The sequence below is a fragment of the Tetrao urogallus genome, assembly GCF_951394365.1.
Source record: "Tetrao urogallus genome assembly, chromosome: 4".
NCBI classification, from domain to species: domain Eukaryota; kingdom Metazoa; phylum Chordata; class Aves; order Galliformes; family Phasianidae; genus Tetrao; species Tetrao urogallus.
Genome location: NC_136817.1, coordinates 25881464 through 26023655, shown reverse-complemented (window position 1 = coordinate 26023655; position 142192 = coordinate 25881464). Strand labels below are relative to the sequence as shown.

The following is a 142192-nucleotide window of genomic DNA, read 5'->3' as shown; positions in this document are numbered from 1 at the left end:
TTTTTACACCTGCATGCTGCACCCACGCGGCCAATGTGTGATGCAGAGCCCAAGTGGAACACCTGCTTGCAAAACTAGTCTTTGCAAAAACAAGATAAACTACCAAGGTCAGCTCTCTCTATAAAACGTGATAGTTGGGGCTTACAGCCACAAACATCAGTTCCCTTAAAACTGTCAAAATGCTTTGTTCCATCCCAGGATCATTCTTCAGTCAGGGGATGTGCCTATGTTATTTTGGCCTGCAGGGTGCTGTGCAGTGAGAAGGGCTAAGAGCCATGCTCTGACTATGGAGATTAAAATGAAGGAACATGTGCTTCCTACACTGCATTACATGCCCTGAATGCATCTGAGTGAGCCAGGGTCTAAGATGATCTGTGAGGGGAGTGCAGATTAGCAAAAGAAAGGTGACTTGGAAGCATTACTTGGTCTGCTGAGATGATGCATTGCTTTCTTAACACTTGCACTGTGCCTGAAAACTGTAAATTGTTTAGAAGTATGTGTGTTGGCAAATATATGTAATGGCTTTTCTTGTAGTGGAAAAGTATTTAAGCATTGCTTAGTTGGGTGAATACTTCTTTGGTGGTTGGAATGCATGTAACACTGGCAAATCGTGGAATCATTTGAGTTGGAGAGGACCCTTAAAGATCATCTAGTCCAACTTCCCTGTGATGAACATTTGCAGTTAGGGACATTTGCAGTTAGATCAGAGCTCCATCCAGACTGACCTTGAATGTCTCCAAGGATGGAGCTTTTACTACGTCTATGGACAACTGTGTGAGTGCTTCAACATCACCCTTGTATAAAAAAATTCTTTCTTGTATCCAGTCTAAATCTACTCTTTTTTAGTTTGAAACCATTCCCCCTTGTCCTGTCACAACAGACCCTGCTGAAGAGTCGGTCCCCTTCTTTTTTTATAGCCCCCTTTTGCATATTGAAAGCCCATTATCAGGTCACAGAATCACAGAATCACTGAGCTTTCTCTTCTCCATGCTTGAACAGTCTCGGCTCTCTCAGCCTGTCCCTATAAAAGTGGTGTTCCCTTGGATCGTTTTTGTGGCCCTCCTCTGGATGCAATCTAACAGGTCCATGTCTCTCCCATACTGAGGACTCCAGATCCAGACGTACTCCAGGTGAGGCCTCATCAGTACAGAGTAGAGGGGCAGGATCACCTCCCTTTCTGCTGACCGCGCTTCTTTGGATGCAGCCCAGGATATGGTTGGCTTTCTGGGCTGTGAATGCACATTGCTGGCTCGTGTCCAGCTTGCCATCTACCAGTGTATCCAAGTCTTTTTGGTTGGACAGTCTCTGTCCTTATAACCCCCAGCTTGTACCAATAGTGAGAGTTGCCATGATGCAGGCACAAGAACAGGAGGTGATAAAGAGTAAAAGGCTCTACATTTCTGCTTCCAGTTGTATGCTGCCCCAGCACTGCACTAGAATGGCCAAACAGTTCACTTAGCACTACGTGCACAGAGTGAGCTCAGAGCTTTCTTTACTCCTTTGCCATTGTTTCTTTCTTTCTTGATGAGCACTCTGAAGTCAGCCCTGTGTTCACAGTGGGTTTGAATTCACAGAATCACTGAGGTTGGAAAAGACCTACAAGATCACCCAGTCCAACCATCACCAATAGTTCAACTCATGGAAGCTGCCAGTTCAACACTATGGCTGTGCTTAATGAAGAGCCAGCAGTAATTGGTGGATACTGATAGAGAAATTTTATTTCTGTTTGCAAAATATTTCAGAAACTGACTGTAGTGTGTGATATGGAAGCGACTCACACTGCTGTCAACAAATCAGGCCCTTATGGAAGTGGAAGTGCTACCATTAAAGATTGCAGACTTTTTCTCATGGTTCATTTTACAATGTATCATTTCACTTTAAGAAGTGCTTTTAATAGAGCTGGTTTGTGTACATGTGGAATTTTGAAGAAAACTACTACTCTGTACGCACAGCATGGAATCATCTGCTGCTTAGCAATGGTGTGAACTTTGCACTGATGAAATTCTCCAGTCTTTCTCCAAGGCCTGGTATTCATTTGAGTCTGCTAGTGTTGTTTGGCTTCATATCTGTGCCTGTGCTAAAAGATACTGTTCTACAACTGCATGAGAAATGGCATAGAAGGGTACCACAAGTTCCTTAGTGATTTCTATACTTGTCCCCCCATTTCCTTAGGCTAAAAAAAGCTTTTTCTGCTGAAGAACCAGAAGAATAATTATAGTCAAGGTTTTAAAAATGTCTCAACTCTTGAAAGCAAATTTTACATTTTTCTAGACCCACTGCAAAACAGCAAAGCAGCTAGGAGCAGAATTTGTTCCTACAATAATAGTTTGATAATATCTCTGTTAATTACATGAGCTGAATGGAAAGCAGAGCTGGCTAACTCCTTCTTTGTTGTTCTCCAACTGCTGCTAAAACTTTGCAGTTCTATGCAATGTAGAAAGGAATACCATCAAAGATGGCAACAGAATTCAGCAGGGGAATCTGGGGAAATAATGCACTGTTTGTATCCAGAATATTGCATGTTGCTTCTTCAGAATGTTCTGTGCTGATGAAGACGTGGCTTTTCTGACTTCAGAAACGCTCTCTCAAAGTAAAGTACTTGCTGACAAATAGTTTTAAGAAGCACATTCTCATAAGTTTGGGGGTTTTGGCTGATCATTTGATTTCAGGGTCTGGGGCATTATGTGACTGAATCCCCAGCTTGAATTCTTTCAGCAGCTGGGAGCAGTTTTAGTGCTCAGAGATACCATCTAACTTCAGTGCATTTTAAATGTACTGCTACTGTAGCATGTCATTAGAGACAGTCTGTTTAATTACCTGTGGAATGAACCTCGTACAATTGAGGTATAGCAAATGGGGGAATCTGGATTAAAGGGAACCTGCAGCCAATGCTAAGCAAGCAGTAAAGCTGCTCATTTGCCAGGCTGTGGGACTCATGCTGCAGCCTGCTCCAGAGCTAGCAGGAGCCATCAATTTTTTTTAGTAGTTTTAGAGTAAGGTGAAACCCTTCTTGTGTTCTGTCACCGCTGTTACCCTTTGAACTTCTCGGAATGCTTTCCTTGTGGCAATGGATTGTGCCTGTTTTTCCTCTTTGCTTCTTGTATTTCTGATTTTTGTCCTTTTTTCTCTTTTTCCTCCTTCACTATTTCTTCCTTTTTCTCTCCAGGAGCAGCTGCTGACACGGATCTTTTCCTTCTGTTCCCTTTCCTTCCATTCTCCACTACATTCCATGTGCATCTCCATCCTCTCCTACCCAAACGCATCACTCTTTTTCCGTCTCTTCCTGACCTTCCCATTGCATTATCACAGAATGTCCACCCGCTTCCCTTCTTCCAGCCTCCTCCTCTGACCCAATCTGTGCTAATTCTTGGTAAGTACACTGGCTGAGGTTCTATATACACTTGCTGCTTTTGGAGTTGGCCATCTGTGTGATGGCTTGCCTGCCATCTGTGGGTTAATGAGCAGCTGTAGGGCTGTGATTTGCACTCAAACATAGATGAAAATGCAGAGCAGAAACCAAGTGCTTGCCTCATGGGGAACCAGAGGAAAAACACTTTTATCTGCTATGCTATCTGTTAGGAATGGAATTTGGAGTTTTTGGTGGGAGTAATAATACCTGCATGTTCCACATTTCTCGGAAGTGCTCTGCCTCTATCTGTCAATGTTATGTTCTCTACTGACAAAAGAGAGGTGCAGTCCTGGTCTTGGAAACCTGAAGGTGGACTGTACTCCACCTTCCAGAGAAAGTTGTCTGCCTGAGCCTGGCATTGTTGCATTTAGGCAAGATGTTGATTTGCTTTCTCGAAGTGATGACAACGTTTGTATCCTGCACCAGGAAAATGCTTGAAGCACTACATTTTTTGAGCTTCCTCCCACTTGCCCCCATGCACTATTTCAGAAAAATGCATGCAAGTTAAAAAGACACAGCAGAGTAAGGATACTATTTTGTACAGTAACTTCTGCTTGCTATTGCATATGCCTGCATGCTATTGGAAAGGTACTTTTTTCAGCAGTTGGCATTTTCACTCATGTGAAAGTGCTTTCAGATAAAGCCAGTTGCAACATGTCTCACTTTTTCATATCATCTTTGATAATTCATAGATACTTGTGTTCAGAAGGTGGTTTGGTTTGGTTTTGTTTAGTGTTATGGGGTTTTTTTGTTCATTTCGGAGCCCATCCTTAAACCTTGATCTGGAGAACGCTCATGGGCATATTTAAGTAACTTCATTGTGAATATTCCCACGTACGTTGATCTTAATAAACCTCCTTTCTGCAAAAAGCTGAGATTGTGCACAAGTCCCTGCAGGTCTGGGGCCTTTCCACATTGCTGTGTCCTTTTGGGCACACATGATTAAGTCTGTTGCAGTGAGGAGCAGAGGAGGGAAAAGGGGAGCACTCTTTTGAAGGCCCAGAATAGTGGGGAGGATAATGGGTTAACATGAACACGATTCTTCATTATTCCTCAAGAACTTCCCCGAGATTCCATTTGAGGATTCGGTGTTATTTTGCTTTGTTCTTGACACATCATTGCCATTTCATTGTTCAGACTTTTCCGCTGTAACATAAATTGTATTTTAAGACTGCTTTTGTCTTGTGTGTTTATCAGCCAATGAAACTTCAATCTCAGGACATTTCAGAGGATGTTCTGTGTTGTTTTCACTTCTGGCATTCTTTAGAAACTGTGCTGTGTGATGATGGAAATAAATTTGATGTCACGCCCACAAATTATCACAGAGTGGTGCTGTCTGCAAAGAGACATTTTCTTTTACATTTTAATTGATTTGTTCATCAAACACATTTGGGTTCTGATAAGAAGCAGCTGTATAAATTGTTGTGTCCTAAAAAGTCTCTGTAACCTCTGTAAATGGCCTTCTTACTACCAAGAGCTCTACATTGGTGTCAGTGCAGGACTTGATTTTACATTTATCTGTATTCTTGAACTTCAGTGCAGAGATATAAAGGATTCAGAAGACTTTCCATGTTTTTCCTTTAGCGTGCCATCAAATCTGGCTTAGCTTAGAATTAGAATTATTAACACAGCTAATGATGGGTTGTTAGCAAAGTGAACTCAGCTTGCTGTTGTGCCAGGTGCCTTTGTTAAATGTGCTTTTTGGTGGATGAAAGTTCTGTTAGGGTCCCCTACCTACTTCTGTTTAAAAATTGTCTCTGTCTAATTCTCTATACAGGAGAACATTATTTTTTCTTGGGTTGGGATTTCTAAAGAAGCCTGGATATATTTGTGTTGAGTTTTGGGTTTAGAAATGTTTTTTCTTGTGTATGGGAGACAGGAAGAGGAGTGAATTTTTTTTTCTCCTTTTTTTTTTTTTTTTTTTTTTTTGCATTTCCAAACATCCTAATTTTCAAATAAAAAACGGCGTCCATCCACCCAAAATGGGATATGACTTTCTTTCCAAATGAAAATAGAGAAAGTTGTCAGGACATTTGCTGATACGAGAACTGAAAGCTAATTTTCTGTTTTCTCAGAAATAGTGGGATTTTTTATTTTCCTTGCTTGCTTTTTTTTTTTTTTTTCAGCTGCTTCATTTAGCCTCTTTTTTTATTACCATGTTTGTGTGTCAGTGAAGCCATTTCTAGCATTTTAAAAGAAACATTTTTTTCTGTTAGAAAAAGATGATGAAAACATTTAATTATTCTATTTAGAATAACTTAGAATGCTGATATGTATACAGTGTCACGTAGTTTTCAGACTGCATTTGAGCATTTATTTTTATACAAATAAATGACAGTTTGCAGGTGCAGAAACTCGGCATGTTCTACTCATTTTCCATACTGATTGTTTGCTGTTTCAGTCTGGATGTGCTATGTTTATCTCCTGGCTGCTGAATAAATGTTGAGTTTAATGCAGTATTTGTTAGCGGCCTGTTGATGTTTCTGGTTTTTCACTTTGGGAAGTGCTTAATGGAGAAGAATGTCTGATTCCTACTGGTAATGACTTTTATCCCCTCGGACTGTATAGCAGGCAGCATGAAGCACCATTTGAAGGCAATCTCATCAGTCAAGAAGCGATGCTAAAGCGCCAGGAAGAAGAAATGCTGCAGTTGCAGGCTCGTATGGCTCTCAGGCAGTCCCGGCCCAACCTCTACCCTGGAGATGCAATCAGGTCCTCCATGCTGGACATCACCAGAGATCCGCTTAGAGAAATAGCCCTGGAAACAGCCATGACTCAAAGGAAACTGAGGGTAATGCCTTGATCTCAGGTGGACTCCTGTATTCTTTGAAACAGAGCAGCGTCTCAGCTGAAACTGAAGTATGTGGGATTTATAAATCAGGTCCTGTAATAAGCAGTCATCGGTAGTTTGGTGCTGCTTTGTAGGAGAGACTTGGGAGATCTTGTAGTATTAGCAGGCTGGCAGGCAAACTCAGCATCAAAAGATAATGAAACAAACAGCAAGACACAATTGTTGAATACAACATAATATGTTGAATACTACAGTACCCCAACAAGAGCAAGGTGCATTTTTCTCCTGTATCCTGTGGTGCTTTTAACCAGTTCTGTTTGTATTGGTTTCCCTTAGCAGAACGTAGATGTGTCCCACCACCTTCAGAGATTGTGAAATTAACAAACTGGGAAGGTAAAGACACACCAAGAGGATATGTTTACTCTTAGGTTCACCTTGAAGCATCGTGCAAGCTCCCCTTTCCTTTTCCAGCTTTTTCTGGGAAAAGTGGATGAAGTATGAGATGAAAGAGGAAGAGGGAGACAGAGATATAGGCAGATGGAGCACTGATTGCTGGAATAGATGGCAATTTGATGCCCCCTGGTGCTGCTTTCAGTTCACTGAATTCTTCTGGTTTGGATGGGAAAATGTGACTCGGGACTTACACATGAATTTGCTGTCCCCTAATGCAGAGCTTGTCTCCAGATGCTCATTTGTCTCCAGTCCCAGCACTCTGGCTAGTTTGTTCACGTAGGCCCTTACCAACAATTATTTGGATGAAACTTGGCCTGTTCCTCAGGGTGCTATCAGTATTGAAATCAGATTTGTGCAGATGTTTTCTTTTAAGTGTGTGGACAGATTAATCTCTCTTGTAATTCCCAGGAATAACCAACAAAATACTTGTTTTCTTACAGGTAGGCAGATATTGGCCAGAATCTCTGCATGAACCTAGGCAGAATTAGACTGAACCATTTTAGCCTTTAGAAAAGGGGAGGTGGGTGTTGCAGGCAGAAGTTTGCTGAGGCAGAGTTGCCATCAGCACAGTAGACCTTCTCAAATGTCAAGCAACTGATGATTGAAAGAAGCCCAAATGATCCTGATATGCAACGTGCGCCTTGTGTTTTCAAGGAAGACAAAATAATATTGAAATCCTAGCTTTTTGCCCACAAAAGGAAGGAAAACATTTATAGTGGTAATGTTGTCAACAGCATGGCTTGCCAGTGTATCTGGCATGCATGTGGGCAAAATGAGATTGTTCAAACCAGCCAGCTATTGGCAGGAATTCCTTGCAATTTTCCCCTTTCAGCTGTCAGTTCCTATTTAGTGCGTAAGCAGAAGGGCAGGAGTTTACAGAATCACAGAATGGCCAGAGTTGGAAGGGACCTTAAGGATCCAAGAATCTCCAACCCCCCTGCCACATGCAGGGCCGCCAACCTCCCCATTTAATACTAGACCAAGCTGCCCAGTTTACTATGCCTCTGTCTCTTGCTCCAGTAATGCAGTATTCATTCATACTCTCGTGCTTTGCAGAATTTTTTTGGCCCTGAGTTTGTGAAAATGACGATTGAACCATTCATCTCCTTGGATCTGCCAAAGTCTATCTTGGTAAGAGAGGGGCTGCTGAGCAGGTGGTGACAGGGAAAATATATTTAACCAACAAATGCACCTTAACCATGAGCGTGAACATTGGGATATTTTGTTTCACCAAATGCAGACGAAGAAAGGGAAGAATGATGATACAAGGAGGAAAGTAAATGTGATGCTTTTAAGTGGACAGAAGCTGGAGCTGACCTGTGACACTAAAACAATATGTAAAGATGTCTTTGATATGGTTGTTGCCCATATTGGCTTAGTGGAGCATCACTTATTTGGACTGGCTACTTTAAAAGGTAAGAATAAAAATTTTCTGGAGCAGATAGGTACAGAACAATGAGAGCTAACTACAGGATGTTGGAAATAATTGGAGGCTGCCTGGCATGTACAGAAACGCCACTTTGAGTTACACACTCTTGTATGAGGCAAAATACATTCCTCAGGAAAGAAAATGTTTATTCAGTAAAAGCCTACATTTGTCTGAGTAACAGCATCTCAGCTAGTTCTTCTCGGTTGCTGAGTGTTCTTCGTTACTGTTTGTTGCCTTCATGTGTGTTGCTGTCTAGTGCCCCACTGAAGATGTGAGCTGGGTTTTCTTGGTATGTTCTCACAGCCTTTGGGAGGCAGTCCACAGGCATGCTGGGGCAAAGGGTAGGGCCTCTTGTACAGAGTAAGTTGCCTTCAGACTGAATGAATTTGTTTCTGAACTGTTCATTTTCTACTGTTAGAACAGACCAGATGTTGGACTTCACTTTCCCCAAAGGGGAGAAGATCACTTTGGCAGCACTAATGTATCGAGACCCATGTTTCCTGTTTTTGTGTCTAGCAGGATATCGCAGAACTGTAACACTCAGAGTTCTGGCATGAGTCAGAAAACCTGAGCAGCCTGAGAGCCTTCTTCATCTCTACTTGGCTCCCAGTGCCTTTGGCAATTCAGCCATGAAAACATTTTGCAGAAGTGTAAATTGGACATAAATAGTAAGGGAGGGAGGGAGTGACAGATTAGGAATTCCTTTGGGTTAAGAAATTTGAAGGACACCATGGTGCCTGATTCGTAGCTGTCATGAAAGATGTTTTTTTCTTTTTCTGCTCTCATATTCTTTTGTTAACTAAAAAATTATTTCTGCGGCTGTTACTCAGTGTTCCCTTCAATAGCCATTGTGCTTACAAGCCATTGTCAGGGCAGTAAGGTTTTCTGATGGCTGAACTGAATTCCAGAATTGGAAATCTAGTCCCGATCCTCCAACTGGAAAAATGTCTTTGTTCTGTTTTTATCCGTCTCCTTTTCTTTAATGTTCATGGCAGACAATGAGTTTTTCTTCGTTGATCCTGACATAAAGCTGAGTAAAGTAGCCCCAGAAGGATGGAAAGAAGAGTCGAAGAAAAAGAACAAGCCCCCTGTCAACTTCACTCTGTTTTTTCGCATCAAGTTTTTTGTGGATGATGTCAGTCTTATACAGTGAGTGTATGAACATCCTTTTAACCTCTTAAGCTCTAAGCTTATAGACATTGAATATTTATCAAGCACTCCAAATTCCCTAAAAATAAGAGTAGCAAAGATGGTGGTTTTTTGTGTGTTTTCTTCTTTTTTTTTTTTTTTTTTTTTCTAGGCATACTCTCACTTGTCACCAGTATTACCTGCAGCTGCGGAAGGACATCCTGGAAGACAGGATGCACTGCGATGATGAGACAGCCTTATTGTTGGCATCCCTAGCTCTTCAAGCTGAGTATGGAGATTACCAGGCAGAGGTACACCATCAGTTTCATCTCTGAGAAATGATGTTTTTGCTGCTTAATAAAAGAGTGAACTGTGAGCTACCGTACGTGCTTTGCAGTTCCACTCTGAACAGGAAAGTCAGCCAATGTGTTGTTGGCAGTTGTAGTTTTCATATAATGTAGCGGAGAATAGACGTGGGACTGTTGTGGAACCTAGTTCAAGATCCAAGTTTTGAACCCTCCCTGTTTGGTGGAGATGGATTCACGCTTGAATAGGCCTTCAAAGTGTAAGTGAAATTAAGCTCTTGGTCAGCACTGGGATGCGGAATCCCTCCTCTTACTCAGTCTAAGTTTACAGATCTGTAATTCTAAATGTTTAAAATCAGTCTTTATGTTTCAGTCACATCCATATAGTCCATAGCATATAGAGACACTGTCACAAAAATGTTTTGTGTTGTAGGTGCACGGCATGTCATATTTCAGACTAGAACACTATGTCCCAGCTAGAGTGATGGAGAAACTGGATACATCCTACATCAAGGAAGAGTTGCCAAAGTTGCATAGCACTTACGTGGGCGCTTCTGAGAAAGAGATAGAATTAGAATTCTTGAAGGTAAGCGATAGTGCTTTGTTTCCTTCATCAGACTTTAAAATTCCTTTTGAGAAGATGAGTGCGTGGACTTCAAGTGAAATAGAGGAAAACAGCTGGAAAGGAAGGAAGCTGAAAACATCTTCTCAAGAGATTGATTGTTACAAGTGAAAAGAAATCATGATTGATGGGAGAGAAATCCTTTCACTGTTTTTTTCCACTGTCAGTATTCTTGGTGCTTTAGCTTAAATGCAGTAGTTAAAAGCAACTACTGATCCTCATGTTTATTCCAAAGGAAGCTCTGATTACAGTGCAGCACATCCTGCATTTCTTTCATGTTTTGTTTTTTTTTTTCATCTTGTGTGGAGAATGGGGGGAACGAATTTAAATAAGGAAAAGTTTTGTTACAGCTCATATCTTTTGTGCTGCTTGAGATACTTGGTTTGAAGCAAGCCAGAAGCATTACTGAGCAGACTTCCTTGTGCAGATAGCCTGTAGAATGATAGGAAGACTGCATATAATCACAGAATACTTGGTTTATTCTAAAAGAGCCAATTGAGAAATGCAATTAAGGATTTTGCTGCTGTTGCTCATGAGATAGAGATCAGATGCTGCCTTGACTCAATGCCTGAAAATGAATTTAGCAGGTGAGAGTTTGCAATTAAGCCACTGGATAACAATGACATCTGCATTTTCACTGTCACTTTGAGACCACAGTGGCAGAGGTAATCTCAACTGTTGCTCATTTGGCAGAAATGTTCCTGTAATTACTAGAAATTATGCTGAGCAGGAGCTGGAAACTTGATCCTAGTTGAATCTAGTCTGACCAGTGTTGGGGTAGAGAGAGCAGTAGGATTTCCTTGGCTGATACATTACAACAGTCCCTTCAGCAATGACTGAAGAGACAGCTAGAATGAATGAGAGCAAAGTGAGCAGAATTATTTTTTCGGCAGTCTTTGCTAACATCACAAAATGAGATCTGATTCTGCTGAGATCTGATTCTGCATTTAAGAAATGTATTCACACACCAAATGCATCTGACTGGTTACAATTCACTTCTAGAAATTAGTTTGTGGAAAGTTCAATTTACCCAGAAATTTTTATTGTTCATACTTCAGTTGTGAGATTTTAGATGAATCCTTGATTCATGTGCTGTGGCATTGGGCACATAAAACCATCCAGAACAGTTTGTATTCTGTGTCTTTGCTTTTGTATCATCTGTGCACTGTGTACAGTCAATCTCAGAGGAAGCTTTTCTCCAAAATTCACCTATATAAATAATACTTGCAATATCCTTCACTTCAGACACTTAGAATTGTTATTGCATTGATCCATACAGCTGTGTCAGAGGCTCACAGAGTATGGCGTTCACCTTCATCACGTGTTACCTGAGAAGAGATCCCAGACAGGCATCCTGCTGGGAGTGTGCTCCAGAGGAGTCGTTATCTTTGAGGTTCATAATGGTGCCCGCGCTCCTGTGCTGCGCTTCCCATGGAGAGAGACAAAAAAAATTTCCTTCAGTGTAAGTCAATCTCTTACCCTGTACCTCTGTGTGTCCCACTGTTTGTATCTCCAGATCCTGTTTCTAAGTGTTCATTATTTCTGCAAATTACGCTGCACTTCTACAGCATAATCTGTGACTGTGTTGTGTGGCTGAGCCATGAAAACAGTACTTCTGGCTCCCATAACTTATTGGAAGCTATGCCCATTTCTTCTATATTAAGGTTTTCAGTAGCAGACTGATTAAATAATAATAAGGTGCCATCTCAGTAGCTTTAAAATGCTTCTCTGTAAAGCTCAAATTACTTTCACTCCCTATGCATTTCTCCAGTCAGTGCGTTTTCTTCAGAAAAATTTGAATGCAATTGTGCACTAGTAAATAAAAAATTATTCTTAGGGTAGAAGAAATCACCATCTTAAACTTTTTTTTTCCTGTCATGTAGAAGAAGAAAATAACATTGCAGAACACATCGGATGGTATCAAGCATTCCTTTCAGACTGACAACAGTAAAACCTGTCAGTACCTTTTGCATCTCTGCTCTTCCCAGCATAAGTTCCAGCTGCAGATGAGAACCAGGCAGAGCAACCAGGACACTCAGGACATTGGTAAGGATGCCACGTTGGTTTTTAATAACAATCTTCATGTGCTTTTATAAGAAGAAAAGCTGGACTTCAGCTTTGGTAATTCCACTGCATGCTACACAGGTAGCTCTGCGTTTGCAGAGGTTATACTCCCAAAGCTCTTATTTTGAGAGCAAGAGGAAGAGTTGGCAATTGCACAGCTAGCAGCCAGGAGCTCCTTTTAAGAAAAAGAAATCTAAAAATAGTTCATTAATATTCCCTTCTCATTTGATTAATGGCTTTTGGTATATTTAAGAAAAAATAATTGGAGGTAATTCCTTAATATAATCTTAAGAGTTTGCCCAGTGTGAAATGTGTTGATTTGATTACGTGAGATTACAGATGAAATAATGTAAACACAGTAGAGCAAATAAAACAGGAAGCAATGTAATGATACTGTGTCTGTAAGCAGTGAGTATGGCTGTCTTTATGCTACTTCCTTCTTGGTGGACCTATAAAGGAGCAACACTAATGATTTCTTTGCCCATTTTTTTCAGATAGGAATTGCCACCTGATTTGTGTATATGAAAATAAAGTGCTGTTCTTTTAGAAAAACAAAAACGTGCAGAATAGAATCATTTAAAAGCAAACAAAAGAATTAACAATTCAACAGACTCCATACTAATTAATTTCTGTCCTGCTTGGAGCAGAGTTCGCTTGGCTGGTGGCTGGCTGGCCTTCACTGTAGACCTGGAAGTGCTCTTCCGGTTAGTCTGCCTTCTCATGCTCTCTTTGTTCCGTGTTTGTATCTGTCTGCATTCCAGCTGCTGTTAATCCAGATTTCTGCTAGCATAGCTGGAATGGAGTCTGATCCCAAAGCAGTGGAGACTGTGATCTCTAATTAAAAAAAAAAATAAATAAATCACATTACAGCCATGCTGCTCTTTCTGTTCTGAGTAGCAGATTAAGTGCCAGTACTGCCTTCTTTCTGCTGGAGAAATGAATTTCAAGCAATATTTGGGAAGCTTCATTCTTGGCCTGCTGATGCATCAATTTTTGTGTATTTTTTGTTGGTTTTTTTTTCCCCAGAGCTGGTAAAAAGTTGTTTAAAAAAAAAAGAAAAAAAAATAGTGGTTGAAAGAACTCTGCAAAAATACAAAGAAAAGGACAGTTGACATTATTAATGATTGGCTGCTCACCATGAGAAGGGTGCTTCTCAGAGTTGGAGGCTTCTCAAGGACCAGCTTTGGATTAAGAGCTGTTAATGGCTGGATAACAGACCAAGGAAGATTCAAATGCTTCAGGAGAGTCTTTAGAAATATGGTGTTACATTGTGTAGCTGAATCACTGTGATTTCAGCTGATGACTAGAGAAATTATTCTGAGAAAAGGGAGAAGGCCCAGCATGCATCATGACAGGGAGTGACTTAGCATGGAACGTAACAACAGAGGATGGAGACGTGGGAAAGAGCACTTAATAGTCCCATTGCTGCACAGTGTTTTCAGTGATCTGGAAAAAAACCCAACATTTTAACACATGTAAATCTAATGAAAAGTGTTAGACTGGGAGAATAAAAGGAAAATGCCATTTGAATAACATTCCGTCTGCATAAATAAAAAGAGAAGAGGCACAGAGCTCAGGAAAAGTAGAAGTAATGATTTCGTGGTACACAAGAAAGGGCATTTGCTGTAACTTGAGGGATAGTAATTTCTTTTATTTACTTCTATGTCAACACAGTGACCAAAACCAGACGCTGAGTTTTGGGAATGAATTTTGGATACCTGAAAGGGCATTTAGAAAACCACAGAGCACTGAGACTTAAGTAGGTTTTATTAAGGAAGTCTTCTGAGCGCATGAGAATTCTCAGCTGGGGGTTGGCAGAAAGCATTCACCTGAAATCCATAGGAAAATTGTGGCTTTGTTGGCAGGGATTATGTGCAATGTCAAGAAAAGAGCCCTTAAAATATTTCATTAAAGTACTTTTCCACAGGATGTGAACACAGCCATAGGCAGAAAATTGAGATTTGTGATGTCTGCTCCAGCAAAACCATTCTTACATAGCTCACCAGGTCTGTCTATGGTCATGACTGGGGCAGCTCTTTGATGTGGATATGGAAGTGGCAGTTGTGCACTAATTCACTAATTTTAAGATGACAAAAAATGTCTTCCACCACTACATCTTCTCTATCTGTGTGCTTAGTATGGATCGAGTATGGATCAGTCTGGAGACAGGGAGTCAAAATTCTATCAAGCCCTGCTCAGCACTTTTGCTTTCTGTTCTTTGCAACAAAAGTGATACGCCTCTTCCTAAGGCCCTGCAGTTTAACAGATAGTGTGAATCTTCATACTGATAAAGGGATAAATATTTTCCTGTTTAGTGTTGTTGCACTTAAGCATAGCATATGAATAAGGCAGCATACCATCCAAATTTTGCGTCTTAGCAAACTAAATGGACCTGATGATGGTGTGTACTTCTGAGTATTATGGCTAAAGGGAAAAAAAAAAACCTTGTTGGTTTTTTAAACTGCGTGCCTTATACAAGGAGGTCACACTGGCTCTGCTGTATAACTTGAAATTGTTTCTTGTTTTAAAAATCTCACAGAGCGAGCTTCCTTTAGGAGCCTGAACATCCATGCGGAGTCAGTGAAAGGCTTTGGCATGGGGCGGGCCATCAGCACGGGCAGCCTGGCCAGCAGCACCTTGAACCGCCTTGCAGTGCGCCCTCTATCCGTGCAGGCAGAGATCCTGAAGCGGCTGTCCTGCTCCGAGCTCTCGCTCTTCCAGCCACCCCCAGGCTCTTCAAAGGACAAGAATGAGAAGACTTCGTGGGAGGAAAGACCCAGGGTTATGAGCAAATCGTTCCATGATCTGAGCCAGAGCCATATCTCGGTTTACCCTCCGAGGAAGAATATTATCACAGCTTTGGACTCTTCCTCCCAAAAAATAGAGGACTTAATGGGAAGAGTCTTTCAGCGAATGCCAAAATTTGATACTGGATCAGCAGCGGGAGCATTAAAACTGAACAAGTAAGACTCTGTATGAGCACCCTGAAATTCCTTTATGTACATTTGATGTACATTTTGCATCAGTTTTAATTTATTATTCATACTATTATTTTATTACATTGATCCTTCCCTTCCCTCTCCCAATTTCCTTTTCCCTCTGTCTGATTTCCCTTCTCTCCTTCTCCCCTTTAAGTTCAAAATCTCATGCAGGTTTAAGTAGAAGTCCTGAAAGAAAGAAAAATGAATCGGACTCATCATCCATGGAAGATACCGGGCAAGCCTATGTTGTAGGTCAGCACATAAAATACTGTTACTGTATTTACTAACAAACTCTACAGTTGCTTCAGATGTAGTGCTTTGATGTTCATATTAACTGATGGTAACTTTTTGACTTGAAGAAGGGATGAGGGCAGAGTTAATGCAGGCAAACTGCCCATGATTCCAGATCAGATGTAGCAAAGAAAAGAAAAATACTCCTTATGGACAAAGTAACCAACTGTTCTGATACCACAGGTGTCCGAAGTACTGCACACAAGTAAGTAAGTCCTGGTAGCAGTAAAAAAATGTGTTCACAAAAAAAAAAAATAATAATAATAATAAAAAAAAAAAAAAAAAAAAAAATCACCACTACATTAGAGCAGAAGACAACAGTGCTGCAGTGCAGCTGAATACACTTATTTCTCACTCTGAGTTATGGTATGTTAATTTTTAATATCTCTGTCATCAGTTTTTAGTTGCAGGAGGTTCTCTGTTAGAATAATAGAAAGTAGGATGACTGAAGTATTTGCAACATTAGCTCGCTTTTTGTGTTTAATATCATAACATTGATTATATATGTGGCTTTACAACAAGTGGGAGATGGGTAAGCACTCAGACTAACGTACAAACATTGCAACTTCCTATACTGCACTGAAATCAAGACTGAATGGGGAACTGTGGTTTTTCTGCATTATGAGCAGAGGCTACTGAAGAGAGACATAAGGCATGTAGTTTCTGTAGTGACTGAAGCCATTTGTCCCATGCGTTTAGCTTTACCTATGATCTCTGGAGCAGCAATTCTGATCTTAGGTATATAGTTGGTAGTCTTGCTGAATTCCATTGCTCATGGTGGAGAACATAGCTGAAACTTCAGGGTTCAGATGGTTGGGAAAGCCTGGACTTTGCTTAACTAAGAAGCTTAAATTATCTTTCCTCCTTTATTTCCATAACTTAGTATGTTTTTTATCCCCTTTAACATGTTTAAATGTAATGTTTACTTGGCATTTTCCAAAGAAAATATGACCCTGTGTGCAAAACAATTTAAATATAAATATGTAGAAATGCTTTTTACTGCCCCAAATTGCTTGTTATTGTATAAAAACTTGCAGGGCTGCTGTTCTGATGCTTTACAAAGTTAGGCATATCCATCAAACTGTACTATAAAATTTAGTCTTTGTCTTATAGGCTTTTTCTTAAAGCCTCACCGATTTCTTCTGAAGTTCAGAGAGGCTGAGAAGGCCATAGCACTGTCCTTTCTTTAATTCTTTGACTTTGTATGAGCTTCCACCTGTCTGAACTATGAATTGTGACCAAAGCACATTAATGGTTGGAATTTGCTCAACCGTAGCTGTGTTGGCGTTTGCTCATTTTAAAAATAAGTGCTTGCTGTTGTGATGGGCTCACACATGTTCTTTGTAAAGTCTAATGAGTCTTCATAGCTCTCTTGGGGGGAAAAAAAGCTATTAATGTCTAATACTTGCATTCATGTTGCAGGTGTTAGCATGAGTAGCTCTGGAAATCTTCCATCATCAACACCATTAAAAGAGAGCAGTAAGTTGATCAATAATAATACATCCATTCCACTGGTTAAGTCAGTATCTTTTAATTTGTACTTGTTGAGAGCTTCACTGGCTCTCAACAGAGCCAGATGTTGTTCTGTTCTTTGACTATGCTTACATCAGACACCTCTGCCAATCAGCTGAGTGGAACCTTTGTCTAAATCTATCTCAAATACTGGTTTGGGTTTTTTTTCCTGGAGAGAGATTTGTACATGTGTAATGCTTTTCAGCTGCAGAGAGTGTTTAGTTTGACTTCTTAAAGGTACTGTTAACTACAATAAACTCTGCTCTTCGAAGCTCCTTTCCCATGCTTGTGTGGCTGATGGTTCTGCAGTGCCCCAAATGACCATGTGCTGACTTTTGGAGTGGGTGGGGATAGAAACCTTTTTCTGGTTGGGGCTGTCTGCTGTGTTCTCTTGCACCAATCTTTTTTTTTTTTGCCTGGTGTGTAGAGTTCAGTATCTTCATGTTGTTGTGGAAGTGCCTGTACCGCTTACAGCAAAACTGGGCCAGGCACTCCAGTCCAAGCTATTCCAACTTCTCCAGGTAGTTAATTGATGAGTTCAGACTGACAGTATGCTGGCAATTTAAACAGGATAGGTTTAGTAGATATTTCTAATGTTGATTGTTTCAGTTAAAGATTGTTGTTAAGAGAATTCATTCAGTAATCTTTTAGTAACTTAGAACCGTAGAATGACTTAGGTTGGAAGGGATAATCACACTGCCAAGGTCCCCATGCAGTCTGGTCCTGAGTACCTCCAGGGAAGGGGCATCCACAGCTTCTGTGGGCAACCTTCTCTTCGCAGCTGGACCCACTATTTTAGAAAGGATCTCTTCTATGGAATAGAACATAAAGGCAAACTTGAAAGGATGTCAGCATGCATGTATTCTGGTGTCTGATTAAGAAATGTTGGCTTTTCAGGTGACTCTCTGCAAACAACAGAGAGCAGAGTTTCCTCACCAGAAAGAGAGATCACTTTGGTGAACCTGAAAAAGGATGAAAAAATGGGCTTGGGTATGTGGCTTTTACATGGTTGTATTGTTTTGGATGTTTATGGAAGCTGAAAATAATGTAAAGATTTTGTGTTCTGTATTTAAGTATTGTAGGACTGAGGAAGATAGTTATGAGCTGTATTTTAAAGACATTTAAGATGCAGAAGCCTAGACTTTCTTGCTAACGCTTGCCGCTACTTGATTGGTGTTGGCCAAATCTGTTTCTTGGTTTCTCTGTGTTACGTGTGGGCTCACTTTTCTGATTACTGTCATATAAATGTCATATAAACTGTCATATAAATAATCATACAAAAATGGCATTGAAGGTTTGTCTTTGTGCTCGAATAAAAGGATTGTGTCATGTGGACACCTCACAGTTGTGATGACTTAGAGGTTTTCAAGAAGCGAAGCTTATAAAGCTATTGTAAATTAATTGTGTACTTTTTAAATATTCTCATTATATAGTTGAATTGAACTTCAATTATGAGGTTTAGTGAGCCCAAAATCTGAGATATTTGGATTCCATTCCTTGTTTTTGTACTGATGTTTTTCATAAGCCCCCATCATTTTCCCCTGTAATTTGTATCAGATACAGTTTAGAGGAGTTCTTTGAAAGCATCTCTGTTCTGTAACAGAGTACTGTAATGTAAGTTTGAAGAAGGAAAAAGTCCTGAAGATCGTATTTAGTATTGACACTGCATGGTAACTTAGTACCATAGTAACGAGTTGACAAAGAACAAGAGCAATTCATAGGGACTGTCCCTTCTGCCTTTTCTGCTATTCTTTTTGCTCTTTTTGTTAGAGCAGACAAAGCCTGACATCTTGGATGTTCATATTTCTTGGTCATGGACATCTTTCCCAGGTTTACTGTGAAGAATTGGTAGAAACAGATTGGAAGCTTCAAAAGGAAAAAAAAACAAGTTTGGTGCACTTTTAATATAGAAAACTGTTTTTGAAGAACCTATCTCTTAACATCAGGGTCAGACGTTTAGACAAGGCATCTAAAATTCTGTGTAACAGGAAAAGCATGTCATCTGGCCAGCAGGAATGTATACAGTGTCATCAGAAAGTGCATGCATGTCTGTTGCCCTTGTTGGAGGTTTCTAGGAAGACAAGAAAATCCAATTCTGAACTGCTTTTTTAGAATTAAGAATGCAGTGAAGCTTTATCCAAAAGTTTTACTGTTTACTTTCATGTAGACTTCTTCGAGATGTATAGATATATTTTTTTAAATTTTACATTTAATAGAATGACAAAGTTTTTTATGTGCTTTGAAATATCAGCTTGTGCTGAGCTAAGTTAGACTCTGCTCACTGACATATATGCATGCGTTGGGCCTTTTTCAATAGGCTTTCAGATAGTTGGTGGAGAGAAGACGGGGAAACTTGATCTGGGAATTTTCATTCACTCAGTTACTCCTGGAGGGCCAGCCGATGTGGAAGGATCTCTGAAACCAGGTGAATGGTGTGAAAAAGGAAAGGTATACATGACAGGAAAGACCAAATGTCAGTGTTGGATTCTATCTAAACAAACACTTTTGTTCAGGACACCGACTGATATCTGTGAACAGCACGAGTTTGGAGGGTGTCAGCCACCACACAGCATTAGAAATTATAGAGAATGCTCCTGAGGATGTGACACTCGTTATCTCTCAGCCCAAAGAAAAGCCATCCAAAGGTATGGAGAAGTATTCCTTAGTATTAAACCACTGATTTGAGCAGCTGACTTGACCGTACATCACTTCTGTGCACCTCAGTTAATATGTGCTGACAGTTGTGTTAGAGATTGACAGTGGAAGTGCTAACCTTTGCAGTAGGATCATTTGGGGTAGTTTTCAGTGGGGGCACACTGGCTGCACCCTAAATAGAAAGCGTTCTGCATGGTATAGAATGGTAAAATCTCACATGGCCGTAAACTGACAAATATGTGTAATATTGAGGACAGGATGTGACCAGTCCCTGCTGACTGTCTTCTCTTCTGGCTTTCAGCATCGTGCAGCACCTCACACCTCACTAATGGAACCAGGACCTATGTAAGAAGGCCATCATCAGTGCAGGACAATGAGGCAGAGTCCTCTTCGGAGGAGCCTAGCAGGTCCCGTGCTCACCAGAGGGCCATTGCAGGCAGTGTGTCTGCCTTGTCAGGGGGCAGGCGGGATGGGAGTGTGAGCTCCCAGGACTCCAGGACTGAGAGTGCCAGCCTGTCCCAGAGCCAGACGGCCAGCTGCTTTGGCAGACGTGCCAGTGGCAGAGCCCAACAGGATCCACAGAAGTACAGTGACTCCCAGTCTGGGGTTTTGAAAACTAGTGAGAAGAGAAGGTCGTCGTCAGACAGTACTCGAGCCAAAATGAAAAGGTCGGGAGTTGTGGAGTCTGTGGAGTATTCTGACCGAGGAGATTCTGACATGGATGAAGCAACTTACTCCAGCAGTCAGGAGCAGCAGGTTGCTCAAAAGGCACAGTTTATTTCATGTGAAAATTTCCCATTGGTGTAATAGTGGCAGTGAAATATCTGTCGGTTGGTATGAATGAGGTGAAAGGGGTATGGGGGAAGGGCAGCCTAACCTACAGTTTGTCCTCCTAATGGCAAATGCTGATAGCTTATTTCTACCAGTTTGGTGATTTTGTTCAAAATGAGTGAAGAAACTCACTCCTGGAATTTCAAAGCATTTTCCAACGTCACTGTGTCATGTCATGGGCATGTCTTACTCAAAGCAGATTCTGCTTTGGAATGAACGTGTGATGCTCTTCTAGATTCTGTAAGAAACATCCATTCATTTAGTATTGTCTAATGTAATCATAGTGTGATGACAGTCCTAAAGAGATGAGAAAAGTAGTACTGATGTAACTGAAATGAGAGCCTAGAGTAGCAACTGAACCTGTATCTTTTGACATTGATCTAATCAATGGAAAAATGCTCTTATCTAATGAAACTTCATTCTTGTCTCATGAAGCTCTGAAGTGAGCCTTGCCCTGAGCAAAGACATTCTTCACTGTGCTGAAGGTACACAGTGGAAAGTACTACAGATTCATCCCTAACCTGTAATGATCTCTGATTCCCAGCTGAAGAAGAGTGTAGCATTAATTTCTGCAAATTAGTGCAACAGAACCTAAGCTGATGTAATGGTGAAATTCTAGTTATGTTTTCTGTGTTCCATGACATTAAAGACCCAAGTGCTGAAGGCCAAACGTGTTTCTGCACTAATGCTGTTTGATTGCAGCTGTGGAAGAGTTAAAGCACTGTGTCTCATGAGCCACACAGTCTGGTACTTTCCCATGTGGAAACCTTTTGGCTGCAGCTGACTCAGATACACATCCCTTAGGATCTTATCTGTACAATTCTGTTCTAACAAAAATCTCTTCTTTCTTCTTCTTCTTTTTTTTTTTTTTTGTTGTTGTTTTAAATAAAGGAATCTTCCTCAGCAAATGCAGCTGACAAAATGAATTCTAAAAAGGTTTCTGCAGAACTTCTTAAACCTGGAGATATCTTTGAGGTTGAACTAGCCAAAAAAGATAACGGCTTGGGAATAAGTGTCACGGTACTGTTTGACAAGGTTTTCAGATGTTTTCTCTTTTTCTCTACTCCCATAACCCGTTAAATTACTAAATTCCAAGGAAGCAAAATATTTTCTGGAGTCACTGCAGAGCGTGTAGTTTTACTGACTTACAATTAATCTTATCAAAGCTGAAAAATAGTGTTGTAAATCCTTCGCACCATCTCCCCTTCAGGTAACCTTCATTTGATATTTTACAGTGAAATCCCAAAGTCAATCTTATCACAGCAGCTGCTTTGCAAGTACAGACAGAAAGATGGGCTTTGTCCCTTGCTCCCCAGTAACGTGGCAAGTTTGCAAGGGGGAGAAATTAGAGATCTCCTGCTGGGCATCACATGAAGAAAAAGGGTTGTGTTACCTCAGAGTATTTGCACTCCACGCACAAGTACTGTGCTGTGTTCTCCCTCTGCTGGTTAAAAGGCAGAAAGCAAAAAACTACTGAGATGCAATTTAGACCTGTCTTGCCTCCAAGACTGCCCTTAAGAGACAAAAATGTACTTTTAATGGATGATTTCTCATCAGGTTATAAAACTTTGACGGTGATTCACACTTAGAGACTGCCATACCTCACGGTGGCACTTCAGAGATGAAGAGAATGAATCATAAGTGATATGTACACATCTTTCACTGCTCTGTTCTTGTTTTGTGTTGCAAAATGCATCTGAGGTTTTTAATATTCCAGAATTATCTCTGGTTAATGGATCAGTAGACTATGCAATAATTTGAGAATGGAAAAGCAGCATAAATTATAACAGTAGAGAGCAGCTATTAACTGTAGATCAAATCTATTGAGTTTTAGTGGCTGCTTATATCTAAACCAAATCACTCTTTTCCGAAGTGTGACAGTATGGATATGCATATGGGTGGAGTTGGAATTTGTAACCACTGAAGTCACATTGCCCTGTCAGGCTCTCAGAGTGACTGGAGTCACAAAGGGTGAGCAGGACATAGTTACTAAACAGCAGCAAGTCTGCAGAGCCTGGGGCTGTGCAGAAAACATCACAAAACGCCAGCAATGCAGTGATTGCCCTTGGAGGATTACCAAATAGTGCCTTCATTGTGCTTTCCTTTTTCAGTCTCCACGCTGAACCTAGCACAGCCATCCTGCATGTGGTGAAAAGAAGAGGGACACAACCAACTCTGTGCTTTAATCTTTCAGATGTAGCGTCACCCTCTTTCAGAGTGAATGTTAACATTTTGTTGATCTCCTTCCTCCCTCCAGTTTGTGGAGAAGTTGTGACAGTGTAGCGTTGGCTGTCTGAGAGCCTGGAATGCAAAGGCCCACAGAGAATAGTGCCATTTGAGTTTGCGCAGTTTTCTCAGTGTAGACCTTCAAATTTCTATGACCTGAGAGAAAAGAAGCACTCTTCAGTTTGTGTTACATCAGAGGGTGAATTGGCGTAGGACACTGCATGGGATACATTTCTTTGGCTGTTGTTGCTGGATGTGCTCACACAGTTCTTGGAGCTTTGTGTGCATGCAAGCATGTTAACTCCAGCACAGCAGACATGCTTTGCTGCAGGATGCCTCTTTGGTTGGAATGCATTTGCATTGTGATACATTGTGTTTGTACAGTCTTCAAATTGCATGACTGTGAACCATGCTTTGTAAAATGGTTTTGTTTGCAAATTTGGCCTTTCCTTTTATGTGCCAGTAGTCAAAGTGCTTCCTTGAGTGCAGCTATCCTTGTAGTGTGTTGCGTTGAATTACGAAGTGTTCTAGCTGTCAAAAGACTGACAAATCCCATTTTTACTCTCCTCTTAGGGTGGTGTAAACACAAGTATAAAGCACGGCGGTATTTATGTGAAAGCAGTTATTCCAAAAGGAGCAGCTGAAGAAGATGGCAAAATAGAAAAAGGTATTTTGTGTCATTCCATCAGGGGTTCTAAATGTGAGAAATGGTCAGAGAACTGTCCAGGATAGGCTTGAGGGTACACTGTGGCTTGGAAGCTGGGAAATCTGTTTGACAAAGAAGCAATTACAGAAGGCTTCAGGAGGAAGAAACCCTTTCCTGATGTCACGTGTTTATGGTTTTAATTCAAGATTTTGTCTTGAATGTTCTGGCAGGTAATTGTGCAGATGAAGTTAACATTAAGACAAAGTAGAGAGTAGCTGTAGAAACAAAAGAAAACTGCAGAGATTGTGGAGGGGAAAGTACGAAATCTGCTGCAGGATTATTATCCATAATGCAGCCTGTGGTGATAGAGAACGCTTCCCTGTATCAGCTCTGGGGAGGGAGAGCTTTTGTGTTATTTGTGGCTCTTTCACTTAGTGTACAGGGTAACTTCATACACTAAATCAATGTAATGGCTATGGCTTTTCTTGTTTTTGAGCCAGGCTTCAGTCCTTACTAGAGAGAGAACTGACCTCACAGATTGAGATTGGTTTTTAATATAGATATAAGAGCTTTGTGGCAGGTCATCATTCCAGTAGTTAATGCTGGCTTTGACATGGGATTATCCCAGGTTGGTTTAGTTGCAAAGTTCTCCTCTGTGCTCAGAAGAGGGAGAGGAGATGAGATATTAGGAAACATTTCTTCTCAGAAAGAGTGGTGAGGCATTGGACAAGGCTGTCCAGGGAGATGGTGGAGTCACCATCCTTGGAGCGCTGAAGAACCATGAAGATGTAATATAGGAGAGCTGTGGTCAGTGGGCATGGTGGGGATGGATTGAGATTGGACTAGATAATCTTAATGGTCTTTTCCAACCTCAGTGATTCTGTGATTTGATTCTTTACTGCCTTCTGATTAGTCACTGCCTTTGTTAGCTGAGAGTTTAAGATTTCTGTGTTTTATTTACATTGTACTTCATTTTTTCTTAAATGATGAATTACTTATTTCTAGGTGACCGCGTGCTTTCTGTCAATGGGGTGAGTTTGGAGGGTGCTACTCATAAACAAGCTGTGGAAATGCTGAGAAACACCGGACAGGTCAGTGGCTACAGATCCTGATAAACTAAACTATGCTATCTCCATGACCACTGCCAGTTAACCAGAGGATGTTTCATCTTTTCAGGTGGTGCATCTGCTGTTGGAAAAAGGACAGCTTTCTGTGGCAAAGGCTCATGCTCCAGTAACACCACAGTGCACACCTCCAAATCTGGTGGGGCCATGTGAGCCTCAGGAGAAACCAGCAACAAGAGCTACAAACACCAAAGACTACAGCTTTGTCACTGCAGGTCTGGGCTGGTCGTGTAGGAAAACACTGAAAGCATCCTTGAGTTTTATATCTCCTGTGAAATAGAAAGACAGGAGTCAGAGCTGATTAGGAATCCACACTGAGCCCCTGCACATCATGCAATTTTTGCGTTTCTGTACCATTGCAATTTGTTTTGAAGGTTTCCTTTCATATCTTGTTAACGCAGTTCAGTGACTGTGAACTGTTTGCTCTCTGTGTTCCTTTTTTGTTCCCAATTTTGCCAGCAGGCCAGGGCTGTAGGATTGTTGAGGTAGAAGGGCACTGTTAATTCTGGTGCTGCTAAGACAAATGTCGTGGGGGTTAAATCCTCATATAAAAGTGAGAGTTCCTGTTTCATATAACTGCTGCTCCTGTTTAGATGAGAGCAGACTTCCAGAGTTGGGATGGAGAAGGGCCAGTTGTCTGCCTGACCAGAGGCTGATGTCTCAGCTCCTCCTGCTACAGAGGTGTGCAGAGGGAGGGGAATCTGTGCATGTGAGGAAACTCCTGCTGGTGCCCTTTAGTCTTCTTGGGTAGGGTTTATCCTGCCTGCCAGGAGCTAGTTGCTTCTCTCACAGGTGTCTGTTCGGTGGCCAGAATAGGCACATCAATCAGCTATGACAGTCTTCTTAACGGGCTTCTGCAGAACTGAACTTTGAGGACACCTTCATGTGCTGTGTGGTGTGGTGTGGTGTTAGGAAGAGAAGCTATCAGCCAGAGAACATCATAGCTGAAGGCAGAGTGCACACCACTTGTTTTAATGGCCAGTGTGCTGTAAGAAATAATGTGCTACCGCTTCTCTTACAGAGAACACATTTGAGGTAAAGCTGCTGAAGAACAGCTCAGGTCTTGGGTTCAGCTTCTGCCGTGAGGATAATCCTACTCCAGAGCAGTTGGGCTCAACCATTGTGAGGGTGAAGAAGCTCTTCCCTGGGCAGCCTGCTGCAGAGAGTGGGCAGATAGACATTGGGGACGTCATCCTCAAAGTGAACGGGGCATCGCTCAAGGGTTTATCCCAGCAGGTTAGTGATCTTTATTGTCTGTCTTCGTGGCATAACTCATGCTGCGGTAGTCCTGCACGTCTTGGTGGCTCTGCCTAATACTGAACCAAATGTGGCCGTAGGAAGTCATCTCTGCTCTGAGGGGAACATCTCCAGAAGTCTCTCTTCTCCTTTGTCGGCCACCGCCTGGTATACTGCCAGACATCGATCCTGCTTTGTTGGTAAGGCCTGTGGCATAAGATTCTTCTTTTTTAATTACTATTTGAGGGTTCATTTACTTGGTCTGGTGGGTTAGTTAATTAAATGCAAGATAGAGAAGGAAAGATGGGGGAACTGTGCTCACAGAAGCTCCTGTGGTAAATTCCTCAGGAGTGTACTGAGAATTTCACAGACTTGAAAAGAACGAGTACCTTTTTTGTTCGTGTTTTGTTTAGGGATTTTGTCTTTGTTGTTTTTTTTAATTTTGTATTTCTACATTTTCAAATGGGTTTACTCTCTAAGGCAGATGTTGCTTTGTAGCATATAGATTTGAAGTTGATCTCGAATACAAACTGCAATGTGTGTGAAATATATTCTATGAAAGAGCAATTTGTCTGTTTCTGGTGTGTGTACAGCTAGGAAAGAAACTGTTATATTTACTTGCTGGAATTTAGAGATGCCCAAAAACAATTTTCAAAGCATTCTAGTAGTTAAATTGGGAGAACAGGAAGACATTGCAGGATGCTTGGAAAAGGTGGAAATTAAAATATTTTCTGCAAAAGAGACTGTAGGAAGGAGTTTGCCTGAAAAGCAGGCTTTCCATAATACAGGGAAGAAAGTGTAAAAGGAGCAGAAACAGATTTTCTATGCAAATAATTTTAATTCTGTGTTCAAATTAGCAAAGCTGTTCAAATCTGATGGCAGAAACTTAAAAGTACAATGTTAAGCTGAAATTAGAGTAAGAAGAGAAGATGGACAATTGAACAAAATACAAATAACTCATACTGTAATTCATTTCAAGTACAAAATGTCTTTGATAAGAGAGCATGTATATCAGAATAGGTGAGGGGGAAGCAATAAAGAAACAAGCAACCGTTTTTGTTCGTAACACTATTGCAGATTGGTACGTTCATGAATGCAAGAATTTGACCATAAAAGCATTATATGAAGCTTTTAAAATCTGTTTTCCTTAAATGATTTTGCAGGTCTTTAGCATAGTATATTTCAAAGTTCTGCATACTTTGTCTTGGCAAAGTTGCACTCATCTTGGCAGAAGAGGCCGCTCAGTCGCAGCCTTTGGTAGTATTATGTGGTCTTTGCAACTGCATAGCTGGAGTTTAATCCATTTAAATGTCCTTGCTTTCTGTAGACCCCCATCAGTTCACCCCTACAAGTATTTCCAGATGTCAGTAGAGAAGTTTCTGGTCCTTCAAATGAAGAACAGGGAGATAGCTCAGATGAAAATGAAACTACTGATCTGAGCAAGAGAAGACTGAAGTCTCCCTCTAGGAGAGACAGCTACAGTGACAGCAGCAGGAGTGGTGATGAGGAGACGATGGACTCACTGGCGCAGTCAGGCCACAGCTGGAGTTCTGCCCTCTGCCAGCCTCCAGATGAAGCTGTGACACAGGCACACAGCCAGCACGAGGCACGCAGTGCTCAGGGCAGTGCTCTTCGCACCATCTTGTATCCTGCACATGAGACTCCTAGCAGGTCAGAGCTTGAGGACAGGTGAGTAGCTCATAATGATTCCTGTAGTGCACTCATGGGAATGCTTCTTTTGTTTTGCTGGCTAGATCTGTATAAAATCAATACTGGTTCACGTATTAATTTACTGTTGACAGCCATGTTGTATAAGCTGATCTTTGATGCACTTGTTTGTCTCCAGCACTCTGCTATTGGATTTGACATCGATCCCACCCTGTAGAACCATTCCTGAAGTTACTACATCTGTTTTAATAAACAGCTGTTATGCTGCTCCTGCTTCTGAGCTACCTCCACGCCTGGAAGGAATGGCCTCACTACTCAGCCAGCTAGAAAAAAGTGCTGAAGAATATGAACCGGTAATTTCCTGTTTCTGTCTTTCAGTTGTTTAAGTGTAACCTCTGCTGTGTCAGCTGGAAGTTTTTGTAGCCATAGTTTGGAGAGTGACTGAATAGAGGATAGCCATATTAATTTACAAATGTGACGATTGTAGGTTATAGTTGCACTGACTGGGGGTGTCTTATAAATGGCACTTATGCTCTGAACCGTGCTCGTACTGATGTCTGCAGTTGTTTTCTCTCTGAGGTTTTCAGGGATTGATAACATTTCCTTCTGTGAGTATGAATGCATCCCTGTCTGCATAGGCAGATTTGCATACATATATTTTGTGTATCGTTTTAGCCTAGAAGCTTGGTGTTAAACATTTCCCTAGCTCTAGACAAGTTCTCAGGCTGGACTCATATACCAGTTACCTTGCTATGTGGTTGTTTAGAGATCGTCGGATGAATCAGGCCAGAGGGGGCCTCAGGAAACCCTGTTCTTTGCTGCTTTAATCAAATGGAAAATGTAGCATAGTTTTGAGACTCTTCTGAGATAGCTTCTTGCCACCCTGGAAACATTTGTGCAGAGTATCAGAAGGAGTTTGTGCTTCCATAGCCTCACATAATTGACTCACAAATAAAAAAGAAGTGTCAGTCGAGCCTTGATAGGTTTCAGTTGTGGAAGTCTCCCAGGTTACACAGCTGTTCATGCCCATACTCCCTTTTGAGAACTAACAAACTGTCTCCTTTTTAGTCTCTTCTTCAGAAGTTACTCACAAACCATCATGGTGTTGTGTGAGTGTCTGTGCAAATGAAACAGATATGCATCTTTCTATTGAGAGTTCATGCAAATAAAAATAGAGAAGGTATATGCATGTGTGCAGTTCCTAGGAAATACACAGTTTTATCTCATTGTAGGAAAACCTATTCACTTACTTCACTTCACTAGCTCCTGCTGTGCTGTCTTACTCAAAGAGCCTTTTTATTCGTGATAGCTGGTTCAGAGTAAAGCAACGTGCCACTTTGGATGTGAGCCTTCACAACTCTGTTTAGATCATTAGGCCTTTAGTCCAAGCTTCGTGCAAAAGTGTCCTGTCCAAATGAGAGAGAAGTGCTGGATACAGCTGAGCTGAGCCTGCTCTTGCAGGTGTCTCAGTGCTATCCATGCTTGTGTTCCAGTTACACCAATCGGTGCATTAGTTATCTATTTCTATTAGTATTAAATTCAAATTGCCCATGGTCTAAAGCTGCTTCTGTTCTTTTTTTGTGTTGTTAAGTGCTACTTTCTTCCCCTAGGAAGTAGAACTCCAGGTCACCATGACCAAGTCTGAAAAAGGCAGCCTGGGCTTTACAGTGACCAAAGGGAATGATAATGTGGGCTGCTACATTCATGACATTGTTCAGGATCCTGCCAAAAGTGATGGGAGACTGCGTCCTGGGGACCGACTCATAAAGGTAAGACAATTACCGTTTCTAGACGAAGGGACTGCATGAAAAGAACAACTTTGAGCCAAAACCAAAATAATTATGTGAGCTCTGTTGTGTGCTGAAATTACATAAAATCATGGAACGGCCTGGGCTGAAAAGGATCTCAAACATTATCTAGTTTCAACCCCCCTGCCACAGGCAGGGTTGCCAACCACTAGACCAGGCTGCCCAGAGCCACATCCAGCCTGGCCTCAAATGCCACCAGGGATGAGGCATCCGCAACCTCTCTGAGCAACCTGTTCCAGTGTGTCATCACCCTCTGGGGGAAAAAATTTCCTCCTAATATCTGACCTAAACCTCCCCTGTCTTAGTTTAAAACCATTCCCCTTTTCCTGTCACTGTCAACCCATGTAAACAGTTGTACTTCCTCCTGTTTATACGCTCCCTTCAAGTTCTGGAAGGCCACAGTGAGGTCTCCCCAGTGCCTTCTGTTCTCCAAGCTAAACAAGCCCAGTTCCCTCTGCCTTTCTTCATCAGAGAGGTGCTCCAGCCCTCTGACCATCTTAGTGGTCCTCCTATGGACCCATTGTAAGAGCTCTTTCTTGTACTCTAAGATCTTTCTTGTACTGGGGGCCCCAGTGTAAGTACTGGTGGCCTGGACACAGTACTCCAGATGGGGCCTCACAAGAGCTGAGTAGAGGGGGACAATCGCCTCCCTCTCTCTACTGGTCACCCCTTTTTTAATGCAACCCAGGATATAGTTGGCACACTGCTGGCACATGTCCAGCTTCTCATCCATCAGGATGAGAATAGCTTAAGGAACAAAAATGTGCGTGTTTTTGTGCAGTTAGACAAGGGGAATACAAGAAGGAGAACACTGGGAAGGTTGCTGAAAGGAGTTACAGTGCATCCTACTTAAAGAGAGAATATTGATTTAATAAGGTACTTACTCAAATACATGGAGAAGAGGTTGTTTAAATACATCGATGGCTCCTACCTCGTTAGGAAAGAAACATAGAGAGATTTGCTGTGAAAGAGGTTCATTTGGAACCTTACTAGGAAATACTGGTTGCTTTTGCCTTCACAGGTTAACGACATTGACGTTACCAACATGAGTCATACAGATGCAGTCAGCTTTCTCCGTGCTGCCCCAAAGACTGTCAGATTGGTTCTGGGACGTGTGTTGGAGTTACCCAAGATGCCAGTATTGCCTCACTTGCTGCCTGATATTACGCTAACATGCCATAAAGAGGAGCTAGGTAATAGAGAATTATAGTGCTCTTTCATGCTAATGTATTTTTCTTAAGTTCCAAAGAAAGTTGTTTTGTTTTGTTTTGCTTCTTCCTGCATAGGTCTGTTGTTAGCAGGAGGTCATGACAGCATTTACCAAGTTGTGTATATCAGTGACATTCTCCCCAGATCAGCTGCTGCCAGAGAGGAGAGTCTCCGTGCACTAGATATTATCCATTATATTAATGGGGTCAGCACACAAGGAATGACACTGAAAGAAGCCAAAAGAACATTGGAAACATCCCTTCCTTGGGTTGTGCTCAAAGTGACCAGGTCCGTTCTACAACTGCATGTTTCCCTGTACTTGCTGCTTTTCTCACTGGTTATATGTAGGTAAAACATGTTTCTGGTTTAACAGCTATTCACCAGAGCAGTATCAGCTGGCATATTATTGAGGACTGGTCCCAAAAAAAGGGAACATGTACTCTCAGATTTGCACTTCAGTGCAATAGAAGGGCATTTAGTACTTGCTGTGTTTTGTGTTTCTTGGGAAGACAAAGCTGTGTCAAGCTATCAAGTGTTCAAAACATTTGCAAAATATGGCACAGATTGTTTTAATGCATTCATTCCTTCTTTTTTTCTTTATTTCTCTTTTAATCAAAAGCATTACTGCACATTCTACAAATATATTAAAAAAAAAAAAAAAAGAGGGAGAGAAAGAGAAAATATTGTTCTGTGCTTAAATAGTTCCATCATGTGGATGTTCTGGCACAGCTCTGAATGTCAAAACCCTCTGGCACAGATCCTGGTACACCACCTTATTTTCACTAATCCTTGGTTCTATTTTTATGGAAATACTGCAGTGTGACAGACGTCAGACTACTCTTAAGTTTTAAGTTTTGCTTGGAATGGGAAGTCTGGCAACATTCCCCTCCATTTTGAAACCTCCTAGTCATGCTGATGTTCTTTGCTCCTTCCCCTCCTATCCTTTAATTTGAAGGCAAGCAAGGTCAAGTCTTTCTGTCAAAACCTGGAATGAAACTGTACAAAGTCCTCATTCATTCCTGAAGTAGGAACCAGCCTAACTACCAGTGCTTCGTCTCTGTCATTAAATGTTCTTAGTATTCCAAAACTGTTGAAATGGAAAGTGCAATAAGCAGTTTTGTTGATCGTTGGATATTAAGATATACATATGTACAATAACCATGGTTTTTTTGTTTGTTGGTTGTTTGGTTGATTTTTTATTTTTCTTTTAATATAAATTTCTGTACACATTTCTTTTCATAGAGATGGTCATCCAGTACTTCCAAAATCCAGGGGCTCAGATAGCTCGGATTCATGGTCAAAGAAAGCTAATGGTAAGATTTCCATGGTCACACTGCATGTGAAATGCACATCTGTAAAAATGAAGGAAGTTATGTGGGTCTTATATGCTCTCTAGCGTGCAGTTGCTGCACTACAACTCTGTGTGCTGAGGTAGCTCCAGCAGGCATTTATTCAGTTTCTCTTGCAGTTCAGAAATTTTCTCTTATAACAAGCCTGAGTCATTCAAGGAGTAAGTTTGTAAGTTTAACTGATCCATTATTATTATTACATATATTTATTTATTTATTTATTTTACTTGTGTCCTGTTTGTTCTGACAGCAAATAAAAACATCAGTCTGTTACATCTGCAGAGGCTTCAGGTCTGATTTCGTCTTCTCTTTTTCAAGAGCAAAACAGCCCAGACTGATTTTATTGCATCCCTGGTGTTTGTTTCCATCTGTCTGCTTTTCTCTTCACATGTGGTGTCTGCAGTCCAACACATGGCAAGGACTGAGCGTCATCAATGCCCAGCAGACAAGAGCAACGGCTTTGAGCATTTTGTAGACAGCACTGCTTTTAGTAGTGACCCAGTGAAAGCAACTCTCTTTTGCTAAGTACTACTCTCTTGGATTCAGTACATTTCACCAACTACATCTGCTTCTGTGCTGAATCACTGCGTATGCTACGACTTATATCTGAAACATTTGCTTTTTCCATTGACTTTTGTTGCTTTCATTTGTTTTGATTCATCACAGTCTTGTTTTCCACACTTCTCCATTAATGTATTGTTAGTTTTGAATATTGATCTTGCCTCGTGACATTATTTTAATTCTTCCGGTTCATTGTTGCTCACATACTTTTCAACTGTAGTAAATATTGTTTCCAAAAGCTTGGTCAAGATATTCTTTAGGAACCAGCCCTGTTGGAAGACACTGCCTTAAACACCTTTATCTTTCTGTGATTCCTTCTGAATGCTTTATTTCTTACACATGCTTTTACAAGCAAATTCAGAACTGGGCTAGAAGGCAGGTATATAGCAACTACTTATTCCACCCTGTCTCATGTATTATACCAATAATGTGATGTTTGGGTAGGCGAGGTCTTTTAAATCATGGTGTCGCTCTTTTTGTTACCAAGGAGCGGAAGGTGCCTTAGAGCAAGAACCCAGGCGGCAGATGATGTGTGTTGATTCGGTTTTGTTGTTGGTTGCTTTTTTTTTTTGAAGAAAAAAAAAATGATAGATAATTGCAAGGTTGTAATCTGTACAGTTGAAAGCAAGGGAAATTGCATCCTATTTCCCTGAGGTATAAGTGTTGCCTTCTCACTGCAGGTTGTGAGTCTGCTTATCAGCATTTATCTTTGCTTAGATTTGGTTATTTCTATGAGTGTTCCTGCTCTCTTATTCCATTGAACTTAAAGTTCAAATAACCATAATCAAGTATAGTTCATGAGTCATCATTTTGTCAATGGCCATTAATCAAACAGGCAAAAATGTTACTCATTTCACAACACATCTTGTTTCTTTTATAAAAAAGATAATTGATGGAAACTAATATAATTACAGTGAAAATGATGCTCTTAAGTTGTTTGGTTTTCCTCATTTTGTTTAGGCTGCTCACATGGTGATCCCTGTGATAAAACAGAAAAGACAACTGATGCCTATGGGCCCAAGGTAAATATCCCTCAATGGATTTTCATTAAGTAGAAAAAAGGATATAATTTACAGAAGTTGTTTTTTGGTTTGTTTTAATAAATAAATGGATTAAACAGTGCTTTACACCAAGCTGTGCAAATCCACTGTTGCCAGTGGATGTGAAAAAGCAATTTTAATAGTAAATGCATAAGTTTTTGGCATTAATCTTTTCTATCTTTGGGATTGCTCTATGTAAGGACAAATTATTTCATAAGGATGCAAGGCTGTGATCTGGTCTCTTTCCAGCTTCTGCAGATGCTTATACTTGTTTCTTTTTACCTCTCTGGTTTTTCTTGTTGGTTTGGGTTGTTGTTTTTGAGAAGCGGTGTGTTGTGGGATCCACGGAATTAAGCCTGCATATGTGTTATAGAGGATGTAATAATGTGAGATACTATTTTGTGTTTTCTTCTAATAGTTATCCATGTGTTTTATTTTTCTTAGTTGCTGTATTTTTTTTTCTTTGCTCATTTCATTTGAAAATTCTAACACAGTTAAAAGCTACCGAATGAACAGGTAGAGTTCTACTCACCCCATCACCCTGTTTGCTCAGATGAGATATGATATGCCTAGTTTCTTTCCATTTATTCCTAATGAAGCTATGTGCAAGGGTTGCTTGCTGCTTAAAAGGAAGTGCCAAACTTTAGGATTTAAGTTGTATTGTTCTTCGTTTGTCTTAGGTCAATGGCAACAGCATCATAGGACCTTCTCATGCAAACACAGAAAATAACATCCATCATACAAAGGGACAATTAAATCTCACAGGGTCTGGAGATGCTCCTTCACTTGGCTTTGCTGCTCAGATATCGGATGTTTCTAAACACAGTGACAAATCAGGTAAGAACAGATGAGATGAGGGACCGCATAATTCAGTACGTGGTTCATGGATGAAAAAGAGTCAAGGCAACAGCACAGTTTGAATAGACTGAAATAAGTCAAAGAAAGAGTGGCAGCCATGTTTAGAAGATCATCTTCAAGCCCTGTGGAGTGGAATTTGTTAATGTTGGAAGTAGATTTATGAAATCCGGATTTTGTGCCAGAGATGATGAGAGAAAGTCATGATAACAACTAGAAATAGCACTTCAGTGTCTGCTCCTCTCCCTCTCTGCCTGTCTCCTTCCCTGTTTAGGGAAAAAATATAATTTTATACTATTTCATTTTAGAAACGGAGATTCCAGATGATGAATATTATGATGAAGATGATCACAATGAAGTAGTCCAGTATCTGTTGGACGTTGTAGATGAGGAAGCCCAGAACCTATTAAATCGAAACAATGCAATATCAGAGGCCCAGAGCCTTCTGCACATCAAGAAGGCCACATCAGAAGATCATCTGACAGGTACTGAGTCACTGGAAAAACAGGTCACTGGAAACTAGGCCTCTTGCAAATATGGTGCCTAGTGAGCAGTGGCAAGCATGGAATTGTTTTGTACAGTATATGTAGAATTCAGACCTTCTAGAATTGTAATTATTTCAGCACTTTTGCTACTTTTGAAGTACATTTTGGTTATTATCATCTGTTGTTACATTAAAATCAGGGAGGAATGAGGACCTCAGGCAGTTGTATGAGCTCCACTACTTCAAATTTCTTTTAGATGGGATTTGGTCTTTGCAAATGAAGCCATATTGAACTTGTCAGATAGGGCAGCAGAGAACTGCTGTAGCAGCCAGATAGGTAAGACTTTTTCTGTAAGGTTTTTGTTAGACTTGCAAGGAACAGGAACCAGGTTTAGAACTTCTGTGGCTCTAAATATAATGGAGTTGCAAACGCACTGCTGACATGTCAGTCTGTTCACTTAACATTCCTGGCCTGTTCCTCTCTTACACTGTGGCACAGCAGTTCTGTTAGCTGCGCCAACAACCTCACTTTCAATTGCAGCTGTTACATTTAAAAAAAGAGGAAACCTCAGATCTGATTCTTCAACATACTGATAACAGAGGGACTTAGAAGTTGTTGCTTGCTTACGCTGATGCCTGTATTCTGGTATAATAAGATTCACATGTTTGAGACGGTGATTGCTGGGCATCTTTCAGTGTGTTTATGCTCTTTTTTTCTGCGTTCTGATTTTTCTGCTCCAGTGGAGATGAATGGGAAACTGGCAGAAGATAAGTCTGAAGACACAGACTGTGATGGTTCATCTTTACCTGAAGATTTTTCAGAGGTGAGATGGCATGAAGCTGGCAGATTTTTCTTTCTCAGATAGTCTCTTTCCATTTATTTTCTTCCATATTTGTATGGAGTTTGTAGAAATACCCTTATATGTATTTTAAATAATAATTATTTTTAAAATGTAATAATATAATAGCTTGTTAGTGTTATTTGAGGTATTTCATCTAAAATTTCCTTGATTGCTGCACGGAGAAAGGAAGAAGGGACGATGAATATTGTGTAGACTTTCCAAAATGTAAATGTGAGACTTCTTTCCCCTTATGCTTTACTAGAATACTCTCCTTAATTTGAATGACTTTTGTATATTGCATCCCCAGCATTATTACATGTTCTTTTTCACATCAATCATTAGCTTCTAAACTGTTGTTTCAAATTAGGAGAGCTCTGTCTATTCAGTATGTCCCTGCAGCTTTCTGTCCAGTGAGTGGAGTGAAGAGATAAGTCAGGCATTCAGCTCTATCAGTGTTCTCTAAGAGATCCAGAAGTAAAATTCTCTGAGTGTGACAGTAGAGACTTTTCAGGGGTCATAATAAGCCAAAAAGTCATCTTGGAGACTTGCTCTTTCTCTAAAGGAGAACTGAAATGTCCTCTTCTCTTCTGAGTCTTCATTGTCTTTTGAGGAAGAACTATGTCAGAGTACCTGTTATTTAGAGGTGAAGCCCTGTTCTGTGACAGTTGTGGCTCAGCAGAAAATAGAAGTGCTCACAATGAAACTTGCCTCATAAAAGGTTTTTAAGGATTACAAACAAAAAAGTTATCTGGAAAAAGTGTAGATGATTTTTCTGCTGCTGCAGGCAGGAAAATATTTTAAGATAGCTTTTGGCTTTATAATATTATGGCCCTTCCTAAGTGCTCAGTATTCTCCCTCTCTGTTGTTTTGGGTTGATGAGCTGTCCAAAAGAGTCAAGTCTTGCATTACTTGATGTTTTGAACTTACTCCCCTTCAAAAATACTATGTGTAGCCATTCACATCCTTTCAAATCTTCAGTGGGTGAACTTTATTACAGTGACCTTGACGTGTTTCATTATTTCTCTTCCAATAGCCCATGCACATAAATGGTTGTGAAGACCATGGTGAGGAAGGAGCTGTGCCAGAAAGGTAACATTGTTTTTCCAGTGTTTCTTGAAAGTAAACCTATGAGATTTGAAGTAATCAGTGGAGACTTGTTATAATGCCAATTGGGTGTGTGTATTGGTATAAATAGATGGATATATATATATATGTGTGAGTGGTGTCTTGCCAAATTGCTCTTTGTCCTTTTTATTTAAAAAGGTTATAACTCACCTGAATATTGTTCAGCTTTATGTGCTTTACCATGCCCTGGCTGCATTTTTATTCTTTTGATACGTGGTTATAACAAGTAACTAGGACATTTGTCAGATGGTTCCAAATAACTTCATTTGCACTGTACTGTTTGTTTCTTTCAAATGAAGAAGAAATTCAAACAATCTTGTCTTCAATTTGAATCTTTACAAGGTTCCTTAATGTGATTTCTTCAGATCTCAAAGTGCCTGTGTAGTTCCACTGATGAGTCTGTATCCACTTGGGTGCTTGACACCTACTGTTTGTATGTGGGAAACTAAGAGCATGCCTGACCACGTTATTAACTTTTGCTTTGACCTGCCTTGAGTCCTGGAAATTCCCATGTTATTATTTCTGTGTTAAATATTTTAAAAGGAAAAAAAAAACCGTGGGTTTTTGAGATCATTGCTATGGATTTGGTCCATGGGTACTTGTAGCTGTAAATGACTTTCTGGCGATGCTTCATGAAGTTGCAAATGCATTGGTTGTCTCTAGATGTCGCTTCTTACTTCTGTTCTTTGCTCGCTTCAGATCTCCTCCACAACCTCCCTTGAGTCAAGCAGATGAAGATGAAATCACGTGGGGAAGTGATGAATTGCCAATTGAATCAATCAGCCAGGAGCATGTAAATAAAGGCAAGAGCTTCAACAAGCGATTAATTGAAAACTGAGGATCACATTAAGCAGCCAATATGTTCAGATTTGAATTTTTAAGTCTTGGACGTGGCTTGAGAGTCTGATGACAGATATAGTGGGAAAATTCGGTGACTCGCCGAATTCAAGCTGTAAAGATTCAGGAAAGAGTCTTTACAGCTTGAAGTAACCTGTGTCTGAAAGTCCATTGGGGCACATGTTGGTGAGGTTGGACCTATGATGGGAGAGGAATTGAAAGCAGCTTTCCTCCACCTGTCTGACAAAATCTTTAGCATATGATGGTTTACAGGATTTAATTGTGATCAAATCAGTATCTCGTGTGCTTGAAATTTTACCTGCTCGATGCTCACATTGTTCACTATTTTCCCTGTATATATAGACTCTTATTTTTCCATTGTTGCTCAGTTTGGCAGGATGGAGTACTGCTAAGTTGGATGCATTTGACAGATACTTTTACTTTTTGAGAATTAGAAATGTCAAGTCCTGAAATCCTTATACAGAAGTCCTCTGTCTGTAGAGCGTGTATTCCTTAATAGAAGAAAATAAAGAGCGGTATAAGCCTTGTGAGTGAACAAGTAGATTTAGGACACTTAAATGCGTTAACAGAAAGCCCTCAAGTTGTTAATTTTGTCATGTTTCTGAGGAGTACCGAAGGCCTGATAGGGTAGCATGCTTTGACAAAAATGAAGATGTTTAACATGTCTTTCAAGTGGTAATTGTAAGATTTTTTATTATTATTATTATTATTTATTTTGTTATTTATAATTTTTTACTCTAAGTGCTACAAATGGGCACTCAGTTACATGTTGATTTAACTGAAAGTTCTGAACTCATCCCTGTGCACGTTCATGGATTTTGTGGTGATTTTGTTTTAAGAACTTCCATTTAAAGTGCATACAGGATTTGTTTCATTTGTTTGGAGTTCAGGAGAATCCTCTGTTCCCAGACCGATCAAAGTCAGTTTTGCTTTTTGCTGGTTATGTTGGTTAATTGGTTTTTGTCCCTCAAACTGAGAAGCTCTTTGTGCACTCTCTGGGTTGTGTGGAGGGATTCTGAAGATAACAGGAAGCAAAGAGTGTTGGAAGGACTGCTTCACTCAAGGATGCTCAATTTGTCATGGCTTTTTGTATAAGATAATACATATGAGGCAGCTTTTCATGGCAAGAGAACTATCTAGTGCAGTAACAAGGACATGCAGCATTGCACTGCATTTTATGTATTTCCTTCCTTTAGTTAATTTAGTTTAGTTTAGTTCGCTATTTACACAGCCGTGCAAATCAGCCTCACTTTTCTGCCAGATCTCCCTCTGGTGACAAACGAAGAGATCTCCGCGCTGCGTGCTGTGAGTGTGCTCCCTGGCGGCAAGTACTGCGGAGCCAAGCTGAAGGCGGCCATCAGGGTGCTGCGAGGGCTGCTGGAACAGGGGGTTCCTTCCAAGGAGATTGAAGTGAGTGACATCAGTTTTGTTTTTTCTAAAACTTGGCCTTTTAACAGGATGAAACAGAAATTGAATGGTTGATTCATCACCGCCTTAAATACCACAGTTCTTTAATTTGCAGCTCTTTAAAGGAATGGGAAGAATTCCTTCCCCCAGCAGCTGCTGAGAGTTGAGATTGGGTTGAGCTGGGAGTTCAGTTCAAAAATGTGTTTGTGTCTTTTTTATTCTGGGTGAATTACCAAGTGAATGTGATGCTAGCAGGCATAGACGAGGAAGAGAAATGCTGCAACGTTGAGCTGCAGGATGTGAAAATAGTCCTTTCCAGGTCTTACAGTCAGTCTTGTTCAGTGAACTCTCTCTTGAGAGAAGAAGCTGAGATACATACTGGATATTTAATGGGTTGTTTGTTCAACGTGGTGTATTTTGTTAGCTACATGAAATCAGATTCCTTTCTTTGGCTGAATGATTTTGCACATCCATTAGGGTTTCCTTCATTTTAGAGGCTGCTCTCAGCACTTGTATCGTTCAGAGCATTTTAATGCGTGGGTAATTCATAGAATCCTTAGAGTTGGAAAGGACCTTTAAAGGTCATCCAGTCCAACTCCCCTGCAAGGAACAGGGGACCACAGTTCGATCAGATTGCTCAGTGCCTAATCCAGCCTTTCCTTGAAAGTCTCCAGGGAAGGGGCATCTCTGGGCAACCTGTTCCAGCACCTCACCGCCTTCATTGTAAAGAACTTTCTCCTTATATCTAACCTAAATCTACCCTTTTTAAGCTTGAAGCCTTTTCCCCTTGTTCCATCACAACAGACCCTCCTGAAAAAGTCTGTCCCCTTCTTTCCTGTAGCTCTCCTTTAGATATTGAAAGGCCGCTATCTGGTGTCACCTCATAGCCTTCTCTTCTCCAGGCTGAACAGCCCAAGCTCTTTTCAGCCTGTCATAGTAGGAAAGGTGTTCCATCCCTTGTATCATTTTTGTGACCCTAGAAAAGATTCTTTCCCTACAGAATCTTCAAGAGTTAAAACCATTGGATCAGTGTTTGATTGGACAAGCAAAGGAGAACAGGAGGAAGAACAGATACAAAAACATCCTCCCTTGTGAGTATTAATCGGTCTGACATTTAGTGTAGATATTTTGTGTCAATTTGTATGGAGAATTAATTGGATCTGCTGCTGAGTAGGGAAAAAAATAAATACATCTGACGTTTTCTACATGTTTAAAGTCAATATTTATAAAGTAGTGTAAGGTTGGTGAATGACAAACTAGTGCAACAGCTAAGAATGAATGCCCACAGATTTTACAGGTGTTTCAATAGATCCCAGTTATTATTAAGTGAGATACATGGATGTAGATGGACTTTTTTTTTTTCAGTTTTACTTGTGTAAATTTGGAGTAACAAACAGATATCCTACTGTCAGCAAATTTCCTTCTGCAAAATGTTGTTTGTTAGCTGGGAGAAGCATTGAGGAGCAGAGACAAGTGACACAGGCTTAGCTCTGCATGAGAAGTATTGTGCCTCAGCATCAGGAGTGCTGCAGTTGAGGTCAGGCACCATGATATCTGTTGGTTAGATTTCTCCCTGGCCATCTTTTTCTTTATTCAAATAGAAGTACTGATTTGTATCTCAATGCAAGTATTGTATTGGTTTTTTGTTTTCTGTTTTTCAATAAAATGTTGAAGTACTTTGGAGATAAACACCATGCGGGTGTGTAAGGCTCAGCATCTCTGCTGTGTGAAGATTTAATTATATTCATGCCTAACATTAAAGTATTTCTGTTGTGTTGGAAATGCAGACGATACCACCAGAGTTCCTCTTGGCAGTGAAGGTGGATACATCAACGCCAGCTTCATTCGCATGCCGGTGGGGAATGAGGAGTTTGTCTACATCGCTTGTCAAGGACCTCTCCCCACTACTGTAGCAGACTTCTGGCAGATGGTTTGGGAGCAAAACTGTACTGTGATTGCCATGATGACTCAGGAAGTTGAGGGAGAGAAGATAAAATGCCAGCGCTACTGGCCAGATGTGCTCCATAAAACCACCATGATAACAGACAGGCTGCGGCTGGCTCTTGTAAGGTTTCAGCAGCTGAAGGGCTTCATCATCAGAGTGCTGGAGCTAGAAGAGATCCAGGTAAGTGAGTCTGATTTTTACATGCTTTTTGAGTGCTGGCATTTCTGTCCTCACACTAGTGTCTTTCCTGGTTTCAATTACAGTGTCTGTTGGTAAGAGGTAATGTAGAGCTTCTCTTTGCCCAGTGATAGTTACCGAGCAATTCTTCAGCCCTACAGTTTGTGCTGCTGTGGGACCTTTACAGGAGAAGGCAGTTAGGCCAGGAGGTGATTTTTTGATGCTAATTAGACTTCAGATGCAGCTCCCCAGGTGCCTTTGGCCACAGAAGCAGAAAGATATGTAGAGATACAGCATTCACTCCTCATTCAGTCTGGCTGGTTTATTCCTGTGCATGATTGGTCTGCACAGAAAACTCCATACTATTTAACCACCTACTGTTTATTTTCAGTTTAAGTCACCATTTCTTTGATTTTACTGAATTGCAGACCAATTTCATGGAGCAAATCTCTCTCTTCTAAGACTTAAAATTTGGGAACTTCTCCGTCTTCTTTTTTTTCTTCCTATGTGTAACATTTTGTTCCTGCTGTTGTCGTTAAACCTCAGACAGGTGAGGTACGGCACATTTCCCACCTGAACTTCACTGCCTGGCCTGACCATGACACCCCTTCTCAGCCGGACGACCTGCTGACGTTCATCTCCTACATGAGGCACGTGCACAGATCAGGACCCATCGTAACACACTGCAGTGCTGGCATTGGCCGCTCAGGGACCCTGATTTGTATCGATGTGATTCTGGGGCTCATCAGCAGAGACCTGGATGTGAGTACCTGAGAGAATGGGCTCAACCGTGCTTCTGTCTTGCAGCAGCTCTGCACAGTGGGAATATTACTTCCATATTTAAAATGAACGATGAAAGAAACCATCACAAACTCGCACTGTAGGAACACCTTAACCTGAGACAGCAGTATGTCAATTCATTTTTCCAGCACCACTGGGAATATACTTTCTAGGATGATAATGAGGAAGGTGCTGGCTAGCTTCTGTATGTTGGTGTCCACCGTTGGGCCAGTACAGCAAATCCTTTTGTGAATTTGTAGGGAAGCTGAGCTATGCTTAGCTCAGTAGGATTTTTAAGCACCCGTCAAATGCCCAGAAGTTTTATAGACAGGAGAAATGGAAAGCATTGTGTTAGACTGAGCCAAAGGACTCAATTTTCTGCATACCCACCTCTTGGTAATAGTAATCCAGAGAGCCAGTGGAGGTGCACAGAGAAAGGAAAAGGTGATGTAAGAGAGCCACATCCTTATTGCCCTGAGGCAGCTCGTGCTGGTAACTTACCAAGTTTGTGCTGGGTACACGGAATTATAAGTTGTTTCACTGCTACGTTTCGTGGGCCTGGTCAGATTCCTTGGTGTGGTGCTGAGGATATTTTGTATATGCACGTATGTCTTTTTTCAGCACTTAACTTGCTGCTGTTTATTTTGGTAGTTTGACATCTCGGACCTGGTGCGCACAATGCGTCTGCAGCGGCACGGGATGGTGCAGACAGAGGTGAGTCTCTACGTACAGCTTTCCAGACACTGGGATTTGAACTCTGATGTGCCGGGAAGCTTCCTGTAGTGATTGTCCTTGTCCCTTCTAATGCAAGCTCTGTGTTATGAGAATGAAATCGAATGCGTGCCGCTGAGTATTAGGATGCATTTTATAGTTCAAGAAATATATGCAGCTTGAAGCATGCTGCGCTCTTTCAATTTGTGACTAAAAAAAGGGGTTGGAATTGGAGTTTTCTTCTTCTAAAGCATATCTTAGAAGAGGAAATCAGTTGAGAATTTTTTTGCAAAAAATATATATAAATATATGTATTACATGCTAAAGAGAGAGCTTCATGTAGCTGCTGTGAATCCCTGAAACCACTGGAGATCATTCTGAAGCCTCCTTTTGGAGGGAGGTGTTTAGCCAGAAGTAAACCTAACCTCTGGGAATAACCTGGATCTGGAGAAATTGAACCTACCTTGGATCTGCAACCGCTTTTTGAACATGAGGGACTTCTGCCATCAGAGTTTACAAAAGCAAACAGAAAAGAACTCTCACCCCAAATCATGCACTAGCTCCCAAAGCTGCATTGCTAATGTAATATGCACTGTGATCTTCTTCCCCTTGCAGGATCAGTATATCTTCTGCTATCAAGTTGTCCTGTATGTCCTGAATCATCTCCAGCACGAAGAAGAGAGGCAAATGAAATCCTGAACTGGAAAGTGCTTTGAAAATACAGATGTGAGGAGCCTGAAGGGACCTGAAAGCTCTCACCTGTTCTTTGTTCTGCCAATGCTGTCAAAGTCCTTTTCTTCAGCTGCTGTCAAATGTTTTCTCTATCTGCCTCTGTGTGTCACTGCACATAAGGTACATAGTGTATGGACAAAGGAGAGCTCATACCATACCACTGCTGTCTTCAGCCCATGGACACAGCTGTGAGATATTTGTATAACAGTAAATAATATTTAATAAAGCTGCATTTTTTTGCAGCTTCCTTAATACATGATTAAGTACTCAAATAAAAATATTTTAATGAAAAAAAATGAAAAAAAGTAATGTTGAAATACTCCTGCAGCTCTGCAGCTGCTCTGGAGTATTTGTTTCTTAGGGGGTGGGATAAAGCAGTATTCTTGCCCTGGCAAACTTTACTACCATGCCATTTTAATGGTCTCTTTTAAAAGCTTGTGTATGGCAACAGACTGTTTTGGCCTTTTAGTAGAGTTGGAGCTATTTTATAGAGGGTATCTTAAATCAGTATTTAAGCTTTAAGAGCTGCCTGTTAGTGTAAGGATAGTGGTGACTGTTTACTGTAAGTATCACAGTTAACAATGTTTACTTGATAGAGTTCCATGTATATATTTATATACTTTTACAAAAAAAAAAAAAAAGAAGTTGAATTATCAGATGTCTAACTTTATAACTTATTAGGCATCTCTACTCTGTAAATAAAAATACACTTAAAATGCACTGGTGGGTGAATCTGGGTGTTTCTGTGTCCTACTGCATAGGTCTCCAACCTTTGGGCTTGCCTGGGCCACATGGACTGGAAAGGAATTGTACTGGGCTGTGTTCTTCTAGGTCACTGTAAAACTTGTGCCTTCTGTTTCTTTCTGATACAAAGAGCACAATAACACTTTGATAGAGCAAATTCTCAGCTACAAAACAGTTTTTCAACACAGTCACCACCATTAGCTATGCATTTACACCAGCAGTGATCAAGAGCCCACGTGCTGTGCTTGTAACAGTCTGCAGATTGGATCTGCCTGCTGTATGCCAATGTTTTAGCTTGGCAGGGGAACAGACAGAATAATACTTCCATTAATTATCTTTGATATGGCATCCACCCTCCATTATAGCAGAGTAAATTCTCAAATGGTACACTTATAGGAAGAAAAATATGTTTGTGAGGCCTGCCATCAGTATGGCTCCATGCTCACATTGAAAAACCAGGGATGGTAACAAGAGCTTTCCACACTCACACTTGCTGCAGCACTCAGGGAGAAAGGGAAGCCTATTTCTGCCTTCTTTAGCACTGAATTTGCAGTCTTTCATGCAGATACACCTGGCTTTTCCCAGCTGTCTCACACCTTCATTTGTGGTCAGCTGCATTCACATAGCAGCAACTGAAGGGTTTTGTCTGAAGCTTCTGAAGCTTCTCTGCTTGGGCCTCAGACCCTCCCCTCTGCCCCTTCTCTCAAAGGTTCTGCTGGGGGCTGCACCACCCACAGCACCTACCCCAGCACCAGCATCTGCACAGGAGGCTCATTCTCACAGATGTTACCTAATTAGATAATTTAAAAAATAATCTGGTGAAAGCTGGCAGTCCAAGCAGAGTGCCCTGTGCTGCAGTTATTTACAACAGAATTAACTCTCCTGCTCTGTGACGTGAAATCTGCCACTGAATCTGGAAAAGTATTCACTCTCCTTGCAACTTCAAAGCCTGTTGTAAGGTCGGAGACATATGGGGTACATGCTTTCCTTAGCCACATACTTCCAGAGTGCTTCATTTCTCTCTGCAGATCATCTGTCCTTGCTAGGTTGCCCGTCCGCATCATTATCGGGATGCAGGATGCTGTGCGTAGGGGCACACCAGGCCTAGGTGCATCTGGCTTGTCTGCAACCTGGAGCAGGTGATGCAGAACAGAGTGGAGCCAGCCAGACATCCAGCTCACGTCTGAAAAGCTCTTTGCTCATGGGTACCAGCTGGGGGGCTTTGCTCCCAGCCCAGGTCTACCTTTGTGCAGTTTCAGTTTCCTTCAGTGTTGAGGGTAAAAGAATGCACAGTGCCATCAAGATTCTTTTTGGCTGTCAGACTCCAGCTCCAGAAAGCTGTGCTGTGTTTTGTTACAGCTCTCCTTTCACAAATGATACATTTCCTTCTTTTTCCCCATCCCTGGAGGTGTTCAAGGCCAGGTTGTTTGGGGCCGTGGGCAAACTGGTCTGGTATTAATTGGGGAGGTTGGTGGCCCTGCCTGTGGCAGGGGGGGTTGGAGATTATTGATCCTTGAGGTCCCTTCCAACCATGGCCATTCTGTGATTTTTGTACCTGACATCAAGCAGACACTACTATCTTAAGATGAATGGAACAGAATGTCAATTTCTGTTCTTGAGGAATATCAAAAAACTCTTTCTTTCATATCGTGGTTAGACTTAGAAATGAATTTTCAACCGATTTCAATGGATTCTGCATTAAAACCAGGGCACTGGAAAAGCATTTTTTTCCAAAGTGTTTGAACAGCCAGTTTTGATTCAGATAAGGAAGTGGAACACAGTAGTGCGTTGTTGACATTTACATCTGAGCATCCTTAGTAAGAAACAAGGCTAGCTGTATTTGCTGAAAAGATAGATACGCATGGGGAAAAATATAGCTTTATGAGGCCAGAGATGGATTTACTTTGTTTTGTGACATTGAGGTCCCAATGTATTGTAAAGCAAGTATCCTCTTCCTGAGCTCCTTCCTTGAAAACACCCAAATGTATGCACTGCATGCGTAAGGCATGACTGGAGCGAGGGGTACGTCTCTCTGGTAGGAGAGGGCTTATGCAAGTCTGGTAAAGAGACACGATCACATTTTTGAGTTGAATGTCTGATTGCAACTCTGTACATCTGAAAATTCACAGGTAATGTATTGATGCTGACTGAAAATGGAGTCACAAGAATAACAAAATACGGATTATTTTGCAATCTTGAAACTCATTCCCCAATTCCTGTATCAAAACGCAAGGCAAGGTGCATATTTTTCGCTGTTCACAGGTTGTATTCAGCCAGTGTATCAAAGAGCATCCAATTATCTCCTGTTACTGGAGGCACTGCGCTGTGCCTTTCGGCTAACATTTATTTGGGGCTAAAACCTTCCTCCTCAAGCCATTGTGTCACCTTCTCGAGCAGTATCAGTGACAAGTGTGCTGGGAGACAAGGCTGCGGGCAGCCAGGGCCTTCCCATGCTGCCTGAGGCCAGAGCAAAACACAGTAATTTTTCTTCCCATCCTTTCCTTCACTATGTTCTGTGTAAATAATGATTGTGTTAATAGAAACCGTTCTACTGGTGTATTTTTCAGCCTGACTTTAGTGTCAAGTGTCACGTTTACCAAACATGCCTCAGTCTCCACATGTGCTAGAAGCCAGAGCTTGGGCCTCAAGCTTTGAGTGAGAAGCAGAGCTGTGCCAGCCTGTCTGCTGTCTGCAGAATGAGCTGGAGCTTGCCTAACTGAGAACCAGGCATTCAAATAAGGCATGTGCAAGCACCTCTGCCCTTCTCAGTGCCAGTCCATCTCTATTCTTATTCCACTAACGCACCTCTGCTTTTTGCATGAGGCTTCTGGTGGGGCTGCAGTAGACTCCAGCCAGATTTCAGCTTACAAGGGCTTATACACTATGCTCTGATGTCCCCATTGGATTATGGTGATGATAATTAATTTCATCAACAGAACCCAGAGATTTTCAGATTGTTTTTGCGGTGTTTCCATCTATAATGCTTTTCTTCAACGTTACGGGATCAGACATGAGACACCACTTGAGCTCATTATTAGCGTGTGCATTTTACAGCTGCCAAGTGATTATTTCGGGATTGCAGTCTGTGTCGGTTAGTGTGAGGGGCTGATACAGTAGAGTCTCTACCAGTGAAATCAGGTTTGAAGGCATTGTTCAGAATGTACCTGTGAGGCTTCAGAAAGCGGGCACTACCATCTGTGGTGGGACCAGGCCTCTCTCTGCAGTCCCAGCTCTCCGCAGCACAGTGGCATGTCTGTTGGGGATGTCTGGACCCGCTGACATCCTGCCCTTCCCTGCTTCTTCAGAAGCTGGCACCACCAGGCCTGGGGTGTTTCCAGTAGGACAGAAAGAGATCTTGGAGCCCAAGCCCAACATTCATATGCAGATCAGTGTAAAGCAGAGCCTGAGCCTGTCCTCTTTCCATGTAAATTGTATTCCACAGTCTGCACCTAATGAAGTTCGCCTTTGTAGATGTGACAAAACTTCATTAAATTGATTCCTTTGCCAGTATGCACCTACAGGATGAGTTCCTACTGGCCTGGGAGAGCCTTGCTGCTTGGTATCTCACTTAACTCTTTTTTGTTTGTTACCTGATTCTGAAGGCACCAGCAAGAGTGAATAAGCTTTTTAATCTTATCTTCAATTTGGCTCTTACATTTTCCAGATGCATAAAAGGAAAACTGACCTCTAAGTTTGGTTAGAGGCTGAGAGAGTTGATGAGAACCCAGTGGGCTGCCTCAGCCTCTTTTCATCTAGAATGCCTGGCTTAGAGCAAGGAGAATGGGAAAAATATATTTAAAAGGCAGTGAAAAGGGCCAGAAGAGAGTTTTAGTAGGTTTCTGAAGTTAAAATCCATTCACTACCCAGCCCTTTCCTGGCAGAGGCCTCTAGAGCATTAGGAGAAATGTTTGTAAATGGAAAAAAATAGCTCCGATTTTTTTTTTTCTTTCAGTTTCTAAGTAGAAAATACATCTTTTTTTTCTCAGTTTGTCGCATGTGTTTTTTCCCTGATTGCTTGCTGTCTCCTCTCATTTAGATGCTATAGCCAGGGAAAATCAAAATTGTTTAATTTTTATATGAAAGAATCATCAAGTACCAATCATGTAATGATTGCAAATGGTTCAATATTTAGACTCTCCAGTACCTTGGAAGTAACTGGAGTCTTTTTGAGGAAAAAACAGTTTATGAGCAACAATTAGTCATGCTACAGATCAATATGTGAAGTTTGGAAGCAGGGCTGCCTGAGGGGCAGAGGTGGATTCCTGAAGACTGCAAGAATGAAGAGACCATGAGGGCAGTGGGTGGTAGCAGCTGGGACACGGCAAACTTGTCTGAGAGAATACCGATGAAGAAAGCAATCTGGATTCATTGATTGCTTTTTTAAATACTGCAATTGCAAAAGTCCCCTCAGGCTCCCAGGCTGCCAACGGTTGTACCTTTTTGTTGCCAATTTCAGCGCTGGTGGATGGCTCTCAAGTCTCTTAAAGGTAAAGTGAAGATGAACTGCTCTGTGATCATCAGCTCTAGGATGAACTCTGTGCAGCAATGGAGCAGGTCAGGCAGTGCATTTTGGGTAAGGCATCTAATGATGGAACGTTGCCCCGGCAGCACATTCGTTGATGCTCTTTTCCCAGCATCCCAGCGCCATTTCTGCAGGCCCAACCTGCAGCTACCTGTGACCTTACGCCTCAGTCCCCCGACCCTCCCATTCACACAGCTCACTTGAAAGTTAAGGCTTCGAGAAATCGTCAGTGCTGGGCTCAGCCTTCCTCAGTTTGGACCTGCGTTTCTGGCACACGTGGCAAAACCCATCCCCACAGCAGGTCAGTTCACCCTTCCGTTAAGTACTGCTTTCCTAGGTGGTTGAGAGATGGCCACAGCCTTCCCTGTGCTGCGCCGTCCCCTGGTTCTCATTCACATATCGCAGACAGTATCTCTGACCTCAATCTCTGTGCACACGGTACAGAGGATATGGGACACTCAACCCAGTGACTCCTGGCAGTTCTTCAGCACTCACTGTTTTCTCTTATTTCCTTTTAGGATAGAAAATTGCTGCTGCAGCTTGAACTACCGACTTCTCAGAGAGCTCAATGCCGTGATTAGTTCTATGCCAGCAGCCACCACACCACGCAACTTGTGGGTAAGGCCATTTTTATTATCATTAGTATGAAATACAGAAATATTTCAGTGGGGTTTTTTTTGTTGCCTTCCTTCCTGTAGGGCCTTGTGGTGTTTTGCTGTTATATTTCCTGAAAGCTGTCCCTGAGCTGTTTAATCCAACCAGAGAGCCCCCAGGAAGCCATATGGTCTGTCAGCATGTGTGTGGTGCACCTGTGAGCACTGAGGGAGTTCTCTTGTAGACTGGTGGAAGTCAGGTGTTGAAAAGGCTTCTTTGCTCGTGGTTCTGGTTAGCTGCTGATTGGTAGGAGGTGGTCTGTTGGAGATGACCTCTCCTCGGGTTGTGTTTGGTTAAGAAGCTGGGATTTCACACTAATCATCTGGGTAGACACAAGGCAGAGCTGCATCTTGCTGGAGTTGTGATGAGAAATGTAGAAGCTTCTGAATACCTTATGTACTCAAAGTCTGGACTTTGGCAGAGGGCTGTCTCTTGAGTCATGAGTACCCCCTTGGCATCAGCCCCACGGATCAGGAGCTATGGATGGCTCACTGAGGTCTGGTGGCAGATGGGGACAATTCCTCCATCCTCCAGCAGCTCTGTATTTCCCCAGTTTTAATTAATTTCTCAATTAATCTGCACCCAAGTGGTTAACCTGTATGCTCAGCAGCATACAGGGCAGGCGGCAGATGAGCTGCCCCTCCTGGCTGCCTCCTCCTGCAGCATCAGCATGGGGCAGGCTGCATGCATTCAACCTGTCTTCCACCAGGGTTCGTTTACAGTACGTTGCAGATGCCCAGACACACAGTGCTAACCTTTCCTTTTCTCACTGAAGAGTTACAGTCTATTCGAAGTAGAGAATCATAGAATAGCTCAGGTTGGAAAAGACCTTAAAGATCATCAAGTCCAACCACAACCTAAGTGGTATCAGAACTGCTTTTTTTAAGACTTTGGTGAAGAAAAGAAGAAATGTGACCTTCTCCCAGGCAGCAAATTCAATCTCTCCAGTTACTTTAGCTCATTTGTACATCACCGTTGGTGTCAGTGTTTTTGGAAGACATGTTGAATATTTGTACATAGGCATTAATTTCTATTTTCTGTCTTTTTTTATTGATTCTTGAAAAATGAAACAAAGAACTGCAAAGGAAACATTTGCAAAGATGGTTAGCATTTGTGCTACCTGAAAAGTGACTTCTACCAATGTTTTCTGCTTCCTGACCAATTGCAGAGGAATAAAAACATTGGCATTCTGGCTTCCCTGCCTTCCCCATCAGCCCAGGAGGCAGCATGCATTGCTGAAAATGAGTGAAGGGTTTTATGCCCTTTAAGCAAAAAGCACTGGAAATAAAATAGTTGCTTTTGGAATAAGAGAAGCCATCCTCATTAGATTACCCAGCTAGTTTGATTGACGTCAAAGAAGAAAGCTGCAGGTGTTTCCGTTCATTGCAGAGGAGCTGGATCAGATGGCCTTTAATGGTTTCCTCCAGCACAAACAGTTCTGTAGCTCTATGATTTCAGAACTGCCGTTACAGTGGCATAAGGGGCAGTCTCTTGCAATAACTACTGCAACATCCTTCCCCTTCTGTTTCCTCCTTGCTTCCTGAATGCTTAGGCTTTGAAGTAATTTTTCTGTGTTACCTTTTCATCTATAGCTGTATTTTCTTCTAATACTGCTTTTCCTTTCCACAAATGCTTCCGCTCACCAGCAGGCAGTTTGGGTGTCTAAAGGGAGTGCCTTCATGGCACGTTTGTTCTTAAATTCAACAGCTGAACCTGGAGCCATAGTCTTGGTTGGCACACACTTGGCTGAGTCCACAATAATGGATGCTTGTGGCTCTAAAAGGTCCCTTTGAAACCAAAAGAAGCACTCACAGGAACAGTCCAGTATTTACAAGCTTGCCTAGAATTCAGCCTCTTAACCTACAAATGGTTTTCATGCAAAGATTGTCTGTTACAAAAAAAAGGAGATGTTTTGCTGCCTGGGGTAAGCATCCATTCATCAGGTTACACCTCACCTTTTTGTTGGGCATTACTTCACACCATCGTGGTTCTGAACATCAATGAAATTCAGGATGTGCCAAAGGAGATTCAGGTTGGCTGCCCAGGGGGGTTGTGGAGTCTCCTTCTCTGGAGATATTCAAGTCTCGCCTGGACGCCTACCTGTGCGACCTGGTATAGGGAACCTGCTTTGGCAGGGGGGGTTGGTCTCAATGACCTCTAGAGGTCCCTTCCAACCCCTACAATTCTGTGATTCTGTGATTCTGTGATGTTAGAAAGAATTTATTCTCAGAAAGATTGGTGAGACACTGGCACAGGCTGCCCAGGGAGGTGGTGGAGTCACCATCTCTGGAGATGTTCAAGAACCATGGGGATATGGTACTAAGGAACATCATTTAGTAGGCAGTATTGGTGGTAGGTAGACTGTTGGATTAGATGATCTTCAAGGCCTTTTTCAACCTCAGTGACTCTGTGATTCTATGAGAGACGATTTAGGCTGCCAGGGAGAATCAAGGGATTCACACAGTTATGAAAATATGTGAGGGGATGATGAGGACTGTGTCTCCAAATGGTTTTGGAGAACTAATTTGAAACAGATTTTGGATGTAACACAAATCCAAACTGAAATGCAGAGCACAGAGAGAGAGAGAAAGAAAATGTGCATTCAGATTTCATTTTCTGGTCAGCATGACAAACATTTCGGACATCACTACATTGTCATGACTTACTACTTCGGAACCTGAAGACATGCCACATTTACTTCTTTAGCTCTCCTATTTCCCTCTCTGTTCAGATCTTGAGGAAGGATGTTCCTGGGTTGGTCTTTGACTGTTCAAGCAAAGCTTGGGTGGCATCAGCTGGATACAACATGCTATTGTTTTGCAAGATGTTCAGTATCTCTTTTTTCTCTTTAGATGAACTGACTGTAGAAAGACAGCTATGGCATCTCCACGCAAAGAGAGCATCCCACATCGCAGGTAGGAATTAATTTGGTGTTCTCCTATCTTCCTGGATGCTTGGACTAATTATTAGATTATTTTTTTTTTAAAGTAGAAAACTCAGTGCAAGCATCACAGTGATTGGGTGGGGCAGAAGGGTTTTCCCTTAGAAGCCAAACCTGCAAAACTGATTTTTTGGAGTCATTTTCCTGCAGTTCCCATTGCTTTTTCAACATGGCTCTCTTTGGCTGCCAGTATGTTTTACCCTCATAGCAGGGTTCTGTGATCTTTTCCCCTGTTACGCTGTCCTGAGGCACGAAAGAACAGTGATTGCTGCATATGGGAAAGGCATGGGTGAACAGACACTCAGGTACTGATGAGATTCAAACCATTCTCCTGCACTTCCTCTGCTGCCATTCTCCAAAAGACGTATTCATACATATATATTTAATTGTCAATATAACTACGAAGAATTGGTTAAAAAAATCCACTTTCTGGAATTCTGGAATATAATGCATAACAGCCGGGTCACAACCAAACCAAAATCACAGGCATTTAGTTTCTTGGTGTCCTACATACCTCGCTGCCTCATCTGGGGATTGGATATTGCTGCAAAATGAATCTGACAGCTGTAGTGAATCTGAAGGGTACATTGTGTTCTGTACATAGATGTTATCTTGATTCAATTGGAATATAAATCAGGATATTTAACACCCTTGCACAGTGTGGTTTCTGACAGTTTCAGTGCCAAAGCCAACAAGGACTATAAACCTCTTTCTAACTTTAACTGTTTGTGAAAGTTCTTACTGGTGGTGGAACATTTGAAGACATTAACAGTGATAAGTCAGTAGTGCCTGGGGAGATAATGGAAATTCCTCCTGATGGCTGCCAAAATCTCATCGGGTACAGCCTCCAGTGCGGTCTTGTTTGTGGGATGAGGTGGTTTCTCTTTTAAAGTCTGTTTCCTTTCATTTAAACACTGAAGCACATAGGATTACTTTCCCCTTGGTTCTCAGAAATGTTTCATTTTTAACAGCTATACCCTTTTTTCTTTCTTTCTTTCTTTCTTTTTTTCATAACAAGCTGCATGCATCTTGGCCTCCTGTTCTTAAAGCAAACATAACCTTCTGGTTATGTTCTTCCCCTCCCATTTTTTCCGTGCCGTGCTGGTTTACCTTTCCCCCATCGCTTCTGTAGCCGTTCAGCATGGGTGAGACCTGGTGCTGAGTGTTTTGCATGCTTTGCCCAGCAAGGGTGTGCTGCTGGCAACCAGATGGAGATCTGGAAGTGCTAAGTTTAAGAAGGTGCTATAAAGCAAAGCCTGTGGAGAGGAGCTTGGTCTAGACTCCTGCCATTGCCCACAGCGTGCAGCTTGATTTGCCTTGTTAAACTGGTTTTTGTCTATGCTTTTATGTTTGGGTTTCTAGCTTTTACTTGCTTTCCAGCTGTACATTGGAGACAGGAGTTTAGGGGAAAGATAGATCTATCATCTCCTTTCCCCTGCACATGTGAAGCCTGTGAAACACTGTGTAGCGTGGTGTTGCAGCCTGTGCTTTACAGCAGCAACGCATGTGTGTTGCACAGCTGCTTCTGCAGCTAGGGCTGGGGGAAGACAGGAGAATATCAAGCCCTTGCCAAGTTTGTATATGCTTTGGGATTGCCAGAGCATGCGCAGTTCCTTAAGGATGAATCCCTCTGCAGGCCGCAGCCTCCACTTTTCTGTGGAGGTGATGAGAAGGAGCAGGGCAGGAGGGCACTGGCTTCTAGGGGTGCTCCAGAGCTGCACTGTTAGGGGTTCTCCTGTAAGTCTGCGGCAGCCTTTGCCTTCTGACCTGGTGCAAAAGTCCTCTCTGCAAATAAAAAGGCTCCGCTGCTTCACACGTCTGGAATCACAGCCTAGAATCACACTGCATGTGTGACCCTTCTCACCTTCAGATGTGGAGGATTCATCAGTGGCAATGGTGATTTCTTGTCAACAGAGCTGGGAGGACATGCTTTAATTAAAAGAGAGCAATGCCTCTTGAAGGCTGAAAGTAAGGGTGTGTGACTGTTTAAAAAAACACAGTGTGGTACCATATAATGAGACGTTAGGAAAAGGTTGGTAAGGGCATGAAGCTGACCTATTTCTGGGGATAAACAAGCACTTGTTGTGTTGTACAGCAAATGTGATACTTCAGGAAAGCTTACAGGCCAATGTCTAATTACTTTAATACTGTGTGGCATCTATTGCATTTATCCCTTATGCTTGCTCAACTGTTTGACAGTAGTGTAAGCTTCTGAGATTTATCCCACAAATGTAATGGACCATCAACCCAAAAGTTGCACACTGGTTGCTGTGGGTATGGCGGGGTTGTTCTGGCAAGCCAAGAGATCATGCTCATGCTGCTATAGGAGCAGAGACCCTCGACAATGCTGTAGACGCCATGACAGGCCAGGCCACCTCTTTTCAGCACAGTGAAATCCTTGCTGCTTCATGCTCAGCACACTGCATTGTGCTCGCCTGTGTGAAGTTATGAATCACAGAATCATTAAGGTTGGAAAAGACCTCTAAGATCACCAAGTCCAACCCCAATCCACTCCCACCGTGTCCTCTGACGCCGTCCTCAGTGCCTTATCTGCATGGTTCTTGAACACCTCTGGGATGGCGACTCCACCACCTCCCTGGGCAGCCTGTGCCACTGCGTCACCACTCTTTCTGAGAAGAATTTTTTCTAATACTCAACCTGAAACCTTTGCCCGAGATGTTTTTAAGGACTGGTGCATCGTCAACACTATTCACCTCAGGGATGCACTTCTCAGTGTGACAGGTCACGTTTTATTGATCTCTTTGCATTCTACCTCATGGAGACTGTTTCCTTTGTTTGGGGCACACTTCTCAGAGGCAAGGGCTCAAAAAAGCAAAACTTTATCCCCAGTGCATGAATAAAAAGTATGTGGGGAAGGCTGTGTCCTGCTGACACTTTGGGAAGTCTGAGAGGAATACCGTGGCGGTGCAGCCTGGCTGTTTGCTATAGGAGACAAGAAGCCTTTTAGGATGCAATGTTCACAATTTTCTCCAACAAAAAGCAGGTTTCACCCTGGCGAAGCGCAGACGGACGGCTTTCGGGAGCTCGTATTTCGTTTTTCCCTTCTTTTTTTTTAACCACCTCCCCCCGCTCAGCCCTTCGGCCCGCCCCACGCCTCCACCACGGGCTGCGGGCCGTACCACAGCGCCAGGAGGGGGGGGGGGAGAGAGGGGGGAGTGACGGGGGGCCGCGGGCCGAGCTTCGGCCCCGTCCGTCGGCGGGCGCTCGGCGACGGGGCCTCTCGGAGCCCCGCGGCCGTACCGCCCCTTCGGGCCGCGGGTGGCCGCCGCGCCCTCGGTGGCGTCGGGGAATGCGGCGGGCCGGAGGAGGGCCCGGATGAGCGTAACCCAACCCGGGCCGGGCAGCTCAGGGCAGAGCGAGAGATGAGGCGCTGCGGGGCGTAGCGCGGCCGTGGGGCTGCGGGAGGGCCCCATGGAGGCGGCGGGGCCGGCGGCGTGAGCTTCGCCATGGCCGCGCAGTCCAGGTAGGGCTGTGAGGGGCTCCGGGGGGCACAGCTCGGAGTGTGAGTCACCGGCTCGGGGGGCGGGGGGTACGAACACCGAGGCTTCGTTTTGCGGCGGTTTTTCTTCTTGTTTCTGTGTTCCCTTACTCGCTAACTAAGCTGTGCGCGCATGAAGATCAGCACTGAAGTCAAATTGTTGCTTGTTTTAAGGGGGAGTGACGGTGAGCAGCGGCGTTCCCCGGGAAGCTTGCCGTACTTTTGGGTCTGCGGGCTTAGCCACTGTGTGCCAGGGATGCGTGCTGCACGAGTGCATAAAAGCCTTTACCAGGGATGCATACGCTCAGTCACTGGAGTCATACTACGTGGGAAAGAGAGGCCAAGCACCCGCAGAACTGATTTGTTAAAGCAAGTCAGAGGGTTCTCTCTGTTAGGCGAGAGCCTTTTGGTTTTGCGTCTCTTTTGTCAGAGAAAACCAAGCAAACAGACCCGCAGTCAGTTTCTGCAAGCTCAGTAAATCAGCGATGAGGTGGTGTGATACAGAACGCCGCATTTTGGGCATCGCTCGGCGTGAGGCCTTTTGGGCAGTCCTCCATCTGCTTGGGTTTGCTATTTCTCGCTTGCTGTGCATTTCAATAGGCACAGCCAGGGGAAGGGACGTGAACCTGGGGAGGATGCGGGTTTGGCAGCGAGAAAATCCTGCGTCCTTCTTTCATTTTTAGTGCTCCCACTGCGTTTGATTTCACTGTTTTGGAGGTGGCAGAGTAAGGCGAACAAGGAGATAAAACACACCTGTTGCTGCTCAGCAGTGCTTCAGAAATTGCTGTGGTGATAACTGAGAAACTGATGCGCTAGCAGATGCCATAACTATTTCATTTTTTTAATACCGAATCTTAAAATTGATTGCGTGGTGAGTTGGGTGTTTTAGCTGTTTGAGATGAATCAGCTTTTACCACCGGCTACCACCTTACGTATAGAAGCAGTCAGTGGAGGAGGTATCCCTCAGTCTGCGTTGTGCAGAATGTGGGGTGTTTTGTGTTTCAGTTGCTGGCTGAGCTGTAGGCTTGCAGCTGCAACCCTGTGCGCTCCCTTCTGGAACATGCAGATGATCTGATGCTTGTAGCATCCTTGAGCAGCATGGACCGTGTTGGGTTTTTGTGCTGTGTTCAGGAGCAGAACTGGGAACAAGTTCACTTCCTTGTTGGTTGCAGTGTGATATCCAGCTTTTTGAAGATGTAGGCTGTTACTCTCACATTTACTTGAAATTGGTGGATTTGTTTGTAATACTTGGTCGTTACAGTTGCTAACAATTTCTGGTTGCTTTGCAACTTGCCTTTAGATGTGCCCCTTATTGGTGTGGCTGCAGGTATGCAGGACCAACACTGTTTTGTCTCCCCTGCAGAGAGGTGGTGGAGAAGCACAGCCAGAGCACTGCGCAGTCAGTGTCATGCTGCTGTCCCTGCTGGCTCTTCTCCAGAGCTGGGGACAATGGTAAGGCCCCCAACAGCCACATCTCAACTTCTAACTCCGTAAGAGTCAGGGAATAGTGCTGGGCCCTCATATCAGTAAAAAAGGAAGGAAATGCTGTGTACAAACACCATGTAGCTACGTCTGCATTTAAAATAGTGCAGCAAAACAGTTTCTTCTGAAGGGAGTGGTGCTAAGGCTTTTCCCTGAGGAAGATGCAGCTTGGTTTTTGCTCTGTGTCGTTTCACAGCTTTCTGGGCCAGATCTCCAGGCACATTTCATAATGTGTTTGTTCTGTGGGTCCTGCCAATACAGGCAGATGCCAGTATTGGTGATACTGCATTCCAGGCAGCTGATGCAGGTGAAGAAGGGCTGAAACATTGTCTTGTGTTACTTCACCTATCAGTTGAAAGATGAAACATCCCCTGATCTCATGGTGGCTTTGCTAACGCGCTGCTCCTCCTGAGGTCTGCTGCAAACATAGGTTGGCAGGGTCTTGGGGCAGTTCTGCTGCCTGGTGAATGAGAACACGGAGCCTCAAAACAGTGGGAGAGCTCTCATCCTGTTCATACAGCATGGAGGTGTTTTTCCTGCAGTATTGTGTGCTGCAGTTCAGGTTGCTGGATGGAGTTGGCTATGGCCATGATGAGAGCACGAAGACACACGTAGCCCTGGCTGGACTGGCTAGGTCAGGTGTCCTCTCAGATGCAGCATCTTGCTGCAGCAAAACACTTCATGGGGAGCAGGTGAGCACAGGTTTTCCACAGCTGTGCATTCACACAGCTAGGGGAAGAGGCCCCCATCAGGGGAGGTGCTTGCTCAGTTCCAGTTCTCAGTACCTCCCTGGTTTGGGTATTGCCAAGATGAGATGCCTCAGCAAGTTCCAGTAGGCAAACTTCATTAAGCTGTTTCATACAATGCATGGGCATGTTTGTTTTCTGGGCTGGTCTGGGGATGGGTATATTTAGTGTTTGGAAATGTCATTTGTAGTTGTGTTGTAGTTTATTGTAAAAGTGACATGAAGTTGTGCTACTGTTGCTTCTTCAGCCTTACCCATCAGGTTAAGGGAAAAGTATCCCTGCTTTAGCTTACAGAGAGAGGTTGACAAGGAAAATGGTTACTTGTAGAATCATAGAATGGCTTAGGTTGGTGGGGACCTTAATGATCATCTTATTCCAGCCTCCCTGCTGTGGGCTAGTTGCCCACACCAGCTCAGGCTGCCCAGGGCCCACCCAACCTGGCCTTAAGCACCTCCAGAGATGAGGCATCCATAGCCTCTCCTCATAGCTAGTGCCAGTGCCTCACCACCCTGTGAGAAAAGCTTATATCCTAACATCTAACCTAAATCTCCTCTCTTTTAGTTTAAAGCCATTTCCCCTTGCCCTGTCACTGTCAGGCCATGTAAAAAGTTGGTTTCTCTCCTGCTTGTTGGCTTCTTTCTGAGTACTGTAAAGCCGCTATGAGGTCTCCCTGGAGCCTTCCCTTCTCCAAGCTAAACAAACCCAACTCCCTCAACCTATCTTCATGAGAGAGGTGCTCCAGCCCTCTGATGATCTCTGTGGCCCTCCACTGGACCTGCTGCAACAGCTCCACATCCTTCCTTGCTGGGGGCCCCAGGTCTGGACACAGTAGTCCAGCTGAGTCTTCACAGGGGCAGAGTAGAGTGGGTCAGTCCCTCTCCCTGGCTCTTCTCCCAGGCTATACTCGTACCTGGGGTTGCCTTGATCCAAGTACAGCACCTTTTACTTGGCCTTATTGAACCTCATTAAGTTCTCACACACCTGCTTTTCAAGCCTGCCGAGGTCCCTTTGGATAGCGTCCCTCCCATCTGTTGTATCAACTGCACCGCTCAGCTTGGGGTCATCAGCAAACTTGCTGAGGGTGCGCTTGATCCCATCATTTATGTCATTGATAAAGATGTTGAAGAGCAGCGGTCCCGAGATGGACCCCTGGAGGACGCCACTCATGACAGCCTCCACCTGGGCGTAGGGCCATTGACGACAGCCCTCTGGCTGCAGCCATCCAACCAATTCCTTATTGACCTAATAATCCACCCTTCAAATCTCTCCCGTTTAGAGATAAGGATGTGGCGGGGGCCCATGTCAAAGGCCTTGCACAAGTCCGGGTAGACAACATCAGTTGCCATTGGTTAATGTTTAATCTCTTTGGCAACAGCAAAACTCCTTCTCAGAACTGGAAAAAAAAAAGAAAAAAAGAAAAAAAAAAAAAAAAAAGCTTGCTTTGTTTTTGTGCTTGTTTCAAAAATTATAAAAAGGAAAAGATCCTCACCAAAACCTAAGGAAGAAAAGGACAACAGATGCCACTATCCAAAAAAAAAAAACAAAACAAGGCAAAACCAGAAGCATGGGCTGGTGTTACATTCATATAATTTTTTACTCAGAATGCCCTGTAGTGTATGTTCTGTAAGCAGCAAATGATACATCGTTCAGGGATGAGCACAGCGAAGTTCAGCAGCTGGTGTGTGTGTGTGTGTGTGTGTAGTGCATGTGCCTCTTCCTTTTTCCCCCCTTTCTCTAAGCTGTATTGCAGGCATTATAGTTTCAAATACTAACAGCAGCTAGGACTTGTGTGTGTAGTGGTAAAGGGATTTTTAGTCCTCTGAAGAGTGGCACTGGATAAGGAGTTAACTTTCAGTATTCTCATGCTTCTAAAGTCTTTGTTTGTGCTTAAAAAGCGACAGAGCTTTTTTAAACCACTTTTTTTGCCAGTGGGGTTTAGAGGCTCAGCACCAGCCTGCAGCTCTTTCCCCAGGATCCTCTCTCCCAGCAGGCTGTGCCGCAGAAAGGGATTCTGCTGGCAGACGGGAGGTCCTCTGGTGTGATGCAGCTCTCCCCATCCCCGTGCCCTCAGCAGCACACGCTGTTCTAGGAAGCGTTGTTCCCCCGGTGCCAGTAAGCCCGTGGCTGTGCTGTCCCAGCTGGCTGTCAGGAACGTGTTTCTTCATGCCTGCACCAGAACCATGTGTGCAGGGAGTGGGTCCAGGGGGTGAAGGGCAACGTGGAGAGTCGTCTGTCTCATTGCCATGGTTTCTGCAGATGAGGAAACAGAGGTGCCTGGTGTGTAAATCCCTGGGTGTGCAGTTGGAGAAAGCAGCTTTTTGCCTTGGCTCGCCCGGTCTGACATGAGCAATGCTCCAATTCCAAAAGCACATGAAGTCTATGAGCTTGTTTAGTATGCATTATGCATGTGGATCTCTGAAAGCTCCCGATTTTCCATTTATTTAAATGCTGTTTGCCAGTGAGATGTTATACTTGGCATTTTAGTTCTGCAGATTTTTTATTTCGAAGTTGATATATAACTTTCTGCAGACAAAAGACACAGGGATCTCTTACTGCTGAGGGAATGTGATCGCTACACCAAGGTTTTAGAGCACTGTTTATTAATTTATCTGCTTGCAAACCCCTATCCATTTTACACGGGCTGGATTCAGCATGTTGGTACTAGGTTTGCTTTACCTAGCTAGATCTGTGAACCTCCTAAAGGTAAATGCCTGGCTCTGTAGAATAACAAAGGCTACATACTCATGTAGATTCCATTGAACTGCCCAGATCCTGGAGGAAAACAGGCAGATCTGTGTCCTGTTCTGAGAGCAGCTGGGCTCCTTTTCTCCTTATAGAGACACTGTAATAATGAGATGTGGTCTTTAGGGACTTTTTTTTTTCCCCATGCTGTTCTTCATGAAAATCGGTTGACTCATACTCTGAGGCATTAAAAATAACAGACCGAAAGACTTCCTAAACTGGCTGACATGGAAAAATTCAGCAACTTGGATGTTCCATCTTTGAAAAAAATACTTTAGGTCCATTAGTGATGTTGTGTACCATGTTGTGTTCCATATATTTGTTACAAAAACATAGCACCAGAACCCCCAGCCTTCTCCATTAAAGCATATACACAAGGGAATAACTCTCTGTCTTGTGTTTTTCCAGTGTGAGGAATTTTCAGTGTCATCAAGCTTTCGCACTGAAAATGGTGTGATATTGGAAGAGGCCAGCTGAAATTCTTCCCTGTTGGGAAAAGGCAGAGTTTGTGAGTTGGGTGGTGCAGTATAATTAAGAACTGGCAAGTAAGAAAGCTGAAATAAAGCTAATGATGCTATAGAAAGATGTGCCATCTAGTTGTAACATGCTTTTTGTAGGTAGCTTATGAAAACAAAGTCAATTCAATGGAGAAAACAAAAGCTTTACTTACTAGTCTTTCTTTGCAGGATGTGAGTTTGTATTGAGCAGTGCTGCAGCCAAGTAAGGAACCACTGATAACTGCTGAAGGGTTACCCGATAGATGAATTCATCTGGTAAAACAAGCATCTCTGAACACAGAGATGTCCTTAAGGTTTGTGGATAGCCTTCTGCAGGCTGCAGCTTCTTGTGCAGAAGGAAACAACGTTAGTAACCTGGGTTTTGCAGTTTGGAGACATCCTGGGTGCAGAGCAGCACAGCCTGTTTGGAGGAAGAATTTAACTTAGGAAAGGAGAAGAGTTTTTCCCTCTGAAGTTGCCCTTAGATTTTGCGTTAGGTTTTTGGAAGGCAGACAGCCTAGAACTTCCTCTTCATGATTTTTCAGTAAGTGAAAACAGTTTGTCATTGCCACACCTTCTGCTGGTTGCAACCAAACCCACCTCAAGCTGGTTTTGGTGCTAGTAGCAATTGATTAAAATCTGTTTCCATGTGCTGCATTGTTAAACCAAACCAAACCCATTCTGTAATGCTTGTAAAGCTGGACACAATCTGGATTGATTCTTACGTCTAATGAGCATTCAGGCCTTTTGTGGACTGAATCTTATGTCATTTTGGAGGTCAAATGCTGTTGTTTTGATGCTCACCCTAAGACTCCTGTTAATTTTTTCCCACTTGGTGGATAGGGGATGTGGTCACGGGGCAGATGGAGAAGTAGACAACTTCTGAGCAGGGGAGATGTCAGGAAAATTATCTCGTTATGGTCCTATTCCTTTGTTTGTAGATTAAATATCAAGGTAATGGTTTCCCTTTTTTTAATATCTTCCTTTGAAAATGTGCTATTCTCCACTCTTTCTGATTAAGGAAATTTACAGATGAAAGCTGTGTTTACTGGAGTATAACAGCTTTAAAGACCATTTATGTGCAGCAGTCTGTGTACGCTCATTTCCAGCCAATCTGTCCTCTCCGTGTGTTGTAAGGCAATGGACTGCTTTTGACACCAAGAGGAGGAATTCGGATCAGAACGTCTTCTTTTCATTTCCCTGTGGCTTTTGCCAGCAGTAAGCTGTTTTGGGGCAGGTTTGTGAAGCTCGGGCACCTGGCACTGGGCATAATACTGGGCAGACATGGGCAGAGGGTGAGGAGGAATCTGGCAGCGTGCACGAAAGGATTTAAAAGCCATAGAGATTGGAGCTGGGACTTACTGCAGGGCATTTGCTCGGAGAGCCTAGGGGCAGCTCCTGCCCCATGCACAGGCAATGCATGGGCCTCGCTGGGGTGAGGGACCCTAGGGGCAGCAGTACTGCTTTGCCCTGCAGCAGCTTGGTGCAGTTTTCCAGCCTTGGTTGCAAGATGGAGTGAAACCACTTCAGTTATTGTCTCAGCTGATGTGGCTTACTTGCTTCTTGAAAGGATCTCAGTCCCTTAGAGGGCAGTGATCTGGAGAAGAAACCCTCCTGTCCTGCATATGGGTGTCTCCAGTGTCTCCCCAATTTTGCAAGCCTGACTCAAATCCTCTCCACAAGTGTTGCCTGTCACTTGCTGGGCTACTCCCCACACTCCTGTGGTTGCATTGCCATACCCTCAGCTTACGTGCCATCATCCTCAGTTTTAAAGGAAACATGAAACCAAGTAGAAACACAAAGCCTCATGGAGCAGTCTCTTAATTGCAGTGCTGCCAGTGGCTGCCTGCCCTGTGAACACTGTGCTTGCAGGGTGACGGTGAGGAGAGAGAGGAGTATGAAATGAAATACTCTAAGTGGTAAATTGCTGCCAACCTGAGCATCAGGCTAAGCATGGCAAATAAACAGGCAATATCAGCACTTTTGGAGGTAGAAATTGCCTCATTTGGTGCGGTCATTGTGTGAGACACTTATGTTTTACCAGGATAAACACACAAAGAGTGATTAATGAATAGTGGCAAGATACCCATGCATGAGCTGTCCTGAGGCAACCCAGAAAAAGTATTAATCAACATATTTCCCAGTTGCTGGCAGCTAACTCCTGGTATGCAGCAGTTTGCCATTTCAGCTGGAAAATGCATTGTCCCTTGGCCTCACTGTACATGCCTTGCGCTGCTGTATGGGCTGTGAAAACCAGTGCATGGGTTTTCAGCTGTGGAGGGGCTGTGTTGAAAGGCACATTGACCTTAGAATGCCTCAGTGTTGCTTTAAAACAAGCTGAGTATCAACCTGGCAGCACGTTTGGTTGTACAGCTGCACACTTTCCAGAGCAGAGCGGGCTTATCAGTCAGTATGTGCCTGAGGCAGCAGGTAAATATTTTGGAAGCAGCCCTGCTGGTTCCCACCAGTGCTCCCCTTTCCCAGTTTCCCTGTGCAAGCACGCACGGCTCTTCCTGCAGCAAACATTGTGCACACCGTAGGGCTGAGCTCTGGTTCCAGTCTGGCTTGCTGTGCCAAGGGAAACACGCCATTCACAACCAGTGGTTTGCATGATAGGAGGAAAATGGTCTTTTTTTAATCGATGGACTTCAAAGTTGTTCAACAGATCTATTTAGAATTGAAGGGAGAGGGATATTTGTAGCTTTTTTTAGTTGCTAATAGTGCTACTAGGCATGCTTCGGTACCTGCCTAATGCAGCCTGTCATGGGTTATTGCTGTGCGTGGCTTGAACGCCATCCAAGCCTTGGGAGTGACAATGAGCTGCTTTGTTACAGACAGCACAGCATGGTCTGAGTGCAGTGTGAAACTCCAGTACGGAGCAATGCCCAGATAGACAGTGTGCGTGCCTCGGTGCAATCAAACGTGGCTGCAACCCATGGGAAAGTGAGCAGATGTTTCTGTGCGGAGATGGAAAACTTTGGGCATAGTTGGGGAATCATTATAACCTGGCAGAGGCTACGGGAAAGAGTTTTTAAATGGGCTTTTGAGCATATAAGCGGACTACTTCTGCAAACACTGCTAATCTCCTTCTGTTCCTGCTTAGTCCTTGCAATGCAGATAAGACTTGTTCAACCTGTTACATGGTACCTGCTGTTATGTAAGTGGAAAGCTACGAAGAGCAAGGAAATCTTTTCATTTGCTGCACAATTTGCCTGCCGCTGGTTACAGTGAAAGCATGAAATAATTTTAGCCTTCAGTAATCCCTGTTTTTTCCTAATTTATAGAATCATAGAATGGCCTGGGTTGAAAAGGACCACAATGATCACCTAGTTTCAACCCCCCTGCTACGTGCAGGGTCGCCAACCAGGCTGCCCAGAGCCACATCCAGCCTGGCCTTGAATGCCTCCAGGGTTGGGGCATCCACAACCTCCTTGGACAACCTGCTCCAGTGTGTCACCACCCTCTGTGTGAAAAAATTCCTCCTAATATCAAACCTATTTAATATTTAATATAAAGTATTGTTAATAATATTTAATAATTAATATTAAATTACTATTTAATATTAATAAAATATTTTAATAGCATTTAAGGAGCTGGCTCTATAAAATGATGAGCAAAAAAAGCACATCTCCTTGAATAATCTTAGCATAGCCTCAAAGCCAAAGATTTATTGCATTTGACTTCTTGTACCTGCAGTGAGCATTCCCGTGTGCTAGAAAAACTGATGTAGAACCAAGAAGTGTAAGATGTAAATCCTTGTTTTGCCTTGCAAAGTGGTTTCAGGTGGGTAATGAAACATTTTCTGATACTTAATAGCTGATAGCATCTGGATTTTTTTTTTCCCTGTAGCCTACATTTTTCTTAAGATCTGTTTACTACTTGTGATTCCTGCAGGGCCCTGGGGAAACAGTGAGTTCCCCAAACTGTTGGGCTTTCCTTTACTGATTGCTTTGGTGTGAGGTCAGGCATAAAAGGTTTGGCCCGTTGGCCTGAAGAGGAGGTAGTTCCCTCATCATCTCAGGTCTCCAAGATTTACTTGTGCAACGCACTCTTCTGCAGCCTCTTGTAGGGAAGCAGAAACCTGATTTCACTGTTTTGTTCCCTGTTTGGTAGCTTGCTGCTGCAGACACATGGTTCTCTTGCTGCCCATAAGTGTGTTACAAATGAATTGATGGGCCTGAGCCACAACAAAAGCTAGTCGGAGCAATATTTCAATGCAAATTTGGCACGGAGATAATAGCACAGAGGATTTATGTTAGCTGCCCTAGCACATTCAGGCTGTGGGTAGCTCATTGAAGGGGCGTAGTTGGAAGACAGGCTACTTGTTTGGAAGGCCATGTGCTATGACTGCAGCCCTTCTGCAACCCGAGGTGCCTGCAGTACCCCTGGTTAGTTAAGCACGCACTTTCTCTAGTGAGATTTGATCCTGGGCCGCTTCCTTTTAAGCTCACTTTGCATTGGAGCTGTGTGGTAATATTTAGACAAGGAGGAGCCCCATCAGCCCTGTGGAGAGTGCCCGCAGATAACATCAAAGCGTGCTTTCCAGTTGCCTTCCTCCTTATCTAGGGGAATCACAATGGTCGTTAGAGATAATTTCTCCCTTGCCCATTTATGCTTATTCTTTTCATCAGGATTCTCAACGTCTGACATTCAAAAGTTACCGAAGAAAAAAAAGATGGAGGAAAGTCTGGATTTATTTCTCCCTGTCTTCCTCCCTTCTTCTTTCCTCATATCATGCTTGCATTAATTCTGTGGAGATGTAAGTGTGTGGCACTTGCTGAGCATTTCAGAACAGTTTGCTTTTTTTATGCACTATTTGGCAGGCGTCTGGACTCGGAGCTGCAAATGTTTGATCAGAAGTGGCCCTCACCAGACACCATATTAAATGCAAACAGACTGCATTTTCAGCTTAAAAATCTTGCACTCATTTGAAAAACAGGATTCTTGCATGTCAGTTGTGGTGTTTTGCTCTACTGCAAAAAATTACTTTTTTTTTTTTTTGCTTTGTTTTGTGTTTGTTAAGTGGGATCGATAAGCACTCGTTAGCCCGTGGTGCTCCTAGAAGCCTTTCTGAAAAGCTCGTGGGCCTGCACGGTGTCTGACACAAGGGCTCAGAAGCAGTGAGGCGATGTGGGGCCGCAGGAAGGAAGATCCTTGTCTCTGGAGCGACTAGAGGCACGGGCTTCTCTGGCCTGCTTGCATTTTCCTCTCCTTCTCTCACCTACCCAGGAAGGCAGAAGTGCCTGTGGCGCTGGAAGGCGGTCAGACCGCATGCTTGGCTTGGGGAAGTCCTGAGCCTGGTGAGTTAGGCTGGTGTAGGCAGAGCACTGTCTCTAAGAAACAAAGTGGACAGGATTTATCATCGCTGCTACCCGATGATTTACATTTTTCACATTTCCTCCTTTGCCTGCGCATCCAGATCAAACGCAGCCTTAAATCTATCATAGTTCTGACGCTGGGCTGCTCTCCTTGTAATTACTCTTCACACATGCACACCTTCCTAGAAGCTGTCCTGGTGTATTTGCATTTAGATGGAGAAAGACAACTTTGGTGTTCCCTGCATAACTTCTAGTTACCGCCTTTCCTGGCTGCATTCTGTTAAGCTCAGTGCACTGGGATTCTTAGGAGGCAGCAGTTTGGTTAAGTGCTCTTACTGAAGACAGCTAAGTGGAGATTATATAAACGCTCATGGATGGGCTGCGAGGCCTCCATCTTTTGCTCTGCAGTCCGATGCTGTCAGTGTCGATGGTGCTGATGCAGAAAATAATTGACTAGCTGTGCCATCTGTTGCGCTGCTGCCGCATTTTTTTATCGTTGGTTTCTGCTCAAACTGCGTATGTACTGTGAAACAGTGTTTGATGATGTGAAAAGGACCTTAACAATGTCCAGCAAGTCACAATGTGAGGGCATTACCATAAAGGAAAGGAAGGAAAGGTTGAGATGAGGCAAGTTGCCTGCTGTTCAGTGTGAATGTAACGTCTGTCTTTGATCTGCTGCCTGGGCCATGCGTGGCAGCGTTTTCTTTCCAAGTTAAACAAGAACGTGTCCCTTGCTCTTGGGAAATGTTGATCAGCAGCTTCTCATCGTAGAAGAGAGGCTGCCTTAATGACAAAATGACTTGAATAAATTAGTGTTTTCCTGCAGTTGTACTAAAAGGAAATGTTCCCTCTTAATGTTTATGAGGAAGAGGTTCTGCGTGTTTGGAGGGAGGCAAGCGTCATTTGTGTTTGCTTTTAGCCTTTCCCCACCCCCTTCCCTACTGCTGGAGTCATTCATTTTGGGGCCAGTAGCAGATCTGATTACAATTAAAGCAAATACACATTTTTATTTTCGTTTTGTTTTCATACAGAGAGCACCCAGAACAGGACGAGAGGCAGCTCTCCGTCCACAGCAGGCTATTTTCTGAGAACAGTGTCATGGGCCGTGTAGTCGCACACCAGCATTTGAACCTGCATTAAAGACAGCGATGGCTCTGAGAACAGCTGGGGAGCATGCTGGCATCCTCATGGCTTGTGTTACAAACCACGATTCTGCTGTCAAACAGAGGCCTCTGTGCCCTGCTGTACAGGGCAGCATTCAGCCCAGGAGCATTTGGCCATCTCTGTGTGGAGCAAAGCATGATTTAGGGGGTTGGGTTGTTGTTTTTTTCGTTTGTTTTGTTTTTTTTTCCTGTGGTGGGGAGATCTGTGCACGTTACTGTGCACAGCTTGCTTGCTGTGGAGCTCAAAACTCCAAAGGCAAATTGATGCACCAGCTGTTGGAAAGTAAGGATGGCTTTGGAGTAGGTTTCTTGACAGGCACACAGAGTTGCAGAGGTGATGGATGGCTGTCAGCTGGGAATCACTGCTGTGACATGGAGCAGCCAGGGGAAACAGAGCAGAATTGATACTATGCTCACTTGCTGACTTGCAAGCCCCATGCCTATCTACTAGCCCTGCAGCAGTGGCATGTCCCTCTGCTTTCAGAGTCAGGGAGAAGGCATCATGGCGACTCATGGCATCCTTCCTTCCTTCGTCCCTCCTCCTCTCCTCTTCACAACTTTGTAAAAGGAATTTATTGCTGGGAAGCGAGCTGGGGGTCAAGGAGGGTTCAGGGAAAGAAAAGGTCTTAAAAGGGCTCACTGCTGCTGCAGCAGGCAGCACACAAAGTGTGCTGCACTCTGTTGGGATGCAGATAGGGAAGAGTTGTGTTTTGGTAAATACTATGGCTGCAAGAGATGCAAGTTACAAGTGTGTTGGGCTTTCCTTTTGTTTGAATGTAATCAGGAGCTCTGAGGAAAACAGTTTGATTGCTCTGAATCTGGATGCTTGCCAGCCCAGAAATAGAAGGATATCCATAATCCACTGGGGATGCAGCACAGGGCTTGGGTAGAAAACATTTTGCAAGGTCAGGCTATGTGGCTTGGATTTTTTTGTAACTGTCGCTGTTAGATTGAATGTGAGTGTTCTGCTTCTCCAGCTGTAAGCCAAGAACTTGTGAGATCGTTATGACAGGGCATGGTGTAAAGGACATCTTTCTGGGAGGACAGACAGAAGAAGCCCTTAGGGTTTTACCTGGTGTTCTCAGTACCTCTCACTGGTGTTCCTCTGCATCCTTTCCTATCAGTTTCTGCTCCCATATGTATGTGTACATGCATTGTATTTTATTGTAATAGATGTAGTGTTATTGCTGGGAGAGCTTGTGGTAAAGAGGATAAAATACACCTGTGGTACAAGAAGTGATGTGCTGCTAATGCTTTCATTTGCAATTAATGCTCAGGAACTCAAAACAGTTGAGTTTTTTAGGTTTGCTGCTTTTGTTTTTCTCTGTATTTTTTTTTTGGTTGGCAAACCACTGAAGCTGAGCCTTATGCAGCATCCAAGTGGAGAATGCTTTGCTTGCGTGCACCTAAGGTCAGTTTTGTTTCACATAGCTGAAGAATACTTGCCCATTGCCTGACATGAGATCCCTTGAAGCCGATTAGAATATTTTCGCCATTTTCAGTGGGTTTGGCTCAGCTTCCTCTGCAATTTGGAACAGAATTTGATCAGAATTTCCACTTGTTTGTTCTGCAGCAGGGCCCAGCTGTGAAGTGATTCAGAATCTCAGCAATCTGCCAGCCAGGGAAATACACACGCACTGGTACCGTGTTCAGGGATTATCGCTCTTTTCATTCTTAATTTGCTGGTGATAGTGGTGTGATCTTTTGTTCTTTCCATCTCAGGTTTTCAATTACTGCTGCAGGTACCTCACTGAACAATAAAACAGATGGTAAAGAAATGTTTTGTGCTCTAGTAGTGACTTTAGAGGCTTTTAAAGGTAACTGAGATTGTTGTGGTCTGGAGTAGGCCTGTTGGGAGGGGAGGAATTACTCTTTTAGCTGTGAAAACACTCCCCAAGAGGCGTTCGTTTGACTTTGTGTCTCTTCCATCTTCCTGTCCAGCCAAAAGAGGTGAGCAATCTCTCACCTGGGGAGGTAAAACAAGATGTAGCATCTGCTGCTGCTTTTGTCCTTTTGTATTGTTTAGCTGCATATTTTAAACAGCTCTTTCTCAGCACTGAGCTGTGCCAGCTCAACGACCCATGGCAGGAGGCCTGGATTGGAGATGCAATTAAGTTTATCAGCAAAATGTGCTTGGGGAAAGGTAGTGCAATATCTGTGTATCCTGTAGCCCCGTCAACACTGTCAGAAGCTCAATAAGTACTGGGAGAAAACAAACAAAACCAAGCATGTGTATGACAGAGTGCTCGATATTTACTTGTGGACCAAGACAGAAATAGCCACAGGGCAACCTGAGTCAAAATGCCTATCAGGAGGCATGAAGAGAGGGAAGGAGCTTAGCTCTGTGTACTGCTGTCACATTGCAAATAAAGCAGATACCCTTTATTTTTGGTAATTTCCTCTCTGTGCTGCCTGCACAATGATGAAAACGGTGGCTGAGAGCTGCCAGCAGAAAGCTTGGCTGGGAGAATGGCTGGTGCTAAAGGGGGTGAAAGAAATGGCAGCCTGAGATGGGATTATGTCCAAAAGGTGCCTCTGCTATTTTCCCTGGGAGGTGTGTGTGTGTGTGATGAAACAAAACTATGTGGCATGTGGCCAGAATGAGCGAACATGCATTGTGTGCAAGCGCTTCCAGGCCTGATTCCAGGTGGCAGCAAATCTCTGCTTGGATCATCAGGAAGAGGAGTGCATTGTAATTGTATTTCTTGCCACTGGTGTGGCTGGGATGGGGAGGGACTTTGGGAACTGCATGTTCCTGTTGGGTCTTTGTCATGGAGCTGAGCATTGTTGGTAGCCAGTGCAGGGTGCTGGCTTCCACGTGCAAAAGTTAGGGCAGTGAAGGTGCTGGTGAGTCCAAAGAGAGCTATTCGTGCAGGAGAGCTGTGCAACCTGCAGGGGAAGCCAGCAAATGTGGGATGAGGTGTCTGACTTCCCCATTGCCTTACCTTCTGCAACTACATGGGAAGTGAGCTGGGGGAAAGAGGAGCTGCCTCCAGGTCAAGTCCTGCTCATCTAACAAATGTGCTCTGCAGTTGGTGTCCGTGTCCCGAAATGTGGCCGTAATCTCATGATGTGTACACGGGGGGTTTCAGAGGTCCACTTTGTGCTAGCAGACAATGTCTTAGCTGTTAGATCATCTTCTGGGGCTTTTCCATGTTTGCTCTAAAGGGAATTTCTGTGAGTTTATATGAAGAATATTTACAGAATCTTTTTCTACTTCCTGGAATGCTTGGAAGGTGATGTTTCACTCAGTAAAAATTTTCCAGATAACTCAGACAGAAACGTTTAGAAAATACTGTCAACACAAAATGCGCATTTGTTTAAGAAATCGCTTGCACACAGTTTCGAGTAGTGGATGTAGCCACAATTTCTTCTAGCTCCCCCTATCACTCTTCCTAATTTGTTGTCTTCTGCAGTTGATATGTTGCGTATCTGCCAGCCCTCATAAGGCAGCTGTGCAGCAAATTAATGATACGTGGGACTTTTTTTTTTTTACTTGCTAGATGCCATCAGATGCACAGAGGAGATGTTTCTCTTGCATATTGTTTTTAGCAGATAGGTTGTGTGTTTACCGAACCAGTGATGTGTGATTCCTTTTTATTTTTTAACTTGCATTGTTTTCAGAAGAGTAGTGCTTACTGGAAGCTTCTGGTTTTGCTGTGTTTGGGAACATTCCAGCACCAGCAAAGTTGGAAACTATTTTAAATGTGCATAGTTTAACCCCTAAATATGTTTATCTGTCTCAGTAGAATAAGTACCTCCTTGCTGCAGTTCCATTTATGGAAATTTCCCACTCGGCAGCATGATTTGCAGAGCTCTCTCGGAGTCAGGAAAACCACACAGCAGCAGTCAGACCTATTCTCTGGGGACAACTGAATTTTGAGTATTTGACAGCGTGTGATGGCTGGGGAGGCATCAGTGTGGGCAAGATGCGATGATTCCTTGCCAGACTGGGGCACATCAGAAGTCAAACTAAGAAAGTTTCACATGTCCATGTCTCCACAATCCATGTCTCACACACACAGCAGGAAGACTCCATGGAAAACCTGACATTGCAAGATGAAGCTCTGCTGTGAGGCACAATTGCAAAGTAAGGAGATCCACTGCTCTAACATTTCTAGATACCTGGGAAGACGAATCTCATTGGCAAAGTATGCAGACACAGGCATTTCTCTTCTTCACCACCATACTGCCTCTTGCAGAAATGCAGCTTGCAATGTCTGGTTTTCCATGGAGTCTTCCTGCTGTGTGTATGAGACAGCTTTATTGCTGTTTTGATGTAAGGCTGGTAAAGTGAGGGGAGTGTCTGTGGTTCAGGAAGACTGGAGTGCTCCTGTGTTGGTTCTTCCAAATTCCTGAGACCCTCTCTTTAAACATGATTATGTGATGACTTTAAATGCAACTGCATGGTTTCCTAATTAAGCATTGAGTACCCATGTGGGGGTTTTCAAGTCAGTTTCTAAAGTTGGTAAAGTTCAAACTCTGAAATTGATTTTTCTCCCAAGTGAAGAACTGAAGTAATGAGTAATACTTCTCAGACTGCTTTTCACTATTAAATGAATGATTATTTTTACCTTCTTCCCACCTTTCTTGATAAATGGTGTTGGCAGTGGAAATCTGTGAGAAGGATACATTGTGTATGTTGTATGTTACATGGTGTTGCAGTATGTGACCAATTTATTGCCTGTAACCAACCTGTGCATTTCAAGATGCTGTGCTGGATGTGTTGCCTGAAAACAAAAGGTTCCGCACAAAGCGGATATTCATTGATAAGACTGCTGTGAAACATTAACCGCTCTTTCATTCTCTCTTTCCTAAAGCTTGTACAATGAGGACAGAAACTTGCTGCGTATACAGGAGAGACAGAGGCGGAATCAGGAGGCTCTGCAGGAGCAAGACAAGTTCCCTGAGAACACCCCACTCTTTCCTGAGCCGTACAAGGTAGTGGTGGGGGGCTGCATGGTGGTCCCATCTGCTCACCTGGGGATAATAGTGTGTGCACTTAAAATTGGGCTTCTGGTTGGGCAGGTTCTTTTGGGGGTCTCCTGAAGTCTGGGATTTGGTGGGAGAGTTCTCACAAGTGGCTGGGCTACACATCTGTTTACAGCTGTGGTTGAAAACAGGTGTGCCTTCAGCATCTGCTCCAGGGAGTAATACTGATAAGAGCAGCAAGATCTGCTTTGCAGAGGCTGCCTGCAGGAACAAGTTGACCTTGATAGCTTAACTTGTGGTGATTAAAATAAGATCTCAGAGGGTATCCCTTCTTGAGCTGGATCTAAGGGATTGGTTTTTTCTGTGCTTTTCAGATTTCCCACTCTGTTTTTCTGTTTCAGACTAATAAAGAAGATGAGTTGTCAAGCCGTATTCAGAATATGCTGGGCAATTATGATGACTTGCAGGACCTTATTAATGACAGGTGCCATCAGAATCTCATAGGGATACCAGAGTGCGACGTTCCTCAGATCCCACAGAGAAAGCCCAATCGCCCATCCTTCCCTGAAAAGACCAGCCGTACATTATCATCTTCATTCCACCATGCAAGCCACTATCCACACATGGGACCTCCGGTCATTGCTCCTCCCCGCCCAGGCCACTACGCTCCCCACCAAAAGGCACAACCAGGAACAGGACCAGCTCCAGGCTGGCATGCCAAGAGTCACAGCTCGTCCAGCAGCTGGAGCCAAGGTCAGGAACACAAGCGTGGCAGGCTGGACAGTCATGCCAGTTCTCACCACAACAGAACTGACAGGCATTCTGGTGGTGGAGGTCGTGCTTCTGAACCTCAGGCCACTCTTTTGGAGCTTTCCCCGTTGCTGCCATCTTTGTCTTCTCCAGTGGCACCCCTGTCACCTCTACATTCCATCCAGCACACTAATTCCAAGTCACAGAACAGCAGCAAAGGTCATGGGCCAGCCTACACTCAATCACCTCAGGGCCGAGCGGTGGGCTCACGGGAGAATAAAAGTCAGGACAACTCAGCCGTTATCTTGGCTGGCACCACTCAGCCTTCCTCTCAACCCTTTCCCCCACCTTTGCCATCAAAAACCAGTGCAATGCAGCAGAAACCAACTGCCTATGTCAGACCAATGGATGGCCAAGAGCAGGCTCCGGTGGAGTCACCCGATCTCAAGCCTCTGCTGGAGGAATACCATGGTGAATCGTATGAAAACATCTCAGATTTGAAGGCAAACACCAAGGTCAAGTTATCCAAATTGAACATCTCTTCTGAGCCCATTGAGGTGAGTGCGACTGTCAGAGGGCTTTGTTGCTGTCAGGATTCAGCTGTGGGGAAGCAGGGCATTGAATAACAGAGGCTGCTGAAGCACTGGCAGCTGTGCATGTTATCATGTCTAGAAGGTGCATTTTAAGGTAGGATTCTGCTTGGTTTTCTCCTGGATGGGACAAGGAAGAGAGAGACCTCCTTTGTTGATATGTCAAGTTTTATAAAACAGCATTGTTATGCATGGTTTGGGGAGCGTTACTGTGCTCATCCTTAGGCTTCTCTGTGTCCTGTGACACGTGGATCTCCCAGTGCTGATTTCTGAGATGTTTGGGTGAGGAGACCTATGGAGGCACTTTTAGAATTGCATTTTGACTTTCTAATAAAAAGGAATAGGGTGGATGCCGTCTGCTTTTCCTGGTGAAGTGTGTTGGAAGATGTTTTGATCAGCTGCAAATAGCTGTAGGCAGTTTCATGTGGAAAAACAGGAAGCTGGTAATGTAATATTGTCAAGAAGTTGTGAAAATAGTTTCATGCTGAGAGACAGTATTTGCTTCAATGTTGATTTGGCATAATGTATCGTGAAGAGCAGTGTGTTCTGAAGTTCGTTATTTGCTTGACCAGATGTTTTACTCCTAGGGGGGTAGGGTAGTAAAGCAACGTGGAGCCTTATCTTCTTCATTACCCATTCCTCATTACCCAAAAGTTTAAAAGCAGAAACTCGCTTTATAACTGTACTTTTAAAGCCTGTTTTTTTAGTGTGTTTATTTTTTTCTTCAGAGAAAAAAAAATGCTTATTTGTCAGAAACGAGACTTCTTGTTCTCTCTCAGCTCTCTTGGCTCCATTTCTACATCCGTCTTATCTTTTTTCCCATCCAGTTGATCTTTGTGTTACCTTGTGTGTGCATCTGCAGTAATCTAAGCTAAGATGGGGCAGCTTTGGCGATGATGCTGTCTGCTCAGTGACCTTCTTTCCACTCACTTTCCATTAAACACATATCTCTGGAGCTCAATGCATGTCAGAAATCCTGCACCCTAATGAGGCAGAAGTGCTGTTGGTCTGTGGCCTAAGAAGAGCACCATAGAAAGGGAATTGAAACTAATGCGGGGAATGATTCTGTGCTAGACAAAACTCTAATTCCAATTTCATTTACGTGGTTGGGTACCTGGATAAGCTCTGTGCTGGATGCGCGGTGTGAGATGGGTGGCAGGGGTGAGAGGGTGGCCTGTTTGCTTTTAGGAAGCAGCTTCTTCCCTGTGATGTCCCTTGACGTGTTTAGGAAAGCCGTGTCTTCTAGCATGTGTTTTGTGGTTAATTGAATTTCAAAGGCATCTATCACCTGCAGTTGTGGATTCATTTTGGGCAGCTCCTGCTCCTGGCAGCACTGAGGAGTTGAGCCTTTCTATCTGAATGGATGAGCAGATCCACTGCAGGGCAGGTGAATCCACAGCAGATAACAGCAGTGACTCGCTTTGCATTCACATACAGAAAGTCAACATTCCCTTCTTGTCTGAATAAAAAACCTTACGTTCGGTCTTTGTCCCCTTCCTATTACTTCCTTTTACAAAGACAGTGGTGTCATAAAGGAAATAGGCTTGATGGCAGGGCCAGGAATCAGCAAGGCTTCTTTGAGAGACAGTGTTGATAAATCCTGAAGCATTCTTAAGGGCATAGAGTCTAAACAAATGTGCAGCACTGGACTTTTTTTTTCCTGACTGTTTTATTAATGTTGGTAGGTAGCTCCTTTTGTCCCTTATAATGAAACATCACGGGATGACTCTTTCACCTATGAAGTGAGAAGTAAATTGAGAAGCAACTCGCTTAACAAATGAGGTTGATTTCTCTCCCCTTTTTTTGGTTTGTTTGCTTCTGTTTGTTTGTTTGTTTTGCACCGTAAAGTTAAGTGTTTCCCCACTACCCACTTCATGGTCAGAGGTGTTGGATGGGATTCAGGAAGGGTTTCCTTGCTTCCCAAGCATTGCATTAATTTGTCTTTTTCTTGATTCACAGCTACAAAACAGGGGGTCAAACATGAATGACTGTTGTTATTCCTGGATTCTCAACTTAAGGCCCTGGGAGCAAGGAATGCTCTTGTTAAGCAGTAAAATGCATACCTGCAGTTGTGATTGTGATTAAAATCTCCAAACCTCCATCTGTACAATGTGGACTAATGCACAGTTTATAAAGAGTGAATGAATACATTCAGATGCAGCACTAGGGGAGGGGGATCAAAATAAAATGAAGTCTGTCCTGAAAGGGTGGTGTTATTATTGTGATCTAGGGCACAAGGTAATACTCCGGGAAAGCAGTATGGTTGATAAGCTGCTCAGTAAAGCTCCAGCTGTCCCTTAGAAAGCGGAGAAGTGTATATATGACACAAAGATAATGTGAGGACAACTTCACTTTCCACATTTCTCCTGGGCACTTGGCCAGGGTCTCTTAACTGCAGGACAGCAGCACTGTGTGGATTGGGATATACGCTCAGCCTCTCCTAGTTAAAGCACACACTCTAGTAGGAAGCGTTAGCACTTGGTGGGAACCTGGGGTTACGATCAAGTGTGTCTTGAGCAACATGGCTCCTTCGGTTTCCCTGTTTGTAACCCTTGCATTGGCACGGCTCAAAAGAGGATTAGAACTCTGATATTACAGGCTGTGTGCCCATATCCTACCTCTGAAGAATTATTTTTGGCTCCTACAGGCAAGTCCCATCTTCTGCTGGAAAGGATTAACCATTGCTGTCATTGCTTGCGCCTTTGTACACAGATAGCAGCTGCTTTGATTGCAACTTTAGGAAAGCAACAATTCAGTGAAGGGAGCTGATTGCATAGAACTATCTATTAAAAAATTAGCATGGGAATGGAAATAACCATGGCTAACTGTGGCTGAGTGCTGCAGCTGCATTAGCTGCTGTGTTTTGCCAGGCAGCTCGTTAGGGCAGAAGGCCTGCAAGGGGAAGTGAGCTGCTGGCTGCTGGGGAACAGGGACTGCAGTGGTGGCTACATAGCAGCATCTCAAAAAGGGAATTGCTGTGAGGAAAAGCAACAGGTGAAAGTACAGCTTGGGTTCCTTCTGTGCAGGTTTGTGGCTTGTAACGAGAGGCACTCTGTGCTGTTTGTGTGAGTGTCACTGCTCAGTATTGTAAACAGTAATGTGAAAAAGGGCGATCTGGAAAGGCTGAGAGCTTGTGACAGCCAGGTCTTCCGGCAGGGTGACTTCACAGCCAACCAGAGGTAGCTTTAATTTCTGGCTTATTGAAGAATTGTATCAGTAGCCATCCCGCTACAAGCGTCTCTTAGGAACTGGGGGGAGTGTGCATCATTGCGATATATTACGGGGCATCAGGCAGCTGGATCTGGGCTGATGCTTGCTCTCAGGCGTGACAAGCAATTTGCCCAGCTTGGTTAGAAGGAATGGAAGTTCGATGTCACCATTCTCTTGTGCTGGGCCCTGTGGTGCTTGAAGGTGTGTACCACATCTTTGGAAGAGGGAACCGCAGGACTTTGCTTGCTGCTGCGATCCCACATGTTCTTTGCAGTCCTCTGTGGCTCTCTGAGTTGAAAGCAGTTACTGCTTTTTCTGATCTCATGTGAATTGTGTTTCTTTTTTCTCCTGGTGTGGTCTAGCATCCCCAGCTGCACTGCTGATCTGGCAGAGGTGCTGATCCCAACCAGCATTCCCCAGGCAGCTGCAAGCATTTTGCGTCAGACAGAGTTTGAGTGCAACGTTGTGGGCAGCTTTTATGCTTCAGGTGCACTAAGAGGTTCTGGAACCCCTTTTTTTCTCTCACCTGATGCACTTAAAGTATGTTAGGAGGAATCAAACCCAATCCCAGTGGACAGGGGAAAATTATATGGCAGTGTTATTTTGGTTTTTTTGTGTTTTTTTTTCTTTTCTTTCAACTGAGCCAAAGCATGCAGCTAGAATAACGTAAACAAAAAAAGCAACTCGTTGTGCTTGATTTAATAGGTGGGTCCCACTGGAGGCAAAAGACATTTTTCCCTTGTGTGCCTCCTCTTTGGAAGAAGCAGTGTGTTTAACCCAGGCTGGAAACAAACCAGCAGCCCCACGCCAAAGCAGCTGCAGCAGCTCACGCGGAACACCTTCTGCCAACCAACCTGATGTGGATTTCAGAACTCTCCGCGCTGTTTCTTGCCCTAGTGCAAAGTACCAAAGGGACAGAAGTTGCCAGTTGGAACCGTACAGGGGGAAGGCAAATATTGCTAAGCAACCGTGTGCTTGAGAGAGCGTTTTTCGGAGAGGAGCCAAGGGAGCTGTACCTGGGAGCGTCACTGCGCTCACGGCTCGGCGCGAGGGAAGAGATTAAAAGTTCTTTCCTGGCAGGGCCACCACCAGCACAAAAGACACCGCAACCTCCTGACACCAATTGGGGCCGATGGGGGGGGATGTGAAAACAGGAAATCTCCCTTGCCATGTAGGAAGGCGGTGAGCGATGCTAACGGAGGTAAGTACTGAGCTGGTGACTACAGAGACCTCACTTCTGGCTGCGGACTGTGGGCACCCCATCTGCACTCTCTAGGGGGCTGCTGGGGACAGAGAGCTTATCATGAGACAAGGGAAATGGGTCATGCACTGCTGGCATGGGGGCCAGAGGCCAGGGGGCAGGCAGGGGTCAGCCTGCTGTCCCCAGTGCTGCTGGAGAGAGGGAATTGGCCTCGTTTGAGTACTTTGATGGTATCTTATTCAAGAGATGCATTTTCTTCCAGATTTCTTTTCCTATGTTGGGCATCACCTTAATACTTTCCTAACATTGATCTGAGCAACTTTCTGGTTTTGCTCTTATTCCTAATGCTGTGGAAGTGGAGGGGAGTGGTTATCGTGCTTCACCTTTTATTGCTCTTTGTGGACTCTGGTGAACTCAGGTGAAGGGCATTTTGTAGCTCAGGGATACTCCGTGGGTGTCTCCTGTGTCAGCACAGTGATGCATGCTCTAGCAGCCTGCTGGTACTGTTCTTTCCTCCTGGCACCACAGCAGTTCTCATGCCCTTGCCCTGTACAGCAGCAAGGAATGACTACAATAAAGTGTGAGTCAGCTCTGGTTTGTGATGAGCGTGGTCAGAGTGATGAGTGACTTGAGAGGGCAGTTGGGACAGCCACGTAGCATCATCCTGGTATTACCCGGTAGGTTGTGCTGCACTGTTTTTAAAGTATGACTCTACCAGTGTGTCAGTTTCTGAAATAACATCCAGAAAGTAGTGGTGTTCTTGCTGTTCTGTACCATGCAGCTTAGTGTTCTGTGCTTCAGAGTGTCAAGTCTCATGTTTCATTCTGACTGAGTTCTAAAGAGGTAGTTGACTGAATTTTCCCTCAGTATCAGTATCTCCCTCCTTCCCAAGGTTTTGCATCCAATTTTCATCCTCTCCATGACAAATGTGTATTACTTCAGCAATAAATTATACCTAATTGATTATTTCAGCTTTTCAGGCAATCATTCTTTCTCTTTGGCTGCTTGAGTAGTGACCACATAACAACGCTTTTTCCTTATCTGAAGAGTTAAGTTTAGAAAATCAGTTTCTCCACCAAGAGCGTTTTAATGAGAGAGCTTTTCCTTGTGGATGTATGGCCACAGAAAACCTTTGCCAAGCACACAGCTGTTGGCAGCAGGAATAAACACTGTTGGTGTGTGTCACATCATGATACCAGACCCCAGGAGCAGGGCCTTTGGCACTGCTTTTATAGCTGGAAGTAAAGACTGAGCCTTGAGAGCAGTGGTTTTGTAGCAGGGTGTTTAAGGATGTGCTAGAGGAGTGGCTGAGGAGCTTTGGGCACAGCTGACTGCAGCCCTGAGGTATGGTATGTGTCTGATATCCAGCCCAGGGATGCTGCTTTGCATCAAAGTGTGTGTGTGATGTACAGTGGCACAGCTACTCATGAAGCACTCTGCTCTCACTTTCAGAGCATCAGATCTAGAGCCACTCTTTTTGCATGTAATCAGTTGTAAGACAGTAGGAAAAGTTGCCTTCACAAGTGAAAAGCTGTCCTGCTGTTTTTTTTTTCCACAGGTTTAGTTCCTCAGCTTGGAAGCATTTGGAAATATTTCTTACATTTCCCTTAAGGTTTAAAAAGACTAGACTTTCTCAGTTAAGAGTGTTCCTAACGAGTACAGTTCTGTTCTCTTGCCTCCTCACTGAACTCAGATGAAGATCAGAACTGACAGTCGAATAATTTCTCAGGCGGACAGCAGAGGGTTTGTGAAGGAAACATGCATACAAAATTACTGTTGTCATGCAAGAGAAACCACACTAGTGCTAAAATAATGTTGACATCAAAAGTGTGCTCAATGGCTGCAGCTCCTGTGCGACTTGGAAGCTGCTTCCTCCTACGAGTGCCCCAGGGGCTGTGACTCTAGCACTGAGCATTCTCAGATACAGGAGTGGTCAGGAATGGCATGGTGAAGAGAGGAGGTCTGGGAAGCTTGTGCTCTGTTCTCAAAGTGGCAATCAGTGCTTTCATTTTGAAAGTACTTCACTTGAGTACTGCAGTGCATCATAGAATCATAGAATGGCCTGGGTTGAAAAGGACCACAATGGTCATCTAGTTTCAACCCCCCTGCCATGTGCAGGGTCACCAACCACTAGACCAGGCTGCCCAACCTGGCTTTGATTGCCTCCAGGGATGGGGCATCCACAGCCTCCTTGGGCAACCTGTTCCAGTGCTTTATCACCCTCTGTGTGAATCCTTTGTACTCATTGCTATTGGTAACAAATATCATAATGGGACCATCTGTTTTTAAGAAGAATTGCTATGCTTGACTTTGATCTTAGTAAGTAGAATTTATTTGCAAAGAATTGATTTGCCTTTAAGAGCCTAATTCCTGCAGACTCTGAGCAAAGCATAATCTTAAATGGTTGAATAATATTAGCAATTAAAGCTGGGGCTACTAAGAAATTGAAAACTTCTGAAATATGTACCCCATCATTTGAATTTCCAAAGTGCTTCTTTATTCAGCTTCAACATCTGGTCATTTTGGTATAGCCTTGTAATTGATACAGTACTTCAGCATATATGTTTATTAACCCCAACAGAACACTCCTACCCATGATTGTGAATGAGATTTTGCACAGTACGTGTTTACACTGCATGACTTTGTTTGATTTTGCTTTAGGAAAAGAACCCATCTCTGAGTGAGAAAAGCATGTAACATCTTTAAAGAACGTGTTATTTCCTCCAGACATGCAAACAGGAATACTGCTGAGTGTTGTGCACTGAGCATAGGGGTGCCAGGTGCTGAGATTGCAGACAGACCACAAGCAAACTGCTCATGTAGCACTGCAGTGGGCAGCACGTCACATAAATGGTTTTGGGCTCTGTATGTTAGTAGCATCAAGGAAAATGTCAATCTATGCAAGTATTCCCATCCTGCAGTTGCGAAAGAGGTGTTTGCGTCCTTAAAATCCAGCTCATTTCTCAATCTCTGCATAATCTTTGGTTTGACTTGCCACAGCTTAATTCGTAGCTTAAGGAAATTGTGCAAAGACTTAATCATCTCAGCAACTTTTCGATCAAATTCTTTATTTTTCCTTTTAAAAATTCCAGTAATTTTGTTAATTAAAAAAAAAAAAAAAAAAAACACAACAAAAAACAAAAGCAAACCAAAAACCCTCAATAACAATTCCTCAACTTGTAAGGAATGAGAGGAAAATCGTGTTTTAGCAGCCTTCCTGTGCTCCTTTTACTTGCTGCAGCCTGGTTGCTTTTCTTTGCTCCTTGCCGGCTGCAGTGGTTCCCATGTGCCATCCATTCTCCTGTGGTTTGCAGGGGTCTTTTTTCTACTGCTGCAGTTGTGATAGCAATGCTTTCCCTTTGTGTTCTGCAAAATCACACAGGCTTCCAGAGCATGCTCTGCTGAGAGCTGATGGATGCATTCCAGCCTGTTTTGTGATACAGAACATGAGAGCACCCTCGGAGGATAACCCTGGTGTCTGGTGTTCCTCACTGCATTGGTGAAAGCCGTTGTGGTTGTCATGCAAAAATAAATGTGAGGATCAATATTTGTATTAAAATACAATGCTAATTGGGAAGCAGCTCTAAATGGGAACCCAGTGGTATTTTTTTTTTAGCATTAATACTGATGAACTTTTCTGCAGTGGCAAAGTTAGGAAACAAAGAAACATAATGAATGCCTATTTGGTGGTGGTTCCAAGGCGTTCCTCTGAAGTGCAGCATTACAGCTGAATTGCTTTTGCAGTTATAATTTCAAATGACAGAAGGACTGGATGCCATCCGGAGGGACCTAGATAAACTTGGTAGATGGGCCCATGTGAACCTAATGAGGCTCAACAAAGTAAAGTGTAAGGTTTTGCACTTGGGTCAAGGTAATCCAGATATGTACACAGTCTGTGTGAAGAACTTCTTGAGAGTAGCCCTGCTGAGAAGGACTTAGGGGTCCTGGTAGATGAAAATCTTAAAGCAAGCCTGCAGTGTGCTCTGGCAGCCTAGAAGGCCAATGGTATCCTGGGCTCCATCAGAAGAAGGGTGGCCAGCAGGACAGGGAGGTGATTGTCCCTCTCTAACTTTGCCCTCGTGGAGCCTCAGCTGGAGTACTATGTCCAGGTCTGGGGCTCCAACACAGGAAAGACAGGGAGCTGTTGAAGTGGGTCCAGAGGAGGGCCAGAAGATGATCCAAGAGCTGGAGCTCTGAAGACGAGCTGAAGGAGCTGGGCTTGTTCAGTCTGGAGAAGAGAAGGCTGTGGGGAGACCTCTTTACAGCCTTCCAGTATTTAAACGGAGTTTATAAACATGAGAGAAATTAACTTTTTACACAGGAAAACAGTGATAGGACAAGGGGGAATGGTTTTAAACTAACAGAGGGAAGATTTAGATTAGATGTCAGTTGGAGGTTTTTCATGAGAGGGTGGTGAACTGCTGGCACAGGCTGCCTAGAGAGGTTGTGGATGCCTTGTGTCTGGAGGTGTTCAAGGCCAGGTTGGATGGGGCCCTGGGCAACCTGATCTAGTACCAGATGTGGTGGTTGGCAACCCTGGCTGTGGCAAGGAGCTTGGAACCTGGTAATCCTTGGGGTCCCTCCCAGTCCTAGCTGTTTGATGTTTCAATTCTATGATTCTGTGATATTCATAGGAGTCAAGGATCTGGTGCACAGTGTCTCCACTCAAAGACCACTTACAAGTGGTCTTCAAGTGTGCTTTCTCAAGCTTAGGGCTTTCATTTCTTTGTTGGCTGAGGGCACATGAGTGCACAGAAATAAGGAGGCAAGTCACAGAATGCAGGCAATCTTAGTGGCTGATCCTTCTGGTAGACTCTTACTTTTTACCTGTGTTTTTTTTAATGGGTTTTCATGTTTATATAATCAGTGGTGAGCAAACATATGATGAGTGCATGTCTTAAACTCATTCTTCTTCCCTCTTTTCTGTTGTAGCAAACTTTGCCCAGTGATAGCCAGTGCGTTGAAGAAATTTTGAAGGTCAGTGCTCTGAAATACCAGGTCTCCACGCTTAACTCTGTTTTTCCCACATTAAAATACTATGAACAGAAATCCTGCTGTGCTTCAGTTTATTAGCCAGAAGAAGTGGGTCTTTGGGTCTGCTGCAGAGAGTCAAAGCCACCAACTCTGGGTACAGCTGGAGGTGCAGCACTGGGCTTCCTGCCTGTAATGTCATGCAGCTTAGTGCATCCCAGGATGTGTCACCTACTGCAGCTTGGTGCAGCCAAAGGGAGCGGTGTGGGTTTATTTCCCTATAAATTTTCGTGCCTTACTCTATTCCTGATTGATAAGGAACCTGGAGACACTTCTGAGCTTTCTTAATTGTGCCTTGATGGAAAAAAAGGCATCTGCAAATTCCAGCCCAGTAGAGATTTTAACACTGCAGTTGATGTACTTGCTGCCAAAAGTACAAAATGCACTTTGCACAGACATGCTCCCCACACACATTTTCTTTCAAGCCCTGAGGCAAACTGTGTGGTGCAGCTTGGGCTATGCAGGTGTGCTTGCCAGGAGTGAGCCCTCTCTCTGGGGTGGGTGCTCTGCCCGAAGGAGGGCTTCTCACCACACCGCACCATCTCCAGTGTCCACGGGGACTTCAGGTAGAGCCATGCAAGTCTTAAGCTTAAGAATTCACCTGCGCGTATCAATGGAAATACCGCATTTTGCTTTTCTCCATCTCTTTCCAGGAAATGACACACTCATGGCCACCTCTCTTGACAGCTATTCACACGCCAAGTGCTGCGGAGCCCTCCAAATTCCCCTTTCCAACAAAGGTAAATCAGCCCCTTTTTCCAGATCTTTTGATAAATTAGGGGGGTTTCCTAGCTCTGGCATATGCTTCCATCTGATTTTTATCTGCCTTTCATAGATAAAGGCTGACAGGAGAGATTCTCTTCTGGAGAAGTCTGATAAATTAAAGCACAATGGCTCTAGTTGTGACTGCTGTGCAGAAACATGTTCAGCATCATGTCTCTGTCACAACACAAAAGAAGGTTTTGTCTTTGTTTTCAACAAAAATATTTGATGCCTGCATTAAACAGAAATATTTGGCAGCTCTGCTAAAATGTTCTATATTTCTTCATAAAGGCACATACCATGAAGGTGCCAGTAGCACATTCCTGATTGGCAGCAACACATGGCAGTTTGTCAATGCTGAACTACGTCAAAGCAGCTGAAACTCATAGGCAACTCAAAGGCAAACTTTGGCAAGGCAGGCTTTTATAATCACTGATATGTAGCTGTTAAGAGAAATCTGCTTGTTTTATTCTCAACTTTTCGCTTTCTTTCCAGGAATCGCAGCATATCACATCTGTAGCACAGAATCACAGTAAGTAGAAGTCCAAATAGCACGCAGTGATACGTATGAACTGGCAGATAGCTTTGTGTGCTGTGTTAAACACTGGGGAGAGTATCAGATGTTCACCTTGATTAAGAAGCACAGTTTCCTGGGCTTGGCTGAATACTAAGGAATTTAGATAGTGCTTAGGAGATTGTGTCCACTACTTACTCGGAAGTTAAGGCAGCAGTTCAGCAGAGAACAAACTGTCCTGTTAGGAATTCTGTTAGGAAATCCTATTTGGGGTGGTGAATAATCCCACTGGCGAATGATTACACCCTGGAAGAGAGTAACTTTCTAATCTGACACCCAAAGCCCATAAAGTAAAATATGGTTCACATGGGGCAAGCAAAACCAACCACTTCGTTTTTGATTTACAGAGCAGTATGACGCACCTTCCAAAACGTTGCCTAGTTCTCATCCAACAATATCGTAAGTAACCAACCAGACTCAGTTCCCATGCTCTACTCTGCAGTTACTTGAAAGAATCTGTAAAGAATTAAAATTTGGCTTGCTTGGTGTTGCTGAAGATTAAAGTTTTTATCAGTTTGGTTTTTCTCAGAAAATTTAAACTGAGTGAATTTACAACAAACAAACTCAAACCACACAACTATGAATGCACCAAGTGGAGAGGTTTTGCTCTGTTGATTTCTGGCTACTTAATATCATCACAAACTGTGTGTGTGTTAGTAATGTGTTAAACTGATGCAGATTGCAAAGGAAACAAAGTGAAGCTGATCCATTTTGCGTAGCATTGGGAAGTTTTTGAGGGTTCGTAAAGCAATGGGATGGAATTTGTGAACGCTCGAGGTGATATTTTGAAGAGATCCCGTGGTCTAATTTTCTTCAACTGCCAGGGAAAAGTTCCCTAAGCTGTGTTGTACTTCAGTTGTTTTAATTAAAACAAAAAACAACAACAACAACAAAAATAAAACCTTTCATGCAAAGTTTCTAAAAACCTCAGCTTACATTCTCTATAGTGGGATGGATATGAAATTCCTGTACCTTTTCTATATTTACTTATTTCTTCTCTCTTTCTGTATTTCTTTTCCCTGTCATTCTATGATTCCTCTGATCAGAAGGCTTTGTAGAATTTGAACTTGAATTTGTAGAAGTTTATGCATAATCACAGTTTTGCGAAAGCAGGGAAGGAGTGCCAACTGATTTCATCTGTTGCTTCAATGCAATTATTTAAGCCAGTGGAAAAGATTTGTAATAACAGAAAGACAACTTGGAGCTGTTCTGGTGGGTTAAAGTGGTTATCTACTAATTAGGTTAATTACAGGAATTTCTTGACAGTAGTTTTGTGCAGGCTGACTTTCAGTCCTTTGGGATTAAGCTGGCCAGATGGCAGCATTGTTGGGTCCTGAGCCCTGAATAGCAGAAACCATTCCACATCTGCAATAGGAGGCTGAGTTGTCTGTGTGCAACCATTGAACGCCTGTCAGTTCGGTGATAATACAGAGCTCGTTTGACTTCAGGCTGTGGTGTTGGAGGGCTGCAAGCTGCAGGCTACAAAGCTTAAACCAATTTCCTTTTAAACTTTTCTTTATGATGAATAGCTAAATCAGTAACAACAACAACAAAAAAGCCTGGGCACAAATGAGAGGAGGAGTATTTCCCCACCTCGAGATTTCTCATTCAAGCTCTTCATGGAAGCCTTCCTGACCTGAGCAGTCAGCCCAGCCAGAAGCATCCTACTGCTCACTGTTGGGAGCATCTTTCTGAGTCTCTGCATTTAGAGATTTCATTGAAGGAAGACAAATCAAAGCCCTCTGGAGCCAGCTAGGAAGAAGAGACCCTATCCCACCTCGCCATCCCACCTCAGAAGATGAAGAGAAGCTGTGGTCACTGATGTCCATTGTTAAATGCAGTGTCTGTAGCATCTCAGAGCCAGCTCTCATGTACCACGGACACACTTAACCTGCTCAATTGCCTACAAAGGCAATTCAAGCCAGAGCAGCAGAGCAATTTACATCCAGAGGGGAGCGAATTGAGATTTGCCCAAGGACCTACCCACATTTTTCCCTTCAACTGCTATGGCCCTCGTTTTTTTTGTTGCTCTCTGCACAACAGGGCTTTCTTTGCTCTGCGAAAGCCACGTGACTGTCTGAAAGCTCAGCTGCCCGGCATCGCTCGTGTTACCCGGCGTAGCAGGCTGAACAGAAATGATGCTTGTGTCTCTTAATTAGAGGCTGAAATCCCTCTGTGCATCTGTGTACCCAAATTAAGCATTCAGCTCCCTGAGGGGCCTGGGTTCCCAGATGGCTTTCATTGTTGGATGCAGCCCTTGCACTCACAGCTGCCTATGCTGGAATGGGGAGTTGCCAGCCTGGCGTGGTGGTCCGCTGGGGGGGAGCAGCCCCTGCTTAAATTGAGCTGTTTGGCAAAGCTGCTCTGGTTTCAGCATCCTTGTCCAGGGAAAAGAGCTCTTTTTAAATAGATTTGCAGGGAGATTGATGGTGTGCACATAAGCTGCTGGTCCTGCAAGCGAGAACTTGACATCTTTCAAGTGCTGAACTAATTAAAACATTATGATTATTAGAGCAGATTTATTTTCTTGAACCAGGCTATTTGACAATTTGTTGAAACTTTGTTTTGTGGAAACTAGCTTTGTCTGTCCATGCAAAAGTATGACTCATTTAAAGCTGCAGTGTTCCTCCTTGATTCTGAATTGAACTTCAGTGGTTGCAATGCTCTTGCACTCTCTGTTTAACTTAACAGCAGCTCAGGCAAAAAAGGCAGATGTAAAAGACTATCTACGTGGTGCTTCCTTGTGGTATCTCTCATCTCTAAAGCAAATTCTTCTGTGGACGCTTGAAGCAAAGCAACCCAAAAACCAGAAAACCACTTTCAGGATGCAGGGAGTTGTTTTCCACCTTGGTGTCTTCTATTGCTTCCCTCCAGTGTTTACTACAAGAAGAGATCCGCAGGGGAGGTGTGTGCAGAAATGAGGCTCTAGAGGCTGGGAGATGGAGGAAGGATAACCCTGAGGGAAGGCAGAGTCAAAATGCCTGAGCAAAGAAAGCTCGTAGCTCTGTGAAGGTGTCAGCAGGCAGAGCCCTCACAGCACAAGGAGCCTTTTCTGCGTGGGTTAGAAGAAGTGGGGTCTGTGGGTAGTTGCAGTCCCTGCAGAAGGGACTGACCCTGCTGGTGGGCACAGAAAAACTTGGGTGTTTCTTCGTGCTGTCCTGCTCTGTGCACCCCAGCCTCAGTCTGACTCAGACGGGTGTCATGCAGAAACACAGCATTTTGAGACAGGTTTTTTCTCTGAACTGTACAGTAGCAGCTGCATGGACGTGTTTCAACAACAGAGCTATGAACTGGAAAAAATAAAACACAACAGCAATGCATTGCACTGCTGGTGCTGTAGTATCTGTAGTTTGTCTGCTGGGCTTGGGGAGAGAAGGATAGGAGGATGCAATTTCTCCCTTATGGTTTGGACTCCCAGGCATTTGTTGTTGCATCTACTCTTGAGTTTTGAGAGTCTTGTAACTTGAAAGTAAACTGCATCAGAGTTGCTGTATCAACAGAATCCACAGATGGTGTCCAGCACTGCCAGCCCTGGCATCTTTGGAAGGAAACTGTGCCAAAGCATACATCCTACCAAAATAAGAATGCACCCTAAGCTAGCAAGGTTCTATGGGGTTCAAAGATGTAAATTAAAAAGAAGAATTAAATAAAGACTTCTTTACAAACAGGAAAGCGTTCCCATTTTCTCATCTTCCAAACCAAGAATTTGGAAGTGTAAGATTCAAAAGAGAGACAGCCCCTCACTCAAATTCCACCAAGGAAAAAAAAAAAAAAAAAAAAAAAAAAAGAAGAAGAAAAAAACATCTAACCTGGCAGCATTACTAGTGAGAGTTGGAAATGGATGGATGAAGCTCTTCAGTTTAATGGTGCAAACAAATGGCAGTGATGCAGGAAGATGGGAGCATGTAATTCAGTAGTGGAGCCTGCAACTGTATTAGGGCATTGTCTTCCACTGAGACTGAAGACGTGGGGTGTTCTCATTAGTGGATATTCAGTTCCAGGTCACCCAGGTTCAAGCATGAAGAAGTCAAGGACTTGTCTTCTTTTAGAAGGAGTGGACAGGGCCACAGGCGTGTTGGAAACTGATGTGCTGTAGCTACTGGTATGTGGCTGTAGAGAGGTGTGGAGTTTCCTGTAGGATTTCGTCATCCCATGTGCTCCAGCTGGGCTGGACGTGCCCTAGAAAGTGGGTGCTTTTCCTTCTGTGTGAGCAAGAATGTTTGCAAGTAGCAGCAAATAACAAACTGCCATGCTGTGGCTTTACGCAGGGGGGCTGGATTCCCTCCTGAAGCGCTGGAAGCAGAGGAATTGTTACTAGTTTTGAAAGGAAGCAAAAGTATTCATTAACATAACAAGCCTTGAGAATAATTGCTGGAGTCTGTTCTCTCTTTGTTGTCTATGTGTAATTCCCATTAGCTCTGATACTAATGATGGAGCTTTTTGTTTGAAGAAAAGATACAGCCTTTGCTTTGCATTGTGGTGCTTGAATCTGCTGCTTGGAAAAGCTGTGAGAGAATGCCCGAGTTCCCCTTCAACCCAACTACTGACTGGTGAAATTAGAAGCAGCAGTTACTGGTTGCAGCCCTAGAACTCAGTTGTGTGTTTGGAAACACTCACAGCATCCCGCTCTGTCCTCTGGCAGCAGTAGACCAGATCTCACCTGCCCCTTGCTGTACCAGAACTGGGCTTCTTCAGCAGCTGTCTGCATGCACCCGGTGATGCTTTGCCCAGTGGTGCAAAGTGCCCTGAGGCTGGGAGTCCTGTTGTCATTCCTTCTGGTGCTCATAAGATTGGCAGTTTGAGCATGCCAAAAGTAAAACAGGATTTGGGAGATCTGTTTGTTTAGGAAAGTGCAAACTGAGTCTTCTCTCGGGGTCTGCTGCTTGAAAACGTGTCTGCCCTGGCTGATGTGTTTCTTCTGGTTGTCTTTCAGAGTGCTCCAGGAGGACCTGCAGCTCAGTGATAGTGAAGAGAGTGGTGACGACCAAGTCAGTTTTAGATGTTTTATCCCCTCTGCACACAGACATCCCGTAAAATCATCACAGCTTGTCGTGTTGCTCTGAGCTCCTAAAGCTAACCTTTCCTTCCCCTCTCCCATTTGTTTTTTGAACAAAACAGGTTGTTGAACAGCCACCTTCTTCACTTGATCCTCCAAGGTACACATTTGTTCCCAAACTGCTAGCTTGGAGGAGGGGGGAGAACTTTGCTTTTTTGTACATGTGGGAATGGGTCCCTTTTTCTGTTCTATATACAAGCTCTGGTTTGCAGCTGCCTGAAGCTGCTGTTCAGCTTTGGTTTCAGTTGTGTGGGGCTTTACAGAAAGTTTAAATTGGAAATAAATAATCCAGGCAAGCTGGATTTTGCTTTTGAACCGGAATTGTATTCCCCCAGCTGTTCTCCCTTTGCCGTGAGTGGAAGTTGAAGGTTTTATTATTTCCAGAGGTTTTTTTATTCTGATGTTTTATCTGTGAATATGGCTGTGTTTTCCTTTGGCCTTCTCACCTTTCTTCCCAGTGGCAAACTAAGGGGTTTAGGTTTTATTTCTGGATACTGCCATATCAATATAATAAGTAACCTTCACGAGTGCTGCTTTCTAATTTTGTCTCCTGGTGGCCTTGCAGTGCCCTGCAGTCCCAGCCCGAGAGCGTGGCATCAGCACATTCCAACAGCACAGAGTCAGGGAGCAGCAGTGACTCAGACAGCTCTTCAGACTCTTCAGAGACAGAGAGCAGCTCAAGTGACAGTGAAGCCAACGACCCTCCAAAGGTGTCAGCTCCTGAGGTGAATGCAAAGTAAATGTAGAGGCTGCTTAATGTGGACTCACTGCTGTCAGACCTGAAATACCGTCATCCTTCAGGTGTCCCAGTGACACCTCTGCTGCATCATCAAAAAACTCCTCTTGCCTTTTGCTTCTCTGCCAGAGTTTGTCAAACAAATAACCCTCAGTAATAGCATAAATAGACTTTTACTTGCCTAACCTTGAAGTGCTCCCCTTCTCTGTTGCTGGAGAATTTACGCCTTCACCTGTGCGGCACAAGCAAATTGCAGGTGGGAACTGAAGCTTGGCACAGTGCTTGGGGCCCATCTCTGGAGGTGTACCTTTTCTGGAAGCTGCTGCTGCACCTCTTCAGTTCCTGCGTGCGAGTGGCAGACAGACTCAGCTTCTCCCAGATGGCAGCAGAAGGGATAGGACCTGCAGGAAGGGCAGGAATGTGCTTAGCCTTGCTTCTGTTGGGTTTGGCTCAGAGAGTGCTGCACTGGCATTTCTGAGGCTGTTAGGGGAAATGCAGGGAAATAGAGCTTAGTGCCTCAAAGTTGCATAATAAGTGAGAGCGTGCAGCTTTTAAAAATCTGCTGCAACTGTGTTCCTGTCCCATGGTTTAAAACAGTCCTCCACTTCAAGAACATTCTTGGGCCAGTGGGAAATGCATGGTTCAATCTGATGGACCACAGCTTATGTAAAGCAGTTCACTGGCCATTCTGAAGGATTCTCACAAGGCCCAAAAGCTCCATCGTTTATTCCCCCTGCCTTCTATAGCTCATACTTTCCTTTCTTTTACTTTAGGAGCACTCTAACGTCTCACATCTAACACCCTTCACACTTACGCAGTTCAGTTACAGACTTTGCCTTCTGCAATGAGAGAAACAGATGTTGCCTCCTCATACCCAACTGTGCCTGATAATGTTACATTATTAGATTATTGTCACTCAAGTGAAGTCCTAGCTATTGTGAACTGACCATTTTATATCCCTTTTTATTCAGCAAACTCATGATCCGTTTTGCACAAGGAACAACTTAATGCTCATGGCTTGTTTTTATTAGATCCAATTCTTCATATGAAAGAAAATAATTTAAGAAATATAGTTAATATTTCCTTGTTTGTATTTTGTTTTTAAAAAATATTGTCTCCTTATCCTTTGTGTTTGAAAAGGCTGAACACCCCTGTGAGGGTGTAGATCACACGTGGTAGCTGATGATAAGTGCAGAAAAGGGTCAACGTCTGCCACTGTCTGATAGTTGCCTACTTACATTATAAACCAAAACTTACGAAGTTCCTAAGCAAGGTCTTTATAGTGTTAACAACAACAAAATGCTCCTGAGGGGCTAATAAGTTAAAATGCTAGTGAAAATAGGGAAGAGATCATTATCTGAAAATGAGAATGGAGTGAGCTTTTTTTTTTTTTTTTTTTTTAATTTTATGTGACAAAACTAAATCTGTTTTTATGCCAGGCTTTTCTTTGGAGTCACGGTTGAAGACATGTCACTATGTTCTGCTGCGCAAAGAAGGGCTGAGTCTGGGTGGAGAAGAAAGCCACTGCAGAAGGGATTAATTAGTCCTGGAAGACCTTTCCTGCGCTAGAGCTTTTTTCTGAGAAGTGCTGTGGCTGTTCTCAGAACAGGGAGTTGTGGCTGAGAACTAAGTGGTATTTTCTGAACTGGCTCCAGAGAATTATGCCCCTAATTTGCAATTTGCAGCTTTGATGTCTGTTCTTGTGGCTGTTTGGTTAACTCTCTTCTCAATTTGTCAGACCTTTGTTTTGATCTGTAGGGCTTCTCCTAGTCGTGTGATGTATCTGGTCAGTTAGCTCAGTGGTAGCTCACGCCTTATGTAATCAGGGGGACACACCTGGCAGACAGTGCAGGCAGAGGGCTCAGAAGAGGCTGGGCTTGATATGTTGGCTGTATACTTTCTTTTGATAAATGCTTAAAGCACAGAATTCTGCCACTGTACCTGTCGGACTTCAGTGAGATGCGACAGCTCTTGATCCATCTTGTGCAAATGATTTGGTAAAAGCATTGTGAGGATAACACCTGGTTTGTTTTTGCAGTGGTTATGTCTGTGCATGTCTGACTGTGCAGGGTGTTGGTTAGTGGCATAGAGCACACCAAGGTGAGGCTTTTGTGCAGAGCAGCCTCTTACTGCACGACAGGTAGGGCTGAGGGAGTCCAGGAGTGTTGTGCCACAGTTTGACTGGTCCTGTGCAAAAAGGATGTCTGTGCTTCTGAATTAATGGTTGGTGTGCATGTACCAAAGCATTCCCCCTATCTCATGGTCTTTTGCCTTCAAGGTCTTTTAACAGTATAGGGAAATTTTAGTGGGTTCTGGTAACCAGTGCTCAGTTTGAGATAAAGGAGTCAGCTTTGCATACTTCCTTTCTCTTTCTATCTGCAGCCTGACCCACCAACTTCCAATAAGTGGCAGCTTGACAACTGGCTCACCAAAGTGAACCCACCAGCAGTGCCAACAGAAAGCCCCAATGACACTGCCCACACAGATGGCCACGAGGAGGACAAGGAGCAGCCTGTCAGCAACGGTTCCTCCTGTGAGCGTGCTGCACCAAAGGAACCTCATGAGAGGAGCTTCATCCGAGCAGCCCAGGCTCCTCAGGATGCTCATCTTCCGACCAAACTTGGCTGCCAGAAGTCTCCTGTGCGTACTGAGGAGCCCTCACAGAGACAGACTGTGGGGATCAAAAGGCCTAGCAAGCCCCCAGTGCACGAGGAGCCCAAGGGAGGCCTGAAGGTGGAGAGCGAGCCTGCTCCTTATGAGATCGGAGAGCAGTCTTCCAGAGACAAGCCAAAACCCAAAACAAAAAGCAGACCCAAATCCTGTGACCAAAAAGAACTGAAACCCCGGCTGCAGGAGGCTCCTAAAGAGAAGAAGCACAAGAGCTCCCACCATGCCGATGCCAAAGCCCTGCCGGACCACAGACCCATGAGAGATGTCCTGGTAGGCAGTGCCCAGGAGCATCCCACTCTCAAACACCTCGCTGAGGGCCAGGGCGCAGCTCCCACCAGGACTAGTGGCCACAGGTCTGCTGCTGAGATCAAGGAGGGTTTTCACAAGGGGAAGCTTCCTGTGCCCACCAAGGAGAAGAAGTTGCTGCCACCGGTGAGGGACGTGCCTGGCAATCCCAGCCTGCTGGTTAGAATTGATCTCCCACTCCTGTCAAGAATTCCCCAGCCTCCTGAGAAGGGGAACCAAAAGAAGAGAACAGAGGTGAAGGAGCACTCTGGCAGCAAGGGGCAGGACTTGGAGAAGAAAAGTGCAGACACTCCTGACAGGTCCTTCAAAAAGAGGAAGGTGAGAGGTAGAGGTGGAGATGGGTTTGTGCAGGGGCCACAGTGGTGTACGTGGAGCTGTCTGAAAAAAACCCTGCATATGATTTATTTCTTCTTCATAGCTTCAGAGTAGACTCGTTAACCTACTCCTGCTGCAGCATTGCCAAATTTTTAAAGGGAAACCTCATCAAAAACTATCCCCTGATGTTTCTTGTTGGTCAAAAATCCACTGTTGAGCAAATGAAATGCAAGCTGTCTAACAAATGCTTTGGTGTTTCCGAAAGATTAGTCCTAGTTTCAACCCAAGGAGAGCTTTGCAGGGCAGCAGTGCCTTCTCCGTGCACCCCATGTTACAGACATGGCCTCAGCCATTGGATATCCCTTGCAGGAGAGCTTGCTGCCCCCCGCTTGTTCTGCAGCTATCAACTATATTACCCTGCAACTAGAATAGTTGCTTTTCCTTGAATTGCAGTACAACCCTTGTTTTGATCATTGATCACAAGTGTTTTTTTGAAAGATGCTTCCCAGAATGGACTGTGATAATACAGCTAGTTTTCCTGCAGGGCTTGCAGTGAGTTGGTCTGATACCCCCATGTATTTTTGGTCCCTCCTTCAGAAGGAGGTGGCTTAGCACGTGTGGGTGAATAATCTCGATTTGGTGCAAGTTTCATTTGCTCTTGTCACCCCATGAGCTTCCTGTGGCTGTGTGGGAGAACCGAGAAGAACAAGGAGATGGTGAAGAAAAGCGGATGCCCCAGTGGTTCCTGTCCTGCGGTGCAGCAGGAAGAAGGCAGGCAGGCAGTGAATCTGTCAGTGTTCCCACTGGTCTCTCCAGGGCCAAAGAGGAGCTATCTGATGCTGGGCACATCGTGCCTCGCAACCTGAGCATCTGATGGCAGGAAAACCTGTGTCCCAGCCTTGCCACGTGTGTTGTGTCAGTGTGCCACAGCGCCCCTGGCAGCATAGGCTCCCTCGCAGCCAGCTGGGTCAGCTGCAGCTGCCAGACCTTTTCTGAAGCAGTGATCACAGTTCAACCTGAGAAATGGCGTAAGGACACGATCCCAATGTTGGAGCCTTGCCCTGATGGCTCTGCACCGTCTGTGTGCAAGCTACCGAGCTGCATCACAGTGACATGAACCTGCTCTTAGGAGATGGATGGAAAGTACTCAGATGCTTTTTGCTAGCACCATGTACACCATGGTTTGCGCTCCTTTTCTATGAATTTTCTAGTGTTGTAGTGAATTATTTGGAAGTTTTTTTCATCCTCTGGTGATTTGGCATCTCATGGTTTGTATCATAGGATCTATGGAGTGTGCATAAAAGGTGTTCTTTATTACCCCTCTGCCTCAGTGGTTCCTGCTGTACTGGAGGGCAGTGTGGAGGCTGCAGATTTAATTGAAACGTCACCCTCTAATTGATTCTTGCTGATAAAACCCAAATCCCTCCACCTGTCAGGAAGCTGAATGGTTTAAGTCTCTGATGAATGCTTTTTTCTCCCTAATCTTAGACAAAAAAAAAAAGAAAAAAAAGAAAAAAAAACAAAGAAAAAAAACAATATGCAGAAATCACATCATGAAATGTGTATTTTCAGCTATGGAAGCACATCAGTTTTCAGCTATTGGCAAGGAGAACTTTAGCTTTTCCGTCCCCTCCGTGGCAAAATAATTATTCTGTCCAAGCAGAAGTGGATAAAGGTCATTTCAGGACTTGTCAGTGAGCCTGAAATCTGCTGTACTCTGGTTTTCCACTTTGCCAGTTCCAATCTCTTCTCTTTTTTTTTTAATGTGAAACCATCAAACTTAGCTGTTTTGTTCTGTGCTTTACATGAAAGTTGATTTTTTTTGTTTGCGTTTGTTAGAGAGAAAAGGAGAAGGACATCGATAGGAAGAAAAGGAAGTTGGACAAAGAAGCAAAATCACTGCAGTCTTCACCTAACAAAGACTCCTGTAAATTGAAGTGAGTGTACAGTGGTGGGATTGTAGAAAAAATGCATTAAACTGAGCATTTCTTTACAATTTTAAAACAAAGAGAAACCTTCCATGCTTCCTGTGAATTTGCTTAACATAATGTGCCTTTGGAAACATAATCTGCTGCAAATTTGTCTGCCATGTGGCTATAGGAGCGTAATTTTGCCTTTTTGTTTGTTGCAGATATGCAGTTGCCCTTAGTGTCCCCCATCTTTCTCACCCTTTGCAATTCTCAAGTTGATGTTTTGATGTTTTGGTGCTTGGCCTCCTACCACGCTTGCACTGTGTTGCTGTAAAATTGCATGTGGTGGCACTTGTCCCAATTTCTAGCAGTGGAGATGAAATGAAGACTTGGCCATTTGAAACACAGAGGTATCCGTCCTGCAGTTCAGATTGCTGAACTGATCCCTCCATTACACATAGCTCAAAAAATCTGTTGAAGCTGCAGGAAATGAAATCGCTGGTTGTGCCAGTGCTGCTTTTCCTTCTAGGCTGATATCCACACAGTGGCACTCCCATCTTTAGATGCTGTGCAACAAAACAATTGCACAAAGTCTGGTGTCTGAGTTGGAAATACTGCGGCAGACTGCCTGCCTGCTGGGACCCTGTCTGACTGCAGTGGTAATCCCTTGTCAGGAGCATTTCCCTTCTCCCCTCAAATTGTCCCAGTGTGTAGCTGAATAGGTGCACATCCACTGTGCCTGTGTGAATCACGCCAAGAATTTCAGGTGGCCTTCATAGCCAAAAATGTCTCCTTTATTCCAGCAATTGCATGGGCGGTGCTTCTGGTAGTTCTGCTGAAACTCCCTCCATGATTTGCACAACAGCATACCACTAGCATTTTGGCTAGGTCTGCCTGAGGGCTTCCAAGAAAGTATCTTGATGGGCAGCGCTCCCGAGAGAGGAGACTGGTGCATCCATCATGAGCTGCTGCAGTCATTTTTTGCTTACTCAGGGCCATCATGAGCTTGAGGTATTGGCTTGGATATGTTGAGGTTTGCATCCTGACTCAGCTGCTTCTCTCCAGGGAAAACCTTGACAGTCAGGGTCCATGTTTAGCACTCCTCACTCTAAACACTTTCTATTTTCTTGGAAACTTTGAGGAACTGAAAGAAAATAATGTAAATGAACGTCAGTGAAATTAGATGTAGAGCTACTGAGTTCTGCCTATAGCTGCAGGAGTTCCCTTGTAATCCCAACCCCAGATGGTCAGAAATTTGGCACGGTATTATTAAATATGATCAGCTCCACCATTTAAAAGCGCAGCATTTAAAATCTTTCTCCCTTGAATCCTCACATGTGTTGTCTAGTAGAGTTGGCAAGTCCTAAAGAACCAACTGGGCTTACTTCTGCTGAGGCCTGCGTGGGGTCATGTGTCAGGGCAAGCGTCAGTGGCTGCAGAAGATGCCTTCTTCCATAGCAGGGGGAGACAGGCAGTGCTGTGGTTCCCTTGTGATCTTGGGTGACTGGTCCTGGGGATTTTCCTCTCTGGAATTGCCCCCTCCCTTTTTCAATGAGAAGGTGTTGTGGCATTTCTGCAGCATCCTGACCTTCTGCTTGCACGTTTCCTCCAAGGATGAGTCCAGAGGCTTATTCCTACCTCAAGAGCAACTTGCTTGTGTGTTGTTGGCAGCTGAACGTGTGGTATCTAATACACAGCAAAGTCCCTGAAATTTTGTTTTTGTTTCTGTTAGAATCTTTGTTAATGAGTCATCTTGCATTTCTGAAGAAATTTAAACCGTATGGGCACACAGTGCATTTAAGGATGATTTTTTATTTAAAAAAAAAACAACACCCTCAATATTATATAGATACTGTATTCATCCCAACTGCAAAATTCACTTCCCATCTCCAGAGCATGGAACACTTCGTCTGAGACCCAGAACAAAGATCTCAGGCAACCCTTGCCACTGCTGCCCGCGTCTCCCCTGCATCCTGCACAAAAGCCAACCAAGAAGGCCCATAAAAGACCCAGGAGTGAGAACAGCCAGCCGCCTGACACTGCCAGCAGCACTGCCCTGGACACAAGCAACCACAAGGATCCTTCTTCCTCCAAGCAGAAGAAGATGGTGGAAAACCACTCTGAGCAGGTGAAGGGTAACAAAGTAGGTATTGGTTATTAGTGGTGGGATGTGTCCTGCAACTTGTAGCTGCCATCTAATTCTCTTTAGAAACCTGTCTATAGGATGTAAGTGAGAAGAACAGTAAACCAGCCACCAGAAAGAGCTCTTTGAAACATGTTTGTCCCTTCAGTGGCAATCTGTGACTGTATCTTCCTAGCTTGAATAGCCATGCTGTTGTATCGCTACTCACTTTTCTGTTTTCATCTCACTGGTGGAACTCAGTGTGAAAGGGTGACCATGTAAAAAAAAGAATGGTGTTTATGACAGGAACTGGTCCTGAATGTAGACAACTGCCAGTAAGGTATGGTAGGCGTAAAGAGAAGTGTGTTTACAAAAAATGAACTAACAAAAACAAGTGGATTGCTTGCGAGTAAGAAATAACCAAACTCTGGTTTTGGCTGCAACCTGTGTAGAATTTGTTATAGCTTGCATTAAGAAATATTGTTAGTGATTCTTGTAGCTAGATCTTCGCATTAGTGGCTTAGAAAATTCAGCTCAACTGCCATTTCTGAGTGCCTGTTTGTGTGTGGTCCAGAACTTCCACATGCATGCACTCTAATGGAGGCTGTGCGTGCTCTATAAGCTGGCTTCTCACTGCTTTCTTTTTCCTGACGTTGTAGTTAGTAATGCAGACTCAGGAGTTGCTGTGGTTAAGTGTGTAAGTGTGAATGAATATTACCAGTTCCTGTCTTTTCCAGTGGCTGTGAAAAATGTGCTGCTGGCAGCCTTACTGCTATCTTAGCTATTGTACAGGGAAAACTGCTGCCTAATTTCTGCTTTCTCAGGTAATGTTTGATGGCATTAAAACCTCAGCAGCAGCCTGGTGGGAAGCCAGGTTTTCATTTCCAGTATTGGCCTGGGGTCTGGGGTCTTGAAAAGTAGCTTATATCTCAGACAAATAAACATTTTCACTTCAAGTTTAGGAAAGCCGTGTTTTAGAACTGTTCTAAGTGGATCTCTCTGATCAGCTTTATCTCTGCTCCTGATTTTTCAGGGATCTGCAGGGGATGTTACAAATTCTTTACCAGTGCCTTCTGTGCCAAATGGTACCTCTAAACCGAGGAGACCTCAAATCAAGTTTGAAAGGTAAGATTTTGTTCTCTGCCCCTCTGAAGATGGCAGGCAAGGCTGGTCATGCAGCCACCGTGGCTCCTGCTTTGTACTGACCATTGATTTTGTTAGACCTGCCTTGTCACCTCTGCGACATCCCCACAAAGCAATGGTCTCTCCTTTTAGCAGCTCTCAGTTTGAGGGAAGCTGCTGTAGAAGTCAGGTGCTTGTTTAACTTGCAGACATCCCACTCTGCACGGGACTGTGCAGTGTGCCTGACAGCTAGGGACGCTGTTGGTTTCTCTGAGTCCTGGCAGGTGGCAGGCCAGTCTAGGATATGAACCTTTAAACAGGCACATGACATTCATGTAGTGATTCTTCTAAATCTGATGTGTGTTTGATAGCAGTATCAGCTTGTATTGGTGTCACAGCATCATCTAGATAAGGTTAGCATTGTTACTTCCCATATCCTTTTTCTCTTACATTTGTTTTCCTCTGCCTGTGTCCATTTCAGACAGCATTTGACAGAATATTACCTGGAAGAGGCCAAGAAGATGAAGCACGAGGCTGATGCCATGGTAAGCCTGAGCTCTGTGCTTGACACTGCTTTTCTTCTGGGATCTCACACCTGCAGGTACATGATGGAACTGTGCTGGTCGATGTCCCTTCCACTAGTGGAACGTGTTCCAGTCATATGTGGGGAGGCTGTTTTTATTTACCAAATTTTCAGGCACTTCCCTTTGTGTAAACACATCCAGAGACTGTACCTGGAGAACAGGAATAAAAGCTGACTTTGCTCTGCAGAGCTATCACAAAGTCCTGGCAGCTGAATCAGAAAGTCAGTTGTAGGGTGGTTTGCTCTGAAATACCAGAGTACTGGTGATAACTGTGTTGCTGTTGAACAAGACTTGGAAATGCCCTTTGCGAATATAAGCCCCAGGTGCTGCCAAGAATACCTAGAAAGTATTATTGCCATAGGAAAAACACTTGCTGTGGCAGAACACAAGGAAGAGAGGCCAATAGTGCAAGCACACAGGGCTGGTGAGCAGGACAACGTTAGGGGCTCAGCAGAGAGTCTTCCATCACTACCTGGAGACCTGATGCGTGTTTTGTAATTTCTTCAAATTCTGCCTATTTGGAGAGAGAAAAGGAATTCAGGTACACTTGAGATAAATAGTTTTTGCCTTTGTGTGAAAGTGAGACATTTTTTCAAACAGATGGACAAGACTGGAAAGGCCTTTCAGTACCTTGATGCTGCCCTTTCCTTCGTTGAATACGGGATGGCCCTGGAATCGAATGCAGAAGCACCAAAACCTGCTTACAGCATCTTCGCTGACACAATAGATCTCCTCAAGTAAGTGGCTTTGGAACCATGATGGTCAGGCAGTGTGCTTGGAGGGAAGCAGTGGTTGTGTTGTTTGCTGGTATGACACCTGCAGGCAGTACAACCCAGGGAGCCCTATGCTAGATAGAAAAGAGACAGGCACCACTTTATTCATATTGAAGTTGACGGTTGTGTGCGTGTTTTCAACAGCTGCTATGACTTCCTTCCCATGGAGCTGATTGAAACAGCTGCCAGTAATTTTTTTATGGCAGACTTCCACATTTTTAAATTTCACTGCTTTCTGATTTTAATGGACTGTGTTTTCACAATGCTTTTTTGCTTTGTGAGAACTCCTCTCAAGATGTCTTACCTGGCCTGGAATTAATATTCCACCCTCAGTGAGGAGAGCTCCTGCTGAGGGCTTCAGGCCTGCACCCATGGGGGCATCACCTTTCTGGGGTTTTGGAGCAGTGTTTGAGGCAGTGGCATGCAATTGTTCTTCTAAGTGGACTTGAGAGCCCTGATGACTGACCAGATGCTGTTCATTTTGTTCCCTCAGATACGTAATGACACTAAAACCCTTTACGGATGTCTCGGCATCTTCACATGAACATGTCTTTGCTGTGTTATGGTGCGTAGCTGTTTTTCCGACTTCTTATTCTGTTTGTAGACTTACTATAGTGAAAGTCCTTTTTTATTTGTAGGGGCGAAGGAATGAGTTACATGGGAATCAGAGTTCTTCAAGGGAAAACCAATATAAAAGCCAGAGCAAACCAGAACATCTTTAAAGTGGGCTAGGATATAACAAGAGATCAGGCATGGAAGGTGCAGGCTCCAAAATTTGACCTCTTGGTAACTGGAGAGCGTGTGAAGGCTTTCACCCCAGGCAGAAGAATGTGATTTGCTTGCCCACATTTTGGCTGTGTAACCGATGCTGTATCTGAGCACAGCTGCTGCTGCTGGTTGAGGGCTCACTCAGCCCCTGGCGTCCAAAAGGGCTGTGCACCCATCTCCTTAAAACATAGCCCTTCCTCTTTTTCACAGAATCTGACTCTTCTTAAGTTGAGCAGAAGAGGAGATCCTGAACTTGGTTTGTCAGAAAGGCTGCTGTCTGCTGGTACTGCCTGGTGTGGTCATTGCTGATACAGTCGCACCAGGCATGAGTGCTGACTCTTGACTGTCTTTCTGTTCACAGCATGCGCTGCCAGTCCCTCCTGCACATGGCAATGTTTCGTTACAAAAGAGACACTGCAATAAAGTATTCCAGGATCCTGAACGACCACTTCAAGGTAGGGCACTTGTGTTGCTGTGCTACCAGCTCAGGGGCTACAGTTCGTTCTGATATGGCCAGGAAAACTAACAAGAGCTCTCTTCCTTGCTGCAGAGTTCTTCCAGAATAACACAGGCACCTTCTCCGTGTGTTGCAAGGTAAGGGTGAAAATCTGCATCTGTAAAGGTGTGAGCAGAAACTGAAGCAGAAATCTTTGAGATGCTAACTACATTTGAAAATGACTTGCTACCCACTCCACCTTGCCGCTTGACATCACCTTAGGGGGCATAGGGGTGTTTCTGCTCTCTTTCTTGTCTTTGGCATCAGTGAAGGATTTTTTTATTATGGGATGAGATCCAGAGAGTCACTGCCTGTCCTGGGGATCAGTTCTCCACCAGCACAGTGGGGAGAGCACTGTGGCTGTGTTGCTCTCAGAGCCCCTGCTCTTGTCGTCCTTCTATTCCATGTCTGAGATCTCTAAGACTCTCTGGAATATCATGCCCATCTCCCTGGCTGCTACCTAGTAAGACAACGCTTTTACACCATGCTAGAATCACTTTGAAGTAATACTTGTATATTTTTCTCTGTGTTAGTCATCAATTAAGAAAAAGAAACTCATTTTCTGATTTTTGAATTATTGAACATTTGTCACTTTCCTATATTTACAGTACAGTTCTTGTATGCATAGCAGCAAAAGGAAAGCTGCCATTTAAGTGTTTGACCCAAAGTTCAGAATACAGGACCTGCACCTTAGGACAGAAGAAGAGTTTTCCTCTGTTTTGCAGTGAATGTATTTGGGAAATAGATGCTTAGTTCCACACTGATCCCCTTTAAAGTCTGTGACTGAGAGGCTCATTTGGTCTAAAGATCCAGTTGTTTTTCTGCCACATGTGCAGTATGGCTTGCTGATACGTAAATGGCTTCCCAGGTGCAGTGGTGGAGGCTATCTCATACAAGCAACTTCAACCTGTGGCAGGAAGCAATGATGGAACCTTACCCTGTGGCAAGCGGGCCACACTGAGTGCAGGTCCAGGTGGCACCAGAACTTGTGATAAGACATTTACCTCTGAAGACAGGCATTCACGGTGGTGTTTCTTTCTCCTGCAGAAGCACAGGCATGCCTTCTCCTCATTCTCCAGTGCCCTCTCCTGCCAGATCTGTGAGTTCTCAGCAGGGATCAAACGGTAGCAATTGTGGTTGCAACGGCGTTGGCTCTTCAGTCACCATCCCAAGCATCACCTCTTCATATGTCAACATCACTTCCTATGTCCTCTATGCGTATAATATTTGGGAACATGCTGATGCACTGTCCAAGAATAATAAGGGTAAGGTTCCTTCACTTCAGCTTTTCATTTTGCACATTGTGTTTATTTGTGTGAACCTATTTAAATTCTAACACTTAGTATAACAAACACCTTGACGGCAGGAGAAAGCCTTAAATATGTTAATCACACACACACAGAATCACACAGAATCACCCGGGTTGGAAGGGACCCCAAGGATCATGTAGTTCCAACCCCCCTGCCCAGCAGGGCCACCAAACATCCACATTTAGATCAGGTTGCCCAGGACCCCGTCCAACCTGGCCTTGAACACGTCCAAGGACGGGGCATCCACAACCTCCCTGGGCAGCCCGTTCCAGGGCCTAACCGCTCTCCTTGTAAAGAACTTCCCCCTAACATCCAACCGAAATCTTCCCTCCTTCAACTTGGATCCATAGTGCCATGGAGCACTTGGATCCATAGATCCATAGATCCATGGAGCCTTTCTTCCCAGAGAGACGCTCCAGGCCCTTCACCAGACTCTTCCCAAGAAATCCCTGCTTCTTTTTTCTACTGGGAAGCCCAGCATTGAACACAGCAACTCCACACCACGGCGGAGCAGAGGTGGAGGATCACCTCCCTCAACCCGCCGGCTCTTTTTAACGCACCCCAAACCCGTTTGAGGGCAGCCCAGGTGTCTTAAAAAGACACCTGTGGTGTATTGGCAGGTTTTTGGCAGAAATACTTAGTGATGATATATTGGTGAGTGTTCCAATTAAAAGATTATCTTGGCAGCCTCAGATGTCTATGAACTAAGGGTTCACTGCAGGAAACCAGGCAAATTGCTTTGTGCTAACAAGAGAAGCCAGCCCAGGCGTTTTTCTGCTCTTTGTTTTTCCCTTGCAGGGAGCTTAGGTTTTCTGAGTTGGTTCACTTCACTTTCAATCAGGTTTGTGCCCAGTGGCCTTGTGTTTCATTTTGTTTGTCAGAGTCTCTGGAATTCTTGAGTTGAAAATGGTGAGACTTGTTTCCTGCTATAACAGAGTAAGCAAGCAGCACTTGGAGTCCTTATTGAGTACGTGACCCGCATTTGGCAGTAAAACAACTGCTACGTTCTTTTTACACAGAATCACAGAATCATAGGGGTTGGAGGGTATCCCTCTGGGGATTATCTGGTCCAACTTCCCTGCTAAGGTGGATTCCTTAAAATAGGTTGCACAGGAAAATTGCAGGCAGGCTTTGAATGTCTCCAGAGAAGGAGACTCTGTAGCTTCTCTGGGCAGCTGTTCAGTGCTCTGTCACCCTCACAGGAAAGTTCTCCCTCATGTTCGTATGGAATTCCTGCATTCCAATCTGTGCCCGCTGCCCTTGTCCTGTTGCTGCACAGCACAGAACAGAGCCTGGCCCCACCCGCATGATTCCCACCCGTTAGATATTGATAAGCACTGATCCGATCTGCTCTCAGCCTCCCTTCTGCAGGCTGTACAGCCCCAGCTCCCTCAGCCTTTCCCCATGCAAGAGGTTCTCCAGGCCCCGATCATCTTTGTCGCCCTCCACTGGACTCTGTCCAGAAGTTCCCCGTCCTTCTTGAGCTGGGGAGCCCAGAACTGGGCACAGTGCTCCAGATGTGACCTCACCGTGGTAGAGCAGAGGAGGAGGATCACCTCCCTCACCCTGCTGGCCGCACTCTTTGCAACGCACCCCAGGATCCCACTGTTCTTCTTGGCCACAAGGCGCCAACCTGCTGTCCACCAGGACACCCAGGTCCTTTTCCACAGAGCTCCTTTCCAGCAGGTCAGCCCCAACCTGTACCGATGTGTGCAGTCGTTCTTTCCCAGGTGCAGGACATGCCCCTATTGAACCTCTCTGCCCAACTCTCAGCCTGTCCGGGTCTCGCATTTTATAGTTTTACTGTTAAAAATACTGTTTTTGTTGTCCCATGACACAAGCAGTGGTGGACAAGCGACAGCCCCAGTGTGGACACAGCTCAGTCAGCCCACACTGAGTGTGAGTGCTCGTAGTGCTGTTGTTCGTCACACACATGGTGTTTTGGGGCGAAGGGATGTATTGCCAAACATGCTGTGCCTGTTGCGTGAAACCAACCAACCGTTTTCTCTCTCTCATCTTTTTGCAGAGTTTTTTGCTGAACTCAGCACAGCGGTGTGCCCTCTGGCACTGACCAGTAGCATGACCGAAATGGTACACTACACTAGACAGGGTTTACATTGGCTGAGACTGAACTCAAGTACGCCTTAACTGGTGCTCGTGGTGGCTAAGTACCTTGAACTCTTTTGCACTTTGGAAGCTTCAGAAACACTCTGGCTTGCTGAATTATTGGATACAAAGCACCTGCAAGGGAAATGAATAAAGGTGAAGTAATCTGGTTACACTGGAAAAAAATGAACTTTATTTTTAGGGTAGCATTTTGTTGCCTTGGAAAAGAAGAGACAGAGGAGGGCCTCAGCATTGATGGCGCCTTCGTTTAAAATGGTGAAGTGCAATGAATCGTCTGAGTGGCTCTATGTGTTGATGGTCTAAAAACATTTCTATTACAAATAACCAGCAGGACAATAATCACACCTGAAGAAGTGCCGACAAGAAGGAAATCTGCCTCCAGAAGTTATTATGCAACACACCACAGTCAGTTGTGTGCCTGAAGGAGATGTGAAATGAGTGTATTTGCGAGCACGGGTGCAGTCCATCATGTTGGATCTTTGTTTTTGGATGGCGAGTGGCATCCCCATCACCGTAACACCGTACAGACAGCAGAGTGCTCTGCCTCACCGGCCCCAGCCTCACTCACGTGCATTGCCTGCCAGCAGCTGCACTGATGACACCCTGCCACTGGTGCTGCACGTCCACTTCCAAAGTCACATCACTGTGCCTCCACCTGGCCTGGCACACACCCTAACATGACGTTGCTCACCATCTCGCTCTGTTTCACCTGTGGAAGCCAAATGCAGATGGGGCTCAGCATTGGCCCTGCAATGGAAGGATGTTGCTCCTGCTGAGGACACCTCGTCCACTCACGCTGCGCCCATTTGGGGGGAGTGGACAGATAGAGGGCTGTCGTGGGTCAACTGTGCCCACTTGAGCACTGTTTTGGGTGGGAGAGGTGGGACAAGAAGAGGCCACGTGGCCTCATGGGGCACAAGATGAGTCCTGTGTTTGGATGTTAGCCTGCAGCCCTTGCTGGTCCCAATGAATATCCAGGAGCAGGATGTGGATACCAAAATCAAATGCCCTTTATGTGGGAGGTAACCGTGTACTCTACCTCAGATAAACCACAGAGTGGGCCCAGGGATGTGGAACTTGTCTTCAAGGGAACACAAAAGGGAATAGCGAGGTGTTTGCAAGCCTTTGTCCTAGTCAGGACTTTGTCCTAGTCAGGAGTTGCATATTTGGAATTGTGATTTGGCAGGTGGCAGTAGCAGTGAAGGCAGCATCCACAGCACTTGTAGGAAGACAGCCTTCTGTACCCAAAGATTTCCTGTTGCATGACAGCAGCATCCTGCCATCCTCATATCTGATAGTGTGCCTTAGCCCTCTGGACACCTCTCACATCCCTCCCAGCTGCGGGAGTGGTGAAGAGGAGGACGATATCCCAAAATAAATTGTGCTTACAGGGAAGAACGTATCTCTGGTGAGTTAGCTCCCTTTCCCTACATCATTTCAGGGTGGAGGAGCAGATCTGCACAAGTGCAGCAAAACACCTGCTGGGAGTTCTGAGACTCACAAGAATCTGCAAAAAATACTTGGAAGCAAGGGAAGAATCTGCATTACCACACATAAGTCCTGCAGGAGCGGCTTCCCCCTGCCATGGGCTGGCCCAGCAATGCTGTGCCAGAGACGCACCTTTGAGTTGTCCTATGTTCACTTTATTAAAAGCCTTACTGCATTTTGGGGATAGGCTGCCCCGGGCCGTGAGAGGGAGTGACTGGGAGTCTGCTTGCTCCTGGCATGCAGAGTGGAGGGTCGCTGCTGCTTTCTGATTTCTCCTTGCAGCAAGGCTGTGTCCACGTGCTCTAGCTGAGGAAGAGGGCAGGGAGTGCTGTTGTTGCTGGAAGCAGCTGGAAGGTGGAACAGGGGCTCTCATTTCAAATCCAGAGGGTGGGTGGAAGCAGCGTTTTCTTTCTGTTGGTGGAAGAGACTGCTTAAATTGGAGCTAATTTTCAGAAAGCCATTGTATTTCCATCATGAGCCAGGTGAGAGGCCTGCAAGGGTTAGGGAAAGGTGCCCATAGTTTTCACCTGAGTCTGATCAGGCCCTTTATAAAATGGGAAGTAAAAAAAAAAAAAAAAGGATTTGCCGTTAGGAAATAAAACTATGCATCTAAGGAAAATTAGAGGTGATGGTTGAGTCCCTGAAGGAGAGGAGGCTGTGGTGGCAACGCAGCATCATTTCCACGCAATATTTATTTAGAAGAAATAATAATGTGTTTGAATTGTTAAATGTTCTATTTTTAAGATACCATTTATTTAAGAGTTGAAAAGCTCCACTTCCATGGAGACAGAGATCTCTTCTGTACCTGAAGGTCAAAGTCTGATTGCAATGTCCTTGTGTTTGGTTTTCTCCCTTCCATCTTGGTTCTCATTACAAACCTGTACACCTTAAACTTATTTTGGGGACACGTGTCCCTCTTGTACATAACCTCTGCCCTGTGTGCGACGGAGTGTCCGACATGGTCAATTCGCTCATGTGGGTAATAAACAATACATGAAGTAGCCCATTTGTTGCGAGTCGTTGCCAGAGTCCTCGTGTTCTCAGCTTCTGGGAGAGGAATTGCTGTCTGCCCTCTGCTTTGTTTGCTGGTGGTGAATGTCTGTGCTCCCAGGAAGAGCGATTTCACGTCTCCGCGCTGCTGGGATACGTGTTTAATTCAGGTCTTTTCTGCAATACGCTTTGCACCTATCATGTTTGCTGCTAATGGATGTGGTTTTTAATGTAGCATCTGAAGCGTTCAGAATACTGGATCCTGTTTTAAATGCTTGCTGGGTTTGTTGCTGTTACAGATACTGTGCATGGAAACAGATTTTTTTTAGGTCAATGCACTTTTTCACTGCACACTTAAAATCCTAAGGGCAAAATTCAAATTGGAATTTGTAAAAGAAACAGCCAGTTAGACAAAACCTCAGATGTGAAGCAGCTGGTGCAGTTTTCAGCTGTGGATGAGGTGAGAGGAGCTTGATGTCACGTTTGCAAACATGGTTTGCTGGAAGCAATTGGTGCTTGGAGCAGGATGGAGCTGGGTGGTTTGGTTGTTTATTGAACCATTGTTTACCAAACCTGACTTTGCAGCCATGTGTATTTTATTTTGGGATTTATTATCTATTCTGGATTAACTGTCTTTCTCTCTTGGGCTTTGCTTACCCTTTTCAGAGGCACCAGCTTTTGGCAAAGCAGCTGCATGAAAGTTGATTGTGATCTCACTTGGATCTCTCTCTGGCAGCTCATGCTTGCTTCATATTAATTGCTCTGTTAACAATCAAAATCAACAGCGTTTCTGGGCCACTGTCAGCATTTCTGAATGTGTTTCCAAAAATTACTATTCCCGACCCAAGGGTGTGTATGCACATCTGCAACGTGCTGCCGCTGTTGCTCTGGGGCGTGCTGTGTTGAGGCACAAAGCTTCTGGAAGTCTTGTGGGGCTTCTTTCCTCTCCCCCAGCGTTCCTGAGGTCAGGCTTTTCTTTGGGTCCAGCGCTTTGCATCAGAATGCTTCTGTTCAACCATGCTTCTGTTCAGCCGGGCTTGATGGCTTTGTTCTGTTCCACTTCCACATTTGAGAGGCATTCCTAGGAGCCGGTGTGGCCCAGCACCGTTTGGCACTCCTGCTGCTCAGAACAGAGCTGCTGAGGATGGAGAGAGGATTTCGAATGTCACCGCTGTGATTCAATTTTTTTTTTTTAACCCTTTCTTGCTCAACATTTTAAAGTGCATGTGAAACGCCACAATTCTCAGTGGAGATGTCCTTAAAGTAAGGTCTGAATGTTGCTGAGCACTGCCTGCCAGGAGCCGGGCCGAGAGAAGGGCACAGGGGATCCGTGACACAGCTTGGGGAAAGGAAAACAAGGTAAAGTTCCCTCCAGAAAAATTGTGTCACAGATCTTTTTGTCTGTCTTCTGTGCTGGGGGATGAACTGCTGTGTGTGTGTGTCTCTGGATATATAAAGACAAGAGTTTATATATAATTAAAACAAACGAATTTTGACTTGCTTGTTTTTAAATTCTTCCAGTGAACGAGATGGTGCTGCAATCTCTAATGGCAAAATGGCAAACAAGCTGCCGGGGGGGGGGGTGGAATTTCTTGTTTCAGCAATCCAGAGCTGAGTGACCACAGCCTCAGCTCTGCTCCCCTGAGCACTTCCCTAGGGGCACCCATGTGTGGCTGTGGCTGCTGCCTCTGCCTCGCTGTGGCCTTTGGGAGGAATAACAGCATGGAACACCCCATTTTGCTCCGAGATCCAACGTCCTGATGGCCTGCATCCCTAAGCATTGCTTCTGCAAACATCAACGCACGTTTCCAGATCACATCCCTCTTGGTGAGAGGTGGGCATGTTTTACTGGGCCATACGCCCTCAGCTTTGACCTTTGTTCAGCAAGAATTTTAACAAAGGTTAATTAATTAATGTTAGTTAACCTGCTAACAGACAGCTGACAGCAGCAGGCTGGCCCTACGGGCTTGAGATCACAGAACTGGGTTGGGACTGAGGGCTGCTGCACAGCTGTGTAGCCTCAGCTGTGAGCATTTAAGCAGCACAGATTCCTGCCCACATCACATCTCTTTTTTCCTTTGTAATTGCCTCTTTTTCCCCTGTGACGGGCTCTGATGGAGGGCACGTTGGCTTGCCTCTCTGAAGCCTGCACAGCGCAGACGTGTCAGGAGGAGCACCCGTTGGGTGGGGATAGCTATCAGAGATTTGAGGTTCAGACCAGCAGGTGCCTGTCTACGTGGATGCTGTTTGTCTGCATCTGACTGCAATCAGATGGCTGCAGTTTTGCAGCAGCCTGTGGACTTGGTTTTGGTGCCAAAACAGCTTTCAAATTGCAAGCCAAGGAACTGCATCCAAAAACGCTGTGAGGTGACAGCAGCATCGAGCTTGATGACAGAGCCAGGAAAGAATTACAAATGTTAGTTTAATCTCCTGGCTAGGAATGCTGTACTTTCTGCCAGCTCCAGTCAAGAAACCATGCAAAGGTTTAGAAAACAAATACAGATGTGGCAGAAGCAGCCAGCAAAACATAGTGGAGCATCTGGAATAAAGTACTTGGGTTTGCAGCACATGGTGCTGCAGCGACACAGAGATTTGTTTTACAAGTCAATTCAACCTAAATGAAAATACAAGGCTTCATTTCATAGAATCACAAAACCACAGCATGGCTTGGGTTGGAAGGAACCTTAAAACCCACCCAGTTCCTGTTACTGAAGGCATAGACATTTGCTGCTCTCCTATCACCTGAACAAGGCAGAAACTTGGGGTTGTGGTCACAGGCAACTATCAGTCCCTGCTCTGTGCGTGCTTGGGTAAGAACAGGATGCTGAGCTCTTTCCAGCCAGATGTGACCTTGCAGTCAAGGTCTGTCACTGTGTCGCCTTTGCACAGAGCAGTGTTCAGTTCCTGTTTTAGTCCTTGATCTAAGTATTGCTTTTTTTTCCATTCTTCCTGCTGCTGATTGAAAGCTTCAACTGCAGTACCTGTTCCGAGATTTTTTTTTTTGGCTGAATAATCCTAAGGACCTAGGACCTCAACTGCTACCCCACATTTATTACTGGATCCTGAAGCTGGGCTTAGCAGCTAGACTTGCACTTAAAGCTCTCAACAGAACACTGCAAGTTCTTTTGTGTGTGTCCCTTTCCTGTGACAAAAGGGATTCAGAGACCACTGAAGCCTTCAGCTGTTACTGTGGTATTGATTTCTCCACAAACGGAACCTTTTAGAGAGTCATTACTACAGATTTTATTAAGGATAAAAGAATGTCAGTATTCCAGTCACTATGCTCAGGCTTTGAGAGTCTTTTCAGCTTTCTAACAAGTGTGTGGGGCTGAGGGAGCACTCGAGAGGTAGGTCCAGGATGAGTGCTGCCATCTCCTCCACAGCCAGCAGTCCCACAGCAGGTGGGCAGTTCACATCTGTATCCAGTTAGCCCAGGGAGAACCTGAAAAGCTCTGTTTCAAAGCTCTTTTATGATTAGGAAATGTTTTAAGATTGCATTCCTGATAATAAGTTAGTTATGTTAATAAATGGCACTCCAGTCCTTCAGGAAACACATAGCAGGGCTGTCAGGTGAGGCTCAGTGATGCTGCCCACTGCTCACTCCTCACCTGTCCACACCTGGTTTGCAGTTCATTGAGTCCCTGCAACAGCTGCCTCAAATGGCTCTTTAATTACAGCTCTCAGCAGGTTTTCTCCTGTAAGTCAAACTGCTGTCCCACGTTTTCACAGGTTCTTCTATACTGCTATTGTCAGCCACCAAAAGCTTAAAAGTCACAGAAGGTAACATTTTCACAAGGAAACCATACTGTGTTTCTTAACCTACCACACAAACCACCATATTTAAAAGCTCTGCAGTGCTTCTGTATGATTGTTCCCACGGAATTTGAAAGAGGCAGCTGAGTTCACATGCAGTCAACTACATTGCTGGATCCTTGGCCCACATCACGGATCTGGCTGCTGAGGCAGGCGCACACAGCAACGCCTGCCCCAGCTCTGCAGTGCGACACAGAGCCAACGAGTTCCCACCTGGAGAACAGTGCAAAGGAGAAGACAAGTAAGTTTGTGTCCTTTCAGAGCAAGCTAAAGTATTTATTTCTGAAATTCTATTACAGAACCTAGCTATTAAGTGTATAAAAATATACTTTGTTCATTTATTCTCTTTATTCTCTTTATTCTCTTTATTCTCCACTAAGGTTAGTAGAAAATCAGATTGGAACCTCCACAGGAACACAGATTCTCACTGAATAAAGATAACAGGATGAGGGACGGCCGGGAGGAGGAAGAGGGAGGAGGATGTGCTTAATTATTTCAAGAAGAACCTAGTGACATGAGCAGCACTCCCACATCCTTTATGTGAGTATTACTCAGTTACTGTACACTGCTTCTGTTATGCTGAGTTCCATATAGGCGGATATGATTGCTTTTTTAGGCCAAATAAAAAAGAGAATTACCTGTTAACTATGGGATCAAATGCTTCCACAGTATTCAGATACGCGTTGCCGTTGTGACCTCCAACTGCAAAAATTCTGCCCATCAGTGTTGCGATGCCAACCCCTCCCCTTGGGGTTGTGAGCTCTGCGACGTATTCCCATTTGTCACTGCGTGGGTCAAAGCGTTCCACGGAGCTCAGTGGAGAGTTGTCATCAAAGCCACCTGCAAAGAGTCACCATATTCTGCTATCTGGCCACTCCCAGTGGTGGTGATATCCCAGATGTGCATTACAGGGCTTTTCTTAGCATGCAGTGGGTTAGTACTCTGGGTCTACGTTTTTAACCAAATCTGAAAGCCACCTGAAAATTAATCCAACAGCTCTCTCCACTGTCGACATGCTCTCTTGCAGTACTTTCAAAACAAGCCACTGCTGAAAACCAAAGCAGGAAACAAATCCTTGAATGACTTCAGTAACGTGTTCCCATTGGTGTGCGCAAGCTAAACTTATTTCCTGGCTACCACTCTTGCATTCAAGCATGTCCTCATTGTGCTTTCTTCTCCTGCACAGGAGCACATCATACAGGACAGCTCTGTCCAACACAGGGCCCTGGCCTACTCACCAACAACATACAGGCAGCCATGGAGCTCACTGACGCCGTTGCCGGCTCTTCGCTGGCCCATCTCTTTCACTTCCATCCACTTGTCCAAATGGGGATCGTATTTCTCCACGCTGGAAAGAGACGCTATGCCATCGTTGCCACCCACAGCGTAGACGTGGTTCTGAAAAAGTTGCATAGGAGGAAAGTTTGTTTAGAAAACTTACATAATATTTGAAAAGCAGCCCTGGATCCTGGCCCTGACCTGAGAGGAAACAAACTCACCATGAGGGCTACGGAGCCAACTCCCCCCCGGGGCGTGTTCATGGGGGCTATCGCACTCCACCGATCGGACTCGACGTCGTATCTTTCCACATCACTGAAGCACGTGTTGTCATCCAGACCTCCTATTGCGTAAATGGGGCCCCCGAGGGAAGCAAGAGCAATTCCTCTCCTAAGAGAACCACAGAATCAATGCCTCAGTGCATATCCTTAAAGGGGATGGGAAAGACATCAGGTGCAACGTTAATTGACCGGTAAGACTTTCAAAGTAATGGGAAAAAAGTAATGAAGTAATGGGTTTGTAACACTGATCCATAAGTGTGACCGACCCTCTGCACACCCATGGCAGTGTTGCATCATTGTCCAAAAAGTCTTTCTAGTGTTCACGGCATCCCATTAGTGTTTTATCTTTACCTCAGTTTCAGCTGTATGTCCTGGTCATCCACAAACAGCACTACTGCAGCTAGAATATTTTTAGACTGCAAAAAGAGAAGCTCTGGTTTGAAAAAGAAAGGAGGAAAAAAAGCAGGAGGGCATGGAAAATATTGTTTCAACTGCATGTCAGCAAAGGTCCAAGCCTTCTTTTCAAGCATTTGGATATTTGAGGTTTTCTCAGTTATTGGATTGCTATTTCTTGGTACTGAATCTTCCATCTCTGATCTTATTTGATGTATCTGCTGGTTTTAGCTTTGTTGGTATAGCTGCTCCTATGTCTTGGGAATTAATTTTCCAGGGGTGATAAATACGCTCTAAAAGACAAACCTGTGCATGAATTAGATCACTGAATTCTGATTTTTATTAAGTGTACATTGAAATAAGTGGAGATTTTTTTGTGAGATCTATCCGTACTCAAAGTGCAGTCAGTACAGTGAAATGAAATGTATTCTCATTAGAGAAATTATTGAGAAAATCCTCGTGTTACTGCACAGAGTGTAAGGTAACGTGCAGTTTTCTCTCCAGAAAGTGTTCTGGGACCACCTCCTTTTGCTGGAGAAGCAGGGTGTGGGCAAGGCTCTGCCCAGCTTCCCGAGTAAGAAATGTCATAGAAATCCACAACTGAACCTTGCCAGAAGTAAGACGTTCCCTGGCTGTGAAGCATTTTACTACATACATGCTGGTGGAACTATCATTGTTTAAAAGAGATAAAATACCACAAAACCACTTAACCAGTTTCTGAATCTTTATCTGTTATCAGAACGTAAGCACAGTTGCAATGGAAAAGCTTCTCTTCATTTCTGAAGCCAGCCATCCAACAAAAAGCCCCCCAAAATGGCTGAGAGTGGCATTAGAAAGCAAAAAAGCATAACCCACGTTAGCAGCCAGGGCTTCTCTCTCAAGAGGGGGATTTTGTAGTTCTGCACTGAAATACTTAGTATATTACACACAACTTTGTGTTTGTGCAAATCACAGAATCATAGAATCATCACAAATATGTGATATATGCAAGCATATGACGCAGATTTTTGTTTGCTCTGCAGAAGATAAGCGTAGTATTTAAGTCACAACATAGAAAAAAAATCCTAAAAATAGCAAAGTCTGGAAACTTGTATAAAGGCAGAACAAACAGGTTTTCAGCAGTAGCAAGAACGATGTATCATGGAGTAGGACTTAAACTTTGTACCATGCTGGATCATGACACACATACCTCTTTGTGTTCATTGATGCTTTAATCATCCATTTGTTTGTGAGAGGATCAAACACTTCCATGCTTCCTAAATGTTCATTTCCATCATGTCCACCCACTGCATAAACTCTACCTGAAAGGGCATACGCATATTTGGATACGGAGGTTGCTTGGTAACATTTCAGTTTTCATTTAATGTGTGGGGCAACAAGCCCAAATGCAGGGGTCATGTTTTTGAAGGTTTTCAGTACCAGGGTTTTATTAAGGAAGGACTTTGTACTTTTATACGCTCTAAGCAATCAGAGATCTGTTTTATCACAGATTTTACACAAATCTTGAGATATGCAAACGGAGAATCTTCCCATAACTCAAGTAGTGCAGGCCAGGTCAATTTCAGATGTTTACCTCAGGCCCTGCACAATTTTTATTTTTGGAAAGATTTCCACTCTTCTGCAGCAACGCAGGGGCTACCGTGGACAGAGGGGAGTTGCATCATGGATACTAAGCTGCCATGGCCTAGCAGAAGTTGTGGACCCAAAAATAAAGGGTGGTCTGTCCTCGCAGTCTTACTGACCGGTCTGTACGGATTTAAATACGAAGGAAGCTCATATGAGTACTAGCAAGCTCTGGGTTACCCTGCTGTGCAACTCCATTTCTTTAGGAATGATCTGAAAAAGGTTACGTCACTTAAGGCATCAGGCTGTGTGCAGTTGGCAGTAATGGGTTTCCAGTAAGCATGCTCTCAGATATTGTTTTAGAATTGTTTCCTCTTCATGGGGAATAAGCTTTATGACAATGAAGAATACTCAACTGATAAGCCAAGCAACTCTTCTGAACAAGGCTGCCCAAGTAGGGTTACTGACCTCCCACAGAGATTACACCCACGTGTCTTCTCCTGCTGTTCATTTCAGGGCCGAAGAACCAGCTGTTCTTATTTATAGAGTAACACTCAATGCTGCGAAATGGGTCACCTGATCCTCCTCTGCCACCGACACAGAACAGCACACCTGGAGGAGACAAAGGAGGTTTCCAGAGAGCTGGCAGAGAAAATAGGGATAAAATTCTACAGCAGAATAGACGGTAAACTACATATTTCAGGAGAAGCCATATTTCACTTCAAGGGGTGCAGTAATTGCCCTGTATATGGGATGATGGACTTTGGCATTTGTTTGGCATGCTTTTAGGGCAATTAACTGTCTACTCTCTTGTAAAAGCAAAGTGTATTTTAAACAGGCTTTTTTATGATTTCTTAGGGAGAGAAACTGACTGCTACATCTTAAGTGAACATAAAAATCAGAATTTGCAGTCTAACATGCATCATTTGCTTTTGGTGTTGGCTAAGCACAATTTAACAGCTAGCTCAACCTTCTGACACCAAAAGGTGTATGTCCACTGGTTTCTGTACAGCTTTCTGCTTACTGCCTGCACATAATGCTTTTAACAGCTCTAGCCAATCAGATTAAATGCTGCTCTAAACAAAGAAACTGCCAAAATTCTGTACAGAAAGTGCAGCTCATAACCTAATCACCAGAGGGACATAATGGCTTTCCCAGTTACGCATTAACTTCCACCAAGCTGTCTAGTCCTATGCAGATGCGCTGCCTTTTCTCCACACCACTCCATACTGGATAATCAGACACACATTTAATTACCAGCAGTCTGCTTCCTTGGTGTTGTGCGAATGGAGTATTCAAAGTCTGGCACTGCCCTGCTGCTCAGGTGAAGGTGGTAGTTTCTTGCTTCATCCAGCAAATCCCTACATTTTAGATTCTGCTTGACAATCTCTTCCTTTGCCACAACACCCATAAGGAAACAAATGGGCAAGAGAGGCAGTCGTACCTGACAGAAATGAACACAGTTGGAGTAACTGGCTAAACTGAACTGGCCATTTACAGTGTCGTACACATAACGGACTGCAACTTGCAAGCCAACTGTCAGCCCCACACTCTTCAGTAAGAAGAGCAGCTTTTGTTTTCTTTTCCAGACTAACCCTAATACAAAGGGTTATTTTTGGTGACAATTATTTGCCGCAACCATTTGTGATTGTAGGCAAGTGCCTTTGCAGTGGAGGAAGGAGAAAGGCAGCTGCCCATACCAGGGGGGCGTGAGCACTTCCTTCCCGAGCCAGAAACAGTCCAGTCTGCAGTTCTACTGGGATAGCACATTGCAGATTAGTGTGGTAATGGCAAGCCAGAATGGAAACCCTGTAAGGTGAACTAAGTGTCTGTTAAGGAGGTATTTCTGGTGCAGGAACACCATTCTCTAAGGAGGGCTTGCCAGACCTCGCGATAAAATGAAACAACCAGCTACAGCTAATTGCCAAAGTCTGGAGGGAGCAGAGGACAGACTGGGTGGCAGAGAGGACTACAAGGCAGGAAGTACAGTCTTTCCAAACATAAACATATAAAATCTTGGCATCAGGGTCACACTGGAATATAGTAACAGGAGAAGGTTCAAGCTGTTGAAAAGATTAATGTGAAAATAGTGGGATGACACAGGACATAAAGGAGAGAGAACTGTAAGGATGTAACTGTATTGGCAGATGTCGATACTGCGAGGTTGTTACTGCACAGACAGACTTCAGTTTTCCTAACGGCCATTATTACCAAGGTGTTTCCTCAAATTCTTCTATCCTTCCTTAGAAGAGATGGTGGTCAGGCACGATGGCAAGGCTGCCTGGGTGAGACCACTACCAGCAGCCACTGCCTGGAGCAATCCCAAGGACAGAGCAGATCTGAAGTGAGATCAGCCTCAAAAAACACTTTGAAACATCCCTCCCATAGGAATTTATTTCTGCCAACCTTTCGTTTGTCCTTCTGGGAGAAGCAATGAGGAATATAAAGGACAATTGAAGTGGGGTGTCAAAAGGAAGGCCAGCAAGTGGGACAGGTCTGGAAGGTGGCAAACTGAAGTAAAGCAGTGTCTTGCTTTCAATGAGCTCCCAGGTAACTCAGCAAGGTGAAGGACAAACCCAGCATCTCAGGAGCTTCTCAGAGAAGCAGAACAGTGCTGTTACACAAGCGTCCTTGCCTCTCCATTGCAATTCTTCCTAAACCACTTGGGTTCAACCCCGTTTCTTCATTTTGTTTGGCACTGGTTTATTTGAGGCTGACTCAAAGCACTGCCACTGCTCTGCTAATAGACTCGGGAGGTTAACGATGCATGAAGAACTCCAGGCTGATGAAAATTCAGAACCTTATGATAACAGGGAAGCCCCTAAGAGTGACATCCACTGTTAGGAAGCCTAGTCCTGCTTTCTGCTAGGAATAACATTGTATTCAACTCTAGGCTCTACATATCTTGCTAAACAGCCCTTATTTACAGTAAGGGTTTTACTTTTTCAGTGCTTTGCTCCAGATTTTTTGCACCAAAAACTGAACTGTTTAAACTGAAACTGTTTAAACAGTTGTGGTCTTTTACAGGAAAAATTAAAAATGCTGTGTCAAGACAAGAACAGCACCATGTTAGCAGACCTCCTGTTACTCCCATAATGCAAATACAATGAATGCAGCATGTTCCCAGTGGAGTTCAGGGACAGCTGTGAGACCCCCAGCTGCTCCCATTTACTATGATGCATGTGGCACTCTGCAGCACACAACATGTTCCTCTTCCTCCTCAGGGCAGGTTCCTATCTCAAATGCTTGATTTTAAGCTTCCATAATCAGCACGGGCAGAGCTTAATTGTAACAGTCCACGTTTTGACAGGAAGGACTCTGGGTGTTCATCCAAGTGACCCTGTGATGCCATTACAGGTTTCTCTCAGCAATGAACGCTTAACAAGCCTAGGGGATTAAACTGCACACTCCTTTCGGAGCCTACAGGTAATCAGCAGTACTTCCCTAGCTTTAAAGGGTCTGCAAAATCTTGGCCTTTTGTTATTTATGTATACAAACATTCTTGAAGTAGCATCACTTGATGACTTATCCCTAGCCATCTAACCCTTCAATACCCCTTCAATGGCTTTGTTCTCCTTTCTAAGCACAAACGCTTACCAGCAAGGGAAATTACATATGGGCTGTAGTAACATCAAGCCACATGCAGCGACGGCTCTGTGTTCTCTACCTCCCCGCATGTAAAACTAAGGATATTGTGCTGTGGCACAGATGTGGCTTTTTGTTGATTTCCCCTTCCTCCCTCTGCTGATGACCTTACAGCAAGTAATCTTTTTCTTGACAGAAACCGAGTAACATAACTTGGTGCTGATATTCCCAAGGCCCAACCTGCTTGCACTGTCAATAACCATGAATACAAGACGAAGCACCACCTGCTATGAACATTTTTCTTCTTAAAATCCTCCTCAGTAAAAGCCAAACAGAACCAAATCAGTGATGCCCACCCTACCTGTGCGAGAATTTCATCCAGCCACATGGCATGATGCTGCGGATTGGCTAGCAGCCACTTGATAGCAGCACTGTAAACCTGCTTTTCATTTTCAATGTTCAGGTCGCTGGAGGACAACAGTTTATGGAGGTGCTGAGGTGAGACGCTCACAAAGTCTTCACATTCCACCACCTCAGTGAAATGTTCACAAGCGTACTGGTCAGCCATGTCCATCAGGTCAATGCGGTTGTGGCTCTCTGCAAATGACCTGACCGCCAGGCAGTTGGAGGGATGGAAGTGCAGCTTCATGTATTCGCAGCACGCCTTTGCTACCAGTTCCACCTGAAGAATGCAAGCAGCATACAGGAGTGGCTGGACATTATCCACTGTCAGCGTCAGCCGGGAGGAGTAGACAAACTTCACGAGGTCTTCTATCGCATCGCCATCGAAGTCCCTGATCTCAATCAACGTCTGCTTGGCTTCAGCCATTTCTGAAAGAAACATGGCTCTGAAGTAAGGTATAACACACGCCAGCACCAGTTTGTGGCAGGAGATGAGCTTTGTACCAACCTGAGAAAAAGAGAACAAAACTGTTTAACTGAAACATTAGTTTCAGTAATTTTCTTCCAGCTATAAGAGACAGCTAAGCTGGAAAGGTAGACTTCTGGGCCCAATATGCATTGAGCTTCTGTATTTTGCTGAAACAAATGAACTCTGTCTCCCTCACACTGCTGATGTTAGATCAGTGCATCCCAAGCAGATTTCACTTGTAAGCTGACCACCAGAGTAGGACAAGGTTGTAGCAGAAAGAAGCAGTACTAAGAAACTAAGAAATACTTAATGTTTGTAGGTGCTGGCAGCCACAGCTGCAAATGGTAGTTATAAATTTCCTGTGATCACGACGTAAGTAATAAAAAGCTGAGCTGAAAAGAATGCATTTAAAATAACACTGTGCAAGAATAACAAAACTGGTTTCCTCCTTTTTGTTTCCTCTTTGATCAGTTGTAGAACAATGTGATTGAGGGTTTTTTATTTCCCAGGAGAACACTGAAAGTTAGATTTGTTACAGAAATCCTGTTTGCCCACAAAAGATCTAGCACAGAAACACAGAATGCAAAACTACGGATAAAATTTGGGATCAAAGTGTATGAACAGAGAGGCTGCAAGGAGCTGGAAGCACACAGAAATGACATAGTAGAAAATAAACCAACCATGAGAACTTCCTTACAGGACAAACTGGGTGAGGTGAGTCATGTACTTGCTCTCTTGGATTGTCGGTATCTTAATTGCTTACATTTTAGTTGTGACCTTCGTAAATGACGAGAAATCTAAGAGCTTATGTAGAAATGCCTCAAACAAGGATTCTGTTGCTTCCATACCCCTGCACAAACTCACTGCCATCTCCAACGCATTTATAACTTAGTCTTCAGATTGTTAAACACAATGAATGTGGGTGGTCTTTGTCACCTTCAGTGTAACATCGCAGAGCTCTCCAGCCTCAAAGAAGTGAAGAAGAGAGCTGTGGAAATCTTTCCAAGCCTCGTTTGCTTCGAATACAAAGATATCATCTTCACCATCACCGCTGGAAGATCGAGTTTGCTGCTGCTGTGGCCGCCTTTTTCCCTTCACTGGATGTTGTTTTGCCTGCTCTGGGACCATGGATTCTGAAGCCATTGGTTGTTTCGTCTTTTGCAGCGTGAACTGTCAAATATTCCCACCAAGACAAAGTCCAGCCCATGAGGAGTCAGTCCTAAAATGTAGCTAAGTTCTTTTCATCTTCCTATCTAAAAGCACACACACACAAAAAAAAAAAACAGAGGAGATATCAAGTACTGTCAGTATCCACCATCAGATTACATTCTAAAATTACTACCTCTGATCTTACTCAGGGGAGCGGGAAGAGGGAGAGGGGAAAAGAGACCCACAGCAAATCATATGCAGGTACCTTTGGGAAAAGCCTTTATGAACTTGCTCCCCACAGTTGCTGAAAAAAGATATGAAGGAGGAAAGGCAGTGACGTGTCCTCTGCCATTCCTCACCGAACATCTGTGGATGGCAGATGAGCAGAATGCCCACAGATCACAGGCAGATGGGCTTCTCTCCTCATCTCATCATGGCTGCCAGAGACAGAGTGCTGATTTGACCCCAACAGGTATGTTTGTACATAACTTGTTACTCAGTTTTCCTCAATCTCAACAGCTAGAGCAATCCCAAAGTATTATCTGTATTTATGCATATGTAAGCAGTATATAAAAATAAAACCACTATAACATTGTTTCAACAAGAATTAAAGAGTAAAGGAATTTATGTTTAAGAAAAAATCCTGGAATGAAAATGATTTCATTTTACTCAATATTAGCCCAAAGATGGATGTTTAAAGCATGAAAATGAGCATCCGGCAAAAGTCTGTCACTGCTAGCTTTTATTTTAGCCCAGCCTATCATAGCTGAAGATTATTTTGCTGTTTAAGATTCATGCAGTTCTGACAAAGGAGTTGTGGTTGTTCTGCTATCACAGCTTTCCCAGGATTGAAAGACATCTGGGATACCACAGAAAATGGAGAGAAGGTTTACTTTGGCTTCTGTCACACAAATACTCTTTCTAATACTGTGACCTTCAGCCTGGCTAAGTTTGAAGTCCACCTTTTTATTTGTAGATAAAACTCAAGCAGTAGGGAAGAGAACATAGTTTTCCAGCTTGATAACACATGTGAAGTTTCAGCTCTGTGTGTCTAACACCCATGACAATTTGCATCCCATTAAGTCAATAAGATTTAGGCTGTGCACCCACTTCCACGTGCTTTGTGGAAGATGGTAAAGCCCACAAAAAAATATGAAATACTACTTGCAAGCATGAAGTTATTGATTCAAGTTACAAGCTACTGGAGTTCTGCTATATTCTGGCAAAGGAGACCAACAGATTTGAAGGGTTAAAGACAAACACAAAGAGAATATTGAGTAGTGTGTTCCTCTATTATATTGGGATACCTTTTGTTTTGGTGTTTGCTGGTTAACTTACTGTGCATTCTAGTAAGAAATGATCCTTGCTCTAATTCAGTGATTTCTGCTTCTGGGCTCTGGCACCGGAGGAAGTTGACTGACTGAAGAAACAAAACAAAGCTTTTAAAATAAAGGTGTAAGTCATGTGGGTGGGCGCAGAACTACTGTTCTTCTGGAATATTTTTGAGGTATCCGTGCCACTGAATACATTTACAACTCCTCATGCATCAGAAGGAGCAGGAAGTGATTCCAGGTGATCGTACGGCCTCAGTCTCAGCGTTGCTGACAGCTCCACATCCTGTGCAGTCACAATGCTGTTGGCTGCAGTCAGCCAGGCAGGTTACAGTGAGATGAAACGTGCTTAGAATATTTACTAATGCTGCAGTAAACAAGGCATCCTTCCTGTAAAAGATATCCAAGAAAAAGACCGAAGTTGGAATACTGTACAAGGGTTTTCAAGAACGTCATGTGCTATTCAGACAAACAATGGTACTTTTATAGCCAAGCAGAAGTGCTGCTTTCAAACAGAACTGCCACTGATGACTAAACAATGCTTTGCAGCTCATAAGTCATACGGTTATTTCAGTTGGTATTATGTGCTAAATTTATCTGCATGTTTTAACTGATTGCACATATGGCTTTACCACACGCATGTGGCTCTTTGTAGAAGTGGCTGCTGATTGTAAACCATGGTTTTTGTCCTTATAGGATGCCCATATAAAATGAAGCTGCTGGAGATGGTCTGAGCAATCATCTGGATGAAAAGAGCACAGATGTGGACTGATACATTTAGTACTCGTTCTGCAGGAGCAGAAACTGGAGGCCTTGGTCCCCTCACACAGAGGAAATCACGGTTACAGGAACCACACATACCAGGAAACTCTCAGTATAAATCATGGCAGTATCAAGTAAGTGTGCGGGCACACAGAATGGCTTGGGTTGGAAGGGACCTCAAGGGTCATCAAGCTCCAACTCCCCTGCCAGAGGCAGGGCCACCAACCTCCACATTTAATGCTAGACCACATGACAGTAGGTTACTCCTCATGTAAAAAGAAGTTTCTTCAAGGCACTAAAGTTAACAGGCTTAAAATACCTGAATTTATAATTCAGACACTGATCAGTCTGACACACTGTGGCTTCACTGTGATGAGACTTTGTGACAGATATTAATATCCTGGGTAAGAGTTTTGTTCTTCCCCCACGTCACCAATTCAGGAACATCTTGCTTCTGTGACGTTTCTTGCTTCCCAAATCACTCAGATACTCTGTCCATAAATCCTCGACTTGTCTTAATTACAGTATCTCACATTTTGAGTCTGCAAACAAACCATCATCATCTGTGGAAAACAGCAACTGAGATTATGAGACAGCTGCACCTTTGTAGGAGATGGAGGTCTCTGTAGATATCCAGCTGCCTGCTGATAATTAAGAGCTACCAAGTTGCATGAGACTTGAGAAATATCACTGCCAATGTTCCTATCATTTATTAAAGAAATCAAGCAATGTTTACGACTAGACATTTAACGTATGTCAACAACCAATGCCATAAAGAGCCTGTCATATAAAAATGGTGCACTTATATATAGTTAAGCACGGAAGTAATACTATGAGATGTAATACACAACATTAAGGTCATGTATTTGCAGTCTATCAGGAACCTGGCACAAGGAGAGAGATTTAATTTGCTGAAACTAATCAGGCTGAGCTGATTTAAACACCCAGCAATCAGCCTCTACTGTCCTTATACTTTAAACAGAACAGAAATGAGTTTTAGAAGTCCTTTAATCAGAACAGTAAACGGAAATCTGAAGGTCTTGCAGAAGTCAGTGAAGGTCAGTGTACTTCAGCACCAAGCCTACTCTTCCTCCTAGTCTGAACTGGAATGATAAATTATTTTGTCATTGCACGGAATTAAAGAAATAGCGTAAGAAAGTGGTATTTTTCAACTCCTGAGCAATGCAGAAGTACACTAGTTTAAGCATCACTTGCTAGGAGGCTTAATAAGCATTTAGGTTTGTGTGCACAACGTCCTCTCAATTATGCACTCAGAATCCACTGACTGACACAGAAAAGCCATTCAGATGTCCCTCAAATAAACAAGAATGCAATAATTGCAGCCAGCTGCTTGAGGTGAGGTTAGCACTGGCTGAACACTGCACCCAAATGGAGGCTTTCTTCTCTGAAGCGTTGTCACAGACAGCCATAACCCTCCTTTCATCTCAGCAGTGAAGAGCTCTGGCCTGCATACAGCCTGACTACACACTTCCACAGCATAAATGATTGGCTCTAAGGAACGTGAAGGAAGTGCCTCATTCATAACATCATCGGTTGTTACTCTGTAGGCAGCCACTTTGCACTTTTCATAGAAGAGTAAACTCACCGATGCAAAAAGGCCTTACTCCCTGTTTACAACTCACCATTGTTTGCTGGCATCAGCTCAGCAATTTTACTTCTCGAGCTGTAAACATTTAGAACATTTGTCATGTCTGTGTTGGCAGCGTGCAGCTGGCCAGAGCTGATATTCAAGGATCCCATCCGAGCCCTTCTTTACTACTGCACGTATTCAAACAAGCAGAGATGGTAGCTCAGAGCTCCCTTACATTAGAGCTGCTTTGGTTCAGCTAAGAGGAACATCCCAAAGTGAACTGCTTTAGGTTCGGTCATTTTGGCCAAATCATCTGAAATTGAAGTGAACATAAAACAGAGCAGTTGCCTTCAGTGTAAGTACCGTGCCTCAAATAACTCTGCAGCTAAAGGGGATGGGAGCATCAGCCACAAGCAGGACAGGAATGTCACTCATGAAACGAAGGAAGGAAACAAGGAAAGGATCCTCCCCTGTGACACTGACCTGGGAGAGGACTGTCCTCCTGCCTCCGCTGCCACAAGCAGAAAGATGCATCCATGATACAAGAAACAAAAGGGCTCTGTAACAACCGCAGTGAGGAAGTGCTCAAATGAGGGGTTCTGTGACACAGGCAGATCCAGCGCTTGTTTATCGGTCCCAGTACTGAAGTCAGAAAAATAAGAAGCAGCCCAATGTCCAGGAGAATTAAAGATACGGGTAAGGCTTTACCTACACTCCCGTATGTAATTTTGGTTACTCACATGCAAGGCAGACAAAATTCATGTTTTTACCTGTGCAGGGACAGACAGGCATCTAATCAGGGAACTGAAAGGGCCCGTTAATTACAGCAGACTAGAGATTTGCCTTCTGTAAAGGCAAAATACATAGCTCTAAGAGCAGGGAGTTTTGGAAAACAACTACAAACGGAATGCATGCACATAAATATATATCATTTTGCACATGCAAATGTGTAGAACTAATTAGTTAAAATGGAGCCTGATGAGTCTCTGCAAGTAATTGTATGGTGCTGCTGCCTCCCACAAGGTTACATGAAAACATGGGAAAGTTCAAGTTACATGCTGCACTGCAAGCCTATGCTTAGTTTAATTCTCATTAAGTACACCTGAAAATTAAAGTAACAACAAAATTCAGATACCACATGCATAACTGGTATAGCTTGTTTGAAACCACTGGGCTTTCTGGTTTAGAAAACTATAAAAAAGTTATCTTAGCACTACTGAGGGATTCCTAGGTGCTTAAATAGTTTCCAAGGTTCTCCGTAGCAAAAGCTGGCAGGCATAACAACTGGTTTGCATTACTTGTCACACAGGTATTTTGGAAAACTGAAATGGGTGGGTAAAAAGCTCTCTTAACGTAAAACCAAGAAGAAGCTTTTAGCTGCTTCTATAACCAAAATCACAGCAGTGCCATAGGCACTGACAGCAAATGAAGGCCGCTATTTCTAGGAAAAAAATGTGACAGAAAAAGGACAGAAACAATGTTTTGCAAAGCAGAGATAAAATCTTATTTTGGAAATAACTCTGCAGAAAGAGTGGTGATGCAGTGGCACAGGCTGCCCAGTGAGAAGGTGCAGTCACTGTCCTTGGAGGTGTTCAAGAAGAGGGAAGATTGGCACTGAGAAACATGGTTAGTGGGCATGGTGGGATGCATTTGGGGTTGGACATAGTGATCTTTAGAGAACTTTTCTAGCATTTATGATTCTATGAACCGAACTCATCAGGATCCCCAGCATAGTGAGGAAGGACTCCGCTTTACAGATAAAAATAGTACTTAAGAGTCACTTTGTTTATTCAAGGTAACCCTAGGAATGCCCAAAAAGTAGAACAAAAAATAAAAAACACTGCAAATCCATGCAGCTCTCAAGAGCAGGGCAAAATGTTGACATACGCACTAAAAGCGAAAGAAATGGTTGCTGGTACTTCATGTCTGTAAGAAAAGAGCAGACTCATACCGAGGATTTCAATTAAAAAACAGCAGTCTGATGGTCCCTACAGCAGCATTTACTCCAGCCCTTCCTAGGAAGCATTAAACTGTGAACAAAACAATTTCCAAGAAGCTGTTTCCTAATAGCCTATTATCCTGGAGCTGTAAGCCTAGGAGTAGTACTTGAGCTGTAAACTCTTTCAGCACCTGCGCACAAACAACGGGTGCAATTTCAGCACAGCAGATTTATAGATAAGAGTTCAAACATGGATTACAGAGTAACAACCTCACACTAATCCAATGCTTCATCTCCAGAAGGCTACTGAACCTTGCACAGCTTCACCTCCGTAACAAGCAGAGCACACCCACCTGTTAAGGTTTAAGCCTGCATGCATTCAGTGTGGGATTTCAGCTGCTGTGGTACTTTTCTGTGTAAAATATGCACTGCTTCTGCTTCCAGCAGCCTTTATGACAGCCACAGAACACTCTATAACTCTGCATTCTTTCACCTTTATGGTCTCATCGTACAGGAGAATTATAGAAAATGGTACATAGGAACTAGGAGATGAACCACCTGCACATCCCTTAACGAGACCTCAGTAATTGCAATTTCCCAGCAACCAATATGGAAGCGGCCCGGGGGTTTGGCAAGATGGAACCCATCAGCACACAGAAGACACCTGGGCAGGGCAGGTTATAATGGGCAGAAGGCACACTTCCCTTTTGCCCGAGCAGAAAGGAAGCGCCCGGAGCCCCTCCCTGACAACTACAGGTAATTTTTTCCACCGTTTAAGAAACACAAGAGTTGCTGTGACCCTCCGCCGCCCCTCTCACAGCCCGGGGCTCCCTTCAGGGCGCAAAGCCCGCTCGGGGCCGGGCCCAGCCCAGCCGCGCAGTGCTCCCCGCTGAGGGCCGCGGCCTCCCGGCACTCTACCTCCCCCTCCCTCGAAACGGGCTGGGGCTGCTGGAGCCACCCGAGGAACTGTTCATAGGGCAGAGTGAGGGGCGAGAGGGATAGGGGTGACGGCGAGGAGGGAAGGAGGGGTGAGTGAGGGCCCGGCGCCGCCGCTCACCTGCGCTCCGCCGAGGGCCGCCGGGAGGAGGGGGCGCGCAGCGCGCATGCGCGGTGGGGAGGCGGGAAGAAGTGCTGCGGGGCGATGGTTTGGGACTGCGGGGCCTGGGAGCAATTCGGCTCAGCACGAGTTGCTTCTGGCAAGTGTCGAGCCTCGGGGGATAGTTCCTCGAGGTGATGCACCCGCAGCAATAGGAGAGTGAAGGGATGACTATGCTTAATACATTTGCAGAAAGGGGTGAGTGGCTCTAGGTGACTGAAAAAGGCATTTCTGAGGAAATAAGTGCTTCGAATCCTTTCATTTCTTCACCCTGTATTACTCTGTGTGTGCTAAATCACCACAGAGCCCCTTCTCCACAAGAGCTCACCGATGTCTCGGTGGGTTTGTTGTTGGGACTGGGGCTCCTGGCATGGCTGTGTGAGGAGGTGAAACTGCTAAACTAGCTAATGCTAAGCAAAATACACTTGGTTGGTAGTTAAGCATACTTAACAATACTTGCTTTCACAAAACTAGTTAATGCTAAGCAAAACACAGGATCAAATGATAAGCAAAGCATCCTTTATTTACCTAAGAAGCCCAGAAAATCATTGTTGTCTAAGTAACGGCACAAAAATAGCCAGATGAGAGTAAATATGGAGTACTGCAATATCAGTATGGCAAATAACATCTACAGTGTCATGTACATGATGTGCTTTTCAGCATACCATCTCTTGCAGTGCAGGTGCTGATGATGGAAGTCTCTAGACTGCTGTACTCTGCTCCACACCAGCAGCATTTCATCGATACCATTTCATCATCATGTGGTCATTGAAAGATTATGTAAGTTCTGTCCCACTGCTTTTGACCATTGCAGTTTACCTGTGACAAGCTGTAAGCAGGCACCAGTGAGCACGAGTGCCTGGAGCTGTGTGAAAACTGCAGCTGTGGCTGTGTGTACACAGGATTTGTTGTGAGCAATGAATGTATTTCCCTGCTGCGCATCTGTTGTCTGAAGAACTATTTTGATTGTGAGCATTAAAAAACTGAGAATGCAGAGGAGAAATAGTTTGTATGAGAGCGTGTTTATTCATGGTAGCAGGACCATAGGTTGATGTAAACTTATTCCTGCTCTAAATAATGTTTTGCAGTTAGGCTGGGTTGTGTTCAGTGCCAAACTCTCATGGTACCCTAAGTAGAAAAAGCAGCAGGTCTGCTTAGAAAAGAGCAAAATGCATGGCTATGCGTGCAGATTGAAAGCATCTGCAAGATTTAATGTACCAGAAGCTTGTTTCAGAAAGGAATTTTATTGACAGTATTGCAGTCTTTGTGAATGGCCAGTGATCTTGGACATTTAAAGGTGGTGATATAACAGAAAAAATTAACTGCTGGGTTCTGGAGGTTCTGTGCATGTACAGTTCAGTTTTATGAGCCGCTGCCTGAAATTTGATACAATTGCATGCATATTGGTATTGCCAACAAGTATTAAAAGTATTGCCCCAGTCATGAGGTTGAGGCCATAGTGTATCCGGCTGCTCTAGATGAGTTACTTACATTGTCTGCAGGGAAAATGTTTGACTCTACTGGAGATGCTCAGAGCTACATAATTTCTGTTCTTAATTAGCACATCAGCAGTGAAGCCAGACCTTAATTTCACAGCTCAGCAGTGCTGGCATTCTCCTGGCACAGAGCTCAAGTCAGAGCTGTGGCTGAGGCAGGGAAGTGCCAGCTTCAGAGCTCAGAAGGAGGCAGAGCATGAGACCAGAGCCTCTCATCCAACTCACAAGTGCATTTTAAGACAGTATGTGAGACACCAGTATTCAACTGTGGGACGTTACTGGAAGTTGCTACATGAGGTTTGATGACACAAGCTTCTGTTAAGTATCTGTAAAACCAGATTTTGGAATAAGCTTGTCTCTTGTGGCCAGGAAGAGAACCGAGGAGTCTGTGTGGCCTGACAATTTGATTCTCTGTCACTGGTGTTCATGGGATGAAGGTTTAAATCCTCTCTTATGTTCCTTTACACCAAGCAGAAATGAAAACATGCAGCTTAAATAAAAGCAGGAGCAGCATAAAACTACTTATTCAAGATAGATGAAAGACAAAAAACTCCTTCTCAGATTTTGGGATCGTCTCAAGAAACGGAGAACAGATACAAAAATAATTCATGTGTATTGAGTTGGTCTCTGTTTCCATCATGACTCAAAACACACTCCTCAAATGTTTTACAGCACGGAATGTTTGGCTTTTAAATGCAATCCATTTAGAAGGCTTACATGCTAACTTTTGATTGCTTTAACTTATTTTCCGTGAGTGGAACACTGAAAACCCATTTCTCAGCCACAGGATTCATAAACTAGAATCCAATTGTCTCAGTGTAAGAAATGGTTCTTTGCCACACCTTGAATGCCCCGTTCCATGCGGGTTGTATAAGCCACAAAAGAAACTTTCCTCCCAGTTAGCCTGTCAACAGCATAAATTTAGGACCTACCTAAGAGCGGGTGGAGCCACATTAAAACTTCACCTTCTGAAGAATCCAAGTTTGCAGTATAAGTGCTCAGGACATCAATATGAATTACACTGGAAGCCACTTAGTTCTAGCTCTGCTTAACCTGGTGGGTTTTCAGGCTTCCCTCAAATGACCACTTGCCAGCCAACATGTGCCACAGTCAGGAGTTGCAGAAATAGGCAAAAAGTTGATCTGTGCTCTACAGAGGTCTTTGACTGGCATTTCATCGCATGGTACCATAGGGGAAAGAGTTCATACAGAACTTTGGAGGATTAACCTCCTGATCACTGCGGGTCTGACTAGAGCTGGCTTGAAGGCAAAACCTGGGATCATCTGGGACTGTATCTCACACACTTGCAATGTTAGGTTTTCCTCCTCCTGCACAGCATCCCTGTTCTGCTGCTCACCAGTATGTAGAAAAGCAGAGCATGAAGGGGAAGCCCAGAATCATCAGGGCTGGCAGTGCTGCAGCATCCTGTGCAGTGAATAGGATCAGCGTAATTCCTCACTTCTGTACATGCTTTTTGAAAAGATAAAAATAGGTGGAAGTGTGTGTGTTAACTGGGTGTCAGTACTGGTTTAAATTTGTACTGCAGTGATTGCATTAATTAGTTGAAATGAAAGCATAGCAAGGAGTCTCTGGCTTCCCAGTTGATGCCTTCTCATGTTCTGTACAGGCATAGGAGCTCTGGGGACTTCCATTTCAGCTCACCCTGGGCAAATGAATGAGGGGTATCTAGGCTTAGAATAGCCTTGGTTTTCCTTTTAGTAGAGGAGACTGATAATGGAGCAGATAAACAGCAATTTTTATTAGGCTGGAGTAGTTACCTTTTAGTGTAAGGACAAAAACAGAACCACACTTCCTCATTCTTATGAAAAAAAATCACGTTTTGTGGTAAGCATGAAAGAGAACAGGGCACTCAGTAATTTGTAGGAAATACTACACTTGTTTCAGAGGAAGGTGTTTGAATCTGGTTGGAGAATCATCAGCAATTTGAGAAATGACATCAGCAGAGGGCATGTATTTCTTAACACTGCAACTTAAGTGCACCTGTAGAATGTGGTTGTGACTGTAACTGCTAAGAGACACCTGGTTAGAGAACTGCTTTTATTCTGTACAAGTTGTACTGGTGGAGCTTGTGCATAATGGACAATCAACATATTTAGGTAGTGGTTGATTAAGAGGCTGTATTATTTCAGGTACTTACTACAAAAAATGCATAAAACTGTGTGCACTACAAGGCTTTTTGAACTTAAAATGATTCATTAAGGTGAAGCAGGCCACCTATAATCATTCCTCCCCACAAGATAATTTTACTCAATAGGACCAGATTAGTTTATACTCCAATTCCACTGCACTCACGTAAGCAGTTGTGCACATTCCAGAGCAGTCCTTCTGACTTCTAGAGCTGCCTCTCTGCTCTGCTCTGCTAACACACCATGTTATGCACATCTGTTCCTGCTGCAGGTGTGGGATGGACCTTAAGGTGTGATGGGAAGCGGTGGCCTGGAAGAAGTACCCATCTTAATTCTGTTCTGAATCCAAATTGCTGTGCTACACTCAGCATATGTTCTGCTTTCACTCATTTCATGGGGAAATAAGAAACAATTTCTTTTTCACTGATTGCTTCCACGCCCAACGACTGCATCAAACTTAACATCAGTCAGCTTTTTGAGATAATTCAAGGCACGTTCTGGAATCAACCTGGAAGAAAAAAAATCCATGAAATTAAACCTAGGGTAAGAATTCAGGTTTTGGAGATAGCGGCACTACAGATGGGATGGGAGCTCATCTGGGCATAGAATGCATGCTCACATCAGACAGACCAGAACTTCAATCTGAGGGGTACTTCCTAAAAACCCACTGCCTTCATAACTGTTTGTCTAGCTTGACCTCCAGTCCCTTCAGCACCTTCCTCCTTTTATGATCACTTCAAGGACAGATATCCACTGCAAAGATGTTGATTCAATTACTGCTTGCAGGTTTAATGTTGAATGTAGACAAGTACATTAAAATGAAACCGAGAACTGACTCTGCTTTCAAAACCTCATCTGGTTGATAGAGAATTTTGGGAAAGCAAAAGATTCTTTATGCTGTCATAAAAGAGTTTTGGCTGTCTCCTGGCTTTTATGGATAAGTTACTATGAAGTAATTGTTGAGATACTGTAGATGCTAACTGGAGTGGTAATGTAGTTGTTGTGATACAAATCTAGCTTTTGAATCTGAGCTGTGGAGAAAATGCAGCCCCAACAGAGCAGCTACGCTGGATGTCTAAGAAGTATGAGGGGACCAACCTCGCTTCACATGGCTGATGGAAAGCAATAGAACACTTCTCAAGCAGCATTCCCAGCAGTTGTGACATAGACCTGGTGATGCCGTGAAGAAATGAACACCAAAAAGCAGCAGATCCTTAACTGTTTTTGGAGGTTATCTGGGACTGCTGGTCCAGAGAAATTATTTTTTGCAAGCCCACGGGATATTCAATTTGTTATGGAAAAGCAATCCCTTTATCTTCTTCTGCATCCCTACCATATCCCAAATGGAGCATCTGAGTTCTTCACTCAGCACTTGTGCAAAAAAAATGGATCATAACTACCTACATGACAGCTCAACAAAACCCTCATGGTGTCTGCTGTTGTCAGTGGAAAGAAAAACAATGCACTGCAATGCTGATTTGCCCCAGCTTCTAAAATAGCACAAAATTGAATCTGATGTTACAAGTGCTTTCAAGAAATATTTAGATATTGTACTGGTTTAGTAGGAAATATTGGTGACAGGTGGATGGCTGGATGGGATGACCTTAGAGGTCTTTTCCAACTTCGGTGATTCTATGAAGTGTAATGCTTGTACGCTTGCACTTATCCCTTGTGTTGTTACATACCTTTCAAGAAGTAAAGCAAAACGTTGATTTGATGGAACAAAAACCATTTTCTGGTTGGTCACTATTCCTTCCATCAGTGCCTTCACAACTTCATCAACCTCCAAGATCTTTCCAAGCCTAAAATCAAAAGAATGCATATATGTAAGGGCAACAGTGATAAAAACATGGGCAGCAGCTGAATATGAAGTAGGATGCTTCACATGTGCATGAAGTCAGGTAAATAAAAGATAACTGCTATGTGGGGTATGTACTCAGTTTGAATAACAGGTAAAGCAGGGGCAAATATGTAATGCTGACTTCGGATCGTTACCTCACACTGGGGTTTTTGACAAATCCAGTATTTATAAAAACTGGACAGAGACACGTTGTTTTTATTCCATCCTTTCCCAGTGAAGACAGCTCGTCCGTTAGGGCTTTATGAAATCCAACTGCAGCAAACTTGCTTGAACTGGTGGAGGAAAAAAAGTACAAATCAGAAGGCATGAATGTTATTTCTGGCCTGATAGAAAGGAGCCGAGAGAACATGCAGTACTGACTAATGAAGGAAACAGTGCAATCCACTTGGGAAGGCAAGGACTAATTCTAATTTTTGCTGTCTTACAGCGTTTTCCTAAAATAGATATTGCTGCCTGGGGAAAACATTTTGGGATTTGAAGTGGAATATCTAAGTAGTCTCAGTAGTGAACTGTCAGAGGAGTGTTAGGAAATATTAATTGGCATGCGTAAGTCTGATGTTTTTATTTTTGAAAGCTGAATTCAGTAGACAGTGTAATGTCCAGCATTTCTTACTACAGGAGAAAACATGGGCTGAGTCTGTAAAGCTAAGAAGAAAAAAGATGGTAAAAGCATACAAGTATTACTTTTTCTTATGGCTACAGCCACTCACAAGAGCACTATGTTATTCTAAGAAGAAGGAAAGCAGATACCTTTTTCACCAATCAAAGTCTGGATCAGTTATCGGGAGGAAAAAAAAACAAAACAGATTCCATTAGTTTATTTGTCATTTCATTAGTCTTTCATTGAAGCATTGTTCCCGATTCAGTCAGAGCTAACGAGTAAATCAGTGGGCATTCCCACAAGCACTTATGTGCTGAGTGCTGTGGGTTTTCTTCCTCCTTTGGAAGAAGCTTACTGAGTGTACGTATTTCCTCTCCATGTTTGCTGGTGGAGAAGACAAAGATAAGAAATGAAGAGAGCTGATTTTGAAGTCACTTACCAGTAAACCACCATGAAAGGAGTTACAAATTGACCTGCTGCAGAAGCCACTGTGACAATGTGACCGTAGTTGTTGTTCATCATTGCTGGCAGAAAAGCTCTTGTTGTCTTGAAAGGGATTTAGAACAAGGACCAGAAAAAGGGTTGGGGGAGGAGGAAAATAGTAATGGCTTAAGTGTTTTTCAACACTGTTCCCAGGTATGTGCAATTAAGTGACTAATGCTTTTCCTAATGCTAGGTAGGTTCTGAGAACCATAGAAACGCCCATTCTCCCTCCAGCTGATGCACTGGAAGGACTCTTTCAGCAAAGTCAAGTATCAGCAGAAGATAATATTCATGGTACTCCTAGCCTGCTTTTCAGTTTCACTTATCAACAGCAGCACTACAGTATCTCTCCCCAGCACACACACAATTTGTTTTTCCTCCTGCAAACGGAAATTCTTTAATACTAGGAACGCTGCTGAAAGCTGTCCTATCCCCAGGATCTGATTGCCAGAGTCCCAAAGAGCCAAAACCCCAGCTCAGAGATGTCCCAGCTGCATCACCTCCACACAGGCTGCTGGTAGAGAGCTGGGAGAAGCCCTGCAGGAGATAAGGTGGCAGCACTTGCAGGCAGCAGCAGGACAGCTACAGGATGGGATTAAAGCAGTGCCAGGAGCCCAGAGCAGAGCCAGCAATGAGACAGGTACAAAATACTTCAGGACAAAGCCCTGCAGACTGGCTAATGTACTGGTGGCAGTCAGGGAGAGGCTGGGTCTGGCTGCACCACGTGGCATGGCTAAGAGCTAGCAGACAGCCCTGCTCTGCACCTAGCACTATGTACCAAAGGCTGCCTTCTCTCAGGGGCCAGATGATAAAATAACAAACCAAACCACTTTGCATTATATGAAGAGTTTTTCTACTGCTTGCAGGCTCTTGGTGCCTGGCTGAGAGTGCCCAAACAGCCTGACCCAAAGAGAGACACTAAAACACTTGTGACATAGACCAACCTACGCTGTGGGAGAGGCCATCACAGCCAACTTGTGTGGAAAGGAAAACAAGGGAGCCAGGCTAGCCCCAGATCAGCAAGAGACAATCAAGTTTCCCAACAGCCAGACTGAGTGCATGTTTGCTATACACACAAAGCAGCAAGAGAATTTGGTAATTTGCCTGTAGTTTTAAATAACTGTTGGTCTAAATACATATCCTTAATAACGCTTATGGAGGCATGAACGTGCTGGAGACCCTTACCCAGATGTGAGCAAGAATGTTGACTTCAAATGTTTTCTCAACTTGGTGGTCCTGGGTGGAGAGCAGGTCGGCAGCTGCAATCACACCAGCATTATTCACCAGGATGGAGACATCACCAATGTTCTTTTTCACCTTTTGGACCAAAACATGTGTAGGTGAACGTCACTTGTTAACACACAAAGTCCAAGGTTGTGAGTAGCAAATGATTTAATTCTTACAGTGATTTTCTTGCAGTCAGGAACATGCAGCGTCCTTGTTGCAGCCAAAACCACAACAGTCCTGAAAGCTGATTTAGATCTGATGTTCTTCCCTTTTTTATTGCCAGTTATTACAGTGTCCTACACATCACCCATGGACAAACATGCTCTACAATTACAGCTGGCACTGTGGACATACAAAATGATTTGAACCATTCCCTACAGTGCAGCCTTATACATTTTTATGTCTGTTCCACAGCAAGGCAGTAGCAGGAAGTTCGGTTGCAGGGTCTAAAGTCTGAAGCATGAGCTCAATAGGACAAAGGCTCCCAGATTAGGATGGGACAAGCTGCAGTACCTGAAGGTATGTATGTACAGCAGCAAACAGTGGTGAGATTGCAGGGACTTGCACAAACTGAGTGGGACACCTCGGGTGCTGTTTTCCAGCACTTCCCAAATCGAAGCACGTTTGGGTAAGCCCTGGCACATGCACCTGCTCCCCTACCTTCTCGGCAGCGCTGTAGATCTCCTCCCTTTTGCTGCAGTCCACCACAAAGGTGTGAACGGTGGCTCCCAGCCCTTCGCATTCTGCTGCTGTCTCCTTGAGGCCGTGCTGTGGGAAGAAGGATGCATGTATGACACGGGTGCCACGGCCTCGGAACAGCCCGTTCATCCACACCGCGGCCCTAGCCTCACCGCCTCGACGTCCCACAGCACCAGGCGGCTCTGGCGCCGGGCGAACTCGAGGGCCGTGGCCCTGCCCAGCCCGCGGGCAGCGCCCGTCACCAGCACCAGCTCCCCGCGGACGGTCTTCCTCTTGGCGGGCAGCAGCAGCTTCACCAGCGCCTCCACGTAGGCGTACAGCAGCGTGCCCAGGAACACCAGCACCTCCAGCGCGGGGTTCATCTTGCGACCGCTCCGCACGACCGCGACAAGTCAATGCACGCGACCCCGCCGGGCGACGGGGCAGTGGGAAGCAGCCAATCGGGAGCGCGCTGTGAGCGAGGGGCGGGGCCAAAGGAGGAGCGCAGCCAACGGGATGGTGGCGCCGCTGATTGGCCGGGCTCCGCCCAATGAAAGGGCGATGAGCGCTCGGAGGTGGTCACGTGTTTTGTTTAACAAACAAAACATCTTAAAATCGTAGGTAGGAGCTGGTGGTTGTTGCTGCAGGACGGGGTTGTGCGCTACGTCAGCAGTCAAAAGCATGAGATGGAGTTTTGACAGAGCCCAGAGTCTGAGGGCACAGCTGCTGCAAGTAGCGCCCTTCCTGTTTTGCGGACAGTGGGGTCACTGAAGTGACATGGGAATATTTGTTGTTAAGAAATGATGAAGAAGTTGTGATTGCTTGCTGTCTATCATTTATTCAGGCTTAGAAAGTAAGCAGACAAGGGTGGGGAGAGATATTCACTGTGACCCATGCTGGCTTCAGTCACGGAAACCTCTTTGCTGATCTGTGGTTTCAGTGTGCTGGTGACAAAAGGCATGAGGGTGCTGAAGGAAACAGAAGACGATCGGAAAGCAGCAGTATTTCATAGGCGACAGCCCTGGTTGTTCAGATAGGTATCTACAGAGTGAGAACAGAATTGCAGAGTAGAACCAATGGTATTAGTGGCTTTAGTCTATTAATTGATGCATGATGTGAAGCACATCCCCAACAGTGTCGTCAGCTTTGGAAAACAGAGCCCTGTGAGCAGGTGACCGGGCAGCTGCTGGTGGCTGAGGATAAAGCTGGCTGTCCTGTGATGAGTCAAAATAGCATTGGTTTTCATTTCACATGAGGTGCTTACGTTAACAGAGAGTGCTAAAGGTGAAAATAGAAGAGTAAGAATTCTGCAAGTACCATGCTGAACAAGGCATAAAAGCTGCACTGCTTCCAAGAGCCGTGTGTTATTTCTGGAAGGAAAAAATTCTCTAAAGACTGTTTATTGCATAATTAGAATAATGCAAGTGAGGAATAGGCAAATGTAGTGGTAGAGCTTGCTGCAGGATTGTCTTCTGCTACGAGACGGGTGGCTTACCTCAGACTCACAGCAAAACAGATGGCTAAGCATGCTTGGGGCGTTTCTGGAGGAGGCGAAGAATGGAATGCAAAGGAAAGAAAATGGTCCTTTCTTGTGGGTACTGTGAAAGGAGAGAAATTGTGCATCAGTGTTTCCCAGTTCAGTACCAACCCCTCCGGGTAAATCTGAATGTTAGAGCTGATGAGATTCAGTTACTGAGAAACAGAAGGCTTACCTGTTCTGAGCTGTCTGAACCAGAGCTTTCATTGCTGTCAAGCTGCTGCTGTAGAAAAAGTATGATTTTTTTTTTTTTCTTTTTTTTTTTTGAGCAAAGCATAATTAATTGTACTTGGGGGGGGGTTGTTAGTTGTATTATCAACAAAAATAAACAGGTACTTCATTTTTGTTTTTAAAAATGCATATATTTTTAATCAACATGTCTTGTTAGAATGCTATATCTAAGAAGGGAATTGATCTTCAGTGTCTGAAAAATTGTCGGCTTAATTCTGTGCTGTTGGAATGAGGAGTTGGTTGATGGGCTGGGTGTGAGCTTGCTATTTATTGTTTTTGCTTTCAAGTCTGAGAAGGGCTTAATCTTAACCTGGAGATCTAGATTGGGAATACCATAAATGCATTTAGCCGTGTAACAATCACTGATGTTCTTGAGGCTGTCCTGACAGATAAAAGCCATGTAATTTCCAGCTGTCAATGTTAAGATTTCCCACACTGGATGCCTGTGTATTTTTGTTCAGTACTTACTGCATTGGTGACAGCAAGGACCATGCTCAGAATGCAGGACAGCAGCAGGAACTTCATTGTGAGAGAGACTCCTATGAAGCAGACAGCAAGCAGAGTTACAGCTTTTGGCTGAAAAGGAGATGTGGAGGAGTAATAAGGCTGTCCTCTGAGAGGAGTGACAGGGAAATGGGGCAGCAGGAGCTGTGCTGTGAGTTGTGTGCACCACGTTGGGTGTCCTCGAGTGCCAGCTCTGTGTTTGAGCTGCTGATTGTGCAGCCAGGGTAAGTAAAGGGTGTTTTTTGAGTGGTCTTTGCCAGGAGCTGTTTCTTTGCAGTCTCACAGAAAGGCTGAGGAGCCTCTGGAGCTGATGGTGATCACCCCCCTCCCATATCCAGGCCCCTCCAGCAGGGTCTGCAGGAGCAGGTTTGTCCAGGACTGTGTCCAGGTGGGATCAGAGCCTCTCCTGTGGTGGAGGCTCTACAGCCGGTATGGACAACCTGCTCCAGCACCTGCCTGCAGCATAGCTCAGGTAAGAGCCAAGGATCTGTGTTACCTTTGGGCTGCATGTTGAGCGGCTGGTCGGTGGATCAGGAGGAGGCAGATGGCTCTGGCAACAGCGATGCATGGATGGCCGGCATCTATATATATATGGTTTTGGGTAGTGTGGCTTGCATCAGAAAACCACAAGATGTCATGAGTCATATCTTGTTTGGACCCGCTGATTGTTCAGTTTAATTACTTCCCACCTGGTAAAGCAGCCAAACGTTTTAGTTGACCTTTATGATTTTTATATAATCCTTGGGGGATTGGCAGGTTTGGCAATGGGAATGCGTGTTGTGTTTGTGCTGTGAAAGGAATGTCTGTTGTCTTCTTCACTATGGAAGTTCTCCTATGTAGGAAGTACTTGTGTGATAACAATGTCCAGAGTACTGAAGCTGCTAACTTAGAGGAAGGATTACAGTTTCCAAAATGGAAAAATCAGCTAATTGTGAAAACGTTTTCCAGGGTCCATGTGTATAACAACATCAGTAGAATTCACCATCAATGTGTTCATCAAGGAGAAGTCATGCCTGACAGACTTGACAAGGTCCTGCAATGAAACAGCCTGATGGATGAGCGGAGAGCAGTGGATATTGTCTTCTTTGGAATCAGTAAGGCCTTTGCCACTGTCTCCTGCAATGTCGAAAGAAATTTGACTTCTTTGAAAGAAAGTCCTCATCCTCAGTGAAAAGAACTGACAGTGACTGTAGAAAAGAAATAAAAGTGCCCCTCCAAAATGGGCAGAAGTGGGAATAACTGGAGATTAATTTGAGTAACGTGTGGAAATCCTAATCTGCCTTGGAGATGTAGTTGTTTGCCTCAGGGAACTTGGACGGTTTTAAGGAAAGTCTTCCCTGTTTGTCCTGATGAGTTCTGTTTCACTGCATCTTCTTCTGTCACTTGGCTGGAGCAGAGCCGCAGTTGGTTTTAAGCTCTGTGGAGAATAAGACAATCCCTTGTGTGCTGACCTTTCCTAAACAGGCTGATGAACTAGCTTTGATTGTTGTAAACAGGCTGAGCCATGGCTGTGGTCAGGCAGAACAAAATGCTGTCAAAACTTCTTCGTCCCTAAGAGATTTAAAGTCCCAGAGAAAGGCTCTTTATCAAATGGAATTTGCACAGAGCAAGCTAATATACACTAATCCAAACTCATGTATATGCCCTGCTGTGTGATGTTACAGAAGGTGCGGTGGGTGACATGTCAGGTTTACAGGAGGAACTGTCAGCAAAATATGTTTTGGTGGTCACCCATCCTTTTTTTATGAAAGATATTCCAGTGCTGAACTTTCTGATGGCTTTATTCATTGCCCCATGGAGAATCAGGCCGGAGTTGCACTGGGATAAGCAGCCCTTGCTCATACGAGGGCAAAGGAGCAGGAGCCAGGTGGAGTTCTGTGTTCTGAGCTACCCGAATGGCATTTCTGAATGCCATTCCTTTTGACATGGTTCAGGTGAAGGCTGTTTTCTGATCTCACTCTGTAGGAAGTGTTTGGGGTCTCCTGCTTCCAGCAGAGTACATCTGGAGTGGTTGTTTTTGGTGAAGTGCTTAGCTTGACATCAGAAAGATACTCATATGTAATGATCTCCTTTTTTAAATTGCCATGTGTTCTGCCAGTATGCATTTGTAATGTAACTGTTCTTGGATCAGCCTGTTGTATTTTGCATATCTAATTGAGTCTACATTGCCCAGTTCGTGCTTTGATTTACTTCTGTGTAATTCAGCACTCAGAACCCTAGCCAGAATAGAAATGTTAATAAGAAATTGAAGAATTTAAAAGATCACTTGAATTTCTTCCTCCAGCTCTAATGATGTAACTGCATTGTCCTATTTGAAAGGGATTACTTACTTTTCTCTTTTCATTTAGAAATTCAGATATATTCAATTGTGTTCATAATTGGATATAGAAGGATATATATATATATAGACTCTACTCTAAGAAGAGTGAAGGCTCCATTAATGTCCAGAATTGGCTTGTATAAGATCAGTTGTTAATAGAGATTTGGCTTTGGCTGCTTTGGCTGCACAGTTGCTCATCCTGTATGAGGGGCAGATGTTTGATTCCACTGGAGATGCACAGAACTACAGACTTGTTACTCTTCTCCTGGAACTTCTTTCTGTTCTTAATTAGCACATCAGCAGTGAAGCCAGACCTTAATTTCACAGCTCAGCAGTGCTGGCATTCTCCTGGCACAGAGCTCAAGTCAGAGCTGTGGCTGAGGCAGGGAAGTGCCAGCTCCAGGACTCAGGGGGAGGCAGAGCATGAGTTCAGAGCCACTCATAAGTGCTCTAAGCCAGGGAGAGACACCAGTATTCAACTGTGGGACGTTACTGGAAGTTGCTACATGAGGTTTGATGGCATAGGCTTCTGTTAAGTACTTGTAAAACCAGATTTTGGAATAAGCTTGTCTCTTGTGGCCAGGAAGAGAACTGAGAAGCATAAAAAAACATTGGTGTGCAGAACAAGGACTATCTTAGAAGCCACCCACTTCTTGGTGTATTTAATGTGGGCAGCGTATTCAGGCCTCCTGCAAATGGCCACTGGCCAGCCAATGCCTGCCACAGTCAGTTCTGTGAGTAGGCAGAAACACAATCTGTGCCCTGGAGAGGTCTTCGACCGGCGTTTCGTTGCATGGTGTTCTCTTGTATCTCAGGGCAAAGGCAGGTAGTTCATGCAGAGCTTTAGAGGCTTAACCTCCTGGTCATTGCAGGTGGCTGCCTCATGTCTGGCTTGTGAGGAAGAGCTGGGCCCATCTGGGGCTGTTCCCCTTATATTCCTGCTCATTGGTTTGGCACACACACCTGTGTCTGGGCCCAGGTCCTGGCAGAGTATTCCTGCACTGCTGCTGCTCCTCTGCACTTGCACAGGGAAGAGCAGGGTGGAAAGGGGAAGCCCAGAATTATCCAGGGCTGGCAGTGCTACAGTATCTTGTGCAATGAATGGGTTTAGCGTTTCAGAGGATTGGAACAGATAAACTCTCAGGAAAGAGAACAGGTATGGGGAAGTGTGTATGTTAACTGGAGTCAGTGCTGTTTCAACCTTATGCTGTAAGGAAAGCATTGCTCAGCTGAAAAGAAGACAGAGCCAGGAATATCTGGCTTACCAGCTGAGGCCTTCACTTGTATTCTACACTGTCATAGAAGCACTTCCACTTCAGCTCACCCCAGTACATGAATGAAGGCACAGCATATCCTTGCTTTTACTTCTAACAGATAAGCCTGACTTTTGAATACTAGAACAGATAGCATAATTTACACTAAGTTGAATTATTTGCCTTCTAGTATAGGGAGAAAAATAGTGCTATTTTTTTCTGCATTCTTATGAAATAAATCACATTTGTGGTGCACATGAAACAGAACAGGGCACCCAGAAATTTGTAAGGAAATCACAGAATCATAGAATGGCCTGGGCTGAAAAGGTCCACAATGATCATCAAAGTTTCAACCCCCCTGCTATGTGCAGGATTGCTTTGTTTTAAAGGAAGGTGTTTGTCTGGGAGGCAGAGAATATGTTACTTGACAACTTCTGGGTGGAGAACTGCATTTATTCTGTATAAGTTGTACTGACGGTGCTCATGCATAATGGACAATCAACATACTTAGGTAACACGTGATTAAAAGGCTGTCTTATTTCAAGTACTCATTACAAAAGCACAAAACATGGAGTGTGCAGCACAAGGCTCCTTGAACTTAAAATGATTCATTAAGATGAAGTGGGACACCTTGAAGCACTCCTCCCCACACAAGACAGTGTTGCTCAGTGATAAGACCAGATTAGTTTACACTCAGGCAATCCCACTGTATTCATATAGGTAGCTGCTCTTACCCCAAAATAGGGCTTGATGGGTTTCCTGTTTGCTACAGCACTAGTCAGAGATCGTAGAATGCACAGCCAGAACGGTCCTTCTG

The 142192-nt window shown here is 44.0% G+C and overlaps 4 protein-coding genes across 4 annotated transcripts in view; 2 read left to right on the top strand and 2 right to left on the bottom strand.

The window, feature by feature from the left end:
• Positions 1 to 43221, top strand: part of PTPN13 (protein tyrosine phosphatase non-receptor type 13) — a gene marked incomplete at both ends in the record, with an annotated part of 84248 nt that extends 41027 nt beyond the window's left edge. Inside the window, 39 exons of the mRNA XM_079534532.1 lie at positions 5978 to 6200; positions 7710 to 7784; positions 7894 to 8068; positions 9078 to 9231; positions 9383 to 9521; positions 9949 to 10101; positions 11417 to 11599; positions 12021 to 12183; positions 14741 to 15164; positions 15337 to 15434; positions 16896 to 16952; positions 17883 to 17975; positions 19303 to 19410; positions 19499 to 19630; positions 19942 to 20408; positions 21363 to 21506; positions 23271 to 23364; positions 24349 to 24434; positions 24520 to 24682; positions 25489 to 25703; positions 25805 to 25903; positions 27031 to 27392; positions 27550 to 27724; positions 28982 to 29140; positions 30201 to 30372; positions 30466 to 30676; positions 31631 to 31701; positions 33259 to 33320; positions 34019 to 34175; positions 34502 to 34678; positions 35419 to 35501; positions 36553 to 36608; positions 37344 to 37447; positions 38764 to 38912; positions 39910 to 40000; positions 40697 to 41034; positions 41578 to 41793; positions 42463 to 42525; positions 43138 to 43221. Of these exons, the coding sequence (XP_079390658.1) occupies positions 5978 to 6200; positions 7710 to 7784; positions 7894 to 8068; positions 9078 to 9231; positions 9383 to 9521; positions 9949 to 10101; positions 11417 to 11599; positions 12021 to 12183; positions 14741 to 15164; positions 15337 to 15434; positions 16896 to 16952; positions 17883 to 17975; positions 19303 to 19410; positions 19499 to 19630; positions 19942 to 20408; positions 21363 to 21506; positions 23271 to 23364; positions 24349 to 24434; positions 24520 to 24682; positions 25489 to 25703; positions 25805 to 25903; positions 27031 to 27392; positions 27550 to 27724; positions 28982 to 29140; positions 30201 to 30372; positions 30466 to 30676; positions 31631 to 31701; positions 33259 to 33320; positions 34019 to 34175; positions 34502 to 34678; positions 35419 to 35501; positions 36553 to 36608; positions 37344 to 37447; positions 38764 to 38912; positions 39910 to 40000; positions 40697 to 41034; positions 41578 to 41793; positions 42463 to 42525; positions 43138 to 43221 (6175 nt within the window). The remainder of the gene's footprint in view (positions 1 to 5977; positions 6201 to 7709; positions 7785 to 7893; positions 8069 to 9077; positions 9232 to 9382; positions 9522 to 9948; positions 10102 to 11416; positions 11600 to 12020; positions 12184 to 14740; positions 15165 to 15336; positions 15435 to 16895; positions 16953 to 17882; positions 17976 to 19302; positions 19411 to 19498; positions 19631 to 19941; positions 20409 to 21362; positions 21507 to 23270; positions 23365 to 24348; positions 24435 to 24519; positions 24683 to 25488; positions 25704 to 25804; positions 25904 to 27030; positions 27393 to 27549; positions 27725 to 28981; positions 29141 to 30200; positions 30373 to 30465; positions 30677 to 31630; positions 31702 to 33258; positions 33321 to 34018; positions 34176 to 34501; positions 34679 to 35418; positions 35502 to 36552; positions 36609 to 37343; positions 37448 to 38763; positions 38913 to 39909; positions 40001 to 40696; positions 41035 to 41577; positions 41794 to 42462; positions 42526 to 43137) is intronic.
• Positions 43222 to 69981: 26760 nt separating this feature from the next.
• AFF1 (ALF transcription elongation factor 1) lies at positions 69982 to 104928 on the top strand (the record flags this gene model as incomplete). The annotated part of the gene is given in 22 exon segments (XM_079534874.1): positions 69982 to 70052; positions 70054 to 70116; positions 72383 to 72503; positions 72896 to 73801; positions 83178 to 83222; positions 83930 to 84016; positions 84534 to 84570; positions 84960 to 85011; positions 89546 to 89600; positions 89731 to 89768; positions 90234 to 90393; positions 92787 to 93698; positions 95535 to 95632; positions 97499 to 97748; positions 98761 to 98852; positions 99331 to 99394; positions 100034 to 100170; positions 100700 to 100771; positions 101336 to 101429; positions 101525 to 101568; positions 102518 to 102735; positions 104807 to 104928. Coding segments are annotated over 22 exon segments (3738 nt in total).
• Positions 104929 to 111287: 6359 nt separating this feature from the next.
• Positions 111288 to 120312, bottom strand: KLHL8 (kelch like family member 8; the record flags this gene model as incomplete). Its single annotated transcript, XM_079534424.1, has 9 exons — positions 111288 to 111411; positions 111837 to 112038; positions 112437 to 112596; positions 112698 to 112866; positions 114340 to 114447; positions 115178 to 115325; positions 115971 to 116157; positions 118660 to 119208; positions 120106 to 120312. The coding sequence occupies 9 exons, from the start codon at positions 120310 to 120312 to the stop codon at positions 111288 to 111290; spliced, it is 1854 nt and encodes a 617-aa protein (XP_079390550.1).
• Positions 120313 to 131100: 10788 nt separating this feature from the next.
• Positions 131101 to 135913, bottom strand: LOC306946075 (estradiol 17-beta-dehydrogenase 11-like; the record flags this gene model as incomplete). The annotated part of the gene is made up of 7 exons (XM_079535005.1): positions 131101 to 131188; positions 132366 to 132482; positions 132676 to 132813; positions 133582 to 133688; positions 134811 to 134942; positions 135513 to 135620; positions 135704 to 135913. 7 exons carry the CDS (start codon positions 135911 to 135913, stop codon positions 131101 to 131103), a joined length of 900 nt encoding a protein of 299 aa, XP_079391131.1.
• Between the last annotated feature and the right edge of the window lie 6279 nt (positions 135914 to 142192).